The sequence below is a fragment of the Pituophis catenifer genome, unplaced genomic scaffold, assembly GCF_029215685.1.
Source record: "Pituophis catenifer annectens isolate HBS135680 unplaced genomic scaffold, rPitCat1.0.hap2 SCAF_1, whole genome shotgun sequence".
NCBI classification, from domain to species: domain Eukaryota; kingdom Metazoa; phylum Chordata; class Lepidosauria; order Squamata; family Colubridae; genus Pituophis; species Pituophis catenifer.
The window spans coordinates 135,352,747-135,496,925 of NW_027256881.1; the positions used below are offsets into that span (position 1 = coordinate 135,352,747).

Sequence of the window (144,179 nt, forward strand, 5' to 3'; positions counted from 1 at the left end):
GGAAGTATGAATCAGGGAAGACACTTAACATTTGGCACATTTCTCGGAAAGGATGATGGCTATAGAGGGTGTTCAAATGCATTTCTTTTCAGTGAGGAGGCTACTTATCAGTTCGGCAGGGACTGCACTTCCTGCCCTGTTTCAAGATGTTTGGAAGGGCCCCAGGAAGATAACTAGCTTGCCTGCCATGTTTTGATTTCCATCAGTTTGTCACAGACATTTCGTAACCATGGTTAGCTTCATTGAGCTAGAACTGCATTAATAACACACCTGCCAGGGAGGAATTAGAACAGTGTTTTTCAAACCGGAAGACTTTAAGAGGTGTGTACTTTATCTCCCAGAATTCCCCAGCCAGATGACTAGGGAATTCTGGGAGTTGAAGTACACACCTCTTAAAAGTCTATGGAGATTCTCAGTGATCCAGGTTATAGTTGTCCCAAAGGTGCTTTTTCAAAAGGCAACTGGATTTTGGTTTTCCTTGAAGATGTTTCGCTTCTCATCCAAGAAGCTTCTTCAGAACTGTGTGCAGCTACTCTGCTCCAATAAATTCTAAAGATAAAAACATGGGCTGCTGTTGGATGTTCATTCTTAAATTGCATCTCTAAACCCTCATTACATGAACCAAGTAACTATTTGTTAACTTATTTAATTTATATTTTCAGGATTTCAAATACTCCTTTCTTTGGAGGAACTGAAAATGAATTATTTATTTTTGTTTTCAGCCAACATGAAGCAAGTGTAAATCTTTCATGCATTGCAGGAGACATTTCTACATTTTTTTTTCCTGAGGAAGGAAATGAAGAAGAGGGAAATTATGGATTCTAATCTGTGATATTATGGCAAAACTCTTCTCTTTTTGTTTATGAACTAACTATGAAGATACTACTTAGTATGGGTAAATGGCAGTTGTAAACAGTGTGACTTTACTGGAAAGTCACAGCATGAATTACGGTGAAGGTTCATCTGGCTTCTAAATGAGTTTGTTGTATGTGATTTTTTTCTTCTTGGAAAGTGAAGGATTTCTTCTTCCAAGGGATGTTGATACATTGTCTTTGATTATGAATGCAGGTGATTGCAACCACCATCTCCTTCTTAAATGCCTGGAATGGAATTAGGGGAACCGTTTCACTGTGAAATTTTCATTCCTGGAAAGTCAGCTTCAGACAGTGGGACATTGGCTCACATAAAACCCTGCAGGGTTTTTGCTTTCATACAGTTTAACTTCTATTTTTGAAACATCCCATTAGGAAATCTCCTCTTTTTTTCCCCCTCTCACTTCAAAAAGTTCTGGAGATCCTAAGGTTCATGGAAAATTAGATGAGGTCTAACAAGGGACAGTAATATTTCCTATCCAACATATAAACCAAAATGTGAACGGATAGTATTGCCCTGACAAGGGACATCTCTAGAAGACTATAAACCGAACTTCCACATTTGGTGGAAAGCAAGAAAGTACAACAGTGTGGATCCTCTCCAAATGAGGTTTTGACAAGTGTTCCTGATTCATCTGGTCATGGAGCTGCTATCTATAGGAAACAAATAGGGCCCTGCTGATACCCAGGCTTTGATTATAGTCACCTTTCATTGCCTAGAATCATATTGGACTGGAAAAGATCTTGACTAAAAGGCAAACTAGGTCACTGAAAGGTCAGTGTGCCCATTGATAGCTGTCTCACATGGTCCTTGAAGTATCACATGCTCACAGCCCGAAGATCTTCCTCTGGGTTGCAGAATCTCTGTGACCAATTTGTCAGAACTCAGATTAAAGCATGTGATGGGTGCAAATCCATGCCATGGAATAATTGGAGAAGGAAAAAAAGTCAGCTTGAGGCAAGTTTGCAAATTACAGGGAAAGCAAAGTTGTGTGTCTCCTTGAATCAAAATCTGAAGCACATGATCTGGGGGTTATGGGGAAGACATATCTTCACAAAGCACTAAGTATCCATCAATGCACACAAAATAAGAAACTATAACATTACATCATGAGTCCTGTATGATAGGCGTAGAGAGAAAGCAATTGTTTTGGAAACATAGTGGCTTCAAAAACAAAAAACAAAAAAAAACCCCAACTCTGTTGCCAGATCTTTAGGGTTATTCAGTGGATATACCCATCCATAAATAAAAATGAATAAAAATAGGTTCACGTTACTTATTTTTAATTTAAACATATGTTTGAATAGAAAAGGAAATATTCTATAGTTTCCGTCACATGCATAGACATCCATGTGATTGATTTGAATGAAGCACTGGAAAAATTCCTTGTTCACTATCTGGGAATTAATACAAGGCCTACTATATTAAGCATCTACTGCAGTGGTGAAATCCAAATTTTTTTACTACCGGTTCTATGGGCGTGGCTTGGTGGCCGTGGTGTGGCTTGGTGGACATGGCAGGGGAAGGATACTGCAAAATCTCCATTCCCATTCCACTCTGGGGCCAGAGTGGTATTTGCCGGTTCTCTGAGCTACTCAAAATTTCCGCTACCTGTTCTCCAGAACCTGTCAGAACCTGCTGGATTTCACCCCTGATCTGCTGCAATGCTTACACAATTTTGTGAAAAAGTATTTGTCTGGTTTAGGTTTTTCCGACTCTTTGCATTTTTATTTTTTATTTTTTTGCTACTAAGTATTATCAGATCTTCTTGCGGGCTCTAATAATATACAAAGGAAGTCTGAGTGAACAAATAATAGCCACATTTGGTGTTTGGTTTGTTTATCTCATCAGCACATCCAAGATGTGATATGTCCGTATGAAAAAGTGAACGCTCCCTTTAGGTTCGATAACTGGTTGCGTGGCCTTCAGATTCAGTAACTGCAGCCAAATTCTTCCTGCAGGAATTTTATAGCCTTTTCCACCCTGACAGCTGCTTCAGCTTGCAGCATAAGTATCAGCTGCTCATTTCTAGTCCTACCACCACCAATTCTAGGCCTATCCTTTGAACTGGTCATTCCAAAGTATTACGTTTGTTCTTCTTCATTTATTTTCTTGAAGTCTTGCTTGCAGACAATTGTTGTATTGCATAATGTAGCTATGCTTTAGCTAGTGATCTGATATTCCCAGTTGGATTAATTTATACAAAAGCAAACTTCTACTTCATTCAAGGGTAATAAGGCACCCATGTCCAAAGGCCACAAAATATCTCCAAACCATAAGACTGCAACTGCCAAGCTTGATAGTGGTATGAGATTCTTATGGTGAAAAGCAGGGTTTGGTTTCTAACAGGTATGAAAGACATCCATACTCCCCCCACCCCATCCATTTTTGACGCATCTGTCCTTAGATCTTTCCTTCAGATGTTTGGAGGGTTTTGGTATCCATACTTTTTGGCCAACTAGGAAGAAGCAACAATGTTCTTCTTGATGACCAGTGGCTCTTGCCTTGTCATTCTCCCATGAAATACATCTTAATCCAGTCTCTTTATGAAGGCAGCAGCAGCATCAATAGTGAATTTAGTGAAGGTGAAAGAGGCCTAAGAAACTCTGATTGTTTTGTTGGGGATCTTAGTGATTTCCTGGGCAATTTTATGCAGGGCTCTTGGAGAGATTTTTAACATGAGAGCTTGTTTTAAGAAAATGCACTACGCTCCCACACATTTCAAAACTGTATGTCTGACAATAAAATCACAGTTTTAGAAATGGCTTTGGAACATTTTTTCCAGATTGGTAAGCTTCAACCACATTTTTGTATCAGGGATCTTCAGAAATTTCTTTGGTGAAGGGTATATTGTGCCTTTACAATTTGTGTGGTCAGATCTTCACTCTAATGAGGGAAACCAAAGATTGTGAGATTGACTACTAAAGTGCTTCACAAGTGACCTTTGTTCTTTTTCATCATCCTAGTGTTTTCCTACAGGTACAGAATCTACCTTCTGGATCAATTTTCCGATGAATTTCATGTCTATTAATTGTGCCCTGCCACCTTGCCTTTAGTCTTCAATATGGGCATTTGTCATCAAGCGATAGAAATTATAGGTGATGTTGTGAGGTGCTACTCATAGAACATGGCTATACCACCATAGGCAATGTTTCCCATATTTTCTCTGTTATTGATCTAATTCTCATCTGCGGTTGGACTGTATCATTGCTGACATGTTCAGGAAGGGAAACACCTGATGACCAATGGAGCACATGCATCTTCCTGAGTGCATGTAAAGGCACTCAGCACTTTTGGTGGTTGGCCAGCACTCAGTGCCATACGGTACTAATAGGTGGACCATCATTTTATCCCCTTTTGATTGCTCTGATCTTTCATGATTTGCAGCATTATTTACAGATTCATTTATAACTAGCTGGACACCCATGCTCCGCTAAGAAACTATGTGACCAGGCTTGATAAATCGACACAGCTTGAAAATTAATGAGTAGTTACGATCTGCCTCTCCTCTCCCCTTCTGTCCCTCAGCCTTGCCCCACAGAAACGTCTCCTATCCTATTTCCCTCTCTCCCTCAGGCTTGCCGCACAGAGGCCTCTCCTATCCTATTCCCCTCTCTCCCTCAGGCTTGCTGCACAGAGGCCTCTCCTATCCTATCCCCTTCTCTCCCTCAGGCTTGCCCCACAGAGGCCTCTCCTATCTTATCCCCTTCTCTCCCTCAGTCTAACTCCTTAGCATCAGAGTGTTTTTCAGGTGGGGAGGGAGAGTAGAATGTCTAAACTCCCAGGACACAGGCCGGATAAGTCACGTACTGGCCACGCCCACACCCAAGTGGCAGTTGGAACAGAGCTATTTTCAGGTGGGGAGGGGGAGTAGAACATCTAACTTCTTAGTATCAGAGTGTGTTAATAATAATATAAGAAATACTAATGATCTGATGGTCAGTTCAAAAAATTCTTTCTTAGTGAGCACCTAGAATCCAAGAGGAACATATGTGCCAAATTTCAAGTTTGTAGGCTTTAAGGTTCTGGAGATTTCATGATGAAGCATGAGTGGTATTTTGCTTTTATATAGATTAAAAATATTTGCCACTGAAAATTCAAAAAGCTGGTTTGAGGAATGAGGTTGTGCTAGATGACTAACTAATGTCAGAACAATTTTCAGAATATCTTGGACTAGAAAAATAATGTTGTGATTTACAATCACTCAGTTAAAAAGTTATATGATGGTCACTCAGAAGAACTAAATATTGGAATCTAAAATAGCTTTACTAATGCCACTCATTAGCAATTATTGTTGATGGTCACATTGCTGATCTTTTTTTTTAATGGTTTCATGGTAGTTGGTGAGGAATTATATGTAGGCCTAAACTGATAAGCATCACAACTTCAATAAAACACTTAGCTCAGAGAGCAGACAAGAAGAAAAACAATATTCATGGATATAAAACTATTCATAAAGTTTGAAGTCTTGGAGAGAAGGGGGAAGGGGTTAGTTTCACAACTTGAAAGCAAAGCATCCACCATTTAGGGCAATTACCGTTGAAGTAACCAGTCATCAGATAACCACTTTGATTTCACTCTATATGGAGTAAGTTTATTGATGGGGTCCTGGGCTAGAAGCATGAAACCCACATCTGAGGCCAGTTTAGTATAGTGTGAAGCTGCTGACCCAGAAACCAGGAGACAATGAATTCTAGTTCTTTTAATATGAAAGCCAATGGGTGACTTTGAATCAGTCACTGTCTCTCTCCCAATCCGAACACTTCACAGGGTTGTGATTGTAGGAGGCAGAAGAATTAGATTAAATTAGATGATACCTAGATAGAAGTTAGATGACGATAGATGATAGACAGTTGGATAGATAGATACCTGTAGATAGATAGATGATGGATGGATGGATGGATAGATAGATAGATAGATACAGTAGATAGATATAGTTGATAGATTGTGCATGTGTGTGAGAGAGAGAGGGGGGGAGAGAGGGAGAGGGAGAGGGAGAGAGAGAGAGAGAATAGGACACAATATTATCATCCTCATCATCACATGTAGTTGGCTGAGGAGGGAAGACTACAGTCCAGTTCCTACCAGGGCTCAAATCAGAGATTGTGTCAAGGCTGTCAGTTTCCAAGTTGTGTATGCACAGGGCAACCAGGTCCTGCTCATTGTGCAGCACAGACGCTGATTAGAAATGCTAGGATCAGGGACTCAAAAAGACTTCCTTCTGCTCTGGGGTCCAATTGGCTAAAAATGTAGCTGTGAAGTTGCTTTTTCTTCGTAAGGTTGAGTTACCTGTATCTGAAGCCATTATTGTAGGAGTACTGGGCAACTCCTGTCCTTGCAAGTCACTGACAACATTCATATGTGTATTTGACACTAATGCCAAAAGATGTTCATCTTAAATTAGGACTACAAAGGGGCCAATGCTGTAGGATTGGTATTTGATGGTGCATCAAGTTGTACTTTTAAAGAACAAAGACTTCCTTCTGCATATGCTTATTATAAGCAATATTATAAGAAGTAAATACCTCCAGTCTTGTTTGTTGTCTCAATCTGAGTAATTAAAAATGCCTCTAGCCATAGAAAATAGAAGAAACAATATGGGCTTTTTAAAAAATACACATTGTGGGCTGAGTCCACATTTAAAAATACGTTGTGATCTGAGGAAACTGCATCATGTTCCTTCCTATTTTTTTGAACGTGATTGGGATCAAACTCAGTTCCTCTCTTTGCCTAATCCCTATCAGATCCTGATTAACTCTCCCTGCCCCTCCCTCCCTCTTGAAGCTCTCTACAATCCCTTCTACAACTCAAGGGCAGTCCTAATAAGGGAGTTGCAACACAGAAACAAGGTGAGACACCCCAAAGGTGCATCTTCAATCAGTCTCATTATCTCAATTTTCCATCTCCAGGTCTTCTCCAGCAATGCTGCTGTTTCTTAAATGGTCAGGTTGAGAAAAACCACCTTTCAAAGAATCATAAATAACCATGTCATCAGTCAGTGATTTCACTTTTTCCCTCCTAGGTGGCTCCCTGACTTCTGCCATGCCTCTTACTTACTTACCCAGGTGATTCTTTCATTACTTCTTCCTTTGGTAAGTTTTGCCTCCAAGACAGCTAACAGCTGACTGTAGCATTGTTGTAGAAATAAGGAGCTGAAGCACATTCCTGGGTCAAACAGATCCGTTTATTTGCGCAAGATTCAGGGCTATGTTTGATAGTTGCAACCTGAATGAGGACGGGTCATTATTCTATTACTTAAATATGTTTTCAAGACAAAGAGTTCCATGAGCCTTTTCCGGCTTCCATATATGGTTACATTAAAAATACATTTCACTTACATTACACTTTACTAATTATCAAACCATTACCTACTACTTAATACAATTATTTTGGCTACACATTTTCACTACTCCATGATTAAACCATTATAACCTTAACTAACCCATCACTTTATGTTTTACAACTGTTCTTTAAGAGCTGTAATGTGTAAATGCAGAAATTATGACTATACTTTTAAACAATAAATAACCTTTTGCATCCCCTGTATCTGTCCAGATGTTCACATTTGATTCTGTTAAGAAGATGTATAGAATCAGAGGGTTTGACACAGGGCCATAGGTCAAGTGATTATGGGGACATCCATGAACTAATTACTTAGTTCTATTCACCAAACTCCACTCTTAACTTTTCTGCTGGATGACAGTTAAGCCTCATCAGAAGATATATTTGACTAATAAGGCAGTCCAGCTGCCTTTAGCCAGCACGTATCCTTAAGTGAATAGATGAGCTCATTCAAAGGTTTCTTAGAGTTCATAGGATTTGATCTGACTTTATATACCTGACTTGGAATGATTATTTCTTTTATTCACCTTTTATCTTCTCTTATTTACCTTATTTCCATCTCAGCATATTTTGGAATTGGCTGGGAACATAGCAAAATAACCTAACCTTGTTGGAGTCAGTGCCCACTATTTGAGAAGTCTCTTTTCATTTGACTTAATATTGTCTGATTGGAAATTTTGCCCCTAGAAGTAGAATCCTAATATCATCACCAGAATCAACCTACCTACCCTTCCTTCCTTTTCTTTCTTCTCTCTCTCTCTTTCTCCCCCTCCCTCTCTCTCTCTCTCTTTCTCTCATTGCCTAGATAAGTGATTCAGGGGTGGGCTTCAAAATTTTATAGCAAGGGGTTCTTTGCCTGGTTGCTGGGTGGGCGTGGCCATAGTGGGTGTGGCCTAGTCAGTCTCCTGCACCATGGCAGGGTGGGGTGCATTTTTGCCCTCCCCGGGCTCCGGAGGCTTTCCTTGAGCCTCCAGGAGGGCAAAAACGGCCTCTCCAGGCTCCGGAGGCTGGAAACTGACCTGTTTCCGGCCTTCCCGAAGTTCCGGTAGGCCCGTTTTTCACCCTCCCCAAGCCTCCATGCATGCTCCGCACTTACCTGCAAAATGGGCCATGTGGGGACTTCTGGGAGGGGAGGGGTGGGCGGGGCCAGCCAGGAGTAGGATTTGGGGGTCTCCTAACTTCACAGAATCTTAGCTAGAGGTTCTCCTGAACCCCTGCGAACCCCCAGCAGCCCACCCCTGAAGTATTCCAGCAGGCTGTGTATCTCAGGGTAGAACTGATTTCTAACCTTAACTACTACACCAAATTAGCTCTCTGTACCATTCATAGCAAAGACCAAAACTTAAATTGCTCCACTGTTGCATTCAATGCCACTTCCTGTCTTTTTCTAACGTCCCCCCTCCCCCGAGCCATCAACTCACTCTGCTGCATGACAGAACTAGCCCAGATTCAAGATCTTATCTTAAGTCCAAACCAAGTGGATTAACACCCATAGATACTGCAAAACAACAACATAGACAAACGCCTCCAGCTCAAAGCAGTTTTTCCAGAAATTCACTTTAATTTCACTGAAATCATTCAACAGCTCCAGGAGGATGGTTGTCAGTTCTGAAAGGACAGGTTTGCATGATGTAGCTTTTAGTCCGCTATCTATTTGAGGGGTGGGAGAAGAACATTTGGATTTAAACATGTGTAATGAATTTTAAAAATAATTCTCCTAAATTGCTAGAACTGCTACAGTTGAACTGAAAGAAATGTTCAAGGGCCTCATCAGCATTGGTCTCAAACACTGAAGAATTCTTCATTTTGATCAATTCTTCATTTTTAATAAATAACATTTCTTCGCTCAAGGTGTCATAGGCCTCTCCTGTGTGGGGCAGGGAAATGATTTACTTGACTACTTGGGAAAGTACGCATTTAATTATGTGATTCTCTGGATGAAGAAATGTAGCTCTGCATTGGTTGAGAATCAAATATGTCCCCAACCTTTCTGAATACAGGGACAGGTTTCAGAAGAATAATTGTCTCCCATGGACTGTGGGGTGGGGAATGGTTTCGCATGCGGCAACCTGGATCCCATGCATGCACAGATGAAGCTTCATTTGGTTGCCCATCACTTGTGCAGCCCGTTTTCCAACAGGGGTTGGGGACCCGAGATACATAATTGAATAAACACACATATTAAATGTGTTTCCAGAAGCTGTTTGCATAGCACAGATTTTGAGTCCTCTCGCTAATTTGGACTTTCTTGCTCTGAGGATAGAATTAAGGCAAGCAAGGAACCACATAACACTTAGTACACAGAAAGAAATGGGTCAGTGATTCAGAATCTCCCGTTAGTAAATCAAATATAAAATCAAGGAACAAACGGGATCTTTTTATGTACGCTGAGAGCATATGCACCAAAGACAAATTCCTTGTGTGTCCAATCACACTTGGCCAATAGAATTATCTATCTATCTATCTATCTATCTATCTATCTATCTATCTATCTATCTATCTATCTATCATCTATCTATCTATCTATCTATCTATCTATCTATCTATCTATCTATCTACCTACCTACCTACCTACCTACCTACCTACCTACCTATCCAACCATGTGGCTGGCTGGCACCATGAAAACCCTTTGCCCCACCTCTATTAACAACTGGTAATCCACCATCTTGGAATTTTTCACCTTTTGACATTTTTATAATGCTGCTTTATAATTTTAAATTTGTTAATCCTAAATTATTCTGATTTTAGTGGTTGATTTAATTGATTATTATACAATGTATAATTCTATACTGCCAGGAGACCCTCTTTCACAGAGCGGTTAAAAAATATGAAGCATAAAGTATTTAAAGTATAAAGAAATGTATACGTCATCCCTCATTACCATAGCATAGACACTATTCAAGCAATGGGCAAAACATTATTTCTGACTCCTTAATGGAACATTGAAAAGAAATTCTGTAAAGAAAATGATGTAAAAGGAATGGGTCTCTGTCAATGTCAGCACGATTCATTCTCTAAAACCTGAACAGTGAAATTTGCAGTGGTCAAAGACAGAAAGAGTTCAAAAATGGAACCGCCTACCCCAATGCTTCCCTGCAAGAAAAGAGTGGTCCAGAGATGCAAAATGAGGGTAGAGCATTTATTTTATTTATTTAGCATATGGCATTCCTGAGATCTTCTCATAGTGATGTGTTTTAAACCAGATCACAAGGATTGTCTGGCTGCCATTGTGGGAGAATTAGCCGACTCTATGTCGTTGCCCAGGAGACGTCCCAGTTTAGGATTCCTACACTCTTCAGGGAGGCATCTATCTTGTCCCCTGAGAGTAGATACAACTTTCTATTCCAATCTCCTGAAATCAGTACAGATGCCTATTATGGTCACTGCTGGTAAAGGTGGGGGGGGGGAATCAAGAAGTAATTTGCTGTCCACTTTCCCTACCTTTGTGATAAGGCAAAAATAATCAGGCTAGAATGGAGTTTCCACTGGTGCCTGCCCTTGAAGAAAAGAGAACTAAACGAGATACCAGCATTGCATGTGGTTATTCACTAAACATTACTAGATGTCTATGGAGAATCGCAGTCATCCAGGTCATGGTTGCCCCAAAGATGCTTTTTCAAGAGGCAACTGGACTTCAGAAAGTCCAGTTGCCTCTAGAATAGAATAGAATAGAATAGAATAGAATAGAATAGAATAGAATAGAATAGAATAGAATAGAATAGAATAGAATAGAATAGGAATTCTTTATTGGCCAAGTGTGATTGGACACACAAGAAATTTGTCTTTGGTGTATATGCTCTCAGTGTACATAAGGAGAATAAAATACATTCATCGAGAATAAAAAGCACCTTTGGGATAAACATTACTAGAGAAGAATATACAGGAGGTGGATTTCAGGAAATCCTACTTTTATGGTATGCTGCTGTCTCTTTCTAATAAAAAGCCACTAATGGGAGTCCCTGTAGGTTATTTAAGAAATTGTAGGTTAGAGTGTGCATGAGCACTGCATATGTGTCAACTAACAAGTAAAAAATAAATCAGATTAGTCCTTTGCAGGCTTCACCTTTGCAGACATTTGCTTATCATCTTAACTGTGACCCATGGCGTTGGATGTATTGTGGTTTAGGCTGCTTTGTAAGATCTGGTGGCTCACAATCATTAAGGGAACAATGGATTCTGGATGACAACAGTACATTCTACAGGAGAATATAAGAATGTGCATAATTAAAGCTTAAATCAGTGTGAGACATACAGCATCCTACAGCACACATGGTTTTACAACAAAATTGCTGAAGTAGAAGAAACATTGCATCATGGAATAGCCAAATCAAAGCCCTCACCTGAACAAAAGAAAAAAAAAAGTGGCATTACCTGAAAAGCTCGTGCAAAGTAGCTAATGGACAATTATTGTATTATCGTCAGGAAATGGGTTGAAATCATTGCTACTAAAGGAAACTAAATTTCCAGTAAGAACATTGATCAATATTGACCCAGTGAGTTCAATAGACAAAATACAGTTTGTTTAACCAGAACCTCATTATTAATAGGATTTTAGATAAAGTTCAGATACTATTGTAGATATATACTGCAGGATTCCTGATAATTCTAAAAAGTTCACAAATCTCCTTTCAATTCCCCCTGCCTAGTTTTTTCTCAAATCATTTTTATTATACCCTAAAGAAAATTATGGAAGGAGTGTTTATTTAAGAAATGTATGTCTCTTCTGGAGGAAAAACCTGTTGGTAAGATACAAAAACTATTTCCATCTAAAGTAGAAGTTATTTTATTAAACTTTAGTGCTCAGGCACAAAAACATGAACCCAACACCTGAGAAAACTGACACTTGACTAATTAGAAACTGCTGAAATAAAATTCACATGAAAGATATAATTCATATTGACAGACTGCAGGCTCAGTCTCTCTAACCCTAACCCAGTATCTGTCAATAAAGAAAAAAAAAAGTTACAGTAGGTGAAATATATGTAAAATCCGAACAGACATGAAACTAGTACCCAATGTTGGAAATATTTCTTTTTAGGTTCTGTTTAGCAAAATTGACATCCATGGAATTGCACACAAATCTCACATACTTGTGAGATTTAAACTTAGCTCCTCTTCAGGATCACAAACAGATTGCTATCACCAAAGAGAGCTTCAAAGTAAATCCTTACTTTTCTTTTGCTAGAATAAACGTTCATTTTAACATCATCAGTTGGGAAGAAGTGAAGCAAATGTTATCTTAATTGCTTGGTTGCCCAAATACCTATCAACAGGGCTGTGTACTATTGTTCATACACCATAAAAATTACTATAGTAAAGTTTTCCAATCCTTAAGAATTAGAGCCAATCGTATTATTCATGTTTATTCATGTTCACATAGAATGTACACCTATCAGCCACCACACACACACGGGTTATACAATAACCAGCTGCTATCTCTTCAGAATCATTTCAGTAATATGTCTGGTGCAAACAGGAAGATCCACTATGCTTTCCCACAACGTAATTGGGCTATGGATTGTCTTCCTTTGTCACAGTGGAGAACAATCCACTATTAAAACAAATTTCTGAGTCCCCAAAAGAAAGAAGCCAAAGTTCTCCATCAATGGAAGCGTCGCCTGTTTCCCTGTTTACTTCTGAGATGGCCAGCGGACCGCCTGAGTTTTCTCCTCTCTTCATGATGGAGTTTCTCTGCTTCTTGCTGCTTTTTATGGTGCTCGGACTGGGGAAAAAAATACAAAAATGACTTAAAGACAACACAGTAGTTAATATCCAATGGAGTCCATTCTAATAGAGATCTTTTAGTGGAGAGAAGAGACAAAGTGGTGCCCTCCTCCTTCCATTTGTATCTTTTCTCTTCTCCATCTTCACTTATGGGTTAGGAGACGCATGGAGAAAGGGAAGAGAAACCAAAAGCTTTGGGGATGTGAGTTCAATCATTAAATGTGCAAGTAGCTTCATATTCCCATAAAAGAGATATGAAGAAATAGTATAAAATATGCCAAAATAAAAACAAAACTTAATGAAAAGTTGATTAAGGAACATAAATAAGTGGATAACTTTTTTTAATCTGCTCATAATGTTAAGTTTAGATCCTAAATGTCCCCCACCCCACCTCCCAATAATGGTTTGGTCCATTATGGGGAAAAAAAACCCAGAGCTGCTTTGTTCTAGAGTAGGGGTGTCAAACGGGCGAGATGCGTCACATGCTGGCCATGCCCACGACTAGTTTAGTGAAGGGGGAAAAAGTCATGATATATCATGTGACAACGCCATGACGACATGAGTTTGACATCCCTGTTCTAGAGGTAGACAAAAGTGCAGTTTTTCCAGGCAGAAATACAGGTGTGGCTGGGGGAGAAAATGTGAAAATCTCAAAAGAAAATGTGAAAACCATCTCCCCTTCCACTCTCTCAGAACTGACAAAAACCTTAAAGATAACTATAACTGCAACTTAGGCTGTAGCAGTGGTGGGTCGCCCCCGGGTCACACTGGTTCTATAGAACCGGTAGTAAAACTGGTGGGAGGTTCCGCCCACCAACCCTGACATCATCAAAATGCTTCTGCGCATGCACAGAAGAGCTACCAAAATATTTCATAGAAGCTAGTTAATTTGCCAAACCATCTGGATACAATTCATAGAAGCAAAATTTATTCTTTTTGATGCAGTACTTTAAAGTCTTTTTTGATACCTTTTTGATGCAGTACTTTAAAGCCCTTTTTAGTTTATTCTAAACAAATCTAGCTTTTCAGTTATGAAGTCAGTTCAAAAATAGCATAAATTACAGCCTGGTGTCTGAGAAACTGCTAGCAGTTTCTATTTCCAATTCCTTCTTCCTGTCACCTTGCCTATGTGCTTTCTGTCAGTGTGGGATGACACCTGTAACAATGACTTTACTTTTACTTTACTTTATTTTAGATTTATATACCGCCCTATTCCCGAAGGACTCAGGGCGGTGAACAGCCAAAAGATAAAACACACATAATACAAAATTTAAAACAATGTAAAAACACATTAAATAATTTGGCCCAAACAAATTAAAACACCCCCATTGTTTTAAAACAAATTTAAAATAACAATTAAAAGGAAGTTAGGCCAGGCCAGCCTGTTGAAATAAAAAGGTCTTGAGGGCACCTCCGTATCTCCGGGGGGAGCTTGTTCCAAATGGCAGGCACCCCCACAGAGAAGGCTCTCCCCCTGGGGGCCGCCAGTCGACACTGTTTGACCGACGGCACCCTGAGGAACCCCTCTCTATGGGAGCGTACTGGCCGGTGAGAGGCTACTGGTGGCAGAAAGAGGTCTTGTAAGTACCCAGGTCCTAAGCCATGGAGCGCTCTAAAGGTGGTAACCAAGACCTTGAAGCGCATCTGGAAGACCACCGGGAGCCAGTGCAGCTCGCGTAGGAGAGGTGTTACATGGGAACGCCACATCGCTCCCATAAACACCCGCGCGGCCGCATTCTGGACCAGTTGTAGCCTCCGGGTGCTCCTCAAGGGGAGCCCCATGTAGACAGCATTACAGTAGTCCAGGCAGGAAGTGACGAGGGCAGAGTGACCGTGCGTAAGGAGCCCCGATCCAGAAAGGGATGCAACTGGCGGATCAGGCAAACCTGATAGAAAGTCCTCCCGGCCACAGCCGTCAAATGCTCTTCTAAAGACAGCCGTGAGTCCAGGAGGACACCCAAGTTGCGAGCCCTCTCCATGGGGGCCAGCGACTCGCCCCCAATAGTCAGTGATGGCACCAACTGACTATATCGGGACGCCGGAAACCACAGCCACTCGGTCTTGGATGGGTTGAGCCTGAATCTGTTTCTCTCCATCCAGATCTGCACAGTCTCCAGGCACCGGGACATCACTTCAAGGGCATCACTAGGGTGGTCCGAGATGGAGATGTACAGCTGAGTATCATCATGACAAAAGCAAACATGGTGGGAAGGGCTGTAAGAAAATTGGAGAGCCCTACAGGCAATGTGTATGGAGGGTGGTGGTGGTGGGAAGAAAATAAGATCTATCCAATTCCCATTTCTGCTTTGGCTAGACTTCTGCAGCAGCCAAGTCAATACCCAGCAGAAGCATAATGCTAAATGGATCTAGCTGTCACAACACAATCAGACAAAGATTTAGTTCCCCTTCCACAGCTAGTGGCAGCAAATTAAAATGTGCAAAGCAAAAAGAGAAATGTAAGCAGTGGGATTCACCAGTTTTAACAACCGGTTCGCTGGGGGCGCTTCCGCGCATGCCCTTTACGATTGAAAGTTGCCTTCTACTGAATCCAGAGTGAGCAAAACAGCTGAGGTGCGGCAATCCGCTCTGCCGCGTCTATCAGCTGGGCTTAAAAAAAAAGAAATATAGGTAGGTTATAGCGCAAATACTTTGGCCACCTAATGAGAAGGGAGGACTCACTGGAGAAGAGGCTAATGCTGGGAAAGACTGAGGGCAAAAGAAGGGGATGACAGAAAACAAGGTGGCTGGATGGAGTCACTGAAGCAGTCAGCATGAGCTTAAATGGACTCCAGAGGATGGTAGAGGACAGGAAAACCTGGAGGAACGTTGTCCATAGGGTCGCGATGGGTCGGACACAACTTCCCAACTAACAACAACAAATAATGCAGGGGCGGGTGGGCCCATCTGATTGTTGTTGAGAGCGAACAGGTTTGCTCTCAGCTGATCGTCGGAGCTACCGGTATGCCCGAACTGGTCAGAACCGGCTGAATCCCACCCCTGGATGCAAGTCTGGCTAAGTTGACCCAGTATAGACAATTCGGAAACAGTAATCCACCTGCAGTATGCAAGAGTGAAGCAGTCTCATCCAAAGGACCACTTAGTACTTCTGCTGCATTGGTCTTAACAGTTCTAAATTTAGGATTGATGTTTACCTTTTTTAATTTAAAAGTAACTTGTTTACTTCCTACAGTGGTATCATGTACACTAAGTGCACCGACTCTCTCTTCAAGTTGCAAGCGATCTCCAAGTGACTTTCTGCAAAAAAACAAAACAAAATGAGAGGATAAACTCAGCATCTACTTTCATGATCAGCATATCATCTCCCACAGTAATTGCTTTGAGAGCAAATGAAACAGAAATGAGGAAGGATGGAGGGAGGAACCAAGCTATAGTTAAAGTATCTTGAGAAAACTTAAAATGATCTTTAGATTAGGATAGGCTAGTGGGCTAACTGGCTAGTAGACTATGGATCCTATAACATGTCAACATAAGACCATATCCAGATTTAAGGTTCCATGACATTGGCACAATGATGTCACATTGGCCTTGTGCCTCCCTATGCACAGCCCATCAAAATTTCTAAGGAGTCAATGGAGATTGTAGTTGCACCTCCTTTTCTAATTAGTATACAAATGAATGGGTGAATTAAGAGAAACCTCTTCATTATATCTGCGCTATGAAATCAACTGCCTTTAGCAGAAATCTGAAGTCATCATCACATCTTAATCATGAGCAATGAAAAAAAAAGTGTTGACAAATCATTACAATGGAATAAAATTGTGGTCTTACTTCATTAACTTTTGCTTTTGGGCAGTGTCTTGGAAACTTCTAAATTCTTCCCCAGCTTTAATCTCAAAAAACGTTGGTTCCAGGACTGTTTTCTGATCCTCCTTGAACCTTTCCTGCCGTTTTACTTTTTCCTCTTGGCGTAGAAGGCTGCGCTGTTTCCTGACCTCTTCAACCCATCCTTTTTCATCATCTGAAGACTCCGAACTTTCTGCATCACTTGGTTTTCCTTCTGGCTCTTCCTCTTCTTCCTGAAGACAAAAATAGTCAGTTAAAAAAAAAAGAGAAAAGAATTAACGTTCCTTAAATGAACCATTTACCTAATTAGGAGTACGTGACGCCTCACAGATGCACTGTTTGGAAAGGACTTTAACAAAGAACCGGGCAAGATATTTTCAACAGAATGCCTTAATGGCTAATTACCATCGCCAATGATATACTTCATATTCATAATCTACAATTCTCCCTGAACTATTAAAGTACCCCTCCTCAAAAGGACAAAATGTATCCAGTATCAATTAAATTTAATATTCCTATTGTTGAAGAGACAAAAAGGATCCAAGACTGCTAGGAAGCAAAGCATGTGCGACATATGTCCTCCAACTGCTCAATTTAAGAAGCAAACATCTGAAATTAGGAAGCAACCTACCAGGAAGCAGAGAAAGGAAATATGGAAGAGAGCCACCCCTTGAATTTATAATAGCAATAGCACTTAGTGTTATATACCACTTTACAGTGCTTTACAGCCCTCTCTAAGTGGTTTACAGAGTCAGCATATTGCCCCCAACAATTTTGGGTCCTCATTTTTCCCATCTCGGAAGGATGGAAGGCTGAGTCAACCTTGAGCCTGGTGAGATTTGAACTGCCAAATTACAGTCAGCCGGCAATCAGCAGAAGTAGCCTGCAGCACTGGACTCTAACCACTGCACCACCGTGGCTCATAATAATTCAACAAAACAACAACACTTTCCAAAGATAAACAGTAGCAAGAGAAGACCAGGATAAAAAGATGCGTTCTTAAAAAACAGAAATTTGCACGAGTTGGGGATCTGATGTACACAGGAGGGAAAACCATTCCACAGCATACGTGCTATCAGTGAGTAACTCTGTCTCCATCATATCTCCCAGGATCAATCTGCAAAATTGTGACATAGAGAACACAGCCTCATCCAAAGACTGCAGGTGCCTGATGTATCTGGAGATGCTTTTTAAGAGCCTTGGTGGTACAGGGGTTTAAAGCACCCTGTTATTAAGCTTATTAAGACCAGCTGCCTGCAATTACTGCAGGGTTCGAATCTCGCCAAGGCTCAAGGTTGACTCAGCCTTCCATCCTTTCTAAGGTAGGTGAAATGAGGACCCAGTTGTGGGGGCAATAAGCTGACTTTGTATAAATATACAAAAGGATGAAGGCTATTGCTGAGCACATTGTAAGCCGCCCTGAGTCTTCGGAGAAGGGCGGCATATAAATCAAATTTAAAAAAAAAAAAAAAAAAGATAGCCTGCTATTGAGCTTGGTGGCAAAGTGTCAATCAATTCCAATCTTTTAGCAGAGGGAGGATTGCTTCATGTTGAGACACTCTAATTAGTAACCTAGTCATTGAATCTGCATCAATGGTATCTTCTGGACTACTCACAAGGACAGTCCCACAAACAGCAGTTATAGTGGACCATTCTTGAGGATGCCTATGCAATGAATTGCTGTGATTAGGGAATTCTTTCTCAGGATAGAACAGAACTAATCTACTAGTTTAAATTGATAATATGCTTCCTAGCCATGAAGGTAACCATCTGTAGATCCAGAAACAATCCTAAACTGCATATTTGTTCCTTTGGGGGAAACCAGTCCAATCTAGAATAGGTAGATCTGCTACTTTCTATACAAATTATAATTGCCTTTATCCTTCCCCTCTTTCCTATTACCTTCTCCTATTGGTATCTTATGATTTATCACTTTGTTGTTCGTATGTACACTGAGAGCTTATGAACCGGAGACAAATCCCTTATGGGTTCAATCACATTTGGCCAATAAAGGACAGTTTATTCTATGAAGCAGATACTCCTAATGCTTTAAACTTATGATTCAACAATATTTTCACTCCTGGTAAAAAATTTAAGACCATCTCCTACTTGCATGTGATCAGAGTGCATGCTACATTCCCATTTGGTCCAAACTGTCTGCATTTTTCAATACCACATAAAATACCACCCATTTGTGATATTTTATTGGCTATTCATGTGTGCCTGTGCACAAGCAGGGATTGGATGATTATGCAAAATGCACAACATAATTATTCCAAATCTTGCTAGGGATTCTTAGCACCCAGTAGCTAAACAAGTGGTGGGGATAGAAAGGTTAAGAAAATATGGTTCTACTGAATCCTCCTGGGATCCTTCTCAAACAGTAGACGGGAATCTCATCTCCATTTTTATAAACAGCTATTAGAGAACACTAGAAAAATCTCAAATTTACCTCTCCCAAAGCTTCTTGGTATTCTAACATCTTTAACTTCTTCTTCCTTTTCTCACTCATTTTAGAAACAAGTGGATTAAGCAGCCTAAATTCTTCACTCTTCTCATCCACCTGGAAATCAGGATCCTCAAACATGACTTTGAAGCGGTCATCACTAAGGATGTTGGGCATTTTCTGGAAGAAAAATGAAACTGAAGTTGAGATATGGTTCCTTTGCTTAAAGTTTTCCAACTTTTATCTGTTAAACGCATTTAGATCTCCAGAGACTTTTTGCACAACAAGAAGCAGCTTTGTGAAATAAACTTAATATATTTTTTTCTTCAATGAGTTATCTATTTGTACCATTTATTTAACATCCTGCTAAACCAACTTTTTCCTGCCTTTGAATAGTTTGCCTGGGGGACTATAATTCCTCTTCATATATTCGCTATCTGATGAGTTCTTTTGTTTAGTTTTTCTTTTACTGTCAGTTGTCCTGAGTGTCATTTGTGGTGGAAAGGGAGGTTGTAAGTTAAACAAAGTAAAACAAATGCAATTTGCAGGTTTGCAGAGGAAGAAGGAAGCTGCCAGGCAGAATGTTTTATGTGTTTTCTTTCAAATTCTTCACCAGTCCTTGAAATGTCCACATTACTTACATAATATTATGCTGACTTAAGACTTATTTATCTTACTTTAGTTTATTTTTATTTCATTTATTTACTTATTTAACTGGTTTTAATATACCTATTTGCACTTATACGTAATTCAAGGTTATTTTAAGATCACAGTGACGGAATGGATGGGGGATTGCTGCATTAAATGTATGACTTACAGTCCTCAACAGAATCCTTTGGGGATGGAATAAATAGACATTTTATGTCATAACTTCGTTGCTTGGAGAACATCTTTCTGAGGAGATCCATACATCCCTTACTCAAAATTGGCCATAAAGCAATAGCTGGTGTTTGGTATGTAAGTGAGGTTCTTCTAATATCATGAAGTGTCATACTTTTAATTTCATACAATGATTTCTTTGAAATTGTGGGTTTTATTGCTAGGTTTTGAAAAATAGCATACAGTACATACATCAATTGTGTCTTGTTGTATTACTCACAACAGCCCCTGTCTGCTTGATCAGGTTTAAGACTCCCACCTTTACCTTAAGTAGATTTTATTAGAAAATCTGAAGCCCAGTCTATTGGTCGAGGGACTTGGGATTTAAGTTGGGGTTAGGGTTCAATGTCTCATTTACTAGGTAATTAAAAGGCAGTTTCACTTTTAAAGTGAACAATAATTTTACTTAAGATGACAATGTTCTGACAAAGCTATTTCATCACCATTTGCATTTTAGGAGTTAGAAAAAGGTCATTTGAGCCTGGCTGCTGGAAAAATACTAGAACCTGGGAACTAGTCTTGTCCAACAACTTGTTTGGACAGCTGGCTAGAAAGGAAAATTCTCTGAGCCACTAAAATTGCTCTTCAGGGTAAAGCCCAATGTAAAATACTAAGAGGCAGGAGCACAGTATTCTGATCAAATAATTGTATTACTCCCTCCCCCCGCCTGTTTATTGTGTAGATGACTAACTTTTAGTTCATCTCACTTAAAACAGTTTACATTAGCTTTACTATTGCTGTACTATTACTACATCACCATTAATTTCAACATAACTTTTCTATACAGGGATGTGCATTGTGCATTTCTGATCAGAATACAGATATATTTTGATTAATAGAATTCAACTTAGCAAGTAAAGCTCTTTTAGTTCAGTCAACTAAGTACCATTTCCTGTCATGCTCTCCAAGGATTAAGGATGATATCAGTCTTAGCCCTATTGGCAGAGGCCCAATAACTGGAGATAGCATAAGTCAACATAGGAGTTTCTGCTCTCTTATGAATTTATACCCTTCCAATACCCCACACGTATTCAGATACAGGCATTTTTGAAATAGCACCGCTGGTCAATTTCACTTCATAGAACTAATATAACAGAAACAAGGAAGAGCAACCTACCTTCTGTTTCTTCTTTCGAGCATTTTGTAGTTCCTCTTCTCCCTCCTCAATCAACTTCAGTGCAAGTTCTTTATTAACTTTGGGAAGTTTCTAGTGAATAAAACAAGCATAGATCTCTTTAGTATGGAACCTGGCACCTTCGATGTATTTGCTGATTTAATATATGAATTACAGTACAGATGATAATTGTATGGGATATAGAATGATTTGGAATATGTTAAATTATATTTTAAGTGAAAAGCAAGCTCTAGTTACATTTACGCAGATTTCTTGGATAATTTGACAAATCCCAAATTATTTAGAAGGTGCTTATACCAGGGATTTGAATAGAAAACATCAGGGATCGCCTGAGATAGCCAAGGACTTCTGATTTTACCAGTGGCTTAAGAAAGAGCAGGATCACACTTGTTTTCACAACATAGCAATGCATGCTTTGGAAATAAGTCAAAAGAAAGGCTCCAGACTTTGCCACTGGTCTGAGGAATCCACTTATAAAAATTAAGGAGACTCTTAGGAAAGGTAAAGGTTCCCCTCGCACATATGTGCTAGTCCTTCCCGACTCTAGGGGGCAGTGCTCATCTCCTTTTCAAAGCTGAAGAGCCAGCGCTGTCCGAAGACGTCTCCGTGGTCATGTGGCCAACATGACTAAATGCCAAAGGCGCATGGAACGCTGTTACCTTCCCACCAAAGGGGGTCCCTATATTTCTACTTGCCTTTTTTACGTGCTTTCGAACTGCTAGGATGGCAGAAGCTGGGACAAGTAATGGGAGCTCACCCCGTTACGCAGCACTAGGGACTCGAACCGCTGAACTGCTGACTTTTCGATCAACAAGTTCAGCATCTTAGCCACTGAGCCACCGCGTTTCCTCCTATGAGGAGACTCTTAAGGAAACTCAAAAGGGCAGATCAACGGACCACTGGATCTTTTTCTGCCATCAGTTTTCTATATCTCTACGTTTCTTCAAGCAGCAGCATCTTTTTTTCAGATTCACAAAGAAGCCTGAAAAAATCTTGGAATCTCTTCTCCATGGTGCAAAGTGAGCTCTAAGCACAATGCCCATTCATGTTACAACCACTGACATTTTGCCAAGCTAGCACAAACTAAAATTCAGGTTGCTGACTTTATCACCTGGTTCAAATATAATTTCTCAGGAAAACCCCCATCTACGTAGGGGCTAACATAATTCCCCCATCAAGAATGGCCTTTTTCAGAATCCTAAAAAGGGGGAAGGAGAACATGGATTCCTGCCGATAGTCGAGTCACTGCCAGTTATGCCCTTTGAGATCTCACTACTTACCCCAGCAAAGAGAAGAACTCTGTAGCAGATGAAGTCGCTCTCCTTTCCTTTCAGATATAAGAACTCTAAAACACCCCAAATGTACTGCTTATATCAGGGACTCTCTCTTTCATTCTCTCTCTTTGATGAAACTATCCCAATGTTGGTGAATCTTTTCGGCACTGAGTGCCGAAATGGGAGTGCGCAGGCACACCGGAAGAGCAACTCCACGGCGCAAACGTGCGGGAGCTCCAGAAACCAGAAGAGCAGTTCCCTGGAAGCTGAGCTTCCGGTTTCTGGTGCGCGCATGTGTGTTGGTCACCTGGTATTCCAGTTTCTGGCACGCATGTTTACGCGAAGAACTCAGCTTCCTGGCGTGCACATGCGCGCCACAGAGCTGCTCTTCTGGTTTCCCGCACTTCCGGTTTCCCACATCAGAATCCGGAAGAGCATCAGGCGATGGCTGGCGTGCCAAGAGAAATGGCTCTGCGTGCCACTTCTGGCACGCGTGCCATAGATTCGCCTTCACAAACCTATCCTGAATGAACCAGACTTCATCTTTACCTTTAGCTGCACTCTTTGTGCACGTGTTTCTTCTATCTTCTGTCTAATTTTCTCCCTTCTGTATTCCTCATAGGCAAAAGGATTTACCATCATTTTAACCTGCAAGCACAAAGCAACCAGGGAGAAAAAGGAAGAAATCATAAATCATTGCATAATTTTTCCAATTTGATTTAACATTCTTATTTGCTGGATTTATATTCAGGATTGCTAGCAAGAATGAGAGTTAAACTAAAAAAAAAATCAGGCTATGTATTAATTAAACGTTGCTAAAAGATGGCAATAAAATGAAACTCACAGCAGCCAACTAATTAAAAGTCATCTCGTCCATTCAACCAAAAGTCTGCCTGAAAAATGGTGCTCTATAAGAAAGGGATCTAGCCCGACTATTTTGGGCAAGCCCACATACCTTATGATACAATCGTATGTCCATGAAAAAGCCATGCATGTACGCCCGAAGAAGGGGTGATCCAATAAGATGAGCAAGCCCTGGAGACAAAATGGAGGTGGGGGGGGGGGAGGAGAAAGGGAGATACATATATTGAACTTGACCTTAATATAACACAAAATTAAAAAAAAATAAACATCAGGGTACTTTACAAAAACAAAGTTTGCATATATCATTTATATAGAGAAAAAAGTGAAGAGCTGGTCTGGAAACATCACCAGAATGTGTCAGCCTCCAAGGACAATCATATATGTTTTCAAATGAGAAATACATGGAGTATCCATGGCAAAAAAAAGTAATCTTGTGATGCCAACATTACTATAGACTTTTGATTCCAACTTTATGTCTGTTACTTAGCTATAAATCTTAAGAAATGACAATTTTAAGTATTCCTGAAGGAACATGTAGATTTTTTAAAAAAAAAATTAGGTTTAATGTAAATGTTATATTCTTTTAAGGTTGATTTTTTTAAAAAAGAATTTATATGCTTAACTGGTTTCTCCTAGGTAAAATATATTTATATAGAGTGTTAACAATTTAAATTAAACAAGTTTAATTTTCCTTAATTGCTAATAAGGAATTGAGTCTCAAGCAGCTTTTAAATTAAGGTCTTTAGCAGGAAAATTATTCCTGCAAAAATGCTAGTTACAGGTGTATTTTTTCCCATAATAATGTAAAGAATTGAAATTGGGGGTATTAATGATTTGAATCAACCAATAAAAACCATTCTCTGAATTTGGATCAAAGTTCTCAATTTGGACTAGGAAAATAAGGAAACCAAAACAGGAATCAACCACCAAAGACCTGGTAGGTAGGGACGGGAATGCAGATACATTTCATCCTGGAATACTGTATATTGTAGCCACTGAGGTACATATAAGTAAAGAGAATATCTGAGGTCATACTCAAAGGAAAGAGGCAAGATAAAGTAAATCACATCTACAGCAGCAGTACTTTACCGAGATTTTCAAGATCTTTTCTTGTTACAAATTTATAGTCATCATAAACTGTTGTCTCCGGATTCTCCTCCAGCTCTTCTGTCAGATTATCAAGAAATGAGCACCACTTTGGAGCAGGACCTAAAACCTGTAGATGTATTAAAGTCAGTTGTGATGGCAAATTATTTCGGTGAAAACCCAATGACCCTAATAGGTTTCAAAATGATTGCTTCCATTTCCTCCCAAACGAGGGTGGCTCATCCCTTTTCCACTATTGATATCAATCTCTCTTCTGCTACCATGAACACACAGGCACACCCAGTGAACCAAGATTAACTGAGTAAACTTCAATATGTACAAAGCATTATCAAGGTGCACGTTGAAAGCTCGTGCTCTCTCTCTCTCTCCAGAGGAAAGGAAAAAGGAAATAATGGCACCCACAGAATGGAACTTTAGATGCCCCACTTCCTTTTTGAATCTATCTGTGACAATTACACAGGGAGAAGGTAAACAAGCCATTTCAAAAGAGAACAGCTGCCATCAAAGCTCCTTGAACAGCCCTACTGCAGAGCAAAATATATTCAAGGAGCCTTGGTGGCATAGCAGACTAAAGTGCTGTTAAGTAGCACCAGCTGCCTGCAATTACTGCAAGTTCAAATCTCACCAGGCTCAAGGTTGATTCAACTTTCCATCCTTTCGAGGTAGGTAAAATGAGGACCCGGATTGTGGGAGCAATAAGCTGACTTTGTAAAAAAAAAGAACACCACTTGGGGGGGGGGGGCTGAAAGCCCTACTAAGCAGATATATACAAAAGTATGAAGGCTATTGCTTAACGCATTGTAAGCCGCCCTGAGTCTCCGGAGAAGGACGGCATATAAATCGAACCAATAAATAAACAATAAATAAGGCATGCTGGGCCTACATGCTCTTCATATAATGATTCTTGTCACTCTAACCGAGATCATGTCAACTTTATCTACCCTCTACACCAGGGGTCTCCAACTTTGGCAACTTTAAGACTTGTGGACTTCAGCTCCCAGAATTCCTCAGCCAGCTGAAGTCCACAAGTCTTAAAGTTGCCAAGGTTGGGGACCCCTGCTCTACACAATTCTGCTCAAGGTCAATAAAAACTGCCAGTACCAATTATCTTAATACGTGTTCACTAGCAGGATACTCCAGAGTACTTCTTTGGAATTGTTAATATAAGTTTAATTTGTCAATACACACATGAAAAGTTAGAAGGGGTGGGACTCTACAAATTATTAATAATAAGTCTTGAATAAAAGAATGCTGAGTACAGAAACATGCCTGTGTTATCAAGTGTATAAATGGCACATGGCAGTTGCTTTAGCAAGAAACCTAGCGAAGCGTAATTTTTCCTGATAAAATATTTTTGCTAGCTGGAGCTTTGGCTTCCAATAAAGATGTTCCTTCGTGTTACTATTCACTGTAGTTCTCCAGCTAATTTTTTTCCTCTGTTCCTCCAAATTTCAAGACTCTGACTTGAAAAGTATAATTATAGTTTCCCTCAAACACCCAGAGAAAACATTCTTTCAGAATTAGCCACTCAATTTTCATCTTTTCAAACTACTGACAGCTTCCCCATTAACCTACTTTCTAGTTTACTGAGAATAAGGCTGTTAACTTGTTCGCGTTCCTTTCAGTATAATTATGCCATGCTTTGTCACAGGCTTCCTTTCCTCCCTCACACCCAAGGATAATCATTGCTACCATTCATTTTTTTTTCTTTGCTCTAGACAAACACAACCCTAGCAGTCTCTTAGTTCCCTTCCCTTATTTCTCCCTTGTTGCTCTTGAGCGCTTTCCCTATTGGGGTTTCAGAACAAGTATAATTGCTCTTGCCACCAAGAAATCTTCCTTAAAAAAATAACATGCGGACACTTTTTCCCAACAATAGTTACACCATCATCTACTCTTTCTTCAATTAGAGTGGCTAAATATGAGAAAAGAGTTTATGCAGGATCAACCTGACTGCAGATTACAGTATTGCCAGATAAATTCACCATCACATGTTGGTTTTCTACTATTTTATCTGCAAGCAAAGACAGAAAGCAGAGGATACTATTTTATCTACACGCACCAATTTGAGTCATTGGAAACGCTTCAGGTAAACGATTCTGTTAAAACAGCATCCGAGAAGGAGAGAGTTTAAACTCCTGCCCACCACCACCTATCCTGTTGCTCCTTCTGCCTTCCTTCACTTTTTAAAAGCACACATGTTAAAAGACAAGCCGCACTTGAATAACATTTACAATAATTACACTGACAGAGCAAACCCCAACCTGCTGCCCAGCAGCCATTCCATGTTTCTCTTCCTCTCCTCTATGAAATCAGAAGCAAAGAAGGGAAGGGCTCCTGGATCATAAACAGCTGAAGAAAAGAGAGTTTCAGCACTAACTAAAATGCTCTGTTCTACACAACTATTAAGATAAAGGATCCCCTCGCACATATGTGCTAATCGTTCCGGACTCTAGGGGGCAGTGCTCATCTCTGTTTCAAAGCCGAAGAGCCAGCGCTGTCCAAAGAAGTCTCCGTGGTCATGTGGCTGGCATGACTAAACACTAAAGGCACACAGAACGCTGTTACCTTCCCACCAAAGATGGTCCCTATTTTTCTATGGGCTTTCAAACTGCTAGGTTGGCAGAAGCTGGGACAAGTAACCAGAGCTCACCCCATTACGCGGCACTGGGGATTCGAACCGCTGAACTGCCGACCTTTCAATCGACAAGCTCAGCGTCTTAACTACTGAGCCGCCGCGTCCCATACATACACAACTATTAAAGGACCTCTATTCTTATTCATGATTGACCGTCCTCTTTGGTCTCTGCTTTTGCTTTTGCGTCCTTTTCTTCAAAAAGAAATTCAAAGGAAGGGAGGAAGACAAAAGAAAATAAAGCTTTTGCTTTTCTTTTAGGTCACCAGAAGTCTGGAGATGAATCCACTGCTGGCCTTTAAACCCCACCAAGTGCAATATCCTAGCAGCCTTCTCCAATCACTTGTGGTCACACACCATGCTGGGAGTTGCACTGCAATACTCTGGGAAGGCTGTACTACACATCCAACAGAAAGTCAGCAGGCCGTAATGAAACTCTTGTCTAGAACTGTGGTGTAGAGACTATGAGCACAATTTTTAAAATACTGAATCCTACCGATCTTCCCATGGACAAGCGGTTTTTCTCCATGGATGTGCTGCTGAGAGATGCTGCCCAAACAAAGTATAATGTGCATTTGTTATGTTTCTGTGCTGATGTTATCTGTTAACCAGCCTAGGGATTTCTAACATCATCAACAATCCAGACCAATTCAGCATTGTGCTTTACAGTATGTGTTATCCTTCGACATCCCGCAGTCTTGTTTTGATTTCTTTCCTCTCAGGCATTGTTAATCACTATGAGGATTGGGGATATACTTGCTTAAGTCTTGTGAGCAAGTTGCCCGAAGGAAAAGAACCCACGAGAACTCCAAACAAAAAGAAAGCTCTGCCAGAAATAATTTTCACTCATTTCCTTCTTGCTGTGCCCTTTTTTTTAAAAAAAAATCTCTTCCTTTTAGGTGGCCAAAGATGGGTCTGTGACTCCTTGAGCAACCCTGTGGCAAGATCAGGCTTATCTCTTATTCTGAACCTTGCTCGTTTCTAGGCCAGATATTTAATATAGTTTGAGTCATCTATATTGTAAGAGGAAACAAATGGCTAAATTGTTCAAACATACAGCGGTGAAAGAAATTACATGGAAATTTAGAACATTCATAATCTTGCAATGCTGTGACCAGGGTGGATTTGATTTAAATCGGGTTGATTTAAATCACAATTTAAATCATGATTTAAATCACTAGTAAAAAGGCTTGATTTAAATCAACTCGATTTAAATCATAATTTTTAAAGAGCAACTGTCATCTCTGCTACTTCTTTGACCTACTGTTGACTCACCGATAGTCCCAGTGTTGCAGAATATACAGCCTCATGCTGCATAACTAAGCTCCATTTCATGCTGAATAAACTAAATTATTTATGTATCTTAAATAGAAAACTATCTTACGATAGATTTTTACCCCAAAAGTTTTTTATTAAAATAAATTCGATAAAAATCAAAAAAATCTGATTTAAATAAAAAAAATCCGATTTAAATTAAAAAAAAACTGATTTTTTTGATTTTTTTAAAAAAATCATTGATTTTTATCCACCCTGGCTGTAACTTACAATGTGATGTGAGTTTCATCAAAACCTCATTAAGAGATCAAGAGAGTCTGGTTAAATAAACAACAAAAGAAGGTAATATCAAAAGCTTTTAGTGAACACACTGAGCTAACATTCGCTGCCTTTGTTGGGGAAAAAAACTGGTGCCACCTCTTTTGACAATGATGACCTCAATCTAATGTCTCCTGTACCTATTGATCAATCCTTAAAATCAGCTTCGAGGTATTTTGGTTCACTCTTCTTTATAGAAACTGCTTCAACTCAACTCACTTCAGATTATGACATATTTCAGATGGATTCTGGGCAGGACTCTGACTTCACCATTCCAAAATCTAGCTTCATTTACCCCCTTAAGAGAGACGATTATCTCAGGCCTTCACATACATTTCTACTAAGGAAGTAAATATTAGTTGGTACAATCAAATAAGGGATGACAAGGGTATACTGTTTGGGCTGGTTTGTTTAAGCAGAATTTCTTTTCTATTAATTGGATTTTGATGAAGTGGGCCAGAGTACTGTTGGATTACAGACAAATCTAATGATTCGAACACTTTCTGGTACTACTCCAAAATCATCCTGTTGCACATTTGTCCACAATAACCAACTAACACAGAACTGAGGTGCAGGTCAATAGAAGCTAATTCTGATAGAGGCGGCGATCAGGATTGTTTCAAGAACAAGATCAGCCAAACAAAACACATGTTGCTTCTCTGTCTTCTGGTCAAACAAAATCTTTTATAAGTAAACTCAACAGTGCTGTTCATTGTTTGACAGGCATACTAGTCCATCAATTTGGAGAAAGCGTCTTCTCCTAGATTTTCCGACCTTGCATTATATTAAAAGAGTACGCCACTTTTTCCTAAAAGTTTGAATGCAAAAGCAGTTGCCTATAATTTCCAAATATTCCCAAAAATCCTTCCTGTACCCAAGGCTACAATTACTTCGTAAAGTAGCAGAAATGGTCTATTTAAATGGCCTTCTGGCCAAGCAATATCTCGCTAAATTAGATTTCATATTTGTTATAGAAAGGAGCTGTCATGACAGCATCCTTTGGCTATACAAGAGTTAATATCTGCCCTTCTCACTAGGTATAACTACCCAATGCCCTCTATAGCTTCTAAAATATAGAGGTGGAGGTATAATTCCATCAGTTCAAGGACCTTCCATGGCACAGTGAGGACCATACTCCTCATAGTGAATGGGGTCAGGCTCTCTTGTAATGCTCATTGTACTATAGAAATTTAAATCTTTCCAACTACACAGACACACAAACACACACCAAAGGTAGGGGAAATTGGCTTAAAATTTTTTGGTCTTTCCAACTCCAGGACCATAGAATAGCAAACCACATCTAGTTTTTTTGCTCCCCTCTTCCAATACAGCAAAGATATTCCTGACCAGAGGGATTATATTTCAACCAAATGTGATGGGAATCCCAAAGCTGCACCGGTTAACTACTAAAGCGATGTCTGTTTTCATATCTCTGCAGAGCTTCCTATTCTATTTCAGCATAAAAATTCACATTTAAAATAAGGATGTTGCAAACAGATGGGGCAGGATTAAGAACTGAACACATTTTTCATTTTGAATGAAAGAATAGCAAACACACATCAAGCCAAGTTTTGGTATCAACCTTCTTGAGTTACTAATATTGTAGTCTTCTCTCTGCATAGGCAATATTCATCAACTGAAGCTACATCTAATAATATAAATGCCACACCTTCTTCACACCCAGTTCCCAACCTATTCAACAGCGTGTCAGATTTGAGAAGTAAATCAATGAATAATCGTATCATTCCTATTTCTACCCCTCCTCAAAATTTTAAAGCGTGCGTGCAAAATCCGAGATCGCTGAACAGAAATCCCAAAAGTGGGTGTGGTGTGGTTCATGACTCCCCCACTTCCTTCCCCAAAGCCTTCTCTCCTGGTGTGGCTCTCCTGCCCCCACCTACCACTCTCTATTTTTCTCATAACCATTTCCCCTATGGGTGGGTGGGATCCTGGCACCCATTGTGCTGAAGGCCACATGCAGGTCTCAATAGCCTTGATACCTATCTCTAGACCACCTCCCCATCCTGCCAATCAACATTAACGTTCTATGTGTCGGGAGTGGGGAAATTCCTAATTCAATGAAGTATAATCATATTAACTAGTCAGTATAATTTAGTAAAATAATTCAATTAAATCACAGTTATATGTTTCCCTCACTCTACTTTCTTCTTTGTTTTAGTCTTGCCTATGTTGTGAAGTGCAGCCCACAACATGCTACCTAAAGCATTTCATAGAATATTTTATGCTCCCAGAAATACTCCCTCCCACCCAGACCCACCTTGGTCCACAATCTACAACTGTCCTGTAACTGAAGTATCTAACTTTCACATCTGCTTATCCAGCTGCTTATCAGGCCCACAGGGTCTCCCCCCACACCCGACACAGAGGTCCAAATGTGTTAAAAGATTCTACAGGATGGCCACAAAATTACTTCCTGAGAGTCGCACACGGGATGGTTTCCGCACCTATGCCCACACACGCGCATTTCCTTTGAGGCAACATGTTATGATGGGAAGTAGAGGATTTCCTTTGTTGTGAATAAACCCAACGTGCTACTTTTTAGGTTGAAAGTACTTATCCAAAAACAGATAGGAAGCCCATGTTTCCTGTTTTGTGGAGACTCAACAATTGTCTGGCAGATCGTACTTAAAAAATATTGGCAGAAGAATCACAGTATTTCACTACATTACCATAAGAAAACCCAAGAAAGAAAAGATGAGATTTCTAGGGAAAGAGTTAATGCTGGGTGTGCAATGTACAAGTAAAGCAACAAGAGCGTTCCTTTCAAATTTATTTTTTTAAATTTTATTTAGGGCTACATCTACAGTTATAACACCACATTGGTGAACAAAGTTGGTATCTGATGATTAACTATTTTACATTTCACTGTGACACCATGAGAGACAAAAAGTCTCATTGACAAGCTTTGTCCACAGTGTTCTACGTCTAAGAAGTGGAAATCAAGGGAAAGTACCAGTTAATTTCATGTAATTGTAGCAATTTTTACAAATAATCTGTGCCATAAACAAGCATGAGTCTAAGAAAAGATGCAGAACTAGAGTGCAACAGCAGAAAATCAAAGCACAGAATTCTCTTTTATAGCATCACAAGCTTCTCTGCCCTATCAAATACATGCTTTATTTAGTATTCAAGCACAAGTCCACAGTCCCATGGCAATTTTTTCCATATAGTCTGGAAGAGACGGGTCTGAGTTATCATCCTAATATCTAAGGATGATATCATATCATCCACATTCTATTTATGAAAAAGCAATGTATTCAAGCAATGTATTCATGGGAACAGGTTGCTTCTAATGACAGCCTGCTCCCAACTCCCTTATTAAAAGTGTAAGAGGCCCATCTGAACAGAATTTGGAACATGTATAGGGTAGAAGAGATGAGAGTGAAAGTCCTTTGATATAGAAGTGATGGTCCTCTTATGTAAGAGGTGCCACACATAATCTAAAACCAACCTGGGCTTTTCTTCAGCCTTACCGGATGTCTTAATTCAAAATGCTGAGGTTAAAATTGTTCTCTTTTATTTACTTAAATTTATTATGGCTGCCCACTTTAATTGCTTCAGGGCAGCTTAGAAATCCAAAACACGGTTTTAAAAAGTTAAAAACGTAAACAAGGCAGCCTGGACTAAAACAGCAAGAATAAAAATAGGACAGTTCCCCCACACTTACATTAACCCCAGGCCTGGAAACAAAGCAGGTTTTAAGGACTTTCTGGAACCCCAGGATAGGAGGCACCCTTTGTAGCTCGGGGGGGGGGGATATTATTTCAAAGGATAGGAGCAGCAACAGAGAAGGCACACTTCCTTTGACCCACACAATAACAATCTTTAATATAAGAGACCTGGAGCACATCCACTCTTCTGAAAGTATTGGATAGACAGAAACAATTAAAGATAGGTGGTTCCTCAGATAACCAATCCCTAAAATGACTTGATAGTGGTCTCACTATATCACTGTGAAAAGTGAGATGTCAAACAGAAACAGATCTTACATTTTTCAACTATTTCCCCACAGGATCCAATAAGCTATAATCAACCTCCCAGTCTAACTGCAGCTCTGGGATCTTCTAGTGATTTCCCATTGCAGTACGAGCTAAATATCACCTTGCTTAGATCTGCCAATGGAGGTACTTCCATCATGAAAATACAACTTCAATGAAATAAAGTAAACTGTGTAATTTCAATGGGATGGGAATAAAAAGCAGTCATGAAGAACTACTGCTGTTTCCTTTTCAATAGCAATGTAACTCATGCATTGAAATATGTACAGTATAACTCTTGTAATTTTTTTTTAATTTGATTTATATGCCGCCCTTCTCCAGAGACTCAGGGGGCTTACAATGCATTAAGCAATAGCCTTCATACTTTTGTATATTTATACAAAGTCAGCTTATTGCCCCCACAAACTGGGTCCTCAATTTACCCACCTTAGAAAGGATGGAAGGCTGAGTCGACCTTGAGCCTGGGGAGAATTGAACTCGCAGTAATTGCAGGCAGCTGGATGTTAAATGCTGCCTTAGGAGGCATTAGCCTCCTATGCCACTCAGGCTCTGAGTTGAATTGAATTAAATTCAAAAATTACAGATCTATTCTATCATGCCCAGAGACAAAACAGCAAAGATCACTTAACAATCCATGTTACTTACTGGAATGTAGTAGATGTTCATTTTAGGAGCTTCATTGGCTGTAAACAGCATTCCTGCGAATCAAAAAATAATAATAAGATTGTTGATTTCAAATGCAGAACTTTTCCTCCATTTTAAAATTTGAGGAGATTGAACTAACTAAGATTATTAGTGGGAATAAAGCTGAAATATCATACAATCCAAAGTCATTTTCAAAAAGAAGTTAACAGGTCCACTGATATAGTAGTAACTCTAACTCAGACAGAAGAATGTTTAACCCAAAGCAACCAGAAATAATTACCTTTCCCCCATCTTTCAACATGTACTTTGCACTCAATTAAATACACTTGCAGATTAATTAAGAGAAAAACATAAGTCAGACCAACACTGATGTTTGACAAAGAAGAAATTGTTCTTCTATAATATTGATAGTATTGGAGAAGGAGGCAACATCTTGTTTGACTTTAATTGTCAGCAATGTCCATTATCTTTTATCTGGGATATTATACTGAGAACCAGATTCTAACAACCAAGAAACTTAGAATAAATCTGGATTTTTGAATTTTTACATTATCCCATATAGTTGGTTTCTAACAATAGTAAGAAATATGTTCTAATTAATATCTCTAACTTAATCCTTGAACACGGGGGAAGGAAATGTCATCCTATAGCCAGATGGGATTCAGACAATCTTTGCAGGAATTAAGGTTTTTTTTTTTTTTTTTTTAAATCCAACATTTCTTTTCATATTTCTACCCTCCTTATTCCTGGACAAGAAAGTTAATAACATAAAATGAAAACACTAATCAAAACACAGAGATCACAAAGAATTTTGAAACATGACCATCCATAATAACTTCCATACATTGCAGTAAAAGATACAAGCATTAAAAACCCATAGCTTCCTGTAAGCACTCTAATTAAACTCTGCCAATCCCATCAAATGGTATCAGCTTCCTGCAGAGTTACAGATTTAGTGTGACAAATCAGCAGGATCCTGGCTGCCGTGAAAATCAACATGTATACAACTGTGTGTAGCTTCCAGCAGGAAGCCAAGATTGTCTGAGTGACTTTGGGGGGAAAGGAGGGGTAGGGCTTAACTACAGTATGAGACTTTCAGAACATATGAATGGAGCTCAAGGGATACTTTATTTAAAGCAGGTAGGTCTTGTATTTTTTATTTTCCCATTCAAAAAATAGCAGGCATCCAATAAAGATGTCCCCCCCCCCATCCTTTTGACACCAAAAAGAATATAATGGGCTCCTTGATTACCGTAATTCAGTAGGAAAAATCTCTACCGTTCCTCACTCCAATATAAATTTATATTCAGAACAATTCATTAACCAGGGAAAAATGTGTACTTATGCTGTGAAGGGACTTTTTCTATATGACAGTGGAAGACTACTTCCAGAGAAGCACTATAAGGACATGACATTATAAAACACTTTTCCAGTTAGATGCCCATCAAACTGCAAGCTTCAAACTTTCAGAGTGATACTTGTAATAAATCAGGAAGGCATCATGATCAAACATGAAAAAAAAATAATCCTGACTGCTTTGAATAACCACATTAGTAGATTCACAAAAGAGAATCTATGGAGACATTTTTAATTGTTAAGACATCATAGACATCTGACAGTGAAATTTTGTAATCGGGCAATAAAATGATCCAGTTCTAATATGATATTTTCAATGAGATGAAGACTTTGGAATTTAGAAATGAATTAAAATGAATTAAAAACCTCTATGAAAAATAATTACAAAGTATATGTCTATCTTTAAATCTCAAACTCATCACCCCTTGAACTGAACACATTTTTAGGAAATCACAACCTGTTCTCTATCCCATTCTTATGAAGGATTCAACATACAGTACAGGCCAGTACTTCTCACCCTTGGCATCTATGAGATATGTGGACTTCAACTCCCAAAATTCTTCAGCCAACATGGCTGGCTGGGGTATTTTGAGAGTTAAAATTCACATATTTTAAAATGGCTAAGATAAGAAACATTGTGATAGCCCCTAAGAGCGAAAGTGCTCCAATGCTGTTGAATATTGTTAAGAATTCTGAAATGTTCAACAAATGATTCAATTGTTAAATACTGTCAGATGAAAAGTGAAAAAGGTCACCTCCATCCAAATTCTCAAGAGGTTATCTAACATTGGCCTGCCAGGAAAGTTATGAGTTAATCTGTATGACCAGAAAATCCAGATTATTTTGTACTTTACCTGAATTGGGGTACAGGCAAACATCATTAATATTATGTTCAGGTTCTATAGAGGTGAATATTTTCCCCTGAAAAATAAAGTCACATAATTCTTAATAAAAGCACACAAAAGAAGTAAAGAATTCCTATACTATACTATACTATACTATACTATACTATACTATACTATACTATACTATACTATACTATACTATACTATACTATACTATACTATACTATAAAAAGAGGATTCTTTGGACAGTGAGATGAATGGCATATAAATTCAATAAATAAATTATTCAGACAATAAATCTTATTATCTGCAGAAATATTGTTATTGCCTTCATATTGCTAATATTAATCTGGAAGTGTGTGCAATTAAATAGAGCAATTTCATTACTGTTTCAGGAAGGAATTGGTTCAAAGTCTTGAATTCCACTATGTTATGTAGAGCCATATTTTATAGCTGTTGCATCCTGAAATTTATAGTACTTTTTAAGAGTGTAAAATCTATCTATCTATCTATCTATCTATCTATCTATCTATCTATCTATCTATCCATCCATCCATCCATCCATCCATCCATCCATCCATCCATCCATCCATCAAGTTGTTACCTGAACCATGCAAAGAACATCTAGCAGCAAATTTCCATATCCAAATTACATTCCCTATTAACAAATAACATGCACCAAATTATAAGACTAGTCAAATTGTCAAATGGCACAGTCCGGTCTAATTCTATTGATTTAAATGGTTGTCAAGTTTATCAAAATCTCTTCTTTAGAAAAAGGAAGAATTTCTTAGCTCTGGCTAGACTAGACTCATCTTTATTGCCAACAAGCTCTTCTCTATAGCACATAGCACTTCACTTCCACAATGTGTCTTCTAGTATTTGTAGTTCAGCAGATAATCCATAATTAAGGCACAAGATCCTCTTTTTTTATGCTGGTGATCATAGCAAGCTCCATTTTCTATCATTTGAAGGCAGATTCTGTAGCCATTTAGGCACCCCACATTCCTTGGCAGCCAATTCTACCTACTTCCAAAGAATTTAGAAGAGGTCAATCAGACAACTCTATTGCTAGGTATGAAGAAAGCAAATCAATGAATACAGAGAAAAGGAAATTACTCTTCTGATATTTTTCTGGTGGCTGGATTGCAAAAAACAAAAAATTGACAAGCATTTTGAGGACATGGATGTTGAAGATTTTAACATGAGAAACACACCGGCAAGGCTCATGCACTGGAGACGTCTTTCTTGAGTTAAGTGTTAATTAAACAGAGTACTACAAGCAAACATTTGCCAATCCAGAATTCCTATCTGCCTGCTGGATCAGTCATTGCCCTACACTTTTCATCCAGCATGTATGAACATAGTTTTTCTGAGCCTTCAAAGAAAGTATTTTCTCCCTTTCCACGGGAAGTATGTGGATTTTCCGTTCCACTGTAATGTTTTCCACACCCTATTCCAACATTTTCATGTAGAGGAAAAAGATGTTTGGCCAGAACCAGATTTAATTTAGAAGGGAGTGTATGTGTAGGGAGGTATGAAAAAGGAAAGAAGATCTACTGCTTTGAAGAGTGCAATACATTGTATTAATGACCGCAAGTTGTTTGAGGAAGCATCAGCCCCTTTCCTCTCTACCATAAAAACAACTCCCTCACCCTCGAGACAAGTTAAATGTTAAATTCTTTTTGTTCCACAACATGCTGGGATCAGAACACTGGGATAATATTGTGTAAAGTCATGGCTATGGCAAAAGTGGCTTGTGGTATGACGGGAAAAAGGTGGAGTCCACATTTCTGGTTCTTACACAGAAGGTCCCTTTGTATAGATATACCTATCTTCCTATGCAGGTAGCCTTCAAATATGGGATTCATTGATTAATATCAATCAAATTTATACCGTAGTGGAGTCACAGGATTCTTGACAGCTCACAAAATGTGCAGTATAAATGTACAATATAAAAACACTAGCTGGACGCCGGTGCTTCGCTATGAAACTATGTGATCAGGCGTGATAAAATGACACTCAAGGCCTGAAACCTAATGTACAATAAGGCAACTGGCAGTTGGAACAGAGGGGGAGGGGAGTAGACTGTCTAACTCCTTAACATCAGAGCATGTGAATATAATACTGTATATGAAATACTAATGATACGATGGTCATTTCAAAAAATCCTTTCTTAGCGAGCACCTAGAAGCCAAGAGGAATATATGTGCCAAATTTCAAGTTTGTAGGCTTTACCGTTCTGGAGATTTTATGATGAGTGGTATTTGGCTTTTATATATATAGATAACACATAAAATAATTAAAACTCAGAGACAACATATGCCATCAGATCCCCAAACTTTTTTCAGAAGGCAATGTCAGAAACAGAGAAAACCCCAATGGAAGGGCTAGTCCTATCTCCCTGAAAAGCAATGCTTCCAGACTCTGGACCCCCTGGTTTCTAAGGATGAGAGACAACCAGCTGTTTCTCCCAGCATGATCAAAGAGGCCAGGCTAACTCCAGTGAGGAGATGCAATCCTCCAAGCAACCTAGCACCACGCCCTAATTATAAGTTGAAACCAGCACGTTAAATTGCAGCCAGACTTCAATCTGCTATCACCATGGCCTCTGCTGAGAATTCTGGAGCTTGTGGACATCTGGAAAGTAAAATAGTTGTACTAGAACAGCTCCCCAGAGGCCAGAGGTCTGGAGATTAGTCTGTAGAGGTGCCATGGCCTAGACTAAGAGTAGGGTAAAAGGTAACCATCTTAACCTTAGTTTTCACTGAATCCAGGATGAGTCAGCTAAATAAACAAAGGATACAAATAGTCGTGACCACAAATCTGACTCTGAAGTAGGACTTTTTCCCCTCCCCTTGTGGATTCCTCCCTTCTTCACTTGTTTCTTTAATAGTTTCATTTTGCCTCTAGGTACAATACTCTTCCTTTCCCTCCCTGTTTAATTCTGGACCTCACCCACTTCTGCTGTAGCTTTCTTAATAATTAAGAAAAAGGTTTTCCTCCAACCTCATCTTTGAAAACAAAAGACGAGATCCTTTCCAGCTCCAGGCGAAGTGCATGAAGCTGCTCCCTACCTTACCACCTTCCTCTTTTGTCCAATGACACACAACCAGAGGTGATCATGGAGCAGCTGAGGTGGAGGCCAGCAAGAATTATTAGATCTGTTTTGTAATAAGAAGACCTTCTCATTTGGATACTCATCACTGAGAAGCACAAGAACTGTAGGGGGAAAAAGCATCTGCTCTCTTCCAATCCCATTTAGAGAAATTGGTAACAGCGTTTCAGTCAACCGGTAACCAGGTTCAGTCAACCCTATTTAAAGCAATGACCAAATCTTATTTTACAATTGTATAAATATGTTTGAATCCTGGGACATATCCTTTGGTGTCTCTGTCTATTATTTTGTGAACACAGAAGGGTCACTTCTGGACATCTGGGACAGCAGAGAGTTGGGGAGGAGAAATATCATATGGTTGGATAATGGGCAGGAAGACTAGAAGAAGGAGAGATGATCAGCAGTTGTATCATTCCCACAACTGACCTTGTTGAATTAGAAGGACAATACGAAATATGGCTTATCCCACAAATTAAGCATTTGGGGATTGTAGCAATACCAGTAGGACTTTCAGTTTTTGCAAAATTCAAGACACGCAAACACATTTTCTTTGAAGAACTGAAGCACTTCTACTTAACTAAAGAGAGTTACCATTATGATTTATATTATGTATTTGTACTAAATACAAATCAATAAAACACTATTCTTATCTCAAATGGGGCACCACTAAAAGTAAACACACTCTTTATGATTTAGCTATAACAGTAGAAAATAGAAGGTGCTCAGAGAGAAGATCTGAATCAATATCCTTACCGTGTCCTGATTCCATAGTTTTATAATTCGTGAGTCAGCAGAAATAATCAGATCCAATGCATTGTGGAACTGGATTGATTTGACTGGTAGACCGTATTGGTGATCCTTCATTATTAATGGATTACTCGACCGAAGATCATAAAGTAAGACCTGGTATCCAGAAAAGATAGCTCAATTTTTGTGGTCAGGTATTGTTTAATACAGGTACAAATCTATGATATCATTTATATTTTCAAATTGAGAAAAATAAAAAAGATACTTCGGTTTAGTATTTTGTAAATCCACCCAATGGACTTTTAAGTAGCAAAATCTCTTAAAATAAGTCATAGTATTGGTCTGCAAATCAAGCAGCATTAAGCATTATTTTATTTTATTTTATTTAGCATAACTATTACATACTTTTATTAAAACGCTATGGAGCAGAACAGCTGCTGCAGACTAGCTCAACCCTCATCCACTGTATGCTTGACAAATCTCTATTTATATGTTGTTGCAAAACACAGGAATTTGTGGTCATGGTGTATCATCCAGCCATTAGTTTGGTTGGGCTACATCAATCTCATTATATTCAAGAGCAGTGTTTTGTTTACCCTGTAAAACTTTAGAGGAGCTATCACAATAATCATCTGCACAATAATCCTCTGGCCTATGAATTATACTAATAATTATAATTAGACTTCCATTCAGTCTGGTTTTGTTTGGTTGTTTGAAGTTGTTTTTACAGGAAAGCACCGCAAGAAGCTCTCATCAATGACCTAACTTAACATGCAACACATCAACTAACCCTTCTGAAGAACTCACAAGTGTCTTAGACTTGAATTAAGCAATCTGAATTACAATACTTCCAGCACCACATTCCCTTCACAAACTCACCTTAGCGATTTATCATTCATTCATTCTATTTATATGCCACATGCCTCGCTCTGCAAAGTGACTCTGGGTGGCTTAGAATTAAAATCATAAATATTAAAAACATTGGGTACAAAGGCTAAGAAACAAAAGGCAAGAACGATGCAGCCGTGGCATCTTCCCTATTAGTCCATCAGCCACCCTCAACATCGAGCAGCCCTGTCAGAAACCCAAGCCACCAAAGCTAGATTTTAATGTCCTTCTAGAAGGCCAAACGGATTGGGGCTACCTCACCACAGTCAGGAAGGAAGTTTACATGAGCCCTTGAGGATTGCAATAAGAAGGTGCACAGCATACCTGCCCTGTAGACGTTCCGACAGCCATTTTCAAGCTTCCATCAAACTTCAGGGCAGAAACAGCGGGCAGCCCACCTACCCTGGGAAAATTCAAATACATTTCATTCAGATGCAGTAAAGGTCATCATAACCTGCACTCAGGCTGATCACCCCAAATCTGCATCTGATAGCATATTATTTCTGTTAGGAACATGACACGGGAGGGAGATTTAGAAAGAGTATCAAGAAATGTCCATACTCTTGATCAGCAGTCACGCTGTTTAAAGCACAATCCAGTATTCCAACTCGATTTCTCACTCTAGGATCCCAGCATTCCACCTTTCCCTGAGGAAAAAAAAACAAAGAAAAATGCCACTCAGTATTCTGAATAATTCCCCACGGTTCACCTGCTTCCTGATCTGCTTTGTACAGAAATCACTGAATTACTATTCAAGGGGTCTTTGGAATAATGAACATTTCTTCCTCCAGTTTAAATATTTTGCTGCATTCAAATCTGACATGATTTCCCCCAATTCTGAACAACAACTCATGAGATTCCAAAGGCAGAATAACACAGAGCTTCTGCGGAACATCAGCCAACTGAATTATTTGGAGTACTTGAGCTCTGTTAGGGAAGAAAGGACCATAAGAACCAGTTAGTATTGGAATTGGACTTTTCGGCTTGGTCTCTTCTCCTTGCCTGTTTCACCTCGAGGTTTTCGCCTCTGGGTTATTAGCCACAAACTTTTCTCTTTGGCTGGCCCTCCACCACATAATATTATGAGGCAATATCTAGTAGTACAGGTATTTTTCGAATTACAACCACAATAGGGAATAGATTCATTTCTAAGCAAGACAGTTGTTAAGGAAGTCTTGCCCTATTTTCTGACCTTTTTCCCATGTGTGTTAAGTGAATCACTGCAGTTAAGTGAATCAGGTGGTCGCTAAGCAAATCCAACTCCCCTCACTGATGTTGCTTGTTGAAAGCCAGCTGGGAAAGTTGCAAATAATGATCACATGACTCCAAGATGCTGCCACTGTCATAAATACATGCTGGTTGCCAAATACCCAAATTTTGATCACATGACTGTGGGGATGCTAAAAGGGTCATAAGTGCAAGAACTGGTTCTAAGTAATTTTTTAGTGCCGCTGTAACTTTGAACAATTGCTACATGAATGGTTGTTAAATCAAGGACTACTTGTATTGCCTAAGACAGTGATGGCAAACCTTTTAAAACCTCTTGTGTTTTTAAATTGGCTGTACACCGCCCTGAGTCCTTCGGGAGAAGGGCGGTATAGAAATAAAATTATTATTATTATTATTATTATTATTATTATTATTATTATTATTATTATTATTATAGACACTGAGTGCCCAAACTGCGTGTGCATGTGCATGCCCAGACTGAAAGGTGCACGCATGTGTGCGCATGCACAGACACACGTGCATGGACATGCATGCACGCATGCAGACATGCACGAACAAGTGTGTGCACAGGCATGGGCATGTGCAGCAGAGACCCGAAGACTAGCTGGCCGGTGAAAGGGGGGGCATCCCAACACCGGCAGTGCAGCAAGAGGGAAGATCTTTTTCTTTCATGAGCTTCTGTTTCGTCATTTGCAGGGAAACAGAAGCTCATGAAAGAAATGCCACACCGATCTGACCTAGGGCAACGGTGCGCGTGCCAGCGGGCTCTGCGTTCCACCTCTGGCACGTGTGCCATAGGTTTGCCATCACGGACCTAAGAAGTGTTTGAGCTTCATGAAGTGGAAGGTGGTTTTCGATTATGGTAACTGCCAAATGCGGACCCTGCCTTGCATGGCTGTTCACGATGGCCAGTTAAATAAGGATAAGCAGCTGAATCTAAGCAGTGTTTAACACTTCTTTGAAGGAAGGGAGATTCCAACAGCCCTGAAACAGGTGCTGGTCTTCTGACTCCTCAAGAGGACAGCCTCGGATCCAACTTTGATGGATAACTACTATTCAAACTTGTTCTAGAGAAGATTGTTCTGAAAGCAGTAGGTCAGTAATTAGAAAGGTCTTAGAAGATGTAGGTTATCTGGATCTATGGCAGTGTGGATTAAGGCCTGCCTACTGAGGAATAAACCTTGTGGAATTTAATAGAACTATGCCTATCGACTCTTAGATAAAAGAACAGATAAAGGGATACAGAAGGGAAGCTTCAAATAATTGTTAATTGTTATTTAACTTCTTCTAGTCAAATGCCTCGAGCCAAAACATATCAAACAAAAAAGAACTGCTGGCAATATCCTTTTCCAGGATACATTTTTCCATTTCTCAGTAATCTTTTCTTATTTGCAAAAAAATCAATGCCCTCTGCTCAGTATTAAATAACATTTGTAGAGATTTTCCTGCTATCATTTTCCATTAAAAATTTGGAGATGATTTTTTAAAATTTATTTCTAGAAAGTTTATGTTTTCTTTACATCTTCTGCTATCTCCCATTTCTGTGTGAGTGACGCTGTTCCGACCAAAAAATTGAACCATCTCTGGAGAATGAGCACACGGTTAATTTTAAACTCACTTACCTCAATTGTCCCAGTGGCAAATAAACCATGTACAGGATTTATGTCGCATACATGATTCTCTCTAGAAAAAAACAGAAATACAGACAGGGAATAAAATCCTCAAGGATCATATTTGTTGGAAACATTAAAACCAATCAAAATATATAGAAAGCAAAAATTGTTAGGACAAATTGAATTCAGTGGCTTGCATTTGAATTACTGTTATTTTCTTTTTGATGTAAAATATGCGTCATAATATAAATACAAAAGCAGAAATTATCACAGAAGAAGTAATCGAACATTTGCTTTCCCCTTAAATATCTCAAATAGAAATGTCTTAATTCTTAACAGGCCATCCTGGCCCAATCTGCAGGTGATTTAAACAAATGCTTTATAATCTGGGTACGAATCGGAGGGATGTGTTTATTTAAAATAACTCCTCTCAGGAAGGAGCAAACCCTCAGCACTCAACTATTATTCCTAGCTCAAATGTAATAAGAAGCTATGTTAGCATAGCGAATCAAGGCTTATTTTACAACCTGTGGAAAGAAAACACCAAAGCTAAAACGAAAGGGAGGGCTGCAGGCAGAAAGATTCCTTCTGCTTTTGCTGGACTATTCAGCTGATTTTAGAATTAGCGTAATGAGCAAACGCTGATCATGAATAATGTTCAATATTTACATTGTACATATATACCGGTAGTATGTATATGTACAGACACAAAGATACAGACAGTCAGACAGACACATACATATAAATACCAATAACAGATTGTTATTAGCTTGTGAGCCATCTATGGTGTTTTCACAGACAGATCTTATATAGTTTGGCTCCACCTACTGGAAAAAGATTCTTAGATTAAAAAGCAGAAGATATACTTACGAAGCATCTGTTTGTAGAGGATTCAAATACCTTCCTTGTTCCAGATTTAGCCTGTATATTTCAGAACTGTAATAAGAAAGATAACACTCACTTTGCTTTTGATTCCCGAGTCTTACAAAGAGAGATAAAAATCATGCAGGCAAGAAATGATGAATTAAAGACAGCTCTGCTACAGATAAAGAAGATGACTGTGGTGGAATGAAGAGCCAGTGAGTAGACTGGCTCTTTGCTATTCCTCTCTGGACAAGAAGAGGACTTGCGATAGCCCTCAAGTGTTCCACACAGCCGTTCGTCACAAGGAGGCTGCAAGATAATAGTTTACTGTAGGTTTAGAGCTCTCGGAGACAAAGGCATAACCATCCTGCTCAAACCACAACCAGCAACTTTAAGGACATTGGGTTTGCGTACTTTCTTTTCTAATAAGTTTTGACAGTTGTTTGTGAACTGCTTTTTAGGTATCAAGAACATCTGGGTCCAGAAGGCTAAAAGAGCCTTGGTAGTACAGTGGTCTAAAGCACCCTGTTATTAAGACCAGCTGCCTGCAATTACTGCAGGTTCGAATCTCTCCAGGGCTCAAGGTTGACTCAGCCTTCCATCCTTTCTAAGGTAGGTAAATCGAGGACCCAGTTGTGGGGGCAATAAGCTGACTTTGTATAAATATACAAAAGGATGAAGGCTATTGCTTAGCACATTGTAAGCCGCCCTGAGTCTCCGGAGAAGGGCGGCATATAAATCAAAATTAAAACAAAAAACAAAAAACACCAGGTGAGTGACAAAAATCCCAATACTGCACAATACTTCTGTATTTTTGTAACAAAAACTGCATGGACCTGTCTATGAAGTCAAGAAGAGATCAGCTTACCTTGAAGGGGAGTTTAAAATAATATACAATAAATATAAAAATTATGAATATATAACTATAAATATAAAAATATATAGATTATATAATAAAAGTTTTTAGGGATTGCTATGTGAAAGTCAGAAACTCAATCATGTCACCCAAAGAAACATTAAGGCAACCTGCTCATAGCTACTCTAAAATTTGGCCCCAGACTCTCTACAGTGTAGAGATACTGGTAGATGTACAGATTTCTCACCAAGTGTCAATGGGGAAAAATGTAACTTCAGTGTGAATTCTGAATATAATTCCACTGTCTCCTTTTTTATAACAAGTCAAGAAAAAAAATGCTTTATTGTTTGGAAAGAATGTAGGCCTGGCCTTGGTAAAGGGGGAGGAATGAGCAGTCTATTAAGGAGAGATTTTCAAAAATGATTACTTAATTTTGAGAAACAAAAAAGCATAAAAAATAAACTAAAATAGAATCCCACCTTCATTTTGTTTAGGGCACAGACAAACACAATCAAACTCTCAAGATTCTGTAATTCTCTTGTACAGCAGTAAGGAATATTTTGGCAATCTCTGAGGTCAAGACTGCCTGTTTCTTGACCTTGCCAATCTCAATGGCTGACAATTCTTACACTTCCATGGAAAGGACTGGATTATGTTTCAAAGTTGTAAACATAAAAAAACTTTTAAAAATGTCATTTAATTTTCCAAGATTTCAAGTTATGATTTTACAAAACTTTAAAAAATGAATTTAGATCCTTAGTTATTCATGAAAAAAATGAATTTAGATCCTTAGTTATTCATGAAATTGAAATCTGCCACGAATATATTAGAAAACTATTTAATTTCTGAAAAGCACCGCAGCAATTGTGCTTGACTTATATAGAAATGCTTATTAAATAATTTTATAACTTTACTCAGGGAGTGAAAGAAAATGAATTTTAAAGGAAAAAAAGAACTAGTCAAAACTATCTCCTATGTAGAAAAATAAAAGTAGAATTTAATAATGATTCAAAACATCACCAATACCTCGCTCCTACAAAGTATAAATCACAGGATGGATAATGATAGGAGAAATCTCTTCCAAATTTTGGTATTCTTGTCCTGTAATAACGACCATGTTGTGAATGAAATTCCACATATCTGTCATTGTGCAAGAAAACGATCTGAAAAATACAAGGCACAAAACTGTATTGGAGAGGATTACTTCTCCCAACTGACACTCTTACAAAGTGTCATTTGAAACAAAACAAAGCAGTTGTTTAAAACAAATAATTCGTCATTCAAAAAAACCGGTGTCACTGGGGCTATGTAAATCTTTGAAAGGATGAGCCTTGGTGGCACAGCAGACTAAAGCACTGTTAAGTAGCACCAGCTGCCTGCAATTACTGCAAGTTCAAATCTCACCAGGCTCAAGGTTGACTCAGCCTTCCATCCTTTCGAGGTAGGTAAAATGAGGACCCGGTTTGTGGGGGCAATAAGTTGACTTTGTATAAAAAAGAACACCACTTGGGGGGGCTGAAAGCCCTACTAAGCAGGTATATACAAAAGTATGAAGGCTATTGCTTAACGCATTGTAAGCCGCCCTGAGTCTCTGGAAAAGGGCAGCATATAAATTGAACCAATAATAATAATAATAATGATGATGATGATGATGATGATGATGATGATGATGATGATTTGGTTCAGGAGTTAAGTAGGGCTTTTTTTTGAAGCAAAGCTCAAAGTGAAGTCATACCAGACTTATTTTTACTGAAACAAAGGGGCTCATTTCTGCATACAAACAGCTTCTCCCTGGTCACAGTGGCTACTGTTTGTACTGCAGTCCCCTGAGGCAGATCGCACCCTGGCTCATCTCTGTCAAGGTGGACCAATGCGTATCCAGGAAGTGCTTTTTCTCACTGGGTCACAGCAAGGACTGTGACTCAAAAACTGATGCTCCTCAAGCAGCTCCTTATCTGGGGTGGTCTGAGGATTTCTCCTCTGGGCAGGGAGTTGGACTAGAAGAATCCCCCAAGGTCCTCTCCGGCCTTATGATTCTATGACAAGGTAAAGAGCAGGCTGCCTACATCCTCTGAAGCAGAGGTCTCCAACCTCGACAACTTTACGACTTGTGGACTTCAACTCCCAGAATTCCTCAGCCACTGCATGCTGGCTGAGGAATTCTGGGAGTTGAAGTCTACAAGTCGTAAAGTTGCCAAGATTGGAGACCTCTGCTCTGAAGCATGTGAAGCCTGTTTCAGAAACAGAGAAGATACAATGAGGGACGGGGGCATCACATTAGTTCAATTTGGTTATTTCTTTTATAAAGGTATATGGCAGGAATTACAAAAAATGCATTATGAGTTTTACTTTATTAGCTTCACACACACACATACGAGAGCCAAGTAGGTGTAGTGGTTGGAAGTGGCAGCCCTTGAATTCTAGTCCCACCTTGGGCACAAAGCTAATAAGGGTGACCTTGGGCCAGTCCCTCTCCCTCAATCCTAGGAAGGAGGCAAAGACAAACCACATCTAAAAAATCTTGCCAAGAAAACTGGAGAGACCTCTCCAGGCAGACTCCGAGACTAGGACATAATTGAGCAAAAGAAGAGAAAAGGTTTACACAGCAGACTAAGCCATAATATTTTTTAACTGTAGTCTCAAGTTTACTATTTACACATATAATTTAAAAATTAAAAGTTGACATACCTTTGAGTAATCATCTGATAAAATATCAAATGTGACCACTGGGGAGATGAAAAGTAGATTACAAATAGCAGTCAATCATATGTAGCAACTATTCCACATCATGCATTACCCCACTTTCTCAAAACTTGATTACATTATCTGCCAAACACTCTCTGGTCTTACAGCCAGAGTCAGGGGCCAGAGCTGGACCAGGCATGACCATTACACCTCTCCATTTGCCTTCTCAGCCAAACTTTTCTCTCTTGAGCTTTTGATCCATGGTACTGCCGCATCTTGAACCAAGAACCTCCACAAAGAGAACAGCAACTTGTGTTTCAGTCCAGGCTCTTACTAGTGTAAAAAGGTTTCAACCCCTCCCATTAGGATCAAGGGCCCAAGAGAAGCAATGGCAAGATTTATTTATGTATGACATTTGTACACCTCCTGATTCTCTTTCACCCTGGAAACCCTCCAAAGTTACTTTCACAGCTCTCTATAGGCTATCTGCTTTAGAATCAGTTACCGTATTTTTCAGAGTATAAGATGCTCCAGACTATAAGACGCACCTACCTTTTTTGAGGAGGAAAACAAGAAAAAAAAAAATCTGACTCTGCCTCCCAGCAATTTGCCTCCTTTCAGCAAACAGCCCGTTTCAGCTTCAGCTTCAGCACAGTCTGATTAGCACAAGCAGCTGATTGTCAGTTGGATCGGCCTCCTGAAGATCACCTGTTTCAGGCTGCAGGGATTGCCATAGCCTATTGCCACCACCGTGCGCCCCATTTTCTGAAGGGGTGTGGGGGAGTGGGTAGGGCTACATTCGGTGAATAAGACACACCCAAATTTTCACCCTCTTTTAGGGGGAAAAAAGAGAGTCTTATACTCCGAAAAATACGGTATATGTAAGCCAAGAGGGAGCACCTGTGCACTCATCCTGGAAGAGCAATAAATGTTTGCAAGCCTACATATTGTTTAAATATCCTGCCCAGAACAGATCAGTAGCAGTTGATATAAAACTTTATATTTTCTAAGTATTATACTAACAGATAATTCACAAAAAATCCCAAGAGATCATTCCCTCGCAGAGTCTAGAATGAAGAGAAAAGATCCATATTCAGCAAGCTTTCTCTTCCAATGATAATTTGTTTAAAATCAGGAATCTTTCAATGTGCTGCCCAAACAGAGTGAAATTTTAAACATTCCAGTTTGCTACAGTCATATATTATTAAAGAATAAAACCAATTCAGTTTTCTACGCTATATTTTCCAAAGAACAAAAATAGCATACATTGAAACTGTGCTACAACTTCATTCTTGAAGACCTAGCTTTTCCCTTGGCATTGGGGCCAAGATGTTAGCTAAGCCTGATCGGTATGAATGTTTTATTATGTCTTACGGTTAAGTTTTGAAGCCTCGTTTATATTATATTATATTATACTGTATTGTATTGGTCTTGTTTTATTTTGCTTTTCATATATTAGCTTCCCAGAGTATAGTTAGGCTGAGATGGATTACGTTATAAATTGCACAAAAAAACATAGTACAATTATTACATTAATAAGAAAAAAAAAAATAGATCACTTAGGGTGCAGCCCCTATCTGCTCCCCCAAAAAACACAGACCAGAGGTGTACTTATTTCCAAATAAACATGGGCTGATTTACACTTTGATATTTTTTTCCTTTTGTGCCTAATTTATGCATATTGATTTCCATCGTAATTAAGATTACTAACCTTCAGCATCCAAGCATCTTTCAAATTTCATGGATAACTGATATGTATCAAAACATCGGAGCCTTGGCTTGTATGTGCCTGTTAAAAATATATTTAACATCAAAGTGAAAAGAAAGATTCAGAGTTCGTTTTCTTTAAGAGATTTTGATCTAGAAATTAATGGATGGGCAAAACAAAAATATCCTAAAATTTTGTTCTTAGTGAAATTCAGTAATGAAAATGGTCCTAGTTTACACAGTATAAGTTCATGTTTCATATGCAAATGCATTTTCTTGAAGGCCAAATATGTACATTTATGCACGTGTATAGATGTTTATAAAAACTGCCATCCATGGTTTCCATAGTAGCCATTATAGCAGTGACCATATTGTCTAAGTGTATCCTTGGGACCCAACCCAGCATTCCTCAGTCACAATCTGCAGGTTTATTAACTGGACCTGGTTTTAGCCAAACTTACCTGTTGCCATTACGTATTGCCCATCTTGTGACACCTTGATCTTGGTGCTAACAGCAGGCATATCAAAATCTTGGATAAGTTCAATTCTTCTGTGAATATCTTTAAAATATGAAATAAAATTTGAAGAAAGACTGTATGGTAAACGCATCACTACCGTAGGACATTAATGGCAACAGCACTGATTAACATTGCCCCACTTAGTCCTAAATAACCTTTGTATGCCCTATGCTTATGCAATCTGCTCTGTAAAGTGCTACTGCATAAACACACATGCCTTTGCTTCCCTCTTTGCATTTATCATACAGCATTCCTATGAGCCTTGCATCTTTTTCCTCAAATGTGCTTCTGACACTAACAAAAGGAAAGAAAATATATCCTTCAAATTATTCTCAATGCCTGCTGGCCACATAGAACATATCTATGTTGTTTAACAATAAAGGTTTCCCATCACTTTTTCCTACAATTATTTTTTTAATTCTTAGTCTAGCCTAAAGCCCTTGGATTTGCTGATGGTCTCTCATTCAAATATTAACCAGGTCCAATTCTGCCTAGCTTTTTCAAGAACCAACACAGAAGTGTCACCTGCTGTGACAATAAAATAAAGAACAAATCTTATCTTTTGTTGATTTTTTCTTCATCAGTTTCGGAGTTTCCAGTGTTCCCATCACAGCACTGAAATATTGCTGTTTATGTTTCTTGGGTAAATGTTTCAGGGTATTATCTCTTTTTTCCCCCCAAATGGAAAATATTTTTTTATTTTAATCTGGCTTCATGTATACTATGCTATTTTGGAAAACATGTGTGTTCTGCTATTTAAAACACTTAACATTACTCCTTTTGTGCTCCTAAGCATTTAATCAAACATAGTAAGTTCAGAATGTTCTGTTCTGGACTAACACTACATGCCAACTCCCAGAACAAGACTAACTAGAATTGAAAAAGGAAGAAGTTGTAAAGGAACTAGAATTACACTCCTACCAGCCATTTATGCACTAAGACCTCACTCGCTGAACATGGGAAAAAAAAAAACTTTCAAATCTAGATGCTGTATAAATCTCCATAGCAACCATTCAAACAACCAACTAAATTTCACAAGAAATTCACTGTATTTTTTTAAAAAAATACTTTCCCGGTTTAAACACAGATAACAAGCAAACACAAACATAAAGAGAAGGCGGGGAATGTTTTTCCTTCGAACATTAATGAAATACAGAAGCTATGGTTGATAGGAGCATGTCTTCAGCTTGGTATCATGAAACAATTTGTTGGAATCAGAAATAATATTAATATGCATGAATGAACATAAGGACTCTTTTTAGAATAAAATAAGGACAACTCACCAACATTTTTCTTTTGTAGTGCTCTTTTTTTTCTATCAGAAAGCCACTATAAAACAAGCACAAAAATGTGATTTGTGGAAAAGACTAAAGAAAGGTTGTTCAAAAAGGCCAGCTAATATTTAAAAAAATCTTCAGGTAAACACTCTCATCTTACAGAGGATTATATATTAAAAATATAATAAACTCAAATAAAACAATAATTGCAGTAGGATCCAACACGGCAGCTGAGTATTCACAAGTGCTGAACAGTCACCTGATTCTGTAACCAAGCATACCTTTACCATAACAAGTAGCATATTACAAAATTAAGGACTCGGGGAATATATAAGCAGTTGATTAAACATTTTCATTACTACTGTGCAGGTGATTTCAACGTAATTCACTGCAATCCCTGTAGCTTTGTTTTTTCTTTCAAGAAGCTGAAGACACTGTATTTGCCTTATCATCTTACAAATCTTAGATAATGCAATAAAGATCAAATGATCTTGGTAGTATGGTCAGAGAAGTGCTTTTTCAAAAAAAAAAAAACCTCCAACTTTTACACAAAGTATAAAATTTGCAAAAGAACATGTTAAATACATAAAAATACCCTTTGACAGTTTTGTATCTGCAGTTATGGTAGACTTTAATTTCTAGCCAGTGTTTCAAGAAAAAACTTGACTCTTAAATAGCCCAAATGTTCACAAAAACAAGAAGGGGCGAGGGTGCATTTTTTTCTATTTGTCTTGAGAATTAGTTCAAGGAAGGTACACTTCTAAATAGTTGTACCTAAAACCTTGCAGAATTCAGTATTAGATATACATAGGACCACACTGAATGATATTACTGGTGGTCCTTGCTTACCAACCACTCATTCAGCAATCATTCAGTTACAATGGGCTGAACGAGATTTAAGATCCGACCTTGAAGCTGAGGCCCTGGCACCCTGCCCATGTAATCACGGTTTAGGTGCTTGGCAATTGGTGCATATTTACTTGGTTGCCATCTCCAGCAATCATATGATCACCATTGGTGATCTTCACATCCAGATTCCAATAGTCTCAGGATCTTTTATTTTGCAATTGTGTCACTTAGCAGTTGATGAGAACTACCTGTATGTCCATAGATTATAATACTAAAACATACATCTTGTTCAATAAAAATAATCACCTTTTCTAAATTTCAGTATTCTAAAACAGAAGATGAATAGAAAGGACCTCTTCTGATTGTTTACAGGTATGAGAGGGTATCAAAGAAAGCCACCAATATGGCATTGTGCCCACGTGACACCCCTCCTGCGTGAGCTGCACTGGCTCCCAGTGGTCTTCCGGGTGCGATTCAAGGTTCTGGTCACCACCTTTAAAGCGCTCCATGGCATAGGACCCGGGTACCTTCGAGACCGACTTCTGCCACCAATAGCCTCCCACCGACCAGTTCGCTCCCAGAGAGGGTCTCCTCAGGGTGTCATCGGCCAAGTTATGTTGGCTGGCAACACCCAGGGGGAGGGCCTTCTCTGTGGGAGCCCCTGCCCTGTGGAATGAACTGCCCCTGGAAATGGGTAAGATCTCCGACCTCCATGTATTTCGCTGTGCCCTCAAGACCCTGCTGTTCCGCCAGGCCAGGCTATCAATGTAATTGATTTTAAATTGGGTGTTTTAAATTTGGGGTTTTAAATCTGAGCTGAAATTATTTAATAATTTTAATTATTTTAAATTGATGTCTGTCTTTGTGCTTTTAATAGGCTGTACACTGCCCTGAGTCCTTTGGGAGAAGGGCGGTATAGAAATATTATTATTATTATTATTATTATTATTATTATTATTATTATTATTATTGTCAAGCAATATTTCGCAGCTCACTACGAATTCCCTCCAAGGCTCATTGAATTAGGTCTTCATTCTCACAATTTATTTATTTATTTATTTATTGGTTCAATTTATATGCCGCCCTTTGAGTCAGAGGTAGAGTTATAAAAAGGAAATGATGTCTGCAGCACTTTAAAACGAGCTTCTCATGCCTAGAAAAGCGTGAACTGCAATTTCCAGATTTCTTAACGCTGGCCACGAAACAAAGTTGTGGAATGCTGCCTTCAAGATTAATACGACATGTGTTCATAGTAAATATTAAACATAAATGATCTCAAAGCAGCTTATTTCTAAGTAAGTATAAAGAAGACGACAACCTAACCTGTTCCAAAAGCATGAGATTTTCTGTATTGCCTGTTTTCAGCCGAGAGTCCAATAGATTTAAAAGGCAAAAAAATTGAAAATGAGCTGCCTTAGGGAAACTAATAAAGGAAAATATTTGTAGCTCAGGAATGAAGCGAGGAGTCCTTGGTGCTCTCTGGGCTTGGTTTTCTTGCAGATGTTTCATTACCCAACTGGGTAACATCATCAGCATTAGGTGCATCACTAGCACTGATGATGTTACCCAGTTTGGGTAACAAAACGTCCAAAAGAAAACAATCAAGCTCAGAGCGAGCACCAGGGAAACTTCACCCAGCCAGTCTACAGAGCTCCTTGCAATATTCCTTTCTCATCATCTTGAAACATTGGCCATCCAGGCTCTGGGATGCAGAGGCGGCTCTCCTGTAACAGTATTTGATTTTAGAATGAATGAGCTGGAAGGAGCCTTGGTAGTACAGTGGTTTAAGGCACCCTGTTATTAAGCTGGTTATTAAGACCAGCTGCCTGCAATTACTGCAGGGTTCGAATCTCACCAAGGCTCAAGGTTGACTCAGCCTTCCATCCTTTCTAAGGTAGGTAAATTGAGGACCCAGTTGTGGGGGCAATAAGCTGACTTTGTATAAATATACAAAAAGGATGAAGGCTATTGCTGAGCACATTGTAAGCCGCCCTGAGTCTTCGGAGAAGGGCGGCATATAAATCAAATTAAAAAAAAACCAAAAAAAAAACCTTAGAGGTCTTCTAGTCCAGCCCCCTGCTCAAGCAGGAGAACCTATACCATTTCATACAAGTGGTTGTCTAATCTTTTCTTTAAAAACCTCCAGCGATGGAGCGCCCAGGGTTTCTGAAGGCAAGCTATTCCACTGGTTAATTGTCCTCACTGTTAGGAAATTTCTCCTTAATTCCAGGTAGGTTTCTTCTCTCTGATTAGTTTCCAACCATTGTTTCTTGTCTTGCCTTCTGGTGCTTTGGAGAATAATTTGACCCCCTCTTCTTTGTGGCAGCCCTTCAAGTACGGGGACACTGCTATCATGTTACCCCTAACTCTTCTTTTCTCTGGACCAGCCAAACCCAAATCCTGCAGCCGTTTTAGTCTCCAGGCTTTGGACCATCTTAAGTCGCTCCTCTCTGCACTTTTTCCAAGATCTCAACGTATTCTTTTATTGCAGTATGGTGACATCCAAAATTGGTTCCAGTATTCCAGGTGAGAATATTCGTTAGAAATATTGTTATATTGATTAGAAACATTAGCCAGAAATACTCTTTCCCCCTGTAGCGACCGGCTTTTTCGACGCGTATTAATAGGGGACCGAAGCGCACGGTCCGCCTTTGGGGCACCGCGCGGAGCGAAAGGCGCGCGCTCTACCAGGCAGCACAGCGCGCGGGGAGTGGGAGCGCGCGGACATGGCAAAGGGCGGGGGTGGGAGGGGTTTGGCGCTCCCGCGTTCTCACCTCCGGCAGACTCCGGCCAACGCTTAGGCTGTAGATCTTCACCTCGTTGAGGCTGGAGACCTGCATGTCGCCCTTCTTCCCGAACGAGATCGGGCTTCACTTCCGGGAGCGGGAGGGAACTCTTCCGGCCATAGAGTGCGGAAAACCGCTCGAAAAAGGTGGTGGGTGTGTGACGTCACGGGCGGCGCGGTGACGTCGACGGTGTCCTTCAATTGTGCGCTTCGTCCTTTTGGGGTGGACTTTTTTTTTTTTCCCTACCTTTGCCCAAAAAAGGGAGAGGATGGATTTAGGAAGGTTGCCATCAACTCTGAAGTTGGTTATGGGTTTGGTGGGAAACAATGATTGGAACTTATTCAAAGCAACGTAGAATAAGGAGAAACTTCCTAATAGTGAGAATGATTAACCAGTGGAACTGCTTGCCTCCAGAAATGCTCCATCACTGGAAGTTTTTAAGAAGAAACTGGACAGCCACTTGTCTGAAATGGTATAGGGTCTCCTGCTTGCGCAGGGGGCTGGACTAGAAGACCTCCAAGGTCCCTTCCAGCTTGATTCTGATTCTGATTCCCTTCCCGAAGTGCATGCTTGAAAATGTACACGGAATCCTGACCCCCTTCTCCAAAGCAGGAGCAACTTCCCACTCTTCCTTCTTCCCAGCTGTATGTCACCTCTGATGTGTTCTTTTCTGCCAGTTTGGTTTCATGCCCAAGTTTTTCTTTGGGCTGAATGAGGGCTTGGCATCCCCGGTCCCAAAAAAAGGCCAAGAAAGAAAGCTGGAGGCACTTGGTCTGATCCCTTGGTTGCCATGCTGTTCATTGGAAATTGTCTTTTCCAATCATATTTCATTCTGGAGGAGCATAGTGGTGGCTTTCTCCTCCATTGCACCTCCTTGTTCTATTTCCTCAGAGATACTCGGGTAAAACTGCCTTTTCTAAAGATGTGAAAGACCATGTCTGAAAAAATACAGACAGATGTTTAACTCTGAGAGCGTTCATCTGTCATTTCGACTAGCCAGCTGCAAGTGACAAATTTGAAGTCTGCCTTTACAATGGTAATCAAAAAAACTTTTACAATAGACAATAACAGCAGCAGCCAGGGTAGTTTTGTAAGTAGTTTCATAAACTTTGTAAGTATATAAAGTTAATTCTCGACTTATGATAACAATTGAACCCAAAATTTCTGTTGCTAAGCAAGGCAGTTGTTAAGTGAGTTGTGCCTGATTATACAACCTTTTTTGCCATGGTTGCTAAACGAATCACTGCGGTTGTTAAGTGAAACATGTTGTCATTAAGTGAATCTGACTTTCCCTATTGACTTTCCCTGTTGGAAGCCGTCTGGGAAGATTACAAATGTGATCACATGACCCTGGGACAGTGCAACTGACATAAATACATGCAGGTTGCCAAGCTCCTAAATTTTGATCACTCAAGCATAGGGATGATGCAATGGTTGTTAGTATGAAAACCAATCATAAATCACTTTTCTCAGTGCTATCGTAACTTCAAACGATCAATAAACAAATGGTTGTAAGTCAACAACTACATGTACCTTTGAAATTAACAGATCTATTAAAAGCTTCAGAAGAATATACTGTAACCATCTTTGCTGGCTGCTGGCTGTCTTTCTGGAAAGCCATTCTGGAATAGGAGGGGCTACCTGCCATCTTCAACACCAGATGGTGCCCAGAGCAAAACTCTGAAATGAAAGTAGGGTGCATGTGGAAGAAAGAGAAGTAGAAAGAGGCGTTTCTCCAGGTACTGTGATCCCAAGATACAAAGAGCTTGATGGGTTAAAATCAGCACTAGAATTGTGGCCATAAATGAAATAGGAACCAGTGAAAATAATACTAAACTGGCCAGTTACGTTGGTACTATCCTCTTACAATCAGTTTCCTTGTTGCAATGTATGCCTGTTTCTCCGTAAATGTATTTCATATATGAAAGAGAATAGTTAGGATATATATTTAGGGAGATTGATTTTGTAAATAGGACACTTAAGCAGTTAATATTGATCAGTACTTATTCAATTAATTTTTCCTTTTTTCTTTTAATGTGTTGTTTGTGAGTTGCATAAGGACACATACACATACATGACGTCCCATTTGTATGTTTACCTCTAAATTCATATTATGGACTTAGATAGACTAACAGAAGTTAAAAACTGATTTTAACTGATGTTTTTAACTGATGTTAGTATATCTAAGTTCATAATGTGGGCAGCTAACTCTGGACAGGGTCTCTATCTACATTTAAATTGATTACAATTACAATCAGAATATAGCTGGAAGGGACCTTAGAGGTTTTCTAGTCCAACTCCCTGCTCAAGCAGGAGACCCTCTACCAGTGATGGCTAACCTTTTCCGGATCGAGTGCCCAAAGCGCTCGCACGTGTGAATGCGCACATGCACAGCTGAACCCCAAAAATGCAATGCGTGTGGCCCCCATGCATGTGCCCCAGCTCCTGCACATGCACACACGCCCCCCCACAAGCATGGCAGAGACCCGATGACCAGCTGGCCGGGAAGAGGCGTGCGCGCATGCGCGGAAGAACTGAACTGGGGCAGTGGCTCACCTGCCCACAGATAAGGTGCTGCGTGCCACCGGTGGCACACGTGCCATAGGTTCGCCGTGATGGCCTTTACCATTTCAGACAAATGACTGTTCAATCTCCTCTTTAAAATCTACAATGATCATTGTAGCAATGTACACATAGGCACATACAACTTCTGAAGGCAAGCTGTTAATTGTTTTTACTGTTAGAAAGTTTCTCTTTAATTCCAGGTTTCTTCTCTCTTTGATTAGTTTCCATCCATTGTTTCTTGTCCTGCCTTCTGGTACTTTGGAAAATAACTTGACCCCCTCTTCTTTATGGCAGCCCATCAAATACCAGAATATTGCTATCATGTTCCCTCTAGTCTAGTCCTTCTTTTCTCTAGACTAGTTATACCCAATTCCTGCAACCATTCTTCATGTTTTTATCTCCAGGCCTTTAGTCATCTTAGTTGCTCTTATTTTTGTGTTCCTTTCCAATACTGTAAATACAATAAATGAAACTTCTAGACTAAAGCATCTTAAAGGTAACCACACAAAAATTACATTGCAATAAACTGAAACATCCAGGCAAATCAACAAGGCTGTATTATAGGCAAAGATCATTCTGCATAATGATTCTGCATAAATGCATCCAGGCCTCATTTTAAAATGGACTATAATTCATATCATATGATACAATTTTAATTATCAGCTAGAATAAGCAAAGCTAATTTGTTTGAGAAGAGAAACCTTATTTGAAGGAGGCAATAGTTAACTATGGGAAGTCTGTCTCCCTTAGGAGCAGGGATGAGGTGAAGGTCACCTTTTGGAAATGTGGTAATGCCAGGCTATATTTTGGCCCTTTAGGAAAAAGTAGAAGAGGCACTATGTGAATTATTATAAAGGGCTGAAAGCTTTCATAATTCCATTTCCAATGTACAAACCCAATGTTTATTATTATCATCTCAGTATCTGTTTTCAAAGACATAGAATCATGGTTACAGAAAGATAGATAGGATTTAGTCTAATGCTTATTTTTTTTACATGCAATTTAGAAAAAATCTAGGTTAATACCTCATATGCGCCTCAGATCTTTTCAACATTTCCAAGAAGTAACCAATCTCAGCTATGTACCAAAGTGGCTTGGTGGCGCCTCCGAGACTGGCAGTGATGGTAAGCAAAAGGAAAGAAAGGAAGGAAAGGAAAGGAAAGGAAAGGAAAGGAAAGGAAAGGAAAGGAAAGGAAAGGAAGGGAAGGGAAGGGAAGGGAAGGGAAGGGAAGGGAAGGAGGGAAGGAGGGAGGGAGGGAAGGAAGGAAGGAAGGAAGGAAACCATGAGCCAGCCTTTAAAAAGTTCTAAAGCTTCCCAGACGGGGCGTGTGGGCGCCTCCATCGTCTGACAGAGGACGGGGCCTCCCTGAGGAAACGTCCATCCCTGGCAGGCACCTCCAGATCTGAACCAAGCAAAGGCTGGGAGGAGGAGGAGGCCAAGGAGGAGCTTCCTCAAGCGCCGCCGGCCAGAGAAAAGCGGCGGGGTGGGCCTCTCCCTCCTCCCTCCTCCCTCCTGCAAAAAGCGAGCCGCAGCCGGCGGCGGCTCAGCCGGCGGCTCCGCGCCCTGCGAAGTCCGTTCCTCCCCTCCGGCGTCCACTGAGAGGAGGGAAGAGCGTTTCTCTCGGAGCCGATGGCAGGGGCCGCCGCTACGCGGTGAGGAGCACCTGCCGCGTCTCCCCGAGGACTTGGGGTAAGTAAAGCGGTGGGAAACTTTTCCCACCGCCTCCTTAGAGAAGCCGGTGGCTGCGTGGCTCGGAGGCTCCTGTTCCTTGGAAAGGAGACCCGAAACGAAATGAGGGGACCGGATCGGCCTCGGTGGGCTTTTTTTTTTTTTTTTTTTTTTTTTTACCCCTTGGTCCATTTTATTCAGCTCGGAGGTCGGCGCTGCGTCGTGGGAACGGAACGCGCTATTTGTTAGTCGTTGAGCCTGGCCGTTTACGTTCCTTCTGTTTCTGAAAAGCAGCTCGGAGTGATGGGGAGAGAGGCATTTTCGCCCAGCCGTCTTGAGCTACTTTCAACATCCAAGTAGACGTGAGTCATCCCAATAAAACGGGGCGCAAGCCCAATTCGTGATACGGTTTTTTTAGGAGGCTTTGGTTGTTTTGTGTCGAAAGGCAAAAGGCACGGATGGATCCGTCCCAGGTCGTTTTAGAAAGGTGTCAGTTTTGCCTTGGAAAAAGCAGCATTCGAAGGCCAATTATTAGATAAATTAAAGATTAAATGATGAAGGGAGAAAGGGAAGAACATTGATGGTGATCACTTTTTACACCTATTAAAGCTGTAGTCAACCGTTTCCCCTTCTTTTCATTATGCTTTCTGTTTTTTAATGATCTTTTTTCTGGGTTAAAACATGGATACATAAGATCAACCACATTAATTTGTTCCTAATGGTAGTGAGCAGTTATCCGGAGCCTCCAACTAACTTGGCTTTCCCTGAAAAAGCTAAGCAGGGAAGAGATTGGTTAAAGATAGGATAGGAGACCACTAGGAAATCCCAGGGCTGAAGGCTAAGTTGGAAAACTGAAAGTTTCCGAAAAGACAACTGTGGCAAACACCTTCCGTATCCTTACTATGAGTGTAAATGTGACCATCTAATAACCAGGAGTCAAGGTCAGTGTAGATAATATTTTTTAAAAAAAAAAATGATAAAAACTATCATAGATGCTCATATATGAAATGCGGAAGGAGAAAACTGCTTCTTCTGCACTCTTTCTCATAATGCCTTAGTAATTTTATATATACATTTCATTGTTCAGATGTTTCTAAACAGAAGTTGGTTTTTTTAAAAATTCTACATCGTGGTCATGCCAATATGACAGCAGATATAGATTAACTGCCTATCATTTAGATTTTTTACAACAAAGTTAATTTTTGTTATCTGTTTTGATGTTTCTAGTATACAGATGAAGGGCAAAAACATATAGAATATTGATGCTAGCATGCAGGAATTCTGGGAGATGAAGTCCACACATCTTAAAATTGCCAAGTTTGGGGAAAAAATGCTTTAAGCTCCTACATCCTTCTCAAACAATGTTCCTTGGATTGGAATGATGAACAGATCAGCCTTTTACTTCTGCAAATAATTGTGAATTGCTCCATGTACCCGCACCCTCCTTGCGATTAAAAACTCCTCCCTACTAACAAGATGAAACAACCCAGGGCAGGGAGGGGGAAGAAAAGAGGAACTACTGCCTGTTGGTGACATTGAAGAGAAGGTCACATTTAATTTTAGATTTGGATTGAAAGGTGATGGACGTTTCCCTGTATGGACTGATATACCAATACCTTTTTAATTTTTTTAAAATTAGTTTAAAGTTTTAGCTGATCTATTTTTGTGTTCTTGGGGTTTTTTTCTTTCTTTAGTTATAGTGATTTTTGTACGCGAGGATCCTTTCCCACCATGTCAGAGTTCTGGCTAATCTCAGCTCCAGGGGACAAGGCAAATTTGCTTGCCTGGGACAGAATGAACACCGTGACTTCGAAAGCCAACCTGTCCAGCAACAGCAAGTTTGCCATCCCTGACCTCAAGGTAAAAAGCAGGATGAAAAGTTAGGGCAGGGATCAAGCATATTTCTTCTTCTTTTTCAATAGAGTGGGTCTTTGTACAGGGAAAATTAGTTGAATAATATATATAATTTGCTGCTTTCTGAAATGCTTGAATAACATGCACCATTATTATTAATCAGTGGGTTAATTACTAGCAGAAAAATCTGGAGGTCTAATCTGGTTCTACTCAAGCCTGTTGTTCGCAGAAAATCTCAAAAAAATTAAGTTAAACAATCTATGAGCATCCTTAATGGTCAAGATTGCAATTAATCGAAGTGGAACTCTGCCATAGATATCTTATATGGAGAGAAATTAAGTAGAATTTACTCACAAATAAACGTACATGGAATTGTAGCATTAATAAACTAAATCCGAATGAATTCAATGGGACCTAGTTCCAAGGAACCATAAATTTCATTGGGCATACACTTTGAATGGAGATGCATAGCAATTTAATGAGTGTCTGCAAGGAAGCGGGGCTGGGTGGGAATTATAATATGTACATAATGTCATTGTGTCATATTTTACCATAATTGATAAATCATAATGGGTTACCAATGCCATTAGCACGTCCATTCCAAATAAGTCTTAGTATGCTGTGTAAACTTTCTCATGGTTAACAGAGCTTGGAATTATTAAATTACTTCTTCAATATCATTCTGCACTAACATGTTAGCTAATTTTGGTGAAGTACTAGACGTAAAAAATATAGGGATTAATAATAGGACTATGATAAAAGTGCTGGCTGATATCTGAAAATTACCTTCACTGCTGGAATCTTAAAGTAATAATTTCAGGAAGAGATGCAGTGAATTTATTTGCTGCAACCAGTCTCTGCTCAGATTATATATAAATGAGGTAAGGCTCCCCCATTTTAAGGCTTAAATGTGTTTTCCTACTGAAGTTGGCAAGAAAATATATATTATATTCAGTGCCTTATGACTGCATATGCAATATACTGTGAACAATAAAGCTGTTGAGGAACACCAAGAATAAAATAGGGAAGAAGTCTTATAGAAGTGGATTTATAATCACATGATAACATACAGTTTTTCCTTAATTAGAATAGAAGAAGAGGCATTTCTGTCATATTCCATTGAGAAAAAAATGTTCTCCCTGATTGACTTTGGCTTCCTCCGAGTGCCCTTAATACTTTGATTACACAAAGAATAATCCGGGCCAAAAATAATAAAAATATATCATTCTGGTAAAACAGTTGTGCAGCTCTTCTGTTTGTGTTAAAGTATTTGTGTTCCCTTCCACAGGTAGGAACTCTGGACACACTGGTTGGCCTCTCAGATGAGTTGGGAAAACTTGATAGTTTTGCTGAAAGGTAAAATAGAACTTATTTACTGCACACAAACACAAATGGAAGTTGTTTCTCTAGGTCACAGGCTTTCTGCCTCAACCTAACTCTGACTTGTTTAAGCTTGGTCCTAGAGGTCAGCCAGATCAGGCAGGCTTGGCTTTAGTCTTTTTAAAGAAGAGTTGGGTCTAACTCCTGTGTTTTATTTTGAATTGAATATATTTAGATCTAGGGAAGCAGTGAGCTTCACCCCAGGGTAACCAGCAAGTCCCTGGGAAAAGTGGTCCCTGCCTCTTCATTGATCTATTCCAGGGGTGGGCAACTATGGCCCTTTTATGACTTGTGGACTTCAACTCCCAGAATTCCTGAGCCAGCCATGTTAGCTCAGGAATTCTGGGAATTAAAGTCCACAAGTCATAAAAGGGCCATAGTTACCCACCTCTGATTTCTATTCTATACACTTATTCTGAGGAGCCATTTACCAAAGAGGAACCAGAAGCTGGGTTGGGGTAGGGGTGGGGGGATGTGTAGGAAATATATATATATATATTTGCAGAAGCACTACAAATGCTCTTAAGAATATCTAAATAGCTCTGTTCTGTTTTATGTGGAAATATGTCCATCTGGAGCTGAATCTTCTCTAAATCCCAATCCCCCCCAAGTCTTCAGTGTTCAGACTTCACATATTTGAAGGATGGTCTTCTTGGTTTATTTCTTAACCCAGAAGCAAGTCCTCCTATATTGGAGGAAGCCAAAGTCAATCAGGGAGAACATTTTTCTCCCAGGCTGGTAATAGCAAGTCCTCCTCCATTGGTATAGCCATCACTAAGAGACGCGGGAGGACTACTAAGACACACAACACAGAATTTGGGAAAGAAGATATAGGGGTGAAAAATGAAGTGTATATTTGGAACACTTTAGTGGGATTTGGCAGCTTGGAACAAAAGTTGGGTTTGGTGGGGTGTGTGTGGGGGGTGTAGGATGCTCCCCAGCCCTTCTCCCATTTTACACTGAAAAGCATAGTCAAACAGGCAAGACAGATCAGAAACCCTATTTTCTCTCATTTCTTTTTCTAAATGCCCACTTTCCAATTCTCTTTCCCCTTTTGTCTGTGGATATTCTCAGTCAAACAGGTCCTGGTTATCTCAGAGGTGCCTTTTCAAAAGGCAACTGGATTATATATTTTTTCTTTTTCCCTTGAGGAAAAAGACATTTTGCTTTTCATTCAAGAAGCTTCATCAGTTCTGGCTGGATGTGGGGGGGATGGAAGGGTTAGTCCTAATCCTTTCATTCCCTACCACCTACTATTCTTCAGTCAGAACTGATGAAGTTTCTTGGATGAAAAGCAAAACATCTTCTTCTTCCTCAAGAGAATATATATATATATAGTCCAGTTGCCTTTTGAAAAAGCACCTCTGAGTCTTTCCCCTTTTCTTCTTGGTCCTTGCATCTAGATCAGTGTTTCTCAACCTTGGAAGCTTGAAGATGGGTGGATTTTGGGAGTTGAAGTCCACCCATCTTCAAGCTACCAAGGTTGAGAAACACTGATCTAGATGAAAGGTTAGAAGTATGAAGCTGTATATTTTATTGAGGGTTTGGGATTATTATTTTTAAATACAGAACACACAGGCCTATCATTAAGAAATAGATTTGCTTCTCCTCAATGGGACATTGTTTCTCAGAATCCATCTCTTTTCTCACCAGGCTCCTTAATAATATCATGGTCACCAAAAATTAAATAATTCAACTTTGCTCTATGCATAGACATCCATTCCTAACCATGCTGGTGCCAAAACTACAAGAAATGGGTCCCACACTGTGATGCACATTTAATCTCTTGCCCCCCACCCCCCGTGCAGATTTTCATTTTTATTTATGTGTTGCATTTCTGCACGATCCATCTCAACTAAGTAACTCTGGGTGGTTTACAATAGCGTAATAAAACAATATAAAAACCCGAATATTAAAGCACAGCTAAAAACAGAATTAAAAACAAGTTAAAGCTTACAAGTTAAAAGGAAAAAAAAAGAAAAAAAACTTTTTAAATTTTAAAAAAATAAATTTAAAATTCAGAAGGCTAAAAAGGTGAATGAGGCAACAGGAGTTCCCTCAAGCCACCAGCCATCCTGAGGGTTGCATCATACTCTTAGATCCCCATGCTAATTGGAAGAGACAGTTCTTAATCCTCTTCTGGAAAACTAGGAGAGGGGAGGGGGCTTGCCTTATCTCTGGGGACAAGATTTTCCAAAGGGCAGAGTCAACGCAGAGATGCCTCATAATAGCAAGCTTTTTGCCCTGCGATTTCAACCCCACATTTCTATTAACTACATTCTTTTATAGAAGAAGCTGAAGGTCTGATGGGGAAGTTCATCTGTTGAGAGAACAGAATTATATGTGAGATTAGCGCGTTATAAAAATGAATGCAACAGATGCTGAACCCCTTGGACAAAGAGAGAATTAGGTCTGAAGCTATGCCAATGAACTCAGCATTTATATTATAGTTGCAGAGAAGCAGATTGTTAGTGGAATTGTTATTAGATCAACATATGCAAGAAATGCTGGTACATCTAGCTAGGCAGCAGAAACCAGCCGGCACTGCTTCTGACCAGCGAAGCAGGGAAGGGGCAAGAGTTTTCAGGGTCTCTTGTTTCCGTGCAGTTTTATTACTTATTTACACAAGGAGGCAGAGTATTTTTCCATGTCACTTTGTAGCAGCCCGTGGCATTCTGATGCTCTCTTGCCCGTCCATTCTTGAGCTGTTTCCATCTCGGATGGCACGCTCTCCTTGCAAACCTATTTTTAAATGCTCAGCAAAGTTAAAATGGTACAGAATTAAGATGAGAATCCTGGGAAATCTGTGTAGAGACTGAATACTTCAAAAGCAAACTAATGTCCATTTGTAAATATATTTATTCTGAAGGAAGCGTTTTTGGACTTTTCCCATTCTGCTACATCAGTTACATGCCCAAACCCCTACCTGAAGGAGCATCTGTGAATCCCATAGGCTTCAGCAATGCTTCCTCCATTCGTGGTCGCTTGTAGGCTACAGTTTAAAGCAAACTACATATATACACTCTGATTCCAAGTTTGCTTTTTCCTCTTCCTGAACAAGCCACACCTTATTTTCTTGACACCCAGTAGCAGTTGGGAAACAAACTTTGTAACATAGAGAAATTACTAGGACTGAATTGTTAGTCCATCAATCAGAATTGAGTGCAAAATAACAGAAGATCATGCACACAGTATTTTTAAAAAAGCTTATCTTCTTATTTTTAGAACCAGAACTCAACAGGCCTTTAACACAATACCCCAAACACACTTTAAAAAATAGCCAGTTCTCTTTGTTCTTAATGAAACTTCCTGTTGATCCATCACTGATCTGTCTTTTGTCCATTTCTGTCTCCATCTTGGTTCTCACCTCAGGGACTGTGAAAGTGATGGTTTTTACTATCTAGCTGTAAAGTTATTTCATGTTTCTTGAACTAAAATGTTACTGTTTTGTTCTTGTATGAAGTGTAATAAAGAAAACTGCCCAGTATATTGGAGAAGTTTTAGAAGATTCAAAAGATAAAGTACAGGAAAACCTGCTGGCTAATGGAGGTAGGCCTTGAAATCATGGATATATTGTTGTGTTTGGATATAGTTTGTTGTTTTCACTCAGTTTCCAGTAATAACCACTGGAATTAATATGCTCGTTTATTAGGAACTTAGATGATGCTTCTAGTTTTAGGAAATAATGCTTGTAGGTTGCATTTTTCATTAGCTTTAGGACAAATTCCTGTCACTCTATATTCTGTAAATTATGGATGAAATGATTTTTTTCTTCACTGCTTATATGATTAAAAAATTGTGATTGTTTTACAAGGAGTCCCGATTTCCAGAGAGGTAACTATTACAGGTAGTCCTCAACATACAATAATTCATTTAGTGACCATTCAAAGTTACAACAGCACTGAAAAAAGTGACTTAAGACTGTTTTTCACACTTACGACTGTTGCAGCACCCCTGTGGTCAGATGATCAAAATTCAGACACTTGGTAACTGGTTCATATTTATGACCGCTGCTGTGTCCCAAAGTCATGTGATCCCCTTTGGTGACCTTCTGACAAGCAAAGTCAATGGGGAAGCCACATTCAGTTAACAACCATGTTACCAACTTAAAAATTGGAATGATTCACTTAACAACTGTGGCAAGAAAAGTTGTAAAATGGGGCAAAACTCACTTAACAAATGTTTCACTTTGCAACATAAATTTTGGACTCAATTGTGGTTGTAAGTTGAGGACTACCTGTACTCTACAGTTCCATACATATTTATTCTACATATCACAAAGTATTTAATTGTTTCTAATGATACGGAGAAGCCCTTAACGGAAGTCAGCAGTGAAGCACAAGGAACAGTAAATGTAACAGATTGGAAGAAGAAAATCAACTCAGGCTAAAATGACACTTTAAGCTACAATGTCTCGAGAACATTGCAATTGACAGCCTTTCATAGGTTAAAATGGGACCCAAATTGCCCCAAATTCAGCTTTAGTTCATACCTACGTACAGACGCTTTTGTGCAATCTACTGAAAACCACCTTTAATGAACTGTTGAAATGTCTATCGATAGCATAAAACCAGAATGGAATTCTGCTCTTTGGCAGACATCTTGTGCCAAGTGATAACTTTACTTTTTAAGTCAGGTATTTTTGAAGATCAATAATTGCACTTACTGTATTTCAGGCGCAAAGGACAAAATGAAATGTCTAAAGGGTATGTTGTGTTCGGGGGGGGCGATGTTTCTTGGCCAGCATGCACTAGTGTGTTTAATAATAGAGTTGACTCCACATCTGGTTGTAGGGGTACAGTGATCAGGTTACGATGGATTTCTCTAGTAACAACCCCGTAGCTTGATCACCATCTCCCTATGACTCAGATTACTGCAGGTCTGCATCCTTTATACGACTGTTGATTTTTCCTTTTCTTCAATCTTTTTCTTTCTTTTTAACTTACTCCGCATGTATAGTGAAAGGAACTGTAGGGACTATTGGAGTGTGTGAAACTTTTTGCATGCATCTGTTTTCTTATGATCAGTTGTATCACTGGCGTTCTTCAGCGTGCAAAACAAGTTACTACAGTTTTTACTGGATAGATTAGTTCAGGTTAACCCCATCTAAACTGTAAAAACTCAGATGAGAGTTTAATGACAGCAAATATAGCTTGCCGCTGCCATCTAGTGGTTATTTAGATTTTGCAGCCTGGGTTTGGTACATAGGTAGTCCTTGATTTACGACCACAATAGAACCCAAAATTTATGTTACTAAGTGAGAAATTTGTTAAGTGAATTTTGCCCCATTTTGCAACTTTTCTTGCCACTTTTGTTAAGGGAATCATTGCAGTTGTTAAGTTAGTAACACGGTTGTTAAGTGAATCTGGCTTCCCCATTGACTTTGCTTGTCAGAAGGTTGCAAAAATGGGATCACATCAGTGGTGGGTTGCCCCCAGTTCAGACCAGTTCGCAAGAACCGGTAGTAAAACCGGGGTGAGGCTCCGCCCACTGCCCCAGATGTTGTCTTCGGCGATCTGTGCATTCGCAGAAGCTTCTGCGCATGTGCAGAAGCTCGGCGTGTGCATGATCCTGTTGCGAACCGGTAGTAAAGGTAAGTAGAACCCACCCCTGGATCACATGACCCCGAGACACTGCAACCGTCATAAATATGAATCAGTTGTTAAGCATCCAAATATAAATCACATGACCATGGAGATGCTGCAACAGTCGTAAGTGTGAAAAATGGTCATAAATCACTTTTTTCAGGGCCGCTGTAACTTTGAATAGTCACTAAACAAACGGTTATAAGTCAAGGACTACCTGTACCCAGGGCTCTTCCTTACAGGTGAAGGCTATTCGTTAGTCCTTACAGGGGAAAACAAAAAACAAAACCCCCAACACACACCAGGCTGGCATCAACAATCTACAATCTTTGCCAATCTACATTCTCGCTGGCTCGTGATACTTTCCTTATATAGCTATTGTAGCCATCTTAGGGAAAGGAAGTGGTGATTCCCCTTGTTTCATTTCCTGCCCACCAAGCAATGCTTGTTGATTAGGAAACAGTCACAAGTCTATTTTTCTCACGGGTGGGGAGTGAGGATGGGTGAATTAGATCAGGGGTCTCCAACCTTGGGAACATTAAGACTTGTGGTCTTCAACTCCCAGAATTCCTCAGCCAGCTGGCTGAGGAATTCTGGGAGTTGAAGTCCACAAGTCTCAAAGTTGCCAAGGTTGGCGACCCCTGAATTAGATGATTGGTTAAAATGGCAGATTAGCCCACTGTGATATTGCCTTACACTTAGTCCTCCCGACTGGGACCAAAATCACAGCCGTTGAGTGAAGTAGTCATTAAGCAAGATGCCCACATGACTGCTTTGCTCAATGGATACAATCCTGGCATTTGCAGCTGCGGTCATTAAACAAACTTGTGTGTCTCCCTCATCCCTTGAAACATCATGTGCTCATTTCCTTACTGTTCTGCCTCTCCATTCCAAATAGGATTTTCAGTCCTTGAGTAAAGCGACACTCACTCAAAACTGGTGCCAGGCAGTAGTGGGTTCCTCTTTACTTTTGCTACTGGTTCGGAACTGGGAGCGCGTGCATGCGCGCGCTCGCTTCGCTCGCTCATGGCGCTTCTATGCATGTGCAGAGCATCCGTGATGATGTCCAGGCAGGTGGGCAGAGCCTCCCACTGCAGTCACTACCGGTTCGCCTGAACTGGTGCCAGGCCTCCAAACACCCCCCCACCCCCGCACCTGCCTGAGATATCCCATGCTCATTACCTTACCACACTGCCCCTCTGCAAGGATTTCAGGTCCTCTTCTTTCTGCGAGCTGGCTGAAAGAGCTGCCTGCTGGAGGATTTCAGCTTTCCTCCATGCACAGAAGGGAACTCCTTCAGTGGGATGCAGGAACAGAGCTTAAATCTTAACGATTTCAGCTCTATTTCTTTACCCTACTGAAGGAATTCAACTCCTCTTGGCAGGTAGCCCCGGGAAGTGAGAGGCAGGCAGCAGCAGCAGCTTGAATTTTCCCTGCCAGCTTTCCCAGGGATTTTCTCGGGAAGTCGATTGAGAAGACTTCAAATGGTGATGACATGATTGAAGGGTGCTTGGCAACTGGTTGTAAAAGGCAAACAGGGTGCCAAGCAATGTCTTGTGACAGCTGGAAGTGCTTTATGGGCCATAAAGCGCCATTTCAAGGCCATAGTAATTCTGGACTGTCGTTACACAAATAATCGAGGACTACCTGTAAAAGTATGGAATTGGGACATGGGGAGACATAAGAGGGACCTTTGCCAAAGCTCCTTGGATCATTTATATCTGTCAGTCAGATCATTTCTGAACATGAGTAGGGTGTTCTGAAAAAATGCTAAACCCATGTTCAAAGGTAGCTTGGAACCACAAATATGGGGGACAAGTAACAAGTGAATCGGAAAGGAGCTGTGATGCTGTCAGCAAGTAACTTTCCATTTTAAGCATCTGGCAGTAACCAAGGGATAACCATTCAGAACATGTGCATGGTAATTGACTTCCTGAATCACACAATTCTGGGTAGTCTACACCAGGGTTGAAATCCAGCCGGTTCTGTCAGGTTCTGGAGAACCGGTAGCGGAAATTTTGAGCAGTTCGGAGAACCAGCAAATGCCACCTCTGGCTGGCCCCAAAGTGGGGTGGGAATGGAGATTTTGCAATATCCTTCCCCCAGGACTGGGGATGGAATGGGGATTTTGCAATAGCCTTCCCCTGGAGTGTGGTGGGAATGGAGATTTTGCAGTATCCTTCCCCTGGAGTGGGGTGGGAATGGAGATTTTGCAGTAGGCTTCCCCTGCCATGCCCACCAAGCCACGCCCACCAAGCCACACCACGCCCAAGCCATGCCCACAGAACTGGTAGTAAAAAAAAATTGGATTTCACCACTGGTCTACACATAATCACAACACCACGGCATCCACTGCTGCCAAAGCCAAAACAGAGGGAATAAACTATCCTTTCCTCTCCCACCAAGGGGGACATTCAGCCAGTTTGCACCACTTTGGGAGAACCGGTTGGTAACTTTCTGAGCAGTTTGGAAACTGGTTGTTGGAAGAAATCATTAGGGCAGAGAACCGGTTGTTAAATTACTTGAATCCCACCACTGGACATACGTATCTGTGATGCAATGTGCCAAGAGTCACAAGGAATGAAGCTGCATAAAGTGATCTGGGAGCATTGGCCAATGGGGATAACAATTGTAGCCCTCTTGTCAGCAGCAGCAATGGAAAGCTTTTAATGCACCCACTGGTGACAGACAGACCATAAAAGCACATATATAAAAATCATAATGTAAGGGAGACCGTGAGTTTTAATCCTGCCTTAGCCACGAAAGCCGGCTGAGTGACCTTGGGCTGTAACATATTATTTGCATTCATGGTTTATTCAGAAGAAAAGAGCACAGTAGAACGGATTCCAAAATAAGATATGTGACAACTACAATAAAGTGCTGCATGGTGGAATAGTTCTGTTTGGAATCCATTTCATTCCCTTTCAGGAATGAGGCAGAAAGGTTTAAGATAGGGGTGTCCAACCTTGGCAACTTTAAGACTTCAACAATTCCTCTGGAAATTGAAGTCCACAAGTCTTAAACTTGCCAAGGTTGGACACCCTTAGTTTAAGGGAAAGTAAAGGGCCAATCAGTTAGCCCTAGGCACAGTTTAACACCGGGCTGTGCATTTAGGAATTTTACAACATTTTTGGAAGGAGTCCCATTTGCTTCTTGTATGTTCCTACTGAGCTGCCTCATACATATTTTATAGAAGGAGGCTAAAGATGAAGCCTGTTGATTTCAAGTCTCCAAGTCCTTAATTCTTGATGTGCACATTAGATTTTCGACACCCAGGAAATATAAGAAGGTAAGGTGACTCTTTCTAGGAGAAGCAACACTAGTCTAGAGATACCAAAAGGGAGCCAGTCTGATACCACAAAAGTAGGGGATTGTTGTAGGCATTTGAAAAAGGCATACCATCCACTAAGGAAGAGGTCTCCATAGTCCACACCTACTTATGTGCCGGTCAATCATTCATTTCTTTAGATCACCTGGATTTGCATTGTGTATGTATCCAAATGCATTGTGAATGTTTAATCCCATAGGTTTCTTGCAGACATACCATCTCACACACATGTCATGGACCTCTTAAGTGAAGAAGGTTTCACTTCCTTTTTGTGTGTTATTAAGGCCTTGCTAAGAACTACACAAAGTTGCTGGGATGTCTAGAAGCATCCTCAAATGTTCTTTCTTCTGTTTTTTTTCCAGCTCTAACTATGTGTGTGGCCATTTGTTTGTTCTGGCACACATGTATTATTTAAAACGTGGTTTTAAAAAAGTACCTTGCCCCACATTAGGACCCCCTCTTGATCATTTCTAACCCCCTGCAGTGTCTCCACGCTACTTTTGACATCATAGCAAATGTCACTTGAATGGCTTTTAGGTGGACCAAACTGGCTCAAAAGACCAACCCACAAAAGGAGAGAGCTAAAACTACAAAAGCAGTTTTTTAAAAAATAAAATAAGTCAGGGGGCTTTATGGTTCTCTAGCCAATATGAACTACATCTTTCAGGCCCCCAGATCTTGCTGATTGTAGCTGTGAAGCATTTCAGTTCAGTGACACATTGTGTGGGGCATGGATTGTCTAACCCTGCCCTAAATTAAAGCTAACTATGGTATTACTTTTAATCAAAATCTTTACTTTCTTATTTTCTAACTATAGTGACAAGATGAGACCCAAGATAAATATATTCCTCTTCATGAAATTAATTGGGTAAATCTTTATTTTTAAATTGTAAAGAATTGGCAATAGGGGAGCTTGATATGTGGATTAGTATCTAGAAAAAGGAATAAATGCAAGATGGCAACACTTCCCAATTTATATCGTAAATGCAAGCTAGTCTGGATGCAGGTTTTCATGAGAAAAGATGACTTTATTCTCAGAATAATTCTTATACACGTGCAGCTCACTGGATTTACTTTTATCGTTTCAGTTGACTTGATTAGTTATCTAACAAAGTTTGAATGGGACATGGCTAAGTATCCAATAAAACAGCCACTGAAGAACATTTCAGAAGGATTAGCAAAGGTAATCACTCTGTTTCCTCATTTCTCCTGTATCCAGAATTACTCTTATAAAAGCTAGTTCCCAGGAATGATAATAAAGTGCTGTTAATTAAAGTGTATTTAATTACTGAGGACAGCTTTCTCAGGAACCCAGTTCTGGATATGATGGCTACTAACTCACTTTGAAATTTATCAGAAAGTAAACTGGGCCCTTTTTCCACATTGTCCAGTTCTAGCATTATGTAAATATCTTCTTCCTCGTCTTTCTCCCCACAAAGATATTCTTGTCTGAGAGGAAAAGGAAAAATAAATATGTAATATCTATATCATCCTAAGAAGTATCTCCTGTAACTTAAGGAGACTATTTAGTAATTTATAATTCTAAATATAAATTTTAAATCTGTCTTAGAAGCAGTCACAAGTCTGTCACACAGCAGCTTTTAGCAGAGAGAAAGCATTTATTTTTGTATCTGTAAATCTGAATTGCAAGTGTGTATTTAATGAGGGATTTCACCCTAGTACAAGGAAGGATTTTCTTCAGGACCATAACAGAGCAAGAATAAATCAATTTCCTCCTTTCCTTCCCCATCCAACTTGTTATGAGAGAAAGACAGCTGTATCTATTTAAGTTGCCCCTAAAATGGAAAATAAGTTTTGACCCCTTTGGTAAGTCTAACAATAGAATCTATATTCTCTATAGACTTTTGCATGTATGGAATTATCTCAACTTTAAAATGGATGCAGAGTTTATATTAATGATAGTATTGATTTTGTCAAGCATATATAACAGATAAAAGTATAAATATGATTATGAATACATGAAATGGATACGAATAAAAGGGGACATTAGGACAGGGACGGTAAGCATGTTGGTGCGCTTATACACGCCCCTTACAGACCTCTTAGGAATGGGGTGAAGTCAACGGTAGACAGTCTAAGGTTAAAGTTTTGGGGGTTTGGGGAAGAAACCACAGTCAGGTAGTGCATTCCAAGCATTGACCACTCTGTTGCTTGTGTATTGTTGTGGTTGAACTGGATTTCCTTTTTACGTTTAGCAAATTACCCAAATCGAAGCAGACATGAAAAGCCGAGCTGCTGTCTACAACAACATCAAAGGAAATCTTCAGAATCTGGAAAGAAAAACGGTGTATGTGTTTAGATAAGTTTTAATGAATTGCGTTTTCTGTATGCATTGGCATATTGACTTCCTATGATGATGTCTTAACATGTTAGCTGTATTGGGAATATAGTAATACAGACAAGTAATGAGCTTAATCAGGGAGTGGGGTTTTTTTTTTTTTTTTTGGTGCTTTTGGGTCAATATTGAAGACTTCTAGCCTCTCTGGACAAGTCGGCAAGTTGCCATTGCCTGCTTCCTAAGGCTGAGAGAGGTGATTAGCCTAAAATGGCTTCATGCCTAAATTGGGACTAGAATTCACCATCTCCCAGTTTCTAGCCTAGGGCCATTACACCAAATTGTCTCTCTAATCAGCTCTTTAGTGGATCTGCATTAATTAATCTGTTTAAACAGAGTAAACAAAAGTGCCTATTTCCTCTAAGCTTACCATAATATAATGGCTGGATTTGCTTTAAGTTTGTCCAAAATTTCCCAGAAAACATTTTCTTTCTAATTATCCAATTAAGCATCTACTTAACACTTAGAAAATATCAGTGGTAGGTAAATCCTCTATTGATTTTTTTTCTGGCTTCTTTTTTTTTCCAGAGGAAATCTTTTGACCCGTACGTTAACAGATATAGTGAACAAAGAAGACTTTGTATTGAATTCCGAATATCTCATCACTCTACTTGTTGTAGTTCCTAAGTAAGAAAAAGTTGGGTTTCCTATGGATGTGCTTAATTGTAATACTTTTTAGAGAAAATTCTCTGTATACGTTATGCCAGTTTTACCAGGAAAATTCTGATGCAATGAATTGATAGAAAGTCCTCTACTAACCAATGAGTTAATGGAAAAGGACAAGGTTTGAGAGTTTATTGCCTATAATAAAATTCTCAATTTAGCTCTGCTCGAATTCACACTGAATGTATTTACAGGTAGTCTTCGCGTAACGACTGCCCTGTTTAGTGACCATTTGAAGTTATGATGGCACTGAAAAAGTAACGTTATCAGTGACCTTTGCTCTTGCAACCATAGCAACCATTCCTGCGGCCACATGATCAAAATTTGGGCACTTTGCAATGTCAGACATTTATGACCGTTGCAGCATCCCACAATCCCACAATCACCATTTGCCTACTTCATAACCGGTTTCTGAGAAGCAGAGTCGATGAAGAAGCTGGCAATAAAATTGCAAGTTGTGGTCATGTGATGTTTCACTTAACAATCATAACAACCACGGCAGACAGAAGTGAGGTCGTAAGTCTGTTGCAGTCATATGTCTTGTTTAATGACTGCATCGCTTAGTAGTGAAGTTGCTGGTCCCAGTTGTGCTTGTTAAGTGATGTATTGCAAATATTGTATATTCTACCTGAGAGATTCAAAATGCAGGTAGTCCACAGCTTACAACAGTTAGTTTAGTGACCGAGGTTACAGCAGCAGTGAAAAAAGTGACTTATGAAGATTTTTCACAATTACAACTGTTGCAGCATCCTCATGGTCACATGATCAAAGGCAACTGACTTATATTTATGATGGTTGCAGTATCCCAGGGTCATGTGATTAACTTTTGAGAACTTTTGATAAGCAAAATCACCAGGGATTCAATTAACAGCCATTTTACTAACTTAACTGCTGATTAACTTAACAACTATGCCAAGAAAATGAGGCAAAATTCACTTACCAGCTGTCTCACTTAGCAACAGAAATTTTGGGTTCCATTGTGGTCGTAGGTCAAGGACTACCTGTACTATGTTGCTTGCAATGAGAACTTCTTTATTTTTGAAAAATGTAGATGCTGCTTTTTCTTTGCAAAATAAATCCAAGGATGCTGGCACACATAGAACATCTTTTGTTCATGCTTACTCAAAAGTAAAACCCGTTGAAAGAACTGGATATTCATTCACCTCACTTCCTCACTGTCATCATATTACTAGTTGCTTCAGGTAGATTTAGAGAAATAGAGGTGAAGAGGGGGGAAAGGAGCATCATGGAATCCTTGTAGATAAGATTCAAAATGCAGTTAGTTAGTCCTTCACTTATGTCATACCTCAAAAAGGGGACTTCAGAGTTCTGGCGGTCAGGCCCCCTCCATGGTTACATGACTGAACTTTGGGTGCTTGGAATATGACTACATTGGCAGCCATTTGCAATTCCCCACAATCACATGGCGACATTTTATCACAACCGGACACTTCCGGGTTTTACCAAAACTGGGCAAACCCAAGCTTTGGTTCGCTTAATGACCATGAGGATCACTTCACAACTGCCACCCTTGCTTAATGATCACTGCAAAAAAAAATCACAATAATTTTACAATTATCACAATATATGACCGTAATGGATCTATTACAGTCATATGTAGAGGACTTCCTGCATGTGAGACCGGATTCTAACTACAAGGAAACTTGAGTATAAACCCTGAATTTTCACCTCTCAAATCTTGGGCCCTGTGCCATGCTTGAATCAACATAGTTGGGAAGACTATTTTGTCAACATAGTTGGGAAGACTATTTTGGGAGTGCAATTCAAGCCTCTTAACATCAGCTATTTACAATGGAAACTGGTTAATCCCTTTAAAAAAAAAATGGAATGGGGATCGAGCAACCTGTGTTCTCCAGATATTTTTGGGCTCCAACAAAAGTATAAAAGGTGCAGCTGAAGAAGCCCAGTGCTCTCCCATTGGAGATTAAGTGGGACCTAAAATTTTAGTTTTTGTTTTTTTTTAAGTTTCGGTTATGAGGTAAAAGGGGTGCCTTGCAAAGTTTGAATAGTATGTTTCAGCCACTTCTGGAATTTGGCACAGGAGAGGCTGCCGAGAGCCTCAAGTGTATGGAAATTGAACATTCTTGTCATACAGGATCTATTTCCTTGTGGTCTTCCCGCCCACCCCACACTTATCAACTTGGCACTAAGATTTTCTGAATTTCTATAAAGAGAAGTAACAATCATTGTACTTACGGTAGACGTTTATACAGAGACGCTGTACAAAATCTGTCTTGTTGCAGAACAAGCTATGTGCAATGGCAAAAAACCTATGAATCACTCTCAGATATGGTGGTTCCTCGCTCTACAAAGTAAGTACAACTTTTGGACTGTATTGTTTCTCTTAACGGATTCCAACCTTTTGCTCAGAATCATTGGAAGTCAGGTAGCATGCAAGTATGAATATTGCAGGGTACCCTTGGACGAACTTAAATGGAATTAGGTTCTGATGAGTCGCCTCTTCTGCTAGGAATTTTGAAAAAGAAAGAATTTGGATTGTGGCAAATTGTGACAAGAAATACCTCTTGTTCTCATTTTAAAAAGTATTAAAGTATTAAATATTAATACTATATCATTGTATAAAGCTTTAAAGGGTGCTGGGGGAGGTTGTATTAAAGCTGCTGAGCTCTACCTTTTTGAGATTTCTTCTTATATATCAAGGTTGTTTTTTATTGGCAAGGAGAGGAGAGAAGGGAAAGGGAGGAGGGGAGGGGAGGGAAGGAGAGGAGGAAGAGGAGAGAGGAGGGGAAAGAAGAGGTGAGGAGGAAGAGGAGAGGAGGAATGGAGAGGGGAGGGGATGGTAAGGGGAACGTAGATAGCAATTTTTGGAAAGTGTGTTCAGTTGTTTTTTGAAGGACCTAGTTCCTTCTGTTAATCAGATGAACTTGGTGGTGGTGGCTAAATGGAAATTAAAAAAAAACCTTTGTGTAACAATAGAGTATGCGTCACAATATTATTGTGTAGATTAAGAAACTGCTGAGGAAGTAATTGAATCTGACAATTACTACTTACGATAAGTTATAATTATTAACAATCATAATTACACTCTCGTTGTTAATTGCTTTGGCACCTATCACGGAAAAGCAGGATAGGCTTTAGAATAACTGGACCAATGAATTTGATTCTTGCAGGATGATCGCTGAAGATGCAGAGGGAGGGCTCTTCACAGTCACCCTGTTCCGAAAAGTGATTGATGACTTTAAGACCAAAGCCAGAGAGAACAAGTACTGATTTCTTTCTACTTTTGTGCCAAAACCAGAATAGTTCAGGCTCTTTCTCCTGTTCTGAAATGAAACAAGACACATCTGGGCAGTAATTTATCAGAGCTCTTGAATAATTTGCACAGGGCTGGATCCAAGGGGGGGTCTGTTTCCATCCACAGAACAGGAAGAGGTGGCAGCAAATTCTTCTCTACCCTCCATGAATCTTGAGGATGTAGGGAATGTCCACTATATGAATGGACATCTATTTATCTTACATTGGGGACACACCGTTCATGTATATTTTAACCAGATTTTAAACCTGTTTTAAGAATATTTTCATAAAATGAATATCTGGGTCAACACTGAAGCGAGAGAAAAGAGAGGAAGTTGGTTTTAAAATGCCCATTTTACCCAAGTATTTTCAATGAACATAAATGAGGAGTGGATGACAAATAAAGCAGTCTTAAATGCCATGGCTTTTTAAACAATCTGATCACTTTCAAATGTTTGATGCTTACGTATCAAACCTTGAATAATCCTAATCCTAAACTTTGAACAATTTAGGGACTCAGTTTATTTATTTATTTATTTGTTGGGACTTGTATGCCGCCCTATCTCCACAGGACTCAGGGCGGCTCACAACAATTAAAACCGAACAGACAAACCATTAAAACAGAAGTCCAAGTTAAAATTAAGAAATTCAATAAAAACCAGATTAAAACCCCCATCAGTCCAAGGCGGCCAGGTGAAATAGCCAAGTTTTCAACCCATGGTGGAAAGAGTGAAGGTCAGGGGCCACCCGGAGCTCCAGAGGGAGTTGATTCCAAAGGGCGGGTGTGCCCACAGAGAAAGCTCTCTCCCTGGGGGTCGCCAGCCGACACTCTCTGGCCGACGGCACCCTGAGTAGGCCCTCCCTGTGGGAGCGTACCGGGTGATGGGAAGCTGTTGCTGGCTGCAGATGGTCCACCAAATATCCCGGGCCTAGGCCTTGGGATATTTATCTGAATATTTATTCAGTTATCTGAAACAACCCCTTCTGTCAAATCACATTCGTTACAAACAGAAATTTTGCTAGTAACACCACCACTTACAGATTTCCATATGATGCTATGTGATAGAAGAGTTCTCTCTATGGCATCTTCTGTGTACTGTATGAGATCCCCCTCTAGGCTAGGTTTTGATTACAGGTAGTCCTCAACTTGGGCCCTTGGCAACCAGCCTGCATTTATGGCTCTTTTTGGCATTTGGTAGTCACATGATTTTACAATTTTGCTGAAAACGGGCATCAACTCCTGGTTTTCAGTCAAACCAGCCCATTGTAAACGATTAGTTCCCTTAATGACCATGGTATTCGCCTAACAATCGCCATGGAAATTGGGTCAGTCACATGGGTGACCTGTTTTACGACCATTATGACTTATGACCATGATGGGAAGTCTCCATTACGATCATAATCATCAAGGACTACCTGATATCTGTGGGAGACACACTCTGCTTAGGCACACGGTGGAAGTGTACGAATGCCTACTTGGCATCTCGCAATTCTCATGCAAATATGTTTTGGATTGCTGCCTAATGAGGCATCCATTGGGAGGGGCATCCCAAAAAATGTTTGAGGGTTATTGCAAAGGAAAGTTTGGGGACTGCTGATATAAAGGAATGGGGCTTCAAGTTTTGTCTTTTGTTGACCCCACCCCCGCCTCCAATAGTGCCTCTGTAGCTTAAATCATCACTTATTTTGACTGAATTGGGACCACTGTCTCTCCATCTAACCAAACACACAGGATAGCTGTTAATTCAAAGAGGAAGGATAGAATATACAGCAAAATAAGAAACCCTTCATAACTTCAGCTAGTGAGTCACTTTTTCCAGTCTGATGCATCGGCAGGGGCTCACAGAGCTGAAAATAAAGCAAGCTTATTAAGGATGACAAGAGATCCTAAAAGCTTTGAAAATTGGTCTAATATGATTTACTCCCACACAGCCAAAACGTACCTTGTTCCCCAGCTAGGTTGTGTACCTTGTGGTTTGAAAGAACATTTGTGTTCAAAAGCCCAGGCAGGAAGCAGCTTTCTAAAAGCCCACATGCTGAATGTCTATACTGATTTTTTTTTAAGGTTCATGGTGCGGGAATTTTATTTTGATGAGAAAGAACTGAAGTGTGAAAAGGATGAAATGAGGAAATTAGCTTCTGATAAGAAGCAACAGTATGTAAGTAAACATCTTCAAGTTGTCCGCATTGACTTATGTGCCCGACTTGCTGACTATTTGCTAAATTACCACATAATCTCACTATTAATGGTTTGCCCAGAAATGCTGTATGTATGCTTGGGATGATATCCAAGATAATTCATTATCTGAAAGGGTTGTTCACACAACACATTTAACCTGATTGCTGAATTAATCCATAGCCATAATCCTCATGACTCATTGGCCCATAAATTAATCAATGACTTAGGTTTGCACCCCAGGCTAAACAAAAAAAAAAAAAAAAGGAATCAAATTTAACACATTGCGAATACAGCTATTATGTAAACATTTGGTGTGTGCATGTGTGTGTTTGTGAGCCAGTTTGCTATAGTGGTTAAAGCACCAGTTAAGAAACTGGGAGATTGTGACTTCTAGGTTGGGGCTCAAAGCCAATTGGGTAACCTTGGGTCTGTCACTTTCTCTCAGTTCTAGGAAGGAGGCAAGGGCCAACCACTTTTTAAAAACCTTGCCAAGAAAATTACAGGGACTTGTCCAGGCAGTTGCCAAAGCCAACACTGACTCAAAGATGCACGCATGCATACAGATGCACACACACATGCACACACACACACACACCTCTCATTAGGCACAAATCAATGCAGTTTCCTCTCATCAACATAGTGTTTTAATACGGTATTATAGGTAGTCTAGAGTAATACTCTTGATTTGCTAAAAACGGGACTTTCCAATATCTTCCCTGTGAATGGATGTTACCTAACATTGTTTATTTAATATGGCCATCCATCTTACACAAATAATTCCGGGAAGCATCTAAGGATTAAAAGCACACAAGCGGCTTCTGGTTTGGCTTCTGTCATCGCTAGACGGTCTTTTGGGACCGCCACCCCCGCCGCCTGTAAAGAGCCGCCTTTACATCTGGGAGGCGGCTCGAAAAACTCTGTTTCCTTAAGGAAATGTGAGGAGAGGCGGCGAGAGCAGGTAGAGCCCTCTGTGAAGTCCCCAGAATTTTTTTTTTACTCTTGGGGAGGAAGCAGGATGAGGCTCCCTATCCAGCTCGCCGCTGCTCCGGGCTTCGGGAGAACTCTGCGCTTTGCAGAGCTAGACGATGTGACCAACCTAATCAGCGAAAACTAACAGATTGCTTGAATAAGCAGGATGAAATCCGGATTTGGGACTCTAAATCGCAAGTATTTGTAACAACCCTATGATCGATTTTAAGAATGAAGAGAGAGTGAAAAGGGAAAAAAAAAAGGTTTAAAATGGCGGCTGGCTGAGGCTTGAGAAGAAAGCTGAAAGCGAAAGTCTTTCCGTTCGAATGGCTTAATATGTTACAAAGTATTTTGAGAAGAATAACAGATCTCTGCAGTGCTGGTGTTTTTGGGATGTGGAAGATGGCCTGTGATTGAGCGGATTGGAACTTTCTATTTTGGACTCTCTGAAAAATGGATTACGTATATGTTGAGCTATAAGACAAGAGAACTATGGAATTGGGGCATGCAGATGATCTGGCTGTTACCCTAACGTGGTTTGTTGGAATTAATAATCTAGACAAAAGACATTACAGAAGATACCATATGGAATATAAATATAAAGTCACTCGGGGTTTTTTTTTTATATACAGAAATACTTATTAATGATGGGGGCAGATGGTAATTGAAGATACTGAATATGCTGTTGGAAGCAGGACTTGATGTTACCCTAACATGGTCGATGGAATTAACAATCTAGTTGAAAGACATTACAGAAGATACTATATGGAATACAAATTTAAAGTCATTTGAGGGTTTTATTTATATATGGAAATATCTTTTAGTGATACGGGCAGAAGAATAAAGATATTAAATATATTATGTATGGTAGACCTGTAGGAAAGTGGGTGAAACAAAATTGATATGGTACAAGGTGATAGGTAACGTTACTGATTGCTTAGTTTAGGAAAAGGGATGTTATGTTATTAATATACTTAAAAGATTTGAATTAAGAGATATACGTATGGGGGTGGAGGAAATGGGTAGATTATGAGTAGAATAAATGCCAAATTAGGATCTATTATATAGTTTTATAGCCGAATGCTGTTTTGAAATGTATAGTATACCAGGGACATAATAATAATGTTAAAAAGAAATGTTTAGCACATAGGGGGTGGTGTAAAAGGGTGGTAAAGTATTATATAATGTGATATTAATTTGGATTTCATCTTGCAGTAGCCATGGGGCGAGGGGAGGGTGAGGGGAGGTTGGGGGGGGGGAAAGGGGAAAAAATTTGTATTTGAAAAACTTTTTCAATAAAAAAAAAAAAAAAGCACACAAGCCACAAAATACAAGCCCCAGGACCCACAGGTAAAACAGTGACCCCATTCTCGACTAGTACTACGCCCTCCCCCCAATAACAACAGCAATGGACGTCACATAAACCTCTTGACCCAAATGCCTGGGGAAATCATTATCCCCTGAATGCTGAACAGAATGCAATCCAACAGACACCTTTCAAATAGGTTGGCTAGTTCTCCTGCAAGCTTTTCCCAGCCAGAGGTAGTACCACGAACTGTAGGAGACTTGATTACTTGAATCACTGGCTAATATATTTGCCCCATTTTTGGAGGGCTTGGATTTTGAGGGAGTGAATGGGTAACTAAAGCCTGCACAGACCTTATTTTGCATGAAACCCATGAAAACCTGCCATCGCTGAATATTAGTGAAGTAGAAGTGGAATTTGGGGGCATAATTGGAGGTTCTGAAGGCCATAAAATAGGATTGGAGGTATATGCAGCCCACAAGTGACAGGTTCTGCATGGATGTCAAATTCCCACTATGTCAACTCTACTTTACCTACCAAGGAGTTGTTTTTTAATCACTGGATGCTGAATCAGATTAGCTGCAACCTTGCTGGGCGGGGCCTGGAAGTACAATTAGCCATTTGGGTTAAGTATTGTGGGACCATGATGATACCTAAATGTAATTTAAGACTGAATTTAAGAAAGCGGATTTCATTGCTTCTCACATATTTTATATTATTTTGTGAAATTTTCAAAAAATTGGGCCACCAATTTGGAGCCTTTGAGAATTACACTTATAGTTCTTCTGTTGTCTGATACCATATTTTACTCATTTAAAGGGTCCTCTGTTGAGATGGTTGAAGGTGAACTTCAGTGAAGCATTTGTGGCTTGGATCCATATAAAAGCACTAAGAGTTTTTTCAGAATCTGTCCTCAGGTAAACAGATGAAATTTCATAGGTTAAATTTTTTTCCTAAAGCTAATCAAAATCTCAATTACATATCCCGGTTGATCAGTTTAACTTCCTCATTGATTTTAAACATACTTTGGTGGTTGTCTGTGGAGTGGGTTCTTAAATGTTCCAGGAATAAACAGACTGTAATTAGGCAAATATTGTGATAAGAGTTAATAAGGAAAATAAACAATCTTTGATGCAGTTTAAGACTTTAAAAACTCCTAGTCACAAACAAAAGCAGAATGAGGATAGTCGATAGGTAAAGTAAAAATTCCTTGCGTTGCATTCCGCTGCTTCCACTTTAACCTTCATTGCATCCATTCAAGGTATGGATTACCAGTGAACTTCCAGGCAATGCTACTTCATCCTAATAAGAAATCTATGAAGAGGTTGAGAGAAGTATTAAATGCGGTTTTCAAGCATCTGGACGAAGTAGCGGCAGCCAGCCTAATGGACGTAAGTATTCCATTTCAGGTGGCCCGCCTAAGGATGGAGATGGCAAACAAGGGCTGTGGGAAGCATAGCGCAAAATGGGTAATGCGTCCTGTTCTCTGACCCTTCCCCTTGTCTCATTTTTGACACCACCTTCTGCCTCCCAATCAGGAGGCTGTTGAATAAACGATAATAAATCATTTAGAGCAGGGAACGATGGCCCCTTTATGACTTGTGGACTTCAACTCCCAGAATTGCCGAGCCAGTTGAAATCCACAGCTCATAAAAGGGCGATAGTTTCCCAGCACAGAACTGTGTGGATTCCCAGGGCTGCAGTTACCCCACCCTTAAATTGGCCTACCTTATCCCTGTAACAGCCATGAGGTTTTCAGAAGACATAAGAGCAGGGGTGTCAAACTCAAGGCCTGGGGGCCAGATCCAGCCTGCAGGGTGCTTAGATCTGGCCTGCAGGGTTGCCCTGGAACACAGCAAAAAGACAGGCCTGTGGTGCCTCTGCCAATGAAAATGGAGCTCCATTTTCGCTGGCAGAGGGTTGCAGGAGGCCATATCAGCCGAAAAGGGAGCTCCATTTTCGCTGGCAGAGGGTTGCAGGAGGATGTTGCAGCCGAAAACGGAGCTTGGGAGCCCATTTTTGCTGGCAGAGTGCTCAGGCCAGCACAGGTGCCCCCGACATGAGTGACGTTGAGCTGGCCACCCCGACCTCCCCCAAAGTCAAACACAACCCTGATGCAGCCTGCAATGAAATAGTTTTGACACCCCTGACCTAGAGACTTCCAATGCGGGATCAGCTTCCTTACACTAATCTGGGGATTAGTGTATTTACTGCTTGTTTGAAGTCTTTCATTTCACAGTACTTGCTCCTGTTATAGTTAGTGATGTTTTTGGAAATATTCCCTCACATTTTGTAAAAATTGTAGCACCTATCTAGAGGTCTTAAGGAACTCACTCTACTTTCATGTTTTCCCCAGACTTCAGTCGACATTCCTGGTTTGCAGCTAAACAATCAGGATTACTACCCTTATGTCTATTTCAAGATTGACCTCAGCCTTCTCGATTCCAGCTAAAGTTTGCTGCGCCAAGCAGGACTTGTTTTTCAGTATTGGATTTGTGAACAAAATGACATCCATTTTGTTTTTAATGCAAACATAATAGGAATGTGGCCCTTTCGATGCAGAAAGACCAAGTAATTTTAAGCAAGTGATCATTGTAGTTCCTAGATTTGGCTTGACTATAAGTAGACTGGTTGCTTTTTTTCCATTTTGACAATTAAAAGATACTGGAAGCTTTTTTCTGATTGTATTAGAAAACATGCTTCGCAAGGCATTGTGTTATTGTATTTATTCTGTTCTAATTACAAAACACGCCTGATCATCTAAGGTTTTAAATAAAATCCAGATATCTGGCGGTTACGGTAGAAATATCCTGGAGTCATAAATCTGTAATTGGTTTAATGTATTGATTCAGTCAACACAGCAGTTACACAGTGAAATTTCAGAGGGAAATATGTTTGGGAAGTTAATTTTAATCTGGTTGGTTCAGTTTAGCATGTAAGAAATCAGGACAGAAATTTTTTCTCTTGTTTCAGTGAAACAGCTTTCCCTTCCACTGAAGACTGACTCACTGCAGACATAATACAAAACTTGAAATCTCATTTTGTCGGTTTGTTGAAAGTAGCATGGCCTTTTAAGTGTCCAACTTGGTTAGAATAAATGGCAGCATTTCCTCTCACCACCATTGATTCACAGTGTTACAGTATAGATGAAACCTCCTTCAATGCTCCTCAAAGAGTAGTTTGCAAAAAAAAAAAAAAGTCCAATCAATGGCTCTGATGCTGGAATCCTGGAGACCTTAGAGTAAAGTGAGCCTTTTTAAAAAGAGAAATATTGCCTAACATTCTTGGGGCAGGAGAATTTAATACTGACACTGGGGTTTTTCTTACATTCTTCCAGAGAAATCATGTCTTCTGTTATAGGAGTATTATACTTTATAATTTAATATTATACTAATATAATCTGAGAACATTATTTGTCAGAGACAACAGCTTACTATTTTTCTTGCGTTACCATGAAGGAACACTAGTTCTTAAAGATTCCCATACAATCGATGAGATATGCATCAAGATAAAGCCTGTCACACGTTGCCAGTAAATAGGGCAGTTCTCTCAATCCTACAGGCTCCCCAAAGAAAAATAACAGTTGAAAGTATTTAGACAGAATACAAAGATCAGGTTCATATCCAAAGCTTACTATTATGTGAAACATTTCACTATAGCTTCTTCAAAACAGCAGCATTTTAAAAATGACTGGCTTAATATGAACACAAACACATCATAATATTCATTGCAAAAATGGCTCCAAATACTGCACTGGTATAGTCAAAGGGAGATCTCTCTGTACACTGTACAACACTGACACAGAGTCAAAAATATTGTTTTATTCTTTCATTGAAATGAAAGCTATACTGTGGGGGAGGAGAAAAAAGATCACATTTTAAAACTAAGTACAACAAAAGTCTCAAGTTACAATTGACCACCACATGCCAGCTAGATTTAAAAAAACAAACAAACCAAAAACCCAAGAGCATTTCAATGAAAGATCAGTGTTGTTCTCAAAATATCTGCTACACCGGATACAATTTCACTCAATAAAAAAAATTCATAGAATTTGTGAGATATTTTTTCTTAAGAGATGCTCAGTTCACTGATGACCATGTTTCCAACAGTTTCTCTCTTGGCAAAAAAGGCCACTGGTAGATCCATGTGATGCAAAACGTTCTTCTATCCAATACAACCACTGCCCAATGTCTCTCAAGAAATCAAGTTATCTTCAGGCTCTCACAATTCATCCTTCTGAGTATCCCAGTCATCAAGATCTACATCACTGAGATCAATATCATCTTCGGCTGGGAGCTATGAAACAATAGAGTGTGAATTGATCAGGCATTTATCATTTATCACCACATAGTTCTTAGAACAAGTTTCAAACCCCCTAAGACGCTGAGAAAATATTGCTCAATAGCAAACGACGCTACTATTAAATAACTTTTTCTAAAGAGACCTAAATGTGCTTTGTGTACAACCAGCAATTTACTTTTCTGATCTTCCTTTAAAAGTATAAACTACACACACAATCTGAAGATAAGGTTTTGTACCATTCAGATAAGTGATGCAATTAAAGTGGAGTTTCAGCACCCACACCACCATTCAGTCTAATCGCTGTTATTTTAACTCTTTAAAATCAGCAGAAAAATTAAAACTATGATTAGTGTCTGATGGTTAAGATCAAAATAAGTGGGTTTGCACTGTGTGCTAAGTCAAATATGTTAAATTGGCTTAACATGATAAGGGAATTGGGCTACATGTTTATTTACAGCTCTTTGGGGTCTTATTTCTTGTTCTGTATCCTACACCCAAGCTGCTAAATGCCTACAGAGATGTACAGCAAAATCATCCAAACAATAGACCAAATTTAATTCAAAATCAGCCAAACAAGGTATTATTATTTTATCTCTCTACATGATGGGCGGTTTCTTTTTCATTAAGCAAACCAGGATTGAAACAAGCCCAGGTGTGACATTTTGTGTGGCTTCAGTAAGCTATGGAGCAAAAATCGTCTATAAAAAAGTAGAAGTCAACAGTAGACTCTAAGCAAACAATAAAAGTTGAAAATCTATGTAAGCTTGAATGTAACCTGAACAGCTGGATAAACAAGAAAAGTAGGAGTGGCATTATTATCAAGTTCCTCTTTATACCCCTTAATGCAACAATACTAGACTAGTTGAACATTTGGTGAGCAACCTGCCATCAGGACAGGAAAGAAAAAAAGGAAGAAAATAGTCTGCACAGGAAGCGTATCAGAATAGCTCAAACAGGATACAGAAAATAAAATGATGCCAGAAATAGATAAGATAAACAAATGTCAAAGCTTTCAGCAAAATCCAAAAGAGAACAAAGATACAGAGCCAAGTGTAGAACTAAGGTGGCTTCTCATAGATAAGATGGGTGACAGAAAAGAGGAGAAATAAAAAGAAGCAGCAAAGTTTTAACTAAACAAATATTTGAGTACAAGCTTTAGGGTATATATTTATCAGGCTAACTAAACATTGAGAGATTGACCTGATAGTGAAACAATTTAAATGCATGAACCCTAAAATGTCCAAATAAGTTCTGTATGAAATACAGAGATGAAAATGAAGTCTTTTACCTCGCCATCTTTGCCATCCCAGGGCTCCACTGTGTTAATTTTGGCAAAAGCCCCTCCACCAACTGGTGCTGTGGACCCTCGTCCAACAGAAAGTTCCCTAGAAATGGAAAAAACATTTAGAACATAACATATACCCCTCTAGTGATTCACATTTGAGAACCAGTTTGATTAAGGCACCAGATTAGAAACTGGGAGACCATGAGTTCTAGTGCCATCTTAGACACGAAAGAAGGCTGGGTGGGTGACCATGGACCAATCACTCCCTCTCAGCCAACCTACCTCACAGGGTTTGTTGTTGTGAAAAACAGAAGGAAGAAGTAGTAGGCACAATCATCTTGTTTATAAAAATAATAAAGGTGGGATATAAAATAATTAAGCCTGATGTGATGAATTACATAATGAATGGCACTGAGTGAGAATGGTAACTGGCCCACCTCCCCACAGTTAAAATTTGATGAGATTTCAGTCATTCTTTTAAAAATGGGAGGAATAAGAAGAAAAAAATATGGAATTCAGGAATGCTCCGAGCAAGGTAGCTTTTTGTGTTCAAAAAGGAAGCCAACAAACATGCTTTACAGAATCAATTCTGTAAATAAAATAAAAATCAATTATTTTCCCCCTCTTGACTATTTTTAATTGAAACTCATCAAGCACCACAACATTCATATGATTTGAGGTACCGACCGAGAAGCCTTACCTTAGGAATTCATTAATCCCTTGATCGCTGAAGGAGCCTTTCAGCAGGGCAAATTTCATCTTTCGAGCATTCACAGCTGCCATGGCCGGATAGCCAAAGCCACCAATGCCCAAAGAGCTTTCAAGATCAAACTGTGCTCCGGCTTCTGTCCACAGCCACCTTGGATAAGAAGAAATGGGTGTTTTATCTCAAAGCAAACCAAAGATCACTTTTCTCTACAGTTCCAGATCTCCCTGGCATCACCCAACTTTCTGTTGCAAGTTGCAGAGCAAAAGGGATGAAGACGGCAGATCAAAACCAGCTCATTTCCTTAAGCCTCCCCTACCTCGTTCGTAAGCAATCTAGCCTAGTCTATGCTGTCACTGAGTTACTATGTCAGCTCCGACTTGCGGCTGCGTGTCGGCTGTCATTCCAGTGGGCGCGGTGGTTCCGGTGGCACAACACCATGGCTCCCCGGCTCACCTCCTCGCTACCAGCCGCTCTGGGAGATGTCTTCGACCAGTATCTTCATCAGCTGCTCTGGGGGATGTTTCTGACTGCTGCTCATCAGCTGAGAGGCACGCCGCTCGTGAGAGACCCGGCTGGCGTAGACAGCACGTTTAGGCTGCAGCCGCCGCCTGATGACATCATGAGGACTACGGTGGCCTCCTCAGGACATTTACAATGCCTGAGTACACTGGACAGGCAGCAGATATGTTTAGCTGCCCTGAGCGCTTTTGGGCAACTGTGGCGATGGCTGAGAGTTGCTAACTGGGCAGATGCTGTTGGCTGGGAAGCCTGGATTCAAAGAGAGGTGTGGATTGGGACGTAATGATTGCAATGCCTGGGGTGTGGCCAGCTGGTTGGGACCGCATGGGGAAAACGCATAGTCATTGTGACTAAGTGCAACATGGTTAATGAGTGGGGTGGGATTGGATGAAAGGCACCTGGGTAAGGTGGTGGGGAGCACAGAGCAGTAGCTCCAACAAAATCTTCCTGTATTGTTTTATGGATGTTAGTTCATGCTGGTAAAGGATTCAAACCAGCACTTGTGTGTGTGGAGTTTTCTTTATACACCGGAACCTGACATACTATTTTCATTTCAATAAGGAGCACAGTTTGGTATTCCTCCCTGCCCCAAACCGAAGCACCTGTGCCTATCATCTGTAACTTACCCCCACATCTTCCTTTTGTATTTGTCTGCCATTTTCAACATGACTTCTAGGTAGGCATTTCTACCTGCAGCTCCTGTTTAACAGAAATCATTAAAACAAAGAAAGAAAGAAAGATTACATTTGAGGCCAGTGTAAAAGCCAAAGATAAGGGAAAATACTCTTTTGTTCTTACCTGTGTCAAGTATGTGGGGCAAAACAGAAATGATACAAAGTTGGTGAGCATCACAGGTTTGCTTTAGGACATCTTCGTTAATAATCTAGGAGAGACAGATTTACCAATTCAGTCTCCAGGCAATTAAAAGAGTAATAACTAAATTGCAACTACAAAGTTAGTTCTCCTACAAGGTCTTCTCGTGCTCAATCTTTTTTTTTAACATGGTTGATTTATTTGCCCTGATAGGAATTGGACTCTAGATCTCTAGATACAGGTAGTCCTCGACTTAAGACCACAATTGTGCCCAAAATTTCTGTTGTGAAGTGTGACATTTGTTAAGTGAGTTTTGCCCCGTTTTATGACCTTTCTTGCCACAGTTATTAAGTGAATCACTGTAGTTGATAAGTTAGTAACCCGGTTGTTGAGCAAATCTGGCTTCTCCCCATTGTCTTTGTCAGAAGGTCGCAAAAGGTGATCACTTCACACACACACACCCCGGGACACTGAAACCATCTTAAGAATGAGCCAGTTGCCAAGCAGCTGAATTTTGATCATGTGACCATGGGGACGCTGCAGAAATCATAACCCTGAAAATAGTCATAAGTCACGTTTTTCAGTGCTGTTGTAACTTTGAATGTTCACTAAATGAACTGTTGTAAGTGGAGGACTATCTGTATTCCGACATCATTAAGACTTTAGAACAATTTTGATCTACACAGCTAAGGCCACAAGGATGCCACTAGTCTTTTTAATTCACAAAGCCCACAAGAAACATTACTAAAAGTAGGGCCTATACATCATACCCGTTTGCTCATGATCTTCAAAGAGAGACTCCCTCACAAAGCTCTTTGCAAGCAAATGTTGCTATATCAATGCAGCTCATATGAAATAAGGGCAGACATTTCAACAAAGGGCTTGAAATTTCCAACCACATGAATTTAACAAAGGCAGTAAGGTAATTTTAAGATATTTTGGGAGAAATTCAGTAAGAAACCAAGTTTAGCTTGAATACTCATTTTCAAAGAAAATGATTTGAAGTATATATAGCGTTCACTTAATTTTATCAATAAAAAGCATTATAATAGCAAATTTGGTTATCGAATTATGACGGCTACGTAGCCAAAATAGGACTAATGAGATGGGGGGGTAATCGCCACGCACAGGTTTGCAGAAGAGAAAATACTAAGAGTTCTGTGACTATAAAGTAACTGAGAAGGGGTCTAAAATGGAATATGGAGTATTTTGAAAGACCACAGGTTGCTCATGGGACAGAAGTACCCCATACTGCAACATTTTGTTGCAATTTCCCTAGGAAGTAACTGCTTGATCAAAATAAGGATACCTCTAGGAGTTCAGGTGCTGGTGCATTCTCTGAAAACAAGTCCAGAGCCCGAGCAACGATATCTGATTTTGTCCTTCCACCATCATAGTCAACAGGTTCTTCTCCTTTTTGGAAAATTTTTATTGTCGGAAATCCACGGACCTGGAACACAGAATCAAAGAATTCAAATCACAGTGAGCACAAAAGGTAATCCACCTTGGTATTCGGTGAACTAAAAATCAAAATAAATTCGCTCTTAGCTTCACTGAATGTCGACACAACTCAAGTTCTCTAAATAGCCAGTATGTAAAACTATCACAGAAATCATTAAATCCATCCGCTCATCCTGTGTTTCCCCGAAAATAAGACCAGGTCTTATTTTCTTTTGGGGCCCAAGTTAAACACTAGGGTTTATTTTGGGGGGTGGGGTGTCTTCCCCCCCCCTGTACGAGAGGCCTACTTCTGCTTGCTCACAGCATAGCAAGAGGCCATGCGGAGTGCTACTGCCACCGCCGCGAGGCAGGAGTGGTGGAGCTGCCCCACGTGCCCTGCACTGGCTTATCTCGGGGGCCCTGCAGCCAGGTCAGCCTTGCCTCACGGCCATGGCAGTAGCACTCTGCATGGCCTCCTGCTCCATTGCGGCCACAAGCAAGCAAAAGTGGGCTGGAGGCCACGTGGGCTCCTGCTGCACATGGTTGTTGGTGCTGCTGCCATGAGGCAGGTGTCAGGGCATCGTTTGGCTCTTGGGGCCCTGTGGTAAACTGGTACGGGGCGCATGGGGTAGCTCTACCACTCCCCCGCCTTGCCCCGTGGCCGCAGCACCGTGAGCATCTATCTATCATCTATCTATGCCAATGTTTTAATTAAAAAGTTCCTATTATGGTTTATACAAATGATGCTTTCATACTTGCATTTATTCAATAATGTTCCAATAAATAAATGCTTAAAATATTCCATGCAATATGATGTTGCCATCTTAGAAAGGACTATTCTCCCCTCTGTGTTATTTGGGAGACAGCAAGTAATAAAATAAAAGCATTACCACTTGCACTATCTACTCACCCCATACCGACTGGCTAACATCTGGTGCACAGTAGCGTCTACAGCACCTAGTTTAACTTTTCCCTTTGTTTGCTCCTTCACTTCAGCTGCAGCTGATGCCCACTCTGGCTCCAAACTGTAGAAGAAAATACATTGTTACATGTGGGTGTTTTCTTTTAAAAAGAACAGCAATAAATTACAACAGCAACTTACAATTAAAATCACTTTTCTTTTTTTTTTTAAAAAAAAAAGAAGAAGAAGCAGAGTGGTTAAATTATGATAGTTCCAAAGGCCATAGTTGAGCTCAAAATTACTACAGGTTGGTTGCTAGTTACCGAATTACAAAACGTGGTTGATAACTTTTACTAACAGACCACGACGACTACCGAATACTCCTCAAAAGGATCTTATGACTTGATATCCTTGGGAAAGCTTGAAACTACATTAGCCCCAATAACCATTATCAATGATCAGATTCCAAGAATCAGGATGCCTGAAAGTCCTACTTCTGCTTTACAAAAGATTAGATTTTCACCAGTTTTGTCTTAGGTGACAACAAAGTAATGAATACAGAGGAGAATCATATTAAAAGCAAACAGGGGGGAAAAGGGAAAGAAAACCCAAGGTAGCTTAACTATGGCTCATGTGCCATATGTTTCAAGCATAAACTGCATTTCTGTATTTGAGGTTAGTTCCACTGACTAACCTATTGACAGATTGCATTAGCAATATTCTTGCACCCAACTACTACTCAAACATCTGATTTCCCCTCCCTAGTAAATATGCTGTAACAATCCTGAATACAGCCAGAATACTTACTTTTTGCAATGTCCACACCAAGGAGCATAAAATTCTACCAGCCAGACACTGTCACTGTCCAGTACAGTCTTATCAAAATTATCATCGGTCAGTTCAATCACATCCTTTTTGTCCGAGCCTCCACTTTCATAACTGCTCTATTAAAGAAACATAAAAAAAAGGTATTTAGTACTACAGATTTTACTCCAATTCTAATTATTGATGACAATAAATGGATATATGCTTTCCAGTCAAAAAAGATTAGGATAGAAACTTCTATATAATATTTTGATTTATTAAAAAAAAACAATCCATCTCTGCTTGAGATCTGTCTGTACAGGATGGAAAATGTAAAAGCAAAGTCAACCATCAATTATTCAAATTGAGTTTTTCAACAATGAACATCTGGATACTCTAGTCTAGTGGAACTTATCAGTAGAGCTTCACTTCCTCTATTTCAGCTGATATATATGTTGACCTGAGAATGGGGAATTTAAATAACAGAATAACAGACTTGGAAGGAACCTTTGAGGTCTTCCAGTTCAACCCCCCCTCAAGCAGGAGACCCTGTATCATTTCAGACAAGTGGTTGTCCAATCTCATCTTAAAAACCTCCAATAGAAGACTTATATGACTAACTGAGATCTATGCAGCTGAGAAGTCTTGCCTTCTTCAATGAGTCTTTTTTAATTTATTTATAGCCATGATTTCTTTATAAATCTTTTGAAATAATTTTTAACAAGATATAAACAATGCAACATGAAAGAAGAAACAAAAAGAAAACAAAAAAAAAATAAGATTATAAAGTGGCTTCCAATCTTCATACATTGTATTTTCCTTCTTCCTGCATTTTACTCTTTCTTATGATCAAACTCTTAAATCACAAGTTCATACATGAAGTTATTGTTCTTTCTCTAATGCTTATAGCCATGATTTCTAAAGCATCTGTACAATGGAGACATCGGAAGTCTGAAGAAATTCCTTGCCATTCATTTAACCTGCCAACTCTTTACTTTTGTGTATCTATCTACTAGCATACTAAAAAGCAGAGACATCACCCTACCAACAAAAGTGTGTATAGTCAAGGCTATGGTTTTCCCAGTTGCAATGTATGGCTGTGAAAGTTGGACCATAAGAAAGGCTGAATGCCAAAGAATTGAGGCCTTTGAACTATGGTGTTGGAGAAGACTCCTGTGAGTCCCTTGGACTGCAAGGCGATCAAACCAGTCAGTCCTAGAGGAGATCAACCCTGACTGCTCTTTAGAAGGCCAGATCCTGAAGATGAAATTCAAATACTTTGGCCACCTAATGAGAAGGAAGGACTCACTGGAGAAGAGCCTAATGCTGGGAAAGATTGAGGGCAAAAGAAGAAAGGGACGACAGAGAATGAGGTAGCTGGATGGAGTCACTGAAGCAGTAGGCATGAGCTTAAATGGACTCCAGAAGATGGTAGAAGACAGGAAGGCTTGGAGGAACGTTGTCCATGGGGTCGCGATGAGTCGGACATGACTTCGCAATTAACAATAACAACAATCCATCTGCTGCCATTGTCCACCCCCTTCTTTACTCTGATAACTGTCACTATCCTCTACTGAGAAACTACAGCTCCAATGTTTTTTGCAAAATGTGACACATTTAAATGAGCAAGCCTGATGACCTACTAAATTTTTCACTCCTGCCATAAAATAAGCCCTTCTTAAATCCATCATTCAAATGCCAATGTTACCAAGTTGTCCTGTAACATTATTCGCAAAATACAGGCAAAAAACGAGGCTTTGCAATGAGTAGGAGGCAAAGCCTAAAAGGGGTACCTGTTTTCCGGAACTGTATCCTCCACCTCTGCCACTAAGACGATCTTTTACCAATGACCGGACAGCACTTAAAGCACTATCAACAATGGAATCGCTGGTCCTGGCTCCTGAGACACAAAAGAAAAAGCATAATGCTAAGCAATCATTGAGACTCCACATATATCAACGTTTACATCTTCGTTCCAGTAGCAGTATCCACCATTTGAACCCTTTAAACAAGGGGGGGGGGAACCAATTGGGCAGCTTCTTGGTGCTACATCAGGAGAAATAACAGGAGGCTTCAGCCTTGCTGTGGCCTGCCAGTGACCTGCGCGGATCATGGCTGATCCTGACGAGGAGGCTGGTGTGGTGTCGCGCCAGCAGCTGGCACAGCCAGCGCTCGCGTCGGATGCCAAGGAGGCTGAAGAGGATGTGGTGTCAGAGGCAGAGACTCAGCCAGGGCCTTCAGAACCTCCAGAGGCTCCTTCAAGTGGAGAGAGCGAAGTGGAGGAGCCTCTTCTCAATGCTTGAGCACGCAGGGCTGCCAAAAGGCAGGAGTGGCTACTCAGGAGGAGGAGGTCTCCTCGAGAGTAAGGCTTGAGGATAATTGGCCACTCCCTTAGCCTATTTAAGTCACACAGAGTTAGTAAGTTTCTTGCTAGAAACAACTTGTAATTATCAACAGAGCATTTTTGGAAAAGCATTTATCTTGCTTTCTGGGCTGGTTGCCAACCTTTGCCAGACTTTGGTTTATTCTTGCTACTTAATAAATTTTTGATAAGGATCGTTGGTGTGTGTCTATATCCTTGGGAATCCGGAGCTGGGGCAGAACAAGCTTTGAACTGAAAACCCAGGTTTTAAGTAACCAGTATGCTTGCAACAGGGGTGGAAAACCTATGCTTCTGGATGTTCTGAACTATAACTTCCACCCAGTTCAGCCAGAAGTGAGGTATGCTGGAAACTGAAGTTCAGCAGCATCTGGAAGACCGTAAGTCCCTCACGTCCGCTGTAGAGCAAATACTCAGCTCTTCAACCAAATGTAAGGCAGCCATAAAAGTGGAAAATTCTTGGGAATTTCAAGTCACCAAAAAAGGACCCAATATATCATAGCAGTCTTTTCTATTTCACTGGTATGTCTGTCTGTCTGTCTGTCTGTCTGTCTGTCTGTCTCTTTAGCCAGGTTCTACCTACATAAACCAAGATATTATGCAGCCCTAGTTCAGTGAAATCACAATTCACTAGTTTCTGGGCTTTTTTTTTTTTTTTTTTTCTGGCAGCCAGCAGACCCATTGCTGCCTATCTATCTATCATCTATCTATCTATCTATCTATCTATCTATCTATCTATCTATCTATCTATCTAATCTCATATATATATATATATATATATATATATATATATATATATATATATATATATATATCATATATATATATATCAGTTTTGTTCAAGACGCATATCAGCAAAAAGAATGTATCATCTTAAAAATACCTTGGTAGTCTTCTGCTTTGTGCTTGTTAGCACCAAAAATCTTGATAGTGGGAAACCCTTTAACACCATATTGACCACCAAGAGATTGGTGTTTGTCTGCATCAACTGCCCCAATTTTCACAACACCCTGAAAGAAAGGAAGGCTTTCAAGTTAGAGAAACAAGACAAAAAACTCCACAAAGAGAAGGCAAAATATGTTTTGCTGAGTTCACACGTATGTACTGACTTAGATCAAAACAATGGAACATATCATTTTACACACATGCATAGAGAAATCCTGGCTTTGGTTTAGATATTGCCTTTGACTTCTAAGTTTCATACATTTAGAAGAAAAATTCATCTTGAAAATACAGGATGGTGTGTTTCTTGATCCTTCCTTTAAATTCAAGGAAGTCATGCACCTACATTAACTATGTTCTCTGCAAGGGATGTGCTGCCTTTGGAAGCATCCTATGTGTGGTGGATCAAGACAATATTACTCAGGCAATTCTCCGACAGCAAAGCCTTATTCATTAGGAAGTCAAGGCCTTGCTCACTGACTTCCTACTCACTGTTAACAAACATTACCAGGCTTCTGTCCAGTAAATCTTTTAAGAATGTAAATATGTACTGTGCATAATCTCTGATGAAAATGTAAATAGGGTTGCCAGCAGTTTCAAAATACTGATCTGTCAACCATAAAATTTAGTCCAATTTGCAAACAAGCAATACCTCTCTGAAATAATGCTACCGTGTTTTCCTGAAAATAAGACCCTGTCTTATATTTTTTTTAAACCCGAAATAAGCGCTTGGCCTTATTTTCGGGGAGGTCTTATTATTTTGGGGCGCGTGGAGCAAGATGGGGCTCCTCTTGCCGTCTTACCTGATTTCCAGCTCTGTTCCCATCAATGAGAATCAAGACTGAATCAATCACGCATGCACACACCACACATATTTCCTTCCCTTTTTATGCTTTCAGAAAAGAAACCCTATCAGCTCAGCCATGAAATGTTGATAAAGCTGGGAGAAGATGCAAGAAGGCAAGCAAAGGCCCTCGGATGGAAGACCGGTATAAGATAGAGATGTTGTATCTGCACCATTATCAGGTCTGGTACCGAAAGCAAACAATTTGACAGAAGGGCAGATTGGTTTCTGTTATAAAGAAACTCTTGGGGAAATCTATGGGGAAAAAATCTCCTTTACAACAAGTGGGGTTAAAATATCCTAACTTAACAGTATAGTGCAATGATTAAGGTATTGAATAAGGATAGAGGAAACTCAGGCTGTGTTCTCCTTTATGGACATTCAGAAAGTGTCTCTGGGCTAGTCACATTCTCTTAGCCCAACTTATTCTACAGGTTTACTGCTTTGGAAAAATTGGAGGAGGGAATCAGCACACTCCCTTGAGTTTTTGGAAGATAAGTAAGATGTAAATCTAATAAAGATTATTTATGGATATGCTACTTACTTTTAAGGCTGTTGCGGCTTTCTTCCATTCGGGTGTCAGTCTTTGGCAATGGCCACACCTTGCAGAAGATAAAATAAAAATATAACCTTCAAACATTTGACTTATTCCGAACCAAATACCCCCTTTGTATGAATCCTCACACTGAAAACTATATAAGGGAACACACAATCATTATATTCCATGTGATATCTCAGATTCATTTTTATTTTTCTAGCATTCCATACGGTTTGTAACCAATGTTAATTGCTACAATTTCTCACATGTGTAACATTGCACAAAACTGAAAGATATATCGACTGCCAAACATGTCTCTTGTCTTTTAAAAAATTAACAAAACCTAACATTTCTATACCATTGAAGTTCAACACATATAATTCAGCCACAGCATTTTCATAGTAGGTAACTGAAATTCTTTCCATTTCTAGCTGCGAAAGCTACATATCCTTTTTCCCAGGAAAAAACACCACCACCAAAGTTGGCAACCATACTTTCGAAATAACATAAATCTTCTGAAACTTCTGAAGAAACTTCTAACTTCCAGTTATTCATAAATAAACTGGAGGTATAGAGCACTGTTATGACTTCTCCAGCCTTCAACAAATATTTCCACTCTTATTTCATCAAGTGAAAGATGTAGGAAAAGCATTTATATTATTATCACGACTAACACATACAGATCTGCATTTAATAAGGATGGCTAAAGTTTATCTTCATCAACTCTCCAGGGGTTTGGGGCCTGTATGTTGTCTCTGAATTTCAGGAATTGCGATGCCATCATCTCTGGAGGACAGCAATGAGAAAGGCTGACCCATGTATTACAGCACATTATCTCACTTAACCATAAGTATTAATACGACGAGAACAGTCTAGCTAGAAATTTTGCATTGAGATGCAAAAAACGATTTACAGAAATAAGACAGTTAAAGTGTACACATGAGCGACAAAGAGAACAAACGAACAACCATTTTCTTCAAGACAGCTGAGTTAATACATACCATGGTGCGTAGAATTCTACTAGCCATAAACTATCACTCTGAATAACCTCTCTGTTGAAATTTGTTGGTGTAAGTTCTATAACATCATCACTGGAAGAATACAAGCTGTTAACAGCCAAGAAGAGTGTGCAACTTACAGTACCTAAAATATAAACAGAACAAGATTCAGATAATAACAGACAAGCTTTATATGTTTTGGGTCAAAAACATGTAAAGCTGCTAAATTAGCGGTAAAGCAATGTAGGAAGAACCCTGGTCCGCTAAACCAAACAGCGTAATAAATAATCGGTGTGCAAAACATTTCAACAGTGTAATCCCATTTTGAGTAGGAACAAGCTCTGATATTACCCTGTTTCCCCCTAAATAAGACATCCCCTGATAATAAGCCCAATCGGGCTTTTGAGCGCAGGGCAATAAGGCCAAGCACTTATTTCAGGGTTCAAAAAAATATAAGACAGAGTCTTATTTTCGGGGAAACATGGTACAATAATTCCTCCAATCTCCAAACAGACCATTCTTTCTGACCCGTACTCACAATCAGAATGGCCTTCTTCCATTAAGATCAGAATACAGTGAAGGTTAGAACAGACGAAATAAAATAAAAATAAAAAACTAAAATCAGAATAGATCTCAGGACTAGCACTTTTCCTGCTAACCTGGTGCTTCCATTTCCTCTCTACACAAGTGTGGCCACCTGAATTTAAAAAAAAACAAAAAGGAAAAGGCTATTTTTCTCATCCGTTTGCCATGAAAAGATGCCCACTCATTAACAGGCAGCATAAATCGAACATATACAAAGTAATTTAGAGAGTAATGCTCTTCCTGCTCAATCAGGCATTTTCTCATTTTGTGGCCACAACTCTTAAATGATGCATGCCAGCAACTGCACCTTCAAGAGGAGAAAGCCCCCAGCCCTTTTAAAACCCCTTAAGCATTTTCTCAGCAAGGCTGGAGCCTCACCAGACTGCATTCAGGGCTCTCCTGTGCTTGGATAAGCAAATTCGTAGCTTCTCCTGGCACAGGGTGAGTGGGCACTGTCAGTCTGGCTTGAGTGCATGGGCCCTTCCAAACTTGTTAGTTTCTAAATTTGTTTAGATCTCTCATAATCAAGAGGTCTAAATCTTTCTGACTTCATCCTTTATACAGCTTAAATCAGGGCTTCATTGCACAAGTTGGCTTCATTCCTAAATTCATTTACAGGAAAATAAGCTCCATTAGACTGAATGAAACTATTCCCAAGGAAACAGGACTGCATGTGTTGACTCACACACTTTTGAATTATACTGCATGTGGGAGTGGTTCTTCTGCTTTCAACAGACTACACCACATTTTGTAACACTGTTGAATTGCATGTTTTATTATATTTTTTACTGCTATGTTAAGGTGGTATCTTAAATTATCCTTTGGGATCTGAATGAAAACTGAACTTTATTAGGATAATATGCCATATGTTCTTTAAAGGTTCTTTTAATGAAATCAAGAAAACAAGTTGAACCTCTTGTCATCATTGGGTTCTTTTTGGATAGTCTTTTAATACCTAAATATAAATTCAGAAAAGATGTGCCCTGATCAGTTTGCTGAACCATTTATTTGAAGGTTAGTTTGCAATAATTAGTCAGCCCAAAAATGTATCTGTCTAAGGCAGGGGTGTCAAACTCAAGGCCTGGGGGTTGGATCCGGCCCATGGGGTGCTTAGATCTGGTCCACGGGGCCACCCTGGAAACAGCAAACGACTGGCCCACAGTGCCTCTGCCAGCAAAAATGAGCTCCCGAGTTCCATTTTTGCTGGCAGAGGGTTGCAGGAGGCCGTTGCAGCCGAAAATGGAGCTTGGGAGCCCGTTTCGCTGGCAGAGCGCTTGGGCCGCCACAGGTACCCCTGATACGAGTGACGTCGAGCTGGCCACGCCCTCCATGGCCCCCTGAGGTCAAACACAACCCTGATGCGGCCCTCAATGAAGTTGAGTTTGACACCCCTGGTTTAAGGTAAGGTGAAAGCACTTCAAAATTCTGGTGAGATGCGCAGATGGGTGACAAATAAATTTAATAAATAAAAGATAATCCCTGGAATAGAAATCTGCATGTGATTAAGAAAACTGATCATCAGCAAGCTTCATAGTTGCAGCATTCCAATACAGAGATCATTTAATACAATTGTAAGCACTTTTATTTCTGCAAGACACCTTCCTAAGCCAGAAACTGTCGGAAACTTACACACACTTGTTTTAACATATAATTACCATATATATGTCCATCACTTGATTTACAGGTCTGATCTAATGTCTGAAAATGTATATTAGTATGTATTAGAAATGCCCAAAATTTGTAATCAGGAACTTAACCAATTCTGTATATCTCTAGAAGTAATTTATATGTATTTGGGACTACACTACAGTAAGGTTTTTCCCTTATGAGGGGGGAAAAGAGCCTCTCATAACTGAAAGAATCTCTGTTCAATTGAAAATGCTGAACAGTAGGAGCAGGAAAACAATGGGGTGCCTGAGATCAATCCCATTCCCACCCACCACATTCCCTGCAACAGCAGGGTTTTTTTTTAATATGCTTTTTAATTGAAATAAATGCACTGCTGACACATTGAAAGTGAAGCACAAATCTCTTGCATCAATCTAATTTACAAAACTGTTTCTGGACCCCCTATAGACTGTAAAAGCAGGGAAATAAAAAGTGTGGATGCCTGTAGCCCTGAATTCTGTTTCTCTTGGCTTGGCGGTCTAAGAGCAGCTCATGATAAGCTGAGTTTACAAGGAGCATTCTTGGGAGGTAAGGGGGCAAATAATAAAACCAGGTTTGTGCTGAAGTTCTGCCCCGTTTACACATGCATGATGACATTACATGCCCACACAGAAGAGGTGGGGCTTCTGATGTGACACCCACATTGCCATTCTGATGAAAGCACTGGATCCTGCAGATATCTCTGATCTTCAGGTGGGCCAATGGGAACACTGCATGTGTTAGGATAGTCATTCTAAATGCAGGGGTGTCAAATTCGCGTCATCACGGTGACATCATGTGATGTATGGTGACTTTTTCCCTTTCACTAAACCGGGTGTGGACATTGCCAGCACGTGACGCATCTGGCCCGCAGGCCGTGAGTTTGACAGCCCTGTTCTAAAGCAAACATTTCTAATGGCAATCATTTTACAAACTTTCCATGTGTCCACTGACCCTAAAATACAGGAAGTCCTTGACTTACAACAGTTCATTTAGTGATCAGTTACAACAGCGCTGAAAAAAGTGACTTATGACCATTTTTTCACACTTACAACTGTTGAGGCTGGGCAACTGACTCATATTTATGACGGTTGCAGTGTCCTGGGGTCATGTGATCCCCTTTTGCAACCTTCTGACAAGCAAACTCAATGGGGAAGCCAGATTCACTTAGCAACCGTTTTACTAATTTAATAACTGCAGCGATTCACTTAACCACTGTGGCAAGAAAAGTCGTAAAATGGGCCAAAATTCACTGAACAAATGTTTCACCTAGCAACAGAAATTTTGGACTCAATTGTGGTGGAAAGTCGAGGACTACCCGTACTGCCTTCTCTATGCTAGAGAAATGATTTGTTTCAGAGCGGCTACTTTACATTCTTCTGTTCTTACATAGACTGTCAGCGCTAACAAGGTCCACAACCCTAATCAGGTCTGGTGCACTGAGACACCCCAAGGGGATTCCAAGGGGTTCAGCAGGATCTCCTTCTATTCTAATGCGAAAAGCAGAACTACCTGAGACCCACCGCAGCAGGCACCAAGCTAAACCCAGACTTCCAATTTCCATTCAGCCCAGCTCATTCCAAAATGCTTCAGATCGGAAGCATTTTGCCCATCCCATGCGGCTCTTCCCGAGAGCTGTCGAACAAAAGGGTGCCAAAGCCGCCCCTTCAAACACGTGGGGCTCGCAAAGCCCCTTCGTGGGGCTTGCAAAACGGGAAAGCATGGGGAGAGGCAGGAAGGAGCCTTGGCTTTCCTATTTATTCAGCGTATGGCATACAGCACAGGGGGGGATAACACTAATAACCTTTATGCAAAAGAAGCACATCATACAATGGTATTATTTAGCCATGCCTGGTGGTGGTGGTGGGGGGGGGGAAGAACCCACCTCGCAAAGAGGAACCACATAAACGTGCAAATCACAGAAGCCCTTTAAGGAAAAAAAAGGCTTGATTTGACTTCTTTCCTAAATTATCCCCTAGCATCGCCTTCCTGCATTATTATGCAGTATTTGTAAATAGCCCGATCGCTCTTTTCCTCTAAAGGACCGGCTGTTCTACAATGAGATGCAGCAAATGAATCCGGAGCTCCATGGCTGGAGATCCCACGAAGCCCATTTAAACCTGACCAATCGGGGGTGGGGGGTGAATTTCTTGCCCTGAACCCCATTAACCCGTCCTCGCTTCCCCTGCGCTCCAAGATCCGTCCTTCACGGCGGCGTCTCCTACTCTCCCCCTCCCTCCTTCCCTCCAATTACCGAGCAAAAATCGCTTTCCACTCAACGCGCCCATGTTGCCCTCCGAGGAGCTCCGGCACAGCTCACGTCGCCGCGATTCTACCGCTCCTCTCCCAAGAGAGGAGGCAAATGTTTCAGCGATCCCCGCCGTGGCTGCCGCTCATTGGTTCCCGCCGCGATCCCTCTTTTGCATAGCCAATGGGAAACGGACGGGTCAGGCCCGGAACGAGGCGTGGAAGGGTTCGGATGGGCGGGGCTTAAGGTAGCCTCGGGGAAAGGAAAGGGAAAAAAGGGAGTGAGGGTCAAGGCGTGTACAGCCGGCGCCGCTCGACCACCCGCTTCCGGCCTCTCTTACTGGTACTCTTTGGTTGAGTGGCCATAGAGATAGGAAAAGGGGAAAAGAGTACATGGAAGAGAGGGATTACTTTCGGGGTTTTTTTTTTCCCTTTGCGAACCTACCGCGGCTTTAAAGCCCGGCTACCTATCGCGGCTTTAAAGCCCGGCGCCATGCAGATAACTTAAAAGAGTCCAGTTCCCACAATTCTCAGTTTGGGCTGGCGGGGAATTTTGATAGGCGTCATCCTAACCCTTGTGGAATGTGTCCCAAATTGCAATAAGAGAGCCTGTCTTTTAACACTCTTGCAGAAAGTAAAGGTTGAACAGAGTTTAGAGTTTGGAGATCGTCTGATTCAAGCATTGCTCCCCATCCCTCTCTATCTACTTGTAAGATGGCACTTCATAGATATGGGGCTTAGCATTAGATTTTTATCCTGCCTTCCATAGCTCAATGTGGGAAACACCTAATATTCCTGTCTCCTGTTTTCCTCGTTTTCCTCTGTCCTAAAATAAATAAATTCTGGAACCTCACCTCACCAAAAATATCACTTGAAGCCAAGATCACCAAACAGAGACTGTTATAGGGTCTGTAGAGATTCTCGGTCATCCAGGTCATGGTAGTCCCAAAAGTGCTTTTTCAGGAGGCAACTGGAGTTTCTTGTTTTTTTCTTTTTCGACAAGTTTGGCAGACAGCAAAGGAGGCAAATGACCAACTGTCTGCAAGGAATATAAATGCTTCCATTCCCCAGAGCTGAAGAAGCTTCTTGGATGAGAAGCGAAACGTCTTCAAAAGCAAAAGCAAGAAAGTCCAGTTACCTCCTGAAAAAGCACCTTTGGGACAGAGGTTGTCAGAGGTTGATTTCAGCAGGTTCTGACCAGTTCTGGAGAACTGGTAGTGGAAATTTTGAGTAGTTCGGAGAACCGGTAGTAAAAATTCTGACTGGTCCCGCCCTCATCTATTCTCTGCCTCCCAAGTCCCAGCTGATCGGGAGGAAATGGGGATTTTGCAGTAACCTTCCCCTGGATTGGGGAGGGAATGGAGATTTTACAGTATCCTTCCACTGCCACGCCCACCAAGCCACGCTCACAGAACCGGTAGTAAAAAAATTTGAAATCCACTACTGGTGAAGTCATGAGAGCTGACTCACTGGAAAAGTCAAGTATGCTGGGAATGATCAGTGGAAAAAGGAGAAGGGATTGCCGTACTACCTGCTGGCTGGAGACTATAAAGGATGACACTGGGATGACCATGGCCAATCTGAAGGAGGCAGTGCAAGAAAGAGGGACATGGAGAGTCCTAATCCATAGAATGGCTGAGGGTCATACATGACTGAATGACTGAAGATGATTTTCCCCACAACCGCAGCCCTGTGAGATGGGTTGGGCTAACAGAGATGATTAGCCTGAAGGCATCTACCAGCTTTCATGCCTGAACCAGGACTAGAACTCCCAGTCTCCTGGTTTCTTGGCCAGCACCTTCATCGCTACACCAAACTGGCTCTCTTGTGCAAGAGGACTCTGAGTCTCTTAAGTATCCCTGATGGGAATGCTGTCTAACTGAAAGAAGCACACCAGTAAGGAAAACTGTTAAATTGTTAACGTTTACTGTGTCTATTAAAATATGGGAACCAGACTGCAAAAGTGTTGTTTCTTCATATAGTCTCTATGAAACATGCTTTTAAATACGGATGTTTGTATGATGTTATTGCTGTATGTCTGCAGGTAGCTAGAACTGTTTTTGATTGGGTGAAATATCTTTCCTTCAGCCTTCTAAAGTGTTATGCCTCTTTTACAAATACACACATAAATGCACACAAACCAGGGGTGAAATCTAAAAATTTTCGCTACCAGTTCTATGGGCGTGGCTCAATTAGTGGGTGGGGGTTAGTGGTCAGGTGACTGGGTGGGTGTGGCTTGTTGGTCAGGTGGGTGTGGCCAAGTTGACATCACTTCTTTGCCCTTTTTTAACCTACAAAACACAACACAACACAACTGGCTCACCCACAATGTAAAAGCAGCTGTGCTAGACCCAAAATGGCCCCTGCAACAAGCAGGAACCTTACACAGCCACAAAAAGTCCAAAAAACCAACTTTCACACACACAAAATTCCATATACAGCTTTGTGAGATTTTATGCATTTGTGTAGTTAGAGTGAAACACTACAGAAACACACAAAATCTCAGAAAGCTGCACAAATATTATTTTATTTTTATTTTTATATAAAAGCAGCTAAATTTAAAACTTCCTAAACTTTAAATGGATAGGTCTAAAAAAAGAACAACTAAAAAAAGCCCCAATTAACTATTTTTTTTAAAGCTCCCAAAGGGGAAAAAAACTTGCAGGCAGGCAGGCAGGCAGAAAGAGCTGCTCACTGATGAGCTTGATTGCAGGCAGGGAGATTCAGTTGCTTGCTGATGCAATGGATTGCAGGGATTACAGCAAGTGAAGCAAGGCAGGCGAGTGAAGGTAAGCAAGCTAGAGGCTGGGGGGGGGGGGAGGAAGGGATTTTTGCTACCGGTTCTCCAAACTGCCCGCCGCCATCGCCATCTACTCCCGGAGCCGGTCCAAACCGGGAGCATTTCATCCCTGACACAAACTGTTATAAACCTACATCGCACAGCAATGGTGAGCATAAATCAAGTATGGAAAAATCAAGGACAATAGCCTGGCAACTAAATCAGCTTGGTGTGTCAACATTGCTGGTAGAGAAAAGCCATTTAAGTTTGACCCATTGCAAACAAACAAAATTTCATTATAGAAGCTATCCTAGAATACGAGTATTTTGTTTTTCAACTTGTATTACCTATAAGAAGATTTTTGTTGTTAGGACACTATTTGGATTAGGAACCAGCTTGTCTGTCTTTATTTAGCAGGTTCATAATGTGAAAGCAAATAAACATGAAAATGCATTTCTGAATATATATTTCCTTCAGTAGAGTGGACTTGTCAAAGTCAAATTTTATTCAGTGATTGACTGTATATAAAAGTCTAAAGTCAATATATGCTCAAAAGAGAACAACAGTATAACATGTTTTACTTCAAATGATATTGGCCTTCCAACCAATATCTGTCTAATGTGATAACACTGAAAAGAAACTGGATGTCCTTCAGGATGAGCCCTTCATCTTGGTTAGATAAAAGATAAATAACATAAATGCATGGCTGTTCTTTTTCATTTTATTGTTGATCATAACAAGAACCTATAACAAAATCAAAACTAATAAACAGAAAAAATAATGTAATAAAACATTAATAAAAATAAATCTGTGATTAAACAATGAGCTGAACCTTGATGACATAAAGAAGTATTGGACAGGCTTTCATCTGCGTGGAGAATGAACATGTTTCATTACTCTATGAAATTACTTGTCCTCTGATCTCATGGCAGTTGAATTTGCTCAGGAGCCTCTTCTGAGGGCTTTGTCAAAGGCTTCATAAAAATCCAAGTATGCAGTATCATCCTTGTCTATGTTTGCATCCCTCCACCACCACCTCAGTCTAGAAGGTTAATGAAGACATGATTGAGTTTTGGGACACTATGTCATGGCAGCACTTTTATAAATGTTATTTTCTTAGTACAGTAGAATCTCTGGTCATGAACGCTTCTGATCACGATCAAAAAATTCATATATATTTTTTTCGTGGCTGATTTTCCCCTTCCACGCCATTTTTTTTTTTTTTTTTGTAAGCACCAAATTTCCAAAATTAGGTTCAGGTCACAACCAAATCAGTTTGCGACAAAAGTTATGGAATGAATTATGGTCGTAACCAGAGGTTCTACTGTATCTGTAACTGTGTTTCCTCACTTTTCCAGTGAATGAAAGAGAGATATATTCTAAACAAGTCTGCATGCAGAGAGGTAGGAGGAACAGGACACAAAAGCATATGAAACAGGGTAATGGATACCTTGAGCCTAGCAACCTGGAGACAAGACATAGGTTCATCCCAATAAAAAGCAGAATATTTCTGTCGGAAAAAAACCTCTGCCTTTATTGATTTTATAAATAACATAAGGCAGCGAGATACCTAATACTCCTTTCTGCTCCTATTTCCCCCCACAACAACAACCCTGTGAGGTGGATTGGGCTGAGAGAGAGTAACTGGCCCAAAGTCATCCAGCCAGCTTTCATGTCTAAGTGGGACTAGAATTCATAGTCTCCTGGTTTTTAGCCTAGAGCCGTGATGGCGAACCTATGGCACGCATGCCACAGGTGGCACGTGTAGCCATATCAGTGGGCACACGAGCTCAGCTCTGCCAGTTGATTTTCAGGCCTTCTGGGCCCACCAGAAGTAGGGAAACAGGCTGTTTTCTGCCTCCGGAGGGCCTCGGGAGGTGGGGGGGAAGGCCGTTTTTTGCTGTCTCCAGCTTCCAGAGCCTCTTAGGAGACTGGGGAGGGTGAAAACGGCCTTCCCTACCCCCACGGAGGCCCTCCAGAGGCCAGAAACAGCCCATTTGCCCACTTCTGGTGGGATCGGAACACCCATTTTTTGCTGTCCCCCAGCCTCTAGAGCCTTTCTAGGAGTCTGAGGAGGTTGAAAACGACCTTTCCCACCCCCCCGGAGGTCCTCCAGAGCCGAAAACAACCCGTTTGCCAACTTTGGGGTGAGTGGGGGGTGGGGTGTCACGTGCGCATGTGCAGGGGCGGGACACATAGAATTATGGCTGTGGGCACGCATGCGCACAACACCCCCCCGCCCTCCCCTCCTCGCACGCGATGGCAAAAAGGTTAGCCATCACTGGCTTAGAGTCACTTGGCTGAAATGGGCAGATATAGAAATTGAATAAGTGAGAAACTACATTGGCAGCTTCTGTCCTTTCAGTTATCAGAACTGTCATTTCTTTTTAGAAAGCTTGCTGTTTAGTCAGTTTCACGATTGGTATTTTAAATCCACCTAGTCATTTTATCCAGCCTATGGAAAATTCCCAATACCTGCTTGGATTTCTATACTGCATATTTTGTGAGGGAAACAGTTACCATTCTGATGGGATGTAACATCTGTGCAGAGAGAAAAGAAAAGGACCTCTTGCTTCATAACTTTTCTGGAGCTTCATGTAAGGTACCCCAAAGGCCAGCAGGTGGCAATGTTTGCTTTGATGCAGCCACCATGTCAAGAAGGCCAAATTAAGTATTTTGTACTGTATATTGTCCCTGAAAATGAGAGCAGAGGCAGTATAAAAATACTTCAAAGGTTTTACAATAAATCAAGAACAAATGTCAACATTGTGAGGAAAGGTCAACCAACCTGTAGATCTGACATTTAAAAAAAATGACCCTATCAAAGATTCCCAATCCTTTTTAAATTTTGCAGCGCGTCACATTAAATCAAGGAAGCGCCATAGAATTATCACTGTCTGCATTCGATATGGTTTCACATCTACCACATCAAAAGGATGCATTCCAGGAGATTCATGACAGGAGCAGAACCAAAAGGGATTAGAACAGGATCAACTAATACTGGAGTAGGAAATAGTGACCTTTTAGCAGCCCACATAATTGCAACAAGACAAAATACCAACGCAAAGGAAAATCCATCAGGTTTTCGACTGCACTGTAACATCTGAAAGAAAGAAAAATAATGGGAATAATGGAAATAAACTTGTGAGAAGAAACATCCATCTGGTTCAGTTCCAAGCTGGGAGAAAGAGACTGGAAACATGGAGGATGCTTGGAAAGATGGTTTCATAATGAAGCAGAACCATCAAGCACATGATTCTGGCTAGCTGACCACATGGAGTTGAGAGTGGGGGGGGTATTTATACCTTCGCTTGGGCTTTGCACTTGAGCTTCCTGTTCCTGTGCAAGAACATGTATTCCAATGGCTGTTGTCAGATTCCTATGGGGTCATGTAGGGGTTATGTAGGAGTCATAACTGGCTCTATAGGCAAAAGAGGTAATGCAAATCCTAGGTGCTTGTCTGAGCTAGTTTTGTCAACCTTTTGTTTGTTGCTAATCTGAGTTTCTGTCTTGACTCAGTCTTTCTGAATGGATTACCAAATCTGCATTTCTAAAAGCTGGCCTCCTTAGTTTTTGCTTGGGGTAGGGAACCTGGGGCTGGTTTCTGAATAGGCTGGTCCAATCTTTCTTAATGGGCACAAAATATCTGCTGGGGGCTATTAAGAAGACTAAGTCTGCTTCCTGCCTCTAAAAAAATATGTTTCTCCATTTCTCATTTAGGGAAGTATAATATTCTGCCTTTTTAAATATTCCTCAAAATATTTCATTCTTCTAAAGGGCGGGGGCTTCCCACAAAATTATACAGGATAATCTTATATGGGTCTTGTCAGAATCAAGACTCTCTGCCTGAGTTCGGTGAGGCTGCTTTTCAGGTAGGTGCAGGGGTGGGTTCTACTTACTTTTGCTACCGGTTCACAATGGGGCTGTGCGTGCTCTTCTGAGCATGCACAGGAGCATTTTCATGACGTCAGGGTTTTACTACCAGTTCTATAGAACCAGTGCGAACCGGGGGCAACCCACCACAGGGTAGGTGGTGTAGGATTGGAGATTTAGGGTACAATCCTATGCCATGGATTTGGGAATGAGCCCACATTAATTCACTGGGATTTAGTTCTCAATATCCTTATATAGAATGTTGCCGTTAAATTGTTTGTTTGAAATATTTGTTACTTAGACGATTTGGGAAATCAGAGAGTCAATGTTCTGCAAAACCATCTGCAGAATTTAGAAGCAAATTTCAGATGGCCACTAGATGGCAGCCAAGAAAAATACTGATAAATACTTACCAGTATTTATCAAAGTTATATACAGTAGTTGCCCATCTCACTGAAGATGATTCTGGGCAACAGCATTTACTTCTATAAAATCATAGTAATAAGTATCTGAAAAACCCAACATACAACCCTAAGAAGAGGGAGAATAAGAAGTGGATCCCTCAACAATGGGACCATCTAAGCAGGTCTGTAGTTGTGTGAGAGCCCCAGGTCTGGTATATAAAAAATCCTTAACTTGTTGCTTCCATCTAGTGCTCTTCCAGATGTTTGCAATTCAGAAATGATAATCATAGAAGTAGTCAAGAGGTTGCCTTTTAACAGATTCCTCAATTAACTAGTTAAATATAATGAGATGCATACATAGCCCAATGTTCTTTTTTATTACAGAACTGTAATAAAATTCTTACCTTGCAGCTTTCCTTCTGAAAATTTATCTTCACAAAATTTATACAATCCTATGTCCTTTTACGTGTGAATTAATGCAAATGAAGATCATGAAGCTTAATTCTGAATAAGCTTGCCTCCGAAGTGCACAATATATCTTTGGTAGATTAATCTGCCAATTACTTATACAGTAAAATATAACATTTGGGTTGTCAAGGATTGTTGTTGTTGTTGTTGTTGTTGTTGTTGTTGTTGTTGGCCTTTGGAGCTAGAGGGCCACAGTGAAAGTGCCAATGATCCAGATTGGTTAAGACAGTTCCCTGCCCCCCCCATTTTAGGTGGCAGTTTTGTGGGATAATTTTCAAAACGATGGTAAGTCTCTTGCAGCATTTATACTGCTGTTTTCCTATGTTTCCTATTTGAAAATGGTGTTAATTTGGGCCACCAATATTCACAGTAGTGATCAGAGGAAGAAAGGATTAGGTGATCATTAGGGGAATATAGCCTTCTTGTACCTTATTTCAGACATTTTCAGAATTTGCTTTTCAAACAGAGAAATATGTTCCTGTATGATCTCTGATTAGATGATGGCTGGAAGAAAATAGAGACACTGCTTGTGTTAAATATGAATTTAATTTTGTACAGTATCATATGAGAAACTTCCCTTTTTTAAAATGGATTTTTTTTAAAAAAAAATGCAGTAACTGTATTTGTGCTGCACATTCTCTAGAACAGCGATAGTGAAACTATGACATGCATGTCACAAATGACACACCATGTCATTTTTGGTGACATGTTTAGAGGCCGCACAAGAATGCAGTCTCCAGATCCATCCATTGCTTCTTGTTGGAAACTAATCAAGGAGAGAAGCAACCAAGAACTAAGGAGAAATTTCCTGACAGTTAGTACAATTAATCAGTGCAATGAATTGCCTTCAGAAGTTGTGGGTGCTTCAACACTGGAGATTATAAAGAAGAGATTGGACAACCATTTGTCTGAAATGTTAGGGTTTCCTATTTGAGCAGGGGGTTGGATGAGAAGACCTCCAAATATTTTTAGAATATGTAGTACCATGCTCAAAGAAGTTAGAAGATATTAGTATGGACTGTGCAGAGGCAGACAAACTTACCGGTCTCTTGCGAGATAGACAAGAATCAGGGCTATATATGAGTTGGGACCGGTGGTATGCTTGGCTGCAAGAAAGAAATCTTAAGAAGAATGTAAAATAATAATCTCAATATGATTGTGGGTAAATATTTATAGGAATATTGTATGGTAGTTGGGAATTCTTTCTTCTGGACACACCTTCTATTTTGATGCTTTTGCCTTAATGTAGGTTTGTGCTATTATCAGGTGAAAACTGATGTTCTAAACTCTATATGTATTATGTTACTCTCTGCAATCCTATCTATACTGCTATATTTTTTCTTTTGTATTTTTTAAATAATTTTCAATAAAAATTAAAAAAAAGAAGTTAGAAGATATTAAAATATCATCTACCTACAAGACCATCTTTTGCCACCAATAGCCTCCCACCGACCAGTTCGTTCTCACAGGGAGGGACTACTCAGGGTACTGTCAGTCAAATTATGCCGACTGGCGACTCCCAGGGGAGGGCCTTCTCTGTGAGGGCTCCAACCCTTTGGAATGAACTGCCCCCTGAGATACGAAATATCCCTGATCTCCGTGCTTTCCGCCATGCCCTCAAACCCTGATGTTCCAACAGGCGCGGCTAAACATATGAACATGTGAATGTTTTTAAAATGTTATCTAATTTTAGATTCTATTTAATTGGGCCAAACTATGTTATAATAATAATTTTAATTAGCAATTTTATGATGTTTGTGTATCTATATTTTTCTTGACTGTACACCGCCTTGAGTCCTATGGGAGAAAGGCGGTATAGAAATATAATAAATAAATAAATAAATAAATAAATAAATAAATAAATAAATAAATAAATAATCTTTGACACATATGGCTGCATTTCTTAAATTTCCCATACTGACTCTCTAGGAGACCCAGAACAGACCCCACAACATACTGACTTTGTAGGAGACCCACAACAGAGATTCTTTTGTGCCAACGAGAACACTTTGAAGTTAATAGCATGCCAAAGGCATGCTATTTACCCACAATGGTTGCCATGGATGGATTTGCTAAGACACAAAATGGGTACAGCCCATCACAGTACACTTATTTACCAGGAGTTAAAATAGGAAGATTGCTTCATTATACTTGGTATGATTGATGAGGATGTTACATCAAATCAGTGTTAACTCCTAGTCACCACATAGATAGATCCTCTACAGCAGAGGTGGGGAATGTTGGCACTTTTATGACTTGTGGACTTCAGCTCCCGGAATTCCTGAGCCAGCCATGTTGCTGTAATTAAGTCCATACACTCTGCTGCTGGTCTTCCTCTTCTCTTTTTCTCTGCCTTTCTCAGTATTGTAAACTTGTCTAGAGAGTTTGGCACAGTGTATCCGAAATATGATAACAACTGTCAGTCTGAATCCAAAATGATCCCTTGTGATCCCAAATTAAATGGGCAGGTGACGCCCAATTTCCTAGGTAAGTGATATACCTTCAAACAGAACTGGGCTCTAGTCATTCAACATTTTTTTTAAAAGAATGCCTATCTGAAATTCTAAGGTATGCTTATAAAAATTCTTATAAAGACCCTTTGATACTGTACATTTTGTAGCCTTCCTCCCTTCCTCCGTCCCCTCCCGTCCTCTTTCTTGTTTTTCTTTTTCTCTCCTCTCCTCTCTTCTTTTTCCTTCCTTCCTTCCTTCCTTCCTTCCTTCCTTCCTTCCTTCCTTCCTTCCTTCCTTCCTTCCTTCCTTCCTTCCCTTTCCTCCTCCAAAGAATAATGTGGTTTCACACCAGAACTCTCTTTTACAAAGTGACCACATTATTTAGTTTTGCCCCACAAGAAACAAACTTTCACTGTGCTTTTGTTGTCCAAAATCCATAGATCATATCCCAAATTAACTGAACTACATTTCAGTTGGAACTGAGTAAACATTATTTGTACATGGCTCTTCTAAAGAAAATTTGTCCAGTGTTCAGTTTTCAACAGATTATTCTTTTATTTTTATTTTTTTCAGAGATCACTTGTGAGAGCACTTCTTCAGTCACCTCCAACTGCTACTGTGAAGTGTAACGACAGCTCAATTTTGAGATGGCCTTCCAAAGACTATCATTAATGAATGCTCTTTCACTTTTAACTTTAGATTAAAAAACAATTTCGAATATTCAAGACTATATTTTATCTTTTAATCGTTTCATATAATTTTAATGTTACTTTAAATGCAGCATTTATTTTTAATCATTGTTTCACATTGATACCTTTTGTGTTGGTTCTATTTTTCTGGGCAATCAGCCTTAAGATTCTGTATTAGAACTATTTATTTGAACACTTTCATGCTGACAGCAGCTGCACTCCCCCAAAGTCAACATCAAGTGGCTTGAAGATTATCCATATTGTTTCTCTTTCTGCTAAGAAGAAATGTTGAGAGCAAGAAACAAAAGTTGCTGCCTCACTCTGAGCTTCTGAAGGAATCTTCTGACTTCTTAATATTTCTGATGAGAAGTAAAGTAGGCTGGACCATTTTACCCACTGGCTTATTATGTGCTGAAGTAAAGATTTTTTTCCTTTCATTTGGGCAATGGAGTGTCTGCCTCCCTTCCCCCCCTCTCGTTCCCTCTCTCTTTCTCTCTCCCATTCTCATTTTTTCATTCTCTTCTGATTCTCTCATATTCTTACTGTCTTTCTCATTCTCTCTCTCTCTCTCTCTCTCTCTCTCCCTCCCTCCCTCCCTCCCTCCCTCCCTCCCTCCCTCTCTCTCTCTCTCTCTCTCTCTCTCTCTCTCTCTCTCTCTCTCTCTCTCACACACACACACACACACACACACACACACACACACACACACATTCAGTTATTCTCTTTCAGGTTAAGCAATGCTATGCAAATGCAGAGAATGAATAAATACTACTGTTGGAGGAAATATCCATCCGGTTCAGTTCCAAGCCAGGAGAAAGACCCTGAAAACATGGAGGCTGCTTGGAAAGATGGTTTCATAATGAAGCAGAACCATCAAGCACAAGATTCTGGTTAGCTGACCATATGGAGTTGAGAGTGGGGAGTGGTGGTATTTATACCTTCTCTTGGGCTTTGCACTTGAGCTTCCTGTTCCTGTGCAAGAACATGTATTCTATTGGCTGTTGTCAGACTTCCGTGGTGCCAGTTTGTCTGAGCTAAGTTTGGTTGAAGTTTGAACTGCTGAGATGATGCAATGAAGGCTTGTGTTGGACAATTCCTATTGTGGCTTAGGGCTAATACTACCTTTGTTGGATCTTGAGTGAGGGTATCTGCTTATGAATAGAGCTAACTATCTCTTTGTCTCTTAAGTGCTGACATCTGCTGAGGGCTATTAAGAAAATGGGGGGTGCTTTCCAAGAGCATGTTTCTCCATTTCTCATCCAGGGAAATATAATATTCTGCCTTTTTAACATTTCTCAAAATATTTCATTCTTCTAGGAGAGGGGTGTGTGCTAACATTCTACACTACACAGCAAAAGAAATTAATGCAAGGCCAGGGAAATATAGCTAAATCTAACTTGCAATACATTCACTATACTTTTCTTATCTTTCTATGGCTGCAAATTAGTAGTACGTACTAATTTCCTAGAAATTCAGTGTAGTAAATGTAAGAGATGCAACCGTGTGCATCAAAATTGGGTTCTTTTAGTCTTTTTTGTTTTCTTCCATAGCCATTTCCCCCTGTGATTCATGTTTGTCCCTACTAAAGAATGGCCTGTTTCACATTCAGAACTTCTTATCAAGATGAGTGGAGTCTGCAGGAGGGCCAGAAAATAAAATAAATGCGATGGTGCAAACCCCATTCCTTTTGGACATGGACTGCGCATATCTGCAAAAAGGGGCTGTATTTATAGTGTGATGTTTCTTCCATCATCTTGTTTTGTTCCCCTGAAGATATGTTGACCCCCCTCACCTTTCTCACTGTTTTAATCTTTCATCACGATCAGAGCAATCATGCAATGCCATTTATTCCTTGATTCACATCATTTCCCAAATTGAGGTTGTTTTGTAGAAGTTTCAGTTAGGTCACAGCTGAGCTGGCAATATATCAGTTCAGCTTTCCAACACTGACCATCTCTGATATTGCTTTGTCCCCTATCATGGGAACAGAGAGGCCCAGGCGTCTTTTACCGTGTGCAGATCAATGCTCCACTGCTTTCGATTGATGTAGCCTGCCATAAAGAAAGCAAGATTGGAATACGAGAGCAGGCATTTGGTGGGAATCTTTTGGACAGTGTCCATCATGTTTCTGATGATACGCAATGTTGACTTTATACAGCGTCACAAAATGGTTTTCAACTTTGTCAACATCCTTTTATTGTGTGACACAAAACACCAAAGTGAGTTCGGTGTGCCAGATGAGATTTGCAGGAACTGAGCAGAAGTTTTATGTCTCCAAATCTTGGATGCAGTTTCTATGAAATGTAAAATATAATAGACTTTTATACGATTAGCTTTGGTTTATGTTCTACGTGTTACAGCTCAGTGAGATTTCTACATTGAAAAAGCCACTTAGAAATGAATGTCAAAAATTCATTTTGTTCAATGGAGCTGATCGACGTCAATAAGTTTCTACTTTTCTGTAACCTATCTTACGCTTTGCTGAAAAGTGCAATGCGTATGGACAAAAAGCTGCATCCATTTTATACACAAATTTCTATTCTTGTAATGTGATTTTCCTGTCTTCTCTTTTTTTCTTTCCGTTCCAGATGTTCCCCTTTCTTTTATCCCAAGCTCCTTTCCCCAACTCTTTTCATCTACTTGGAGAACGTGCAGAGAGAATGCTGAAAGAGAAAGAATATATATTCTACTGTCAAATGCCATTCCATCAGCCAAATCATTGGATACAAATTATCCTAATATATTGACTTCTTGAAAGTATTGTCAATGCTCGAATGTGTGACAGATGAACAGATTGGGTGTTCCTTTAATTAAAATGAGGGAATAATAGTCCAAAACAAGGATGCAAAAAATGTAATTGAAGGACCACATGTGTCCGTTCAGTATACATTTGTAGATCTGGGTACCCTAAATTGCTGTGAGAAAAGTGTTTTGATCTTTCTTTACATTTTGAAGGTTTGGAGATTTTTAAGGGACAAAACACTATTTTAAGTATCACAGATGCTTAAGGCACCCATTGCAATCTTGAATTTTCTTCCAGCAATTTTTGGAGTGTGGTCTTCTACGTGAAGTGCAAAGCCTTCTATAGTCCTTAAGCTTATGCAAGGTTATGTTCTGATCTAGAGGCATCTTTAATTACATTCTTTATGCAATGCTTTGAGTAATATATGACTAGAATCATGATAATGGTCATTTATCCTACTTCAACCAGGGTGTGTTTTATCTTTTTTGCCATTTCTATCTGAAAGTTATATTCCGTATGGAATGTCTTAAACTCAGGGCTGAAAGTGGGATAAGGAGATATTTATTTAAACATATGATGATAGCAGGCATATAACATCTGCATGTACAGTATGTTAATAAGGCACACACACACATACCAGATATGCAAACACAGAGAAAAATCAAGACCAATTGGAGATTGCAAAGTATAAGCACTTCTGATCAAACTGTATATTTCATTCTCTCTGTAAACATAGGAAATTAGGATGCGTGCTTACTATTTATATGGAGTTGTTTACAGTTTCAAAAATAAGAAAACAATATGGTACAGACATTTGAACACCCTTTCAGTCAACACTTTGTAACACCTCCTTTGGCAAAAATAATAGCTTCCAAATGCTTCCTTTTGCCAGCTAAGAAAGTGAGTAAGACGATTTGTCACATGTTCTGCCATGATCTTTGCTTAAAAGGTTGGCTTCTGTTGTGGGTGAGTAGCATCAGGGAGGGAGGATACGGGGAAGCACTTGTTCTTTTCCCTTTAAAAGTGCAAAATGGGCAAAGTCGGCTACTCCAGAGGACCTTCAGGATCCCTTGATGTTTGCAGAAGAAAATGTTGTTTTTCTATCCTTGCTGAAAATGTTTTCTTCTAATGCTGTTTTTACTAATGGAGCTTAATATTTTTTTCAGTCACCCAAGAAGTAAATGTATAGATTAAAATTAACAGATTTCTCTTAGGATGGAAGGAGCTAAACAAACAAAATGTGTTTTTGGAAATGGCATTGAAGGCCATTTCCTCTTGGGAAACTGGGGGCAACCAAAAATGTTGTCTCATCTTTGCATTAATACCTTAAGTTGTGAATTGCAGCATAAAGCTTTTCTACTTTCCTTTGCCCTAGATTAGACTTTATCCCACTTTATTATTTAGATAAATAACTCAAGGATAAATAACTCTAGACCCAGTAAGGTGGGTCTAGAACTCACCATCTCCTGGTTTACTTGGCCAGCACCTTAATCATTAGGCCAAACTGGCTCTTTATTGTATAATGTATAGGTAATCCTCAACTAACAATCACAATTGAGCCCAAACTTTCTGTTACTAAGTGAGACATTTCTTCAGTGAATTTTGCCCCATTTTACAATCTTTCTTGCCACAGTTATTAAGTGAATCATTGCAGTTGTTAACTTAGCAACACGGTTGTTAAATGAATCTGGTTTTCCCATTGACTTTGCTTGTCAGAAAGTCATAAAAGGGGATCACATGACTCCAGAGCACTGCAACTGTCATAAATATGAGTCCGTTGACGAGCATGTGAATTTTGATCACCTGACAGTGCGGATGGTGCAACGGTTGTAAGTGTGAAAAATGGTCATAAGTCACTTTTTCAATGCCGTGGCAACTTGAAATAGTCGCTAAATGAACTGTTGTAACTTGAGGACTACCTGTAATCTCTCTACCTTTTCAAATATCATAAAGATGCCATCTGGGCCACAAGATCATGGCTGCTTGTTGGCTTTGCTGTCAGGTAGAAGCAAATGTGTGCTGTGTGATGAACAGGAAAATGTTGTTTTCTCTACAAAAAGGGAATGCCAATCCTGACAATTTATAAACAGGATGCAGAGGCAACCTGACATTGATTACTGCAGACAAAGTTATTCTATTTATCTCAAGTCTCCACTCTTTCAGTGAAAAATGACATAGAACCTTCCACTATCTTCTCTGAACCTTCTGTGAACCTTCTAGTTCACAGAAAGAGTAGTGGAAGCTTCCAACTTCCAGTGGAACAGTGGTGGAATTCAATTTTTTTACTTCCGGTTTTGTGGGCGTGGCTTAGTGGGCATGGCATGGCTTGGTGGGCGTGGCGGGAAAGGATACTGCAAAATCTCCATTCCCTCCACACTCCTGGGGGAAGAAAATTGCAAAATCTCCATTCCCACCAGAGATGGGTTTCAGCAGGTTCTGACCAGTTCTAGAGAACCGGTAGTGGAAATTTTGAGTAGTTCGGAGAACCGGTAGTAAAAATTCTGACTGGCCCCATCCCCATCTATTCTCTGCCTTCCAAGTCCCAGCTGATCGGGAGGAAATGGGGATTTTGCAGTATCCTTCCCCTGGATTGGGGAGGGAATGGAGATTTTACAGTATCCTTCCCTTGCCACGCCGAAGCCACGCCCACCAAGCCATGCCACGCCCACCAAGCCACATTCACAGAACTGGTAGTAAAAAATTTTGAAACCCACCACTGATTCCCACCCCACTCCACGGGAAGGATACTGCAAAATCTCCATTCCCTTCCCTCTCCTGGGGAAAAGAAATTGCAAAATCTCCATTCCCACCCCACTCCTGGGGGAAGAAAATTGCAAAATCTCCATTCCCACCAGAGATGGGTTTCAGCAGGTTCTGACCAGTTCTAGAGAACCGGTAGTGGAAATTTTGAGTAGTTCGGAGAACCGGTAGTAAAAATTCTGACTGGCCCCATCCCCATCTATTCTCTGCCTTCCAAGTCCCAGCTGATCGGGAGGAAATGGGGATTTTGCAGTATCCTTCCCCTGGATTGGGGAGGGAATGGAGATTTTACAGTATCCTTCCCTTGCCACGCCGAAGCCACGCCCACCAAGCCATGCCACGCCCACCAAGCCACATTCACAGAACTGGTAGTAAAAAATTTTGAAACCCACCACTGATTCCCACCCCACTCCACGGGAAGGATACTGCAAAATCTCCATTCCCTTCCCTCTCCTGGGGAAAAGAAATTGCAAAATCTCCATTCCCACCCCACTCTGGGGCCAGGCAGAGATGGTATTTGCCGGTTCTATGAACTACTCAAAATTTCCGCTACCCGCTTCTCCAGACCCTGTCAGAACCTGCTGAATAGCAGTGGAGGTAGTAGGTCAATCATCAGTAACTGAGCTTGAACTTGCTTGAGATAAACACAGGTTCATCATCCGACATTAAAACTAAAATACAATAAAAATTAATAAAAATATAACAATAAAAATTAAAAATAATAAATAAACAGAAAGCAAAAGGGATCAATAAACTTAAAGGGGAGATTTGATGGACCACTAGGTCTTTTTCTGCCATCAGTTTTGATGTTCCTATGTCCTCAGCTGCAAATGAAACTGATGAGATCGGTGAAATTGCCCAGGTGTGACAGATGTTCTCTTTGTCTTTGTATGCAGAAGGAGGAAGCTAAAGTTCTGGATCCAGAAAGCTGGAAAGAAGTAGAAATCAAATGACAAGTGGATGAGCTGCTAACAGAAAGGGCAAAGCAATTTATAACTTTGAGCAAGAATAAAAATAGGTGGCTAATTAGCAGTCTGTCTCCAAGGGGAACATCTTTAGCACTTAAAAAAAAAAGAGAGAGAAGCCATTATTACATCTTGCTCAAATCATCAGAACGCTAACTGGGAAAATTACTTGCCATGTTATAAACTCTCAGAATATTTCCAAAGTCCTGCTGGTGTTACTATTGCAGAGTATTTGATGTTGGTCTCAGCCAGGGGTGGGCTTCAAAAATTTTAGTAAGGGGTTTTCTGCCTGGTTGCTGGGTGGGCATGGCCTAGTTAGCCTCCTGCACCACGTAGGGTGTTTTTGCCCTCCCCGGGCTCCGGAGGCTTTCTTCGAGCCTCCGGGACAGCAAAAACGGCCTACCCAGACTCCGGAGGCCCTCTGGAGGCTGGAAACAGACCTTCCCAAACTTCCAGTAGGCCCATTTTTTGCCCTACCCGAGCCTCTGCATGTGCCCTGCACTTACCTGCATCCAAAACGGGCCACGTGGGGACTCCTGGGAAGGGTCAGTGAGGAGTGGGATTTGGGGGTTCTCCAACTGCACAGAACCTTAGCTAGAGGTTCTCCAGAACCGCTGCAAACCCCCAGCAGCCCACCCCTGGTCTCAGTCTTTTCTTAGCAGCCAGACTGCCAGACATATTGGGCTATGCCACTCAGTGTGGAGAATTTTGAGTAGGATAGGAGGTATAGCTCTGAAACTTTACATACAGAAAGGCTGCCATTGTGTTTCAGCCTTACACACTGCTCTTCTACTTAGAAATTAATGTGCTTGTTTTGTAGTTTTAGCAGCTGGCTGACCTTGTTTAGGCTCAGAAGCTAATTGGAATTAGGCCAGGGTAAGTATTTGGATAGGAGACAGGAAATTCCAAGGTTGAAGTGGTAGGCCAAGTCAGAATTAACAAGTCCTGGGATTTTGATCAGTTCAGGGAATAACAACAGAACCTTGATAGTCTGATTGGAATTCTCTCTCCCTCTTATATCAAATAAAATCAAGGCAGGTTAATGTTAAGTTTCTTTCTCACCCCCTTGTTTTCAAGAAATGACAGTGGCCTGGTTGGCCACAAATGGGGACAATGCCTGTGCCTTTATAACCAGGAGATCAAGAAGCTACCTACACTGTGGCCTTGAAAACTCAAATCATGCAAAGCACTGTGGGAAAGGAGAGACATCATTCTTATTTACCAAACTTTTAACATCGCCAAGGTGAACAGTTCCCCAGGGTTGATAAATGCATTAATGGAATTGCACATGTCCCTATCACATTTGGGAAAAGGAAAAAAAGAAAATACAGACAAATTCAAAGAGGTCTGAAGAGATGCAAGATTAGCTGAAGCTCTGGGGATTGATCTCCAGATCAATTGTGAAATCTCTTGCACAATTAATGGATTGATTGCTCAAGCCATTCTCTTACAAATAGTTCAATTGAGTGGAGATTATGGAGCCACTATGGTAGATTATACATTGGGCATAAAACCTATAATCAGAGAGTGGGCCAAGTGGCATTGCGAGATTACAAAGCCATTTATGAAGATAAATTGCTGGAATTATTTAATAACTCAGAATAAGAATAAAGAAAAATATATTGCTGCTAGGAATGTAAATTAAAAATATCTTTTCTGGGAGAATAATATTAGAGAATGTTGCCTTGAAATGCAGAAAATAATTATCTGCCATTCCTGCAAAATAAACAAAACAAAATAATACAACCTGACATTAAAAACTCAAGAATTTGTTCCCCATAACCACATAAGGGACCAGTTTAGAAAGGAAAACAATAAGCTAACAATAAACAAAAACCACACAGTGAATATGTGATGTGTTTTTTTTTTGTTTTTTTGTTTTTAATTTGATTTATATGCCGCCCTTCTCCGGAGACTCAGGGCGGCTTACAATGCGTTAAGCAATAGCCTTCATTCTTTTGTATATTTTATACAAAGTCAGCTTATTGCCCCCACAAACTGGGTCCTCATTTCACCTACCTTAGAAAGGATGGAAGGCTGAGTCAACCTTGAGCCTTGGAGAGATTCGAACCAGCAGAAATTGCAGGCAGCTGTGTTAATAACAGGGTGCACTAAACCCCTGTACTATCAAGGCTAATATACACTTGTCCCCTTCCTCCAACACTTTTTCCATATTGCTCCAGTGGGCTGTAATTGCACTTTAATATAAAGGGGAAAAAATCAGAACTGATTAACAAATACAAGGGGAACTCTGTAAAGAAGAGAAGTCAATATGGAAATCTTATCATCTGGGCACTCCAAATATAAGTACCCAAAGAATCTAGATGACTGAGAATCTCCATAGACATTTACCCAAAGAATGGAGATTCCATAGAAAATAAAATTAATAAGTCATTATTAAAACAATATTCTTGAAACAATCAATTTGGTCTAGTGGTTAAGGAGCTGGACTAGATCAGGGAAAACTGAATTATACTTCTGACTTAGGTCCAGAAGCCACTGGCCATTCTTTCTCAATGTAATGAAAATGGCCACGGGAGAACACTTTTGAAAATGTTGCCTAGAAAGCTGTATGGACTTGTCCAGACGGCCACCAGGAGCCAACATTGACTCAAAGATACAAATATACTGCTCAAAAAAATAAAGGGAACACAAGCAGAAGACATCCGAAATCTGAATGAATGAAATAGCCTTATTAAATACTTTGTTTGTTACATACAGTAGTTTTGTGTTCCCTTTAATTGTTGAGCAGTGTATAAACTACTGTATGTAAAGAACAAAGTATTTAATAAGGCTATTTCATTCATTCAGATCTCGGATGTCTTCTGCTTGTGTTCCCTTTATTTTTTTGAGCAGTGTATATCACTATATTCTTAATTAAGGAAATCATTGTAGAAGAATCCTGATGACAGTTCTGAAGGACAATTTCCCCAACCCACTCATCTGCCAATACGGGTGAACTATGATGCCCATTGTTCCCAGCCAGCATGATATTGAGGAGTTTTATTATAGTTCAATTTATCTGGAAGGTAATGGATTAGGAAAAGCTGCAGTTAAGACACAGAACAAATTCCTGGAGTTCTAATTGAAGATTTGGCAAAATTGTGACATTTTCCAGCCCAAGGAAGAGTTTATTTTTGGTGATGAACTCAACTGTCATGAAAGATGTATTATTATTTCTTTGAAATGCTGTAGTATGACTGAAAAAGGTAATTTTCCTTGAAGTAAATGTTGGCTTCATCACTACTTCAGTTGCCAATTTTTCCTACATTATGATTATTAAAATAATTATATACTGCCTATCAAGCTCAGCATATCTGGATAGGGTAGAAACTTAAATATTTAGTATAGTATAGTGGTGAAAATGTTAATCACTAGAAGTGAGGAGAGTCACGTTCACATCCATTGTGAGCCATAGAAGTTCACTGGGTGATTCCGGGCTAGCCATTTTCTCTCGGCCCAACAAACCTCTCACAGTTGTTGATGTGGGAAATTATGGGAGGACAGAGGGCTATGGATGCTTCCTTGATCCCCCTGAAGAAGAAGTGGGACATAAATCTATGAGGCAAACAGAAAATGCCAACCAACCAGGAGGGCCTCTGAGGCTGATTAGGGCAGTCAAGCATCCCTGTGTAAGAAGGGGTAATAGCTCTGATGTTAGTCCTTATAGTATTGGCAGAATTGGCTGTGAGGCAATCTCTTCTCTCTTGATGTTGTGCCTCCTTTCCAGCCTGAGAAACTAGGGAGGTCTCTTCTGAGCCTTTTGCCCCCCCCCTCTACCCAGCGACAGGCTATTATGCAATCTCTTATCTGATTGTTCCCTTGACACATTTCTTAGCTCATTCTCCCAAGGTCTTTCCCAAATACCATTACAGATTATTTGAAACAAAAAAAGAGGTACAATAGACCAAATTGTATGAATTAGAAAAATCCCGAATTTCTTACAGAGCCAGCAGAAAAAAAAGCCTTCCATTCTTTTTAAAAACAATCAGGAATCAACTATTGGAATCATCTGTTGGAAAATCAATAGACACAGAATGAAACCTTCTTAGGAATTAATACTATCAAATTGACATAAGAAGTGCATTTTACATTTCATAAAACCCAAATTCATTGATTTGCCACGAATGGATTTTCCAGTTCCTTATTCTATAGTTCATACATATTACAAACATATATTTCACCAGTTTTGATAGACAGCAGACATACTTGGAAGCACAAGAGATATTATATGTATTTGAACTAAAACTAACTATTCAATTCTATAGGTAACTAAGACATAATTAAGTTCGGTGGTAATTTATAAATGATGGTATCCTCAAAAGAACTCTAGAATGCTATTGTGCATCTAGCACAGGGTGTCAAACTTGCGTAGTCATTGCAGCATCACATGACATTATTGGGACTTCCCCCCCCTTGCTAAACTGGGAGTGGGCGTGGCAAGCGCATGACGGATCCGGCCCGCAGGCCTCGAGTTTGACAGCCCTGATCTAGCACTGTACACAGAATTGCAGTAACATTCTAACTTTGTGTTGTATGTGAAGTCTGCATGGTCAATTCATGGATCAGGGACTTGAACCCAGAAAATTGAATGGAGGAAATTACAATTAAGCTACCTATGGTTAAATGTGTCATAAAAGCTCAGTCTTTGATCTATTTTTCCTTTGAAAAATAACCTGACAATTTCAATCAGTTTTATTTTTTTTTTCTGGCTGGCTTAAGAGGTTTCACTATGATTTGATTGCAAGATAATTGGTGAATTCTGTCAAATTAATGTATCCATCTGGCTTCTGTAGTTTTCATTTACTCCATAATGGCAAAGAAAGAATCTAGTAGCTTTATTTAAGATAAGTAAGCAAAGAAAGCAAAGTCAAGGTTTTGTAAGATTCCATAGCAATAAGGAAGATCAACATTTAAAACTTAGCTAACACATCGTTTCAATAAACATTTGTAAACTGTGGTTGGGTATGACTCAAGATATGAGGCTAAGCAGAGATGGGCTCCTTAGGCTGGCTCAGCAAATTGTGTGTACCAGCCAGTCAGTGATGGGTTGCCCCCGATTCGCACCGGTTCTATAGAACCGGTAGTAAAACTGGCGGGAGGCTCCACCCACTGACCCAGACGTCATCAAAACGCTACTGCGCATGCGCAGAAGAGCATGTGCGCGGCCCCATTGCAAACCGGTAGTAAAGGTAAGTAGAACCCACCCCTGCAGCCAGTGTAGTTATTTGATGTTTCCATTTGTTATGTATATTATGTATTATGTGATACATATTATGTGAACCAAATTACAGTAACTGTGGTGGCATAGTGGTTAGAATGCAGCATCGCAGGCTAACTCTGCCCACAGCCAGAGTTCAATCCTGACGGGCTCAAGATTGATTCAGCCTTCCACTCTTCATAGGTCGGTAAAAGGAGGACTCAGATTGTTGGGGGCAATATGCTGACTTTGTAAACCCTTTAGAGAGGGCTGTAAAGCACTATGAGGCAGTATATAAGTAAGTGCTATTGCTAGTTAATTTAGTACGTCATTTTAACTACTTCATTTATTTATTATTCAAATTTTTATAACTGTCCATCTCATTTATACTTGGCTCTTGGTGGTTACAAACAACTAAAAGATATAAAAATGACAAAAAAGCACAACACAACCATTTAAAAAACAAGGAAAACAATATAAAAACATATAAAAACATAAACATTCATAAAATTAATAGCCAAGGCAATTTGATACACATACACACACACACACACACACACACACACACACACACAGGCAGGCGGACAGACATCCTATTTTTTTTGAAGGAAGTCCCATGGATTCTGCTGATTTGCAGCTTCTGTAGCAGAAATTTTATACATTTTATTTATTAATTAATCAAATTCCTATTCCCTTGCAATCACAGGATTATGGCAGCTGACAAAATAAAATAATTAATAAATAGAAGAACATAAATGAACTGAATCCCAGACAAAACACATGGTACCAGTCTTCGCAAGTTCTCTGAAGTTTGATTTCCAGAAAATGGACAGTGTTGGAGACAAGACTTCCCCTGGGAAGTGATTCCAGAGGGCTGGCCCCATCACTGAAAAACAATGCTACTGGGCTTCAGCAGGCATCTGGAAGCTAATAGGAAGCCAGTGCACGGTCTGCAGAACAGGCGGTAATATATGAGCTGCTTTGATCCTGTGATTAAGGCACCAAGCTAGAATCCAGGAGATTGTGAGATTTAGTCCTGTTGTAGGCATGAAAGCTGGCTGGGTGACTTTGAGCCAGTCCCTCTCTCTTTCAAAGTTACAACAGCACAGAAAAAAGTGACTTCTGACCATTTGTCATACTTACGACTGTTGTAGCAGCCCCATGGTCACGTGATCAACTTTTGGATGCCTGGCAACTGGTTCATATTTATGACGGTTGCAGTGTCCACGGGTCATGTGATCACTTTTTAAGACCTCCTGACAAGTAAAGTCAATGGGGATTCATTTAACAATGTTACTAACGTAATAACTGCAGTGTGGCAAGAAAAGTTGAAAAATGGGGCAAAACCCATTTAATAACTGTCTCACTCAACAGAAATTTTGGAATTAATTAGTCATCATTTGAGGACGACATGTACATGCTAAATAACAAAGGGAAGGGAACTAACCCTTTGAGGCACCCCACAAGGGAGCAATCACACTATTGATCTCTCGATCTCTCGATCCTTCGGTCTCTCAGTCTCTCAATCTCTCTCCCCCCCACCCCATCTGGCTGCCCTATGTTTTAAATTCAATTTACAGGGAAACTGTAATTTGAGTAATCATGGGTTTTATCACTGAGCATTTAGTATGCCATTATGATTAAGCTTTGGCAAGGAAACGAGGAAGGTGAATTTGCTCACAAGGGTGACTCATACTCTAGTGAAACAAAGAATGGACTCCATGTTCCATTTGTTCCAAAGGGTGGTATACAAACTCAATTATCAGGCCTCATTATCAACATCTCAGCAAAGTTGTCAGAGCATAGTATTTCAGGATGGGTGCTCTCCAAGATACTAATGAGATTCCCAGTGCTATATAAAATCATTACAATATTTTTAAAGTGAACTAAAAACTGTTCCTTGATGAATAAGCAATGACTAATCTTTCTTGATTTAACTGGAAATGTATCGTAGGGGATAAAAGGGTCCCTTTGCAATTTTTTTTTACAGACCTACAATAATTTTCTCCAGAATACTAATAATGCATGCAGGCAATAATATGGAAATATTATGTTTTACAAAATAATATCTATGTTCTTAATAAATGTTCAGTATTGTTTTACTTTTAGCATTCTTCTCAGGCATGGGCCCCCCTTGTGAATTGTATTGAGTGAGATGAACTATTTTAGTGATTGATGACCTTCAAGGGTTTTGCCATCACAAGCCTTGGGGGATGATATATCTCCAAACGTGGCAACTTTGAGACTTGTGATTTCAACTCCCAGCGTGGCTGGCTGAGGAATTCTGGCAGTTGAAGTCCACAAGTCTTCAAATCGCTGAGTTTGGAGACTCCTGAAATATAAAACGGAAGATACTAGATCTATAATGTCCAAGCACTTACAATTTTCCAGATTCAATGGAACTAACCTGGAGTATAGGCATTTTGAGAAGAGCTCTTTGTCACTACAAACAACAGTAAAAACAACAACAACAACAACAAATAATCAGCTCTCTTTTTAACTTCCCCACTTCAGTGTCTTCCATGAAAGAAAAAAGGGACAGAATCAAGTTTCCTTCCCTTATTTTCTTATTTAGAAACCTGGCTCAGAACCAGCAGGACAGCTGGAATCCCTTCTGAAAGTAACGTACAAAAAGATCCACAGAACCTGAACATTATACCAAAACATTTGCCACCTCTTTGCCAACAATTTTCTTCTTGTCCATTCATTTCATGTTGACTTCTGGAACCACTCCAGAAATTTGGCTTCAGCTGAAAGTTGATATTTCCTCTTCAGAATTAAATTACATTTCCATTCATCGTTCACAGTAGGAATTGGGACTTCTTTTAAAGGGCCTTACTTCAGCAATACAGTATGTCTGTCACCGTTTTATCATTCTTGTAACTTAGCACAGTCCCAAAGAATTTAAAGAAGTTGACTATACATAGGGATGTTCAACAAGCTTATTAGACTGGTCTAAGGTGACCCGAGGGCTATATTTGCACAACATGCCTACTCGCTGTTCAACTATCCTGGTAGACTCAGTTAACCCCATTTCCTGCTTTCATAAGCTATGCTGTGTCATAAATTAACAACTGTGGATTGACACTGGTAAAACGTGGTTGGTTTATTTATGGATTAATGTGTCATATCAACCATTGTGTTTCTTGAACAGGTATCTGAATTTCTCCAATTCTGGATCTGAAATGCTACTCACTACACTAAGATATATAAACACAAAAGAAGAACATATGTTGAAACCCCTTTATTTGCTCCAGAGTGAATGTTGGTTTTCATCCGATGCAAAAATTAAAATCACCTTATTTATATCTAGATGATAAACCAGCCTAGAGTTCAAGAAGCTCCTATTTTTACATTTTCATAGCTGAGACACATTAGGGTCCCACTTCTGATTTTCACATCAACCCATACCGCAAAATGGTAGCTTCCCAATTGTTGTGGGTAAAAAGTGATGTGGAAAAGTTGGTTCTCAATGGATTAGCATCTTTGTTTTCAATACCTCGGTATCTACCATTGTGACTTTTGTCTGAAAATTGCGCAACCACAACCAATATTGTGATGCTTCTGTCCCTTTTTGGAGAAGAGCTTTCCCTCTGATATCTAAACTGTCCCATTTTAGCTCAACTTTGGAGGAAGATTGAAGTCATGGCTCTTTAGGAAAGTGGTTGGGGAGAATGAGGATTGAGTTATGTCTCATTGGGATGGGCCATGAATGGATATCGTTTTCCTTATTGTGATTCCATGTTGAAGTTTTTGTTGCTTCTTGTAAGGCACTTTGAACCACATGGAGAGGAGCAATGTACAAGCCAAAATAAGAGTAAATAAAATGAATGTCTTAATATCTCTTAAAATTATACACATAAAGCCACCAATACAGTATTAACTAAAAGGCTGATTTTAAGAGATTTGAATCCACGTCACAGGAGTCATGATTACCAATAGTCAGTTCACTAGTTTGACAGATCACTGCGTATATCAGTGGTTCTGGTAACATCTTCAAAACGGTGCTATTAAAAATGTATGTAATCTGGGTAAGAAATGTAAAATTTACACAAGCTCAAAATTTGAGAGAAAATTTTTATAAAATGTTTTATAGATGGCATTTGGATCCCGAAAAGTTAGCTTGTATGTACTCAAACTTAAAACCCAAATGTTGGAGATGTGATTGATGCTACCTATTTTCATGTTTGGTGGACTTGTAAAAAGGTTAAAGCATTTTGGATAAAAATATGGTGGATTATTCAAAATATTTTTAAAAAAAGGATAAAGTTTACTCCACAATTGTTTTTGTTAGGTATAATTACAGATTGTATGGCTATAGAGACTAATTTGATTCTGAACTTAATAACTGCAGCAAGACTCTTGGTGGCGCAGTACTGGAAGAAGGAAGATTTACCTACTATTCAAGAATGGACATTAAAAGTAGTAAATTTAGCAGAAATGGCGAAAATTTCAGCATATCTAAAGGACCATTCAAATGAGAAATATATGTTAGAATGGAGAAGATGGATTGATTATATTCAAGGCAAATATCGGACTAAAAAATTTCAAATAGCTTATGAATGATCAAAGAGATTTTATAAAGTACTTAAATTTAGTTTAGTAAAAGGGGAGTTAAAAGTTCAAGAGAGGAATAGGAGGCTATAGATAATTAGCTTATGTTAGCTTATGATTGTCAAATGTTATACCCTGTATTTTGCTCTGGGAAGCGGGGGGGGGGGGGGGAGGGAGGGGAAGGGGAGGGTTGGAAGGGGAGGAGGGAAGGGGAAGGGGAAATGTCTGTAAAACTTTTAAAAACTTTTCAATAAAAAAAATGTATGTCACAGCCACAGATAGTATTAAGGGCACTTGCACCGATGGTGATTGCAATATTCTTCTATTCTTTTTTTAAAAAGTTAGATATTCTAGGAGAACAAAAAAGACTGGAAAAAGGACTGGAAACTAACTGGGGGATCAAAAATGATCGATGATCCTACCTGAATCTGACTCTAAAAATTAAATTAAGGAAGCTGTTCCAGATTAAACGACTCCAGAGAAGACAGCTCCTGTCGTCTCCTCATTAAAAACTCCCTCCCCCCAAAACCCCCCAAATCATCAGTGCTTAAAGACCACTATTTAAATCAGTTTGGTTTCTCATCTGACAATTTGGTTGGAGTAATACAGTTGCAAAACTGATTTCCACAGCTAACAGATGCCACCTCCGGATTATAATTACATCCTTGTTAACAGAGGAAGAAGATTTGAACTGTCTGGCACTTCTTTTTCTGAAAGCATTTATTAAAAAGTCCCACTATTTTCCCTTACTTTAAAATGAGTGCCTAGTAGTTGTACAATGAAGAGAATCACAAAATGCAAAAGATAGTCAAACTGCAATCTTCACTCACTAGCAGTCACCTGTTGTCCTTCTCCTTGTCCTCTCTTTTTTTGGAGCGGGGTGGGTGGGCTTAATCTAATCATGGTTTCCACTTACTCCCCTCTCTGCCTGCTGTGGTATAGCCCAGCAGGCATTAAGCAGTGTATGACAAACACCAGGTTTTGGAGCATCTCCCACGTTGCTTTGGAAACATAACTTCTAGTTGAGGAGATTTGCACTATACAACTGAAATGGCCTAGATGAAAGAGTAGCACAGGTTTGTTTATACAAACCTTTCACTACCACTGCAGTTATTGCTAATAACCTCTGGCATTTGCTCACATCAAGGATTGATGAAAGACAGGTGTGTTTCCATCAGGGCCTAAAAGTGTGAAAGCAAATCGCTTGTAAAGTGTACTGGTAGAGAACACGGTCATACTGGTACCACAGATTCCAAATCTGCCTCAGAGCAGCTAATTTAACTTCCAATTGGGCATACTTGTAGCAGTCTCACTGAAGTTGATGGATCCCATTCTGACTGGAGGCATTTAGGATTGTCCAGCAAATGTATAATGGGACCCTTTGTCCCCTATATAATATATTTCAAGCAGGAATGGCCATGACATTTACAACAGATGCTGAATTGTTCTGTCTTTATAGCAAGGTCATACCATTGAGGTTTAGTGATACCAGCTAGCCTTGCTTTAAGCAGTTGTTTCCACATCTTGGTGAAAAAGCTTAGGTATGTTACCAAAGCTAGAAATACGAAAGAACTAGTACAGCTTGTTTAGACTTAAAATGGTTTCTTCCAGATATATTTAGATAAGAACACCAGTGATCTCTGATTAAGATGAAGACATTTGATGTACAGATTCAAACTTTGATGGCCATTGGATAAGATACAGAGAATTGTGGACCAATATATCAAGAGGGTTCCAGATTGAGAAAAATAGCATATATAGATTTGGTAGAGCAGTGCAAACAGTTAAAAAGATTATGATGGAGCCTTACAATTCTTATTTCTGTGGAAACTACAGCACTAAAGCAATTAAAAGAATCCTTAAAGAAAAAGCATGGCTGTCTATGAACATTATTCAAACAAGCTTCAAGGATATGAATACATATGCACATTCATATTTTCAATTATTCATTTATAGTTTAGCCTATTTAAATCTCCAATACACTGGATTTTAACATAGGGCTGTCATATCTGAGCTGTAAATTCTGGTTTACTCCTACATGGAAATTGTTCCGAAGACATCTTATGTTCATCAAGTTTTTTCAGCCCAGTTTCAGGGCAAGGTAGAAGGAAAATGAAGTAACACTGGATGGGGGAAAGATACCTTATAACTTAACTTTTATTTCAATATATTTTTATTGTTATAGTCAGCATTAATGACTACTATTTAGTAGAATCTATTATTTATTCTGGCTATAAATGAAGAAAATAGAAGTAACTCTATGTATCGTTCTTGGAGCCTGAAATTAATCTTGTCAGATTAAGGCAACTATTTGCATAACTGCAGATATATACTCGGGGAATCACTAGGGAGGAGCCATTTTAACCCTCTTCCCGCTGACCAAACTTTCCAAGCTGCACTGCCTCTTTACCCTCTGGAAAACAGCCCCTCCCTACTGGGAATCCAGACTATATTCCATCACAGTTACATATTCTTAGCTGTTAATGTTCCTAAATTTGTTTATCTCTGTTCTCCTGTGCAGCTTGCAGCCTCAAGAATACTTTCCCACAAGAAGTTATATTCCTAGCTTTTAGTATTTTTCTTTTTCTCCCCCTCTTCCCCCCCTTCTCTCCTCTGTATGTTTTTGTATTGTTTTTATGTATACATGGCCCTCCCTTTCATGGGATAATCTTCCTAGGCTTGTTCATGTTCTGATTGCCAAGCAACTCCTGGTCCAGTACCTGATACCTTGCACCATTCTGGAGCTCCTCCAGACTATCTCTCCCTCTATTGTCAGTTCCTATCATTAGCTTTCGATTGCAGAAAGGTACCAATTTAAATTGCTGGTTCAACTCCATAGGCCTTGAGCATAGCCACACCAAGTGATTTGGAAAATCTGCTTGTTACCTGTGCTTGTGTGATCAGCCTAATTGTCCAGCCAGACCCAACTGGCATTTGTTGGTGCTAAAATAGCACTGTCACAGTTGAGAGCTTTTTCTCTTAACTGAAGCTGGTTTAAGGATAATTTAAAGAGGAGGAAGAAGTACTAAGTATGTTTGCTGCCTTGAATTACTTATAAAAGTAATAAAGGGAGGGGGGATAAACATCTAATAAATAAATACGAATGGTGGAGACATATATGAATATGTTGGTTGAAACTAGTTTTATCTCTGTTTCCTTTTCTGTTTTTTTAATCTTATGATTTTAACTTCTTTGGTTTACTGTTTCTTGCTTACTCTGGAAGGGAGTAGTGTTTTTTATATATATGTAAATATGTGTTTCTGAAAACTGATGTTGACAATCTAGGATTAGTTATTAATTCTCATTTGAACAGTCAATAGTGAATCAGTAAGCTGAAAGCTTCTGCTTTAAAATGCCAGTTATGTTCCGCAAAATGCTGCAGGTTTGACTATTTTTGGATTATAATTATGCCCTCCACTAGCCACAGCCAATTTCATATGAAATGCCATGAAATCAGAGAAACCTTAAGGCACATACTTAAAACAACTCAAGCTGCCTGCTAATGTGTGATATTTTTGGTTCAATACTTCGGATTTGAGCATTATGAGAAAAGCTGCCCTGAAGCCAGTGGAAGTTTTATCGAAGTGAGAATTGCGGGATTAGATCAGCATTTTTTTATTTATTTTATTTTTTATTTTATATTGGATTTCTATACCGCCCTTCTCCCTGAGGACTCCCCCTGGGGGTCACCAGCCTACACTGTCTGGCTGATGGCACCCCGAGGAGGCCCTCTCTGTGGGAGCGCACGGGTCGATGGGAGGTCGTTGGTAGCAGCAGGCGGTCTCGAAGATAGCTAGGCCCTATGCCATGGAGCGCTTTAAAGGTGATAACCAACACCTTGAAGCGCACCCGGAAGACAACTGGGAGCCAGTGCAGCTCGCGCAGGAGCGGTGTTACATGGGAGCGCCATGCTGCTCCCGTCACTACCCGCGCTGCTGCGTTCTGGACCAGCTGGAGCCTCCGGGTGCTCCTCAAGGGGAGCCCCATGTAGAGAGCGTTGCAATAGTCAAGGCGAGAGGTGACGAGGGCGTGAGTGACTGTGCACAGGGAATCCCGATCAAGAAAGGGCCGCAACTGGCGAATCAGGCGAACCTGACAAAAGGTCCCCCTGGTTACAGCCGTCAGATGTTCCTCCGAGGACAGCTGCATATCCAGGAGGACTCCCAGATTGCGAGCCCTCTCTGTGGGGGCCAATGACTCGCCCCCAATAGTCAGTGATGGAGTCAACTGACTATATCAGGATGCCGGGAGCCACAGCCACTCAGTCTTGGAAGGGTTGAGCTTGAGACTGTTCCTCCCCATCCAGATCCGTACAGCCTCCAGGCACTGGGACATCACTTCAAGGGCATCGTTGGGGTGGCCTGGGGTGGAGATGTACAGCTGGGTGTCATCAGCGTACTGGTGGTATCTCACCCCAAAGCCACGGATGATCTCACCCAGCGGCTTCACATAAATGTTGAACAGGAGAGGCGAGAGGACCGATCCCTGCGGCACTCCACAAATGAGAGGCCTCGAGGTTGACCTCTGCCCCCCTGCCAACACAAACTGCGACCGGTCGGAGAGAAAGGAGGAGAACCACCGCAACACGGTGCCTCCCACCCCCAACTCTTCCAGCCGGTGCAGCATGATACCATGGTCGATGGTATCAAAAGCCGCTGAGAGGTCTAACAGGACCAGAACAGAGGAACAACCCCTGTCCCGAGCCCTCCAGAGATCATCAACCAACGTGACCAATGCCGTTTCTGTGCTGTGCCCAGACCTGAAACCCGACTGGAACGGATCTAGATAAGATGTTTCCTCCAGGAATTGCGGAAACTGTCGTGCGACCACACTCTCAACAACCTTCGCCATAAAGCGAAGGTTGGAGACAGGACGATAGTTGGCCAATATTGCCGGATCCAGGGACGGCTTCTTGAGGAGAGGCCTCACCACCGCCTCTTTCAAGGCGGTGGGGAAGTAACCCTCACTCAACGAAGCGTTGATAACACCCTGGAGCCAGCCTCGTGTAACCTCCCGGGAAGCCAGTACCAACCAGGAGGGACACGGGTCCAGTAAACATGTGGCCGCACTAAGTCTCCCCAAAATCCTGTCCACATCATCAGGAGTCACAGCATCAAACTCCTCCCAGATAACATTCTCAAGACTATTCCTCGTCACCCTGCCCTGATCTACCCAGTCAGAGTCCAAATCCCCCCAGATCTGGGCGATTTTGTCATACAGGTATTGTCCGAAATCCTCCGCCCTGCCTTCTAAGGGATCCTCCCGCACTCCCGGATGGAGCAGGGCGCGGGTCACCCTAAACAGGGCGGCCGGACGATTCCCTGATGACGCAATAGAGGCGGAAAAGTAGTTAGACTTTGCCATCTCTATCGCCACTAGGTAGGCCTTAATATGCGACCTTACCAGTGTTCGATCAGATTCAGCGAGACTGGCCCTCCAACCGCTCTCCAGGCGTCTTTTCCGGCGCTTCATTTCCCTCAGCTCCTCAGTAAACCAAGGAGCCGCACGGGATCGGCATCGGGTCAGAGGCCGCAAAGGCACAACTCGGTCCAAGGCCCCACCAGCCGCCCGATCCCAGGCGGCTACCAGGTCCTCGGCCGAGTCATGTGCTAGATCCTCAGGAAATGGCCCAAGCTCCGTCTGGAACCTATCAGGATCCATCAGGCGCCTGGGGCGGATCCATCTAATTGGATCCGCCTCCCTGCGGCGAGGGGTCGCGGTTCGAAGATCTAGGCGAAGGAGTGAGTGGTCAGACCATGACAAGGGTTCCATGTCTATATCCCCTATAACAAGACCACTCAACCACTGGCCAGAGACAAAAATCAGATCCAGAGTGTGACCTCCCCTGTGAGTAGGGCCATGAACTAACTGGGTCAGGTCCATGGCCGTCATGGAAGCCATGAACTCCCGAGCCACCTCAGACGTTTCACCGATGGATGGCAAGTTGAAATCACCCATGACTAAAAGCCTGGGTGTATCTACTGCCACCGTGGCTATCACGTCGAGTAGTTCAGGTAGGGCTGTTGCCACGCGGCAGGGAGCCAGGTACGTAAGCAACAAGCCCATCTGAACCCCACGGCCCCACCTCACAAGGAGGGACTCACATCCGGCTATCTGAGGCACAGTGGTCTCCCTCGGACCCAGATCCTCGTTAATAATAACCGCCACCCCCCCCCCGCCCCTCCCCTGAGCCCTCGGCTGATGGAATGCTCTGAAGCCTGGTGGGCACATTTCAACCAGAGGGACGCCACCCTCCGGGCCCAACCAGGTCTCCGTAATACCCGCCAGGTCCGCTCCTCCCTCTTGTATAAGATCGTGGATGAGGGGGGCCTTATTGACCACGGACCTGGCATTGCACAGCATCAGCCGAAGGCCCAGCTCCTGAGTATCTAGGCCACCTAGTATCCGAGCAGAGCCTTGGGGACCGGGGCAAGCAATTGCTCTCAGACAGCAAGTGCGAGCCCCCAGCACCTGATGTGGTCCCCAGCTCCCGCCATATCTGCCCCTCCCATTCACCGTGCCGATGGTACAGCCCTCATAGATATCGTCCCCCATCCCTTTCCCAATCCCTCGTCTGGTGCCCCCCGGATCGTTACCCTGTGCCGGGCACGGCTCTGACCCTGGTGGATTTCCCCCCCAATCCGCCCTAGTCGTCTTCCCAATATCTTTAAAAGAATATTTATTGTTAAACTGTTTTCTCCCCTCCCCCAAAACTTTTGTGTGTGTGTAGTGTGTATATAATGAATAGAACCTTTTCACATTAAAAAATTGATATGGGCCACAGGGTTTAGATTTAACCTTAAAGTGCTTTATTAACCTAAAGTTGTGTTTATGAAAGGAATCAAATAGGATGACATGCAAGTAATTTCTGTTGACTAAATTCCCTTCTACTGGCAGAATTTTATTCTGCGGGATTGGGAAACATCCCATTTAAGATCCCACCGATCTGCAGACAGAGAAATCAGCCCCTGGATCTATAGGCAGAGAGGATATAAAAATATGATACAGAAAAAGCAGAAGGAGGATGTTATAGCTAAAGGTAAAATATGAGGGCAGACTTAATCAATGCATTAAAAAGGCAAACAACTCCTTAATCGTCCCTTTGAGGCATATCCTGAATCTGAGCCACCACATGGCTAAGATTAAGATGGAATACAAATTGCCACTAGTCAAATCTTGGTTTAGATTAAGGTGACCAGATTTTAACATTGGTAAAGAGGGACATTGTGGGCGTGGCTTATTTTGTGGGCGTGGCTAGCTGGTCATGTGACTGGGTGGGCGTGGCTAGCTGGTCATGTGACCGGGTGGCCATGGCTATGTGTATAGGGTAAGGTGAACAGATTTTAACATTGGTAAGAAGGACACCATTGTGGGCGTGACTTATTGTGTGGGCGTGGCTTGGAGGCCATGTGACTGGGTGGGCGTGGCTAGCTGGTCATGTGACCGGGTGGCCATGGCTATGTGTATAGGGACTACTCAGAGGGCTGAAAAGTCATTTCTGACAGGTCCTCACACTTTTGACTGGTCCTCACACTTATGACCATCCTCACATTTATGCCCCTGCAGTATTCTTAACAACCATGTCACTCATTTCACAACTGCTTCTCTTCACCATGGTGACAAGATAGGGCAAAAACGTAAAATGTGAGGACAGTCGTAAGTTCGAGGACTGGTCAAAAGTGTGAGGACCAGTCAAAAATAACTTTTTCAGCCCTCTGAGTAGTCCATATGCACAAAAGGACTAACCAGAGGGCTGAAAAAATCATTTCTGACAGGTCCTCGCACTTTTGACTGGTCCTCACACTTATGACCATCCTCACATTTATGCCCGTGCAGCATTCTTAACAACCATGTCACTCATTTCACAACTGCTTCTCTTCACCATGATGACAAGATAGGGCAAAAATGTAAAATGTGAGGACAGTCGTAAGTTTGAGGACTGGACAAAAGTGCGAGGATCAATCAAAAATAACTTTTTCAGCCCTCTGAGTAGTCCATATGCACAAAAGGACTAACCAGAGGGCTGAAAAAAGTCATTTCTGACAGGTCCTCGCACTTTTGACTGGTCCTCACACTTATGACCATCCTCACATTTATGCCCATGCAGCATCCTTAACAACCATGTCACTCATTTCACAACTGCTTCTCTTCACCATGGTGATAAGATAGGGCAAAAAACATAAAATGTGAAGACAGTCGTAAGTTTGATGATTGGTCAAAAGTGCGAGGACCAGTCAAAAATAACTTTTTCAGCCCTCTGAGTAGTCCATATGCATAAAAGGATACAGCAATAGAGAGGGATGAAGGAAGGGAAGGGAAATTAGAGTAGGAGTGAGGGTAAGAGGGGGAGGAAGAGAGGAGAAGGAGAAAGGAAGAGGAAGTAGGGAGGAGAAGAAGAGGGGGGGAAGAGAAAGTAAGAAGGAAAGAAAAGAGAGAGGTGGTAGGTTTGAGGAGAAAGATTGCTGTACAATAAAAAAGATGAAAGGGAAGAAAGCCAACCCCAAACAAATATAAAGATATTAAGATAAAGAATGAATGGTTAAACTTTAAAGAATAAAAGAGAACAAATATGAATAAATAGCAGTAATTAGAAACACACATACAAACATACAATTTATTTTCTTTGAACAGAGTATTTGGCCGGTTCACAAATTTAAACAGTGTTTAGTCACTTCAATTAAATTTACAATTTCTATATTTCCTTTTTGCCATATTTATTCCTCATCTATTTTTTTTTAAAAACCAATATTACCCTTCATCCTCATCTCTAATCTTAATCAAATTCAATTTTTCCCTTCTATTCTATATTATACCCCTTTCCATTGTCATCTATTTTTATATCCATCCTCACATTGTTTAATTATGTAATTATGTAATACAGTTGTTTAATACAAATTCAACATTTTAATATAAATCAATTAGTTATAAAACTATCTTTTTTGTATATTAATCAATATGAACATGAATATTCCAATTATTTCCATGCAATCCAATTTCTTACAAATCAATTAATTATATTTACCAATAATAATAAACCAAATAATTTCCCCCATATATTCCTCTGAACCACAACTTAACCATTTCTGCTTTCAACACAATATACAATTAATAGTATCTCAATTCAATTATTATAATTCCCTAGTTAAATACAGCTTTTTTTTCTTTTGTGTTTTAAAATCTTGAACTCTCCTCCTAAATTCCCCATTGTTTGCAGTTTTTCACCTACCTTTTTTGGGGAGGAAAAATAAAAATAAAAATAAATCTCTCTCTGCCTCATTTTGTCACATTGCACCAAAGATCCTGGTTTCGGTTTCGTTTCTGCAGCTTAGCTAGGGGGAAAAAAAACTGCTTCAGGAACTCTTTACACTGATTGCCTGTAGGGCGGCCCTTTGAAGCCCCGGGCAAGAGTTTAAACAGTTTTTTTTTCTTCTAGCCATCAGCTGGGGCTCAAGAGGCAGCGGGACTGAGGAGGCAGAATGAAAAATCGGGACTTTTTTGAAACGCTGCGGGACGCGGGACAAATTGCTAAAAAGCGGGACTGTCCCGCCAAAAGCGGGACGTCTGGTCACCTTAGTTTAGATGAAGTAGAGGCAATGAGGAAGACCACTGTTGCTTTGAGGAGTTTTGATTTCTCCTTCATATTAAAAAAAGTTTAGAAGTTTGGAGCTCAATCTGAGCTAACCTTGTTTTTTGCCCTTTGTTTCCTGAATGAAGGACAATGGGTCGCTGGTGGGGAAATCTTCACATAGCTTTTCTTGCTGTGAAAGTCTCCGACTTTCAACTCTCATTCCAGTTGTTATGTATTGAATATATATAGTTGTATATATATATAGTTAAGCCCTGCTAAAGTGAAACTAACCTTTAGATGACCCTAACTGTTAACTCCAACTGTTTTGGAGGGAAATTTAGAACATTCATATTTGGGCAGGCTTTTTCAAGGATCATGACTGGTTAAGGCCCTGTGGGCCTAGAGTATAAATTACAGGCATTTGCCTGCTGTTCCTCAGTTGCAGTTTTGAGCCAATAAATGTTGTTGTAGCTTTGCTGGTCTGCTTCTTGCCTACTGAAGCCCACTACAGAATACCAGTCATGTGTCACCCAATGAGGGTCAGGTCTTCCAGTCTGTTGACCATTGCTGTATCCAGCAATGGTCAACAGAGCTCAGGGCAGGGGTAGGGGGGTGGTGGTTATTATAAAGGAAGGTCTTGATCCAAGGGAGACCACTGTTCCACAGATAGCCAGATGTGAGTCCCTTTTTGTGAAGTGGGGCTGTGGAGTACAGATGGGCTTGTTGATCACGTACCTGGCTCCCTGCCACGTGGCAACGGCCCTGCCCGAGCTGCTCAACGTCATAGCCGAGGTGGCGGTTGATACCCCCAGATTTTTAGTCATGGGGGATTTCAACCTGCCATCTATCGGTGAAACGTCTGAGGTAGCTCGAGAGTTCATGGCTTCCATGACGGCCATGGACCTTACTCAGTTAATTCATGACCCTACTCACACGGGTGGACACTCTCTGGACTTAGTTTTTGTCTCTGGTCAGTGGTCGAGTGGCCTTGATACAGGGGATATAGTCATCGAACCCTTGTCATGGTCTGACCACTGGACTTTCGACTGGACTTTCTAACCGCTGCACCCCGCTGCAGGGAGGTGGGACCAACCAGGTGGTTCCACCTCAGGCGCCTGATGGATCCTGATAGGTTCCAGATGGAGCTTGGGCCATTTCCTGAGACTCTGGCTCATGACTTGGCTGAAGACCTGGTGGCCGCCTGGGATAGTGCGGCTGCCGGGGCTTTGGACCGCGTCGTGCCTTTGCGGCCTCTGACCCGGCACCGAACTCACCTAGCTCCTTGGTTCTCCGAGAAGCTGAGGGAGATGAAGCACCGGAAAAGACGCCTGGAGAGTAGTTGGAGGACCAGCCGTTCCGAATCCGACCAAACACTGGTGAGGTCTCATATTAAGACCTACCTAGTGGCGATAAAAGCGGCGAAATCCAGCTATTTTGCTGCTCTTATCGGATAATCGCCTGGCCGCCCTGTTTAGGGTGACCCACTCCCTCCTCAATCTGGAAGCGCGGGATGATCCCTTGCAGGGTTGAGCTGAGGATTTTGTGCAGTATCTGTATGACAAGATCGCTCAGATTCGGGAAGGCCTGGCCTCTGACTGGGTAAGTCCGGACGGGATGACTGAGGCAGGTCTTGAGAGTGTTATCTGGGAGGAGTTTGATCCTGTGGCTCCCGAGGACGTGGACAGGATCCTGGGATGGCTGAACGCGACCACATGTTTATTGGACCCGTGTCCCTCCTGGTTGGTACTGGCTTCCCGGGAGGTTACATGAGGCTGGTTCCAGAGGATTGTTAAAGCTTGTCTGAGTGAGGGGGTCTTGCCGGCCGCTTTGAAAAAAGCGGTGGTGAGGCCCCTCCTCAAGAAGCCCTCTCTGGATCCGGCTGTTTTGACTAACTATCATCCAGTCTCCAACCTTCTCTTCGTTGCGAAGGTTGTTGAGAGTGTGGTGGCGCGGCAGCTTCCCCAGTACCTGGATGAAGCTTTCTATCTAGATCCGCTCCAGTCTGGCTTCCGGCCTGGGCACAGCACGGAAACGGCATTGGTCGTGTTGGTGGATGATCTCTGGAGGGCTCGGGATAGGGATTGTTCCTCCTGCGCGAGCTGCACTGGCTTCCTGTGGTCTTCCGGATGCGCTTCAAGGTGTTGGTGACCACCTTTAAAGCGCTCCATGGCTTAGGGCCGGGGTAGCTGCGAGACCGCCTTCTGCGGCCAATAGCCTCCCACAGACCGGTTCACTCAACCAGAGAGGGCCTCCTCAGGGTGCCGTCAGCCAGACAATGCCGGCTGGCGACCCCCAGGGGGAGAGCCTTCTCTGTGGCAGCACCTGTCCTCTGGAATGACCTACCCCCTGAGATACGCACGATATCAGACCTCCGGACTTTTCATCGGGCCCTGAAAACACACTTATTCCATCTAGCCGGGCTGGCTTGATCCCATCCTCTCAGTTTTAATTGAATTCGGTCTTAATTGTTTTAAATTTTGGGCCGAAATTATTTAATTGTTTTTTAAACTGTTTTTAAATTTTATATGCTATGTTTTATCTCGGCTGTACACCGCCCTGAGTCCCGCAGAAGAAGGGTGGTATAAAAATAAAATAAAATAAAATAAATAAATAAATAAATAAATAAATAAATAAATAAATAAATAAATCCAGACTCCCCTCAAGTCTACAGATGCAGCTGTGCTCTGATTGGCTGTTTGTATTCAGCCATGAGTATATAAGGAGCTGTCAAAGGCTGACAGCTGCTGCTCCTGTTAGGCAAGCAGCCATTGCTGGTCGCAATGCTAGCAAATCTGTTAGAACAATGTTAGTGAAATAAATCCTGTTAGCTTTTACCTCAACCTGTCTTGCCTCAGTCTGTTCGTCCCTAACAGGGACATAACAGCTGGCGATGGAAGGTGGGATAATTATCCCGACCGAAATAAATCCTGTTAGTTTTTACCTCAACCTGTCTTGCCTCAGTCTGTTTGTCCCTAACAGGGATATAATAGCCATAAAGTCATGGAGCCAGGTTTTGATAAAAAAAAAACCCTTGGGGTTATTGTTGTTTGTCGGGAACTTCTGCATGGAACCTAGTACTGAGTACTGTGGAAACTGGTCACTTTTGGGGTATCTCTGCTGTTGTTATTAAGGAGATCCTGGCAGCTTGTTAGAAATTTGGGTATTGCTTGGTATGTATGCTTTTTATATTACCCTTTTAACTTTGTTTACTTGAACTAATAATAAAACTTAAAACCCCTTTATTTATTGGTATCTTATTGTCGCTGGATCCAAAAGAACCAATTGGCTGGGTACCTGGGCACTGCCCTGATACTTGGCAAAGCAGTTGGCATCTGTCCATTCTGGCTAATTAGGATTGGATTGTTATTAATACTAACTTTCGTTCTATTTTATTTATTTATTCCTCAAATTTCTACACTGCTTATCTCACTTAAGTGACTCTGGGTGCTTTAAACAAACAACACCATAATATAAAAATGTGACTAAAGCACAATTTAAAGCAGAGTTATAAACAGAGTTAAAATTGACAAGTTAAAAAATAAAAACCAAAGTTAAAATGTTAACAAGGCTAAAAAGTTAACAAGGTGGAGGGAACGCCCTCCAGTCTCCAGCCATTCCCAAGGTAGCATAATACTCTTGGATTCCCTCTCCACCCCAAGCTAATTGGTAGAGCCAGGTCTTAATACTCTTCCAGAAGACCAGGAAGGATGGGGGCTTGCCTCAAATTTTAATCAAACTATGCTGAAGTATCACTTAAGGTAATTTTTTAACTAGTGGCTTATAGCATATTCCTTGTATCATGTAACTAGTATTGAAGTGGTAAAAACCTGTCTCCATTACTATATTACTCACACACCCCTAAATTATCTGATACAGAAGGGAGAGAGAATGGAATAACTTGATCATACCTTTGTTCCCCAACAAAGCAGGGGTGGGTTATACTTACCTTTACTACTGGTTTGCAAATGGGATTGCGTGCGCGCGCTCACTTCACTTGTGTGCGCACCATGTTTTTGCGCATCCGCAGAAGCTTCTGCACATGTGCAGATCACCTATGATGACATCTGGGGTGGGGGGCAGAGCCTCCCGCCGGCTTTACTACCGGTTCTTGCGAACTGGTCAGAACCGGGGGCAACCCACCACTGTAACAAAGAACTGAAGCTCTTTGGTAGAATGGTTTGTCTAGTTATAATTTTCAATTTTAAAAAAAGGTTAATAGATTTGTCCTTTGCCATTAAGCAATTTTCTGGTTTGCTGACTCAATCCATGGGGAGAGACATTATTTTTAAATGTTCTAACCTAAAGGATAAAAAAGACAGAAAGAGAAAAGCGAAAAAGAAAGAGAGAAAAAACAAAGCTGTGATTTATGGAAGGCTAAGCACTTCCACTTTATAAAATTAAATTGAGAATTATGATGTTTGGAAAAATACACATCTGTCTTCCTGAACAATTTGTTCTCACAGTGATGATAAAGAGACCGAAAGGATATTATCAGATGTTATCACATATCCCAGAGTTCCAGATAATTTCGCTAAAACAGATTTATAAATAATAAGTTAGCATTACATTTCAAGTGGAAATTTCTTAAAAGGTAAGGGACAGGCAGCAATCACAATTTTATTTCTCTGGCACGATGGTGAACAGGAACATATGTATGTGTGTACCAATCTCATTAGGATTTACTTTTACACTGAGATGTAAGCAATGCAGCAATATTGAGTTAACAAGTCCTTTGAACCTGTTTTAGTCATTGCCAATGTTGATAATTCAAGGCAATTGAAGTCTCCCATCCCTGAGAAATGTCTTACCCTGGGAAATTCATAAGATGCACTCCCTTTTGTTGTTTAGGAAGGTGGTGAAAATGAAGGATTTTCATAGTTTTTTAATTCATAATTTGCAGGTGTTTGCGGTGCCAACTGGATACATTCAAGATCTTTTGAACTATAACTTCCAAAATTT

At 40.4% G+C, this 144,179-nt stretch overlaps 3 protein-coding genes across 3 annotated transcripts; 1 reads left to right on the forward strand and 2 right to left on the reverse strand.

Moving 5' to 3' along the window:
* Positions 1 to 12,373: 12,373 nt before the first annotated feature.
* NOL10 (nucleolar protein 10) lies at positions 12,374 to 58,387 on the reverse strand. The gene is made up of 22 exons (XM_070955455.1): positions 58,271 to 58,387; positions 54,669 to 54,926; positions 51,052 to 51,097; positions 49,712 to 49,810; positions 49,255 to 49,332; positions 47,547 to 47,584; positions 45,885 to 46,021; positions 44,009 to 44,074; positions 43,148 to 43,208; positions 40,857 to 40,942; positions 40,620 to 40,698; positions 39,414 to 39,563; positions 35,552 to 35,618; positions 33,342 to 33,394; positions 24,432 to 24,558; positions 23,434 to 23,513; positions 23,028 to 23,126; positions 21,187 to 21,276; positions 19,197 to 19,370; positions 16,730 to 16,977; positions 16,093 to 16,195; positions 12,374 to 12,938 (listed from the first exon to the last, which is right to left on the reverse strand). The coding sequence occupies exons 2-22, from the start codon at positions 54,732 to 54,734 to the stop codon at positions 12,819 to 12,821; spliced, it is 2,067 nt and encodes a 688-aa protein (XP_070811556.1). The 5' UTR covers positions 54,735 to 54,926; positions 58,271 to 58,387; the 3' UTR covers positions 12,374 to 12,818.
* A 353-nt stretch (positions 58,388 to 58,740) lies between these two features.
* Positions 58,741 to 84,521, forward strand: ATP6V1C2 (ATPase H+ transporting V1 subunit C2). The gene is made up of 14 exons (XM_070932984.1): positions 58,741 to 58,935; positions 59,116 to 59,276; positions 60,609 to 60,774; positions 62,057 to 62,124; positions 65,612 to 65,697; positions 72,150 to 72,244; positions 73,278 to 73,369; positions 73,946 to 74,044; positions 76,345 to 76,413; positions 77,233 to 77,325; positions 79,422 to 79,515; positions 82,630 to 82,727; positions 83,072 to 83,201; positions 84,167 to 84,521. Exons 3-14 carry the CDS (start codon positions 60,646 to 60,648, stop codon positions 84,260 to 84,262), a joined length of 1,149 nt encoding a protein of 382 aa, XP_070789085.1. The 5' UTR covers positions 58,741 to 58,935; positions 59,116 to 59,276; positions 60,609 to 60,645; the 3' UTR covers positions 84,263 to 84,521.
* A 1,090-nt stretch (positions 84,522 to 85,611) lies between these two features.
* PDIA6 (protein disulfide isomerase family A member 6) lies at positions 85,612 to 102,914 on the reverse strand. The gene is given in 14 exon segments (XM_070932983.1): positions 85,612 to 86,106; positions 87,401 to 87,497; positions 88,098 to 88,256; positions 89,252 to 89,324; positions 89,424 to 89,508; positions 90,748 to 90,888; positions 91,789 to 91,903; positions 92,587 to 92,723; positions 94,377 to 94,483; positions 95,847 to 95,973; positions 97,294 to 97,351; positions 98,289 to 98,430; positions 102,772 to 102,887; positions 102,889 to 102,914. Coding segments are annotated over 14 exon segments (1,458 nt in total). The 3' UTR covers positions 85,612 to 86,031.
* Positions 102,915 to 144,179: the final 41,265 nt, after the last annotated feature.

What these genes read in the sequence shown, in the direction of transcription:
- NOL10 (XM_070955455.1), bottom strand. Translation starts at nt 54,734, where the DNA reads ATGCAGGTCTCCAGCCTCAACGAGGTGAAGATCTACAGCCTAAGCGTT. An exon ending in AACTATGGAATCAGGACACG is followed by an intron (nt 35,619 to 39,413) that starts GTAAGGATATTG and finishes TTTATTTTTCAG; the next exon opens with GGGAAAATATTCACCTCTAT. An exon ending in CACAAAGAGTGCAGCTAAAG is followed by an intron (nt 21,277 to 23,027) that starts GTAAAGATGAAG and finishes TTTATTCACTAG; the next exon opens with AAACTTCCCAAAGTTAATAA.
- ATP6V1C2 (XM_070932984.1), top strand. Translation starts at nt 60,646, where the DNA reads ATGTCAGAGTTCTGGCTAATCTCAGCTCCAGGGGACAAGGCAAATTTG. An exon ending in AAACCTGCTGGCTAATGGAG is followed by an intron (nt 65,698 to 72,149) that starts GTAGGCCTTGAA and finishes TTATCGTTTCAG; the next exon opens with TTGACTTGATTAGTTATCTA. An exon ending in CTACTTGTTGTAGTTCCTAA is followed by an intron (nt 74,045 to 76,344) that starts GTAAGAAAAAGT and finishes GTCTTGTTGCAG; the next exon opens with AACAAGCTATGTGCAATGGC.